The following is a 144,179-nucleotide window of genomic DNA, read 5'->3' as shown; positions in this document are numbered from 1 at the left end:
ATCCTTATTGCATGGCCAAATAGTTGTCTATAGACCAGTTTTGAGTGAACAGTATCCTCTTGTGTACAGACCAGATCAGGAAACTGACTTCACAGGAAAAATAGGACTCTACTGAAAAAAAAATCTTCCAAAACTGATTGTGCTTTATCTTGCCCCCACTACCAATACACACACACACACACACACACACACACACACACACACACACCTATCCCTATGAATCAGGTAGGACTCCTGGCACAGGACCTAGCTACCTGCGGGATCGCATCCTGCCCCATACATCCCTGCGACCAATTCGCTCGCACAGAGAGGGACTTCTCCAGGTGCCGTCGACCAAACAGTGTCGGGGGGCGACGCCTAGGAGCAGAGACTTCTCTGTGACGGGCCCAGCCCTGTGGAATGACCTCCCCCCTGATATCAGGACTACCTCTGACCTCCGCTCCTTCCGTGCAAAGCTCAAGACCCACCTCTTCCAATCAGCTGGCCTGGCTCAACCATAGTTTTACCTTATCGCTCCTGACGGGTTTTTTAAATCTTGTAATTTAATTGAGGGTGTTTTAAATTGTCAATTTTAAATTCTATTTTATATATTTGCTACCTCCTCCATGTATATGTGTACGTACGTGTATGTGTTTATTTTTATCTGTATATGTATTGTTCATTTGTATATTTTATGTGCTTTTATTGTACGCCACCCCGAGTCCTTTAGGAGAGGGTGCGGCTAACGAATAAAATATTATTATTATTATTATTATTATTATTATTATTATTATTATTATTATTATTATTATTATTATTATTATTATTATTATTATTATTATTATTATTATTATTATTATTATTATTATTATTATTATTATCTTGTATATTATACAATGACTTAAGGAATAGTTCAATTCTCTTTGCTTACAGTTCTTGCCTATTTTCTCAATATCATCTTCCTGATTTTTTGTGCCAGGTCTCTTCTCGGGAAGTAGAGATGGGGCAGAGACTCATTTACAAGGTTTCTATGAGGAATTCTAGGCATTTGGATGACAAAATCACCTGGATTCAATTCACCTTGGATTTTAGCTTTCATGGAGGTTCTGTGGAGTTGACCTATCAGATCTGGCTGGAAGCACAAGCTCCAGGTTCCATCTATTAGATAATCCTGTGAGACCCAGGAAGTGTGCATTTTATATGGCACACTGCCTGCCCTCTGGGGCATACCACATAAGATTACAGTAGCCTCAGCCCAATTGGCCTTTTGGAAAACTGTTTAAACTTGACTATTCTATTACATCTCGAGTTCTGAAAAGGACATCATAAAAAGAAAAATAGTATAGTCTATATTTATTTTTGTTTTAGATGCCATAACACTGGTAATTTCCTATCAACGGGCCCTTAGCAGCTTTAGACTCCCTTCAGTTTTTGTCAGCCCTTCTGTTTGTGATGGGTCAAAAAATTGAAGATGGCTGCTATGACTGAGCAATGAATATCTGCCTCTTTTTATGTGCATTGGAAAAGTGGCAAGATTCATCATGGCTGCCATCTCGACTTTTTGATCCCCTCACTTACATTTCTGAACCTCATTGTTTCTGCATCTACCCGTATTTATTCAAGTATAACGCGCACATGTGTATAACGCGCACCCCCTAATTTTTTATTAAAAATCGGTATAAAATTTTGTTTCACACCAAGCATTGTAATAGTAATGACTATTGCCGCTGGCGGGGCGGGAAGGGGGCGGAGGCGTGCCAGCTTTTGCTCTAGTCAAGACAAAATAAGACCAGACTCGCGGAAGGCATTGTAATGAGTAGGCAATTGCTGTATAGAGAAGAGGAAGAGCAGGCTAAAGGTCCAGCATAGAAGCGAAGCCGAAAGAGATCCTTGCGAGGCTCTGCAGGCTTCCTCGGAGTAAGGAAGGCAACATCTCCCCTCACCCCCCAGAAAGCAGCGGGGCTCGTTGCGATGAAAAAGGCAGCCCTGATGCCGAGGAGAGCCTTGCAAGGAGGCAGAAAGGAAAAGCCCGAAAAGGCACCAAAAGAAGCGGGGGGAGCTTCGCCCGCCTGGTGGGCAGCCTGTGCGCGCCTGTTGCCAGCGTTCGGTACGCACACACGCGGGGCCCGGCTGAAAGACGCATCCCGGAGCCACCTCCGCCAGCCGCCAGAGCGCCGCCTCATCTCTCCCAGGCGCCGCCTTTGAAAAAACCTCGATGGCTGCCCACCAGGCGGGCGAAGCTCCCCCCGCTTCTTTTGGTGCCTTTTCGGGCTTTTCCTTTCCGCCTCCTTGCAAGGCTCTCTTCGGCATCAGGGCTGCCTTTTTCATCGCGACGAGCCCCGCTGCTTTCTGGGGGGTGAGGGGAGCTGTTGCCTTCCTTACTCCAAGGAAGCCTGCAGAGCCTCGCAAGGATCTCTTTCGGCTTCGCTTCTATGCTGGACCTTCTGTAGGTAGAACAAGCGATGATTCCTTGGTTTAAACGGCGGCAGCAGCGGCGGCAATAGTCAGTCCTCGTTTATAACGCGCACCCATACTTTGATTTCTTTTTTTGGTACAAAATTTTGCGCGTTATACTCGAATAAATACGGTAGTTGCTGTGAATACCATAGGCTCCCTGTGGCTCTCTGATTTCCAATTTTCTATGTCACTATGATGATATTTCAAGAGGAACAAAGTTGATATTTTTACATTTAAAGGCTTACTACACTTTTTCCAATAAAAATATATATATATTTCTAGGCAGCTTCCGGGTTAGTGAGGTTTATACAGTAATAAAATGCTCAGTAATGTAATAATAATTTTACTTTTATGTGTACCTGAAATAGGATGAAAATAAGGAATGTGTTTGATAAACCTAAGCATGTTCTCATAAAAATTTATTAGTTGTATTCTGTTCTTTATTTGTAAAAATAATAACGTAATCTCTCTCTTTCTCTCTTTTAAATCTGTTTCAATTTTCACTGTCTTTATATTAACATAGCTGGGCCTCCCCGAAGCAAAATTTTATACCTGGTTATAGATAAGCGTCAACTATTGCTTAATTGCTATATTGAAATACACAGCTTCTTTTATTTCAAAAAAGCTTTCTTCTCTTCTTTTTTTATGTTTTTACCAATAATACTTTTCTGTATCCCTTCTGGGTATCTTTTTAATTTTACAATGCAAGCTAACTCTCGTTTGTCAAATGTCTTGAGGCCTATAGCTGTATCAGTTAACTTTATCTGAATGTTCATTTAAGCCAGTTTCAGTCACATTCATTTTATTATCAGATCTTTTTACATCTGTTATTAATTCCCTAAAGGAACTATCTCTTTGATTTTATACAGGCAAGTCTCTCATGCTGGCATCCCATTTGCTATAGTCTGTCCTGCCTTTGCTAAATTACATTTATTTAAGAACTTCACAAACACTCCTGTCATTGGTTAAGTCATATTTCTCTCAGGAACATATTCCTGTTCTGGGTAACTGGCTGTCAAGTCACCACTTTTGTACTACAACAGATTCTTTTTTTAAAAAAAATCCAACTTTATAAATGCATGTATTATTCATAGCCACACATTCACAAGGCAACTCAATATACTTGGTTACTTAATAGAACAATTAGAATTGGTAGAAGTGACTGTATTCAAGGGGATATAACAGCAAACATCCTGTTATTTTTTTAATCAAGGTTTTTCATCCATCATGGCATTACTTGTCATATACTTTTTGTCTTTAATTCCAAAATGGCTTGGGTTATTTAATACCGCTGCAAATGACACATCTTATTTGCTGTCCCATGAGCATGATAATTATGTTAAGACTCAAAAGAACCAGCTAAAGAAGCCGTTCAGTCTTTCTTTCATTCAAGGGCCCAGTCCTTCAGCAAAGTTGCTGCATCATTTTATTCTCAGAAGATGCTGTAGCGTTACATTCCTTGCATAGGTTCCTATTATGACAATGTAAGATTGAATCTAGTCCAGCATACTGTAGATTTGGCTAATTAGATACTTACCAGCATTGACAAGAGACTGATCTCCTCTTCCAGTTGGGTTCCACAACATCAGATCCTTTAGGCATGCCTTCTGAGATTTAAGAATTTAATAGCAACACATTAAGATTAAGATTAGACATTGATGATAAACCATTTACCACACCTAATGGCAGAATATTCCACAGTATACTATGGGTTTCTTTTTGTAATGGGAATAACCAAGATAGAGATGAGGAAGAGGTTGGATAAGAGAAATCTGAGCCCAATGCAGATAATGTAATTTGAGTAAGCAATTCAGAATGGACTCTTCCTGGTTCTTTGAAAGGTAAAGGCATAGAGGGAGAAGCATTTTTAGACTTGCAAGATTGAGATAGTCCACAGACTGGGAAATCAAGACTATGAGTATTGATTGATGGTGTGATATCTTCCCCTTTTTTGTTGTATAAGTTTTATTTGCAGTTTTTCTTTAACAACCAACATTTTTTTTGTTGACAGTGTGACTGGGTTAACACATTTTCTACAATGTTCACAGTAATAATACAATTGCATACACAACATGTTTATCTTTCAACTTCAAGCTCATTATAATTGTACTATAGTCTTTTATATACTTATTAACTCCTAACATTTTGATATTATAGATGTCAAGTGTGTTCCACCCCATTTTCAATATCTCAACTTTCTTTCTTTTTTGGTGTTATTATTATTATTTATTGTACAGTTTTCTTGGTTATGTATAGAATTTCTACATTCACAACAACATAATACTGTCTGGGTACAATCTCTATAATCTCTGTTGAATACAGACAATGAATCATACACACAATAGTTGTGACTATTATTCTCAATACCTGTTCATCTTCACTTATCCTTGTTGAGAGTTTTGCTTTATTTGATTAGAAAACTGCCCTCTGTTCGGTTTTATCTATAATCCATTAATAATAATATCAAATGTTATAAATATCAAGTAAACAGGTGTGATGTCTTCCTTGAATGACTCTCCAGATTCCTCCTCAGAGGTTACTCAGGGGAGGATGAGCCCATTCCTGCCACGTCAGGAACTGAGTTGATTAATGGCTCTGAATAGTTGGCTGGAAGATAATTGGACGAAGCTTCATCTGGGGAAACCTTGCAATGGCAGATGGCCAGCGAAGAGGGAGAAGAACTGCCTTCGGTATCTGATCTAAAAAACCATAGGACAGAGAAAAGGTAGGAACAACAGAGGTCAGCCAAACTACTTGAGAGGAGAAGGCCTTGCTCATATTGATGGCCTGGACTGGAAAGCTGGCAAATGATTACACATAACAGATTAACAGAGTTGGAAGGGATATTGCAGGTCATTTAGTTCAACCTCCTGCAGCAGACAGAGGGAGGCGTTGTTGGGAACAATGTCTGTTTTCTACCTGTGGGTTTTTGGTTGTCATGTTTCCTGCTTCACTCTGGATGGACATGGTGTTTGGAATTAATTTGTGCCTTGCAGACTCTGGAATTTTCTTGTCTCATGAGCTCTCTTGTTTGTGGATTTAAGTTTGTTTGGTGGAGTTATTTGTGTGAACAACTTTCAATTACTTTGTGGGCTACTCTTAGTCTGCTTGTGGCTGGTCTTAATTGGGTTCTGAGTCTTGGTGAAGGGAATTGCTGGGGAACATTAATAAATTCACTAAACCACAGTTACGTGTGTGTGTGTGTGTGTGTGTGTGTGTACAGTTGGAACCCGACAGGATGTCATACCCTGTAGTCACATGTGGTCCTCACTTAATGACCGATGATGGTCATTTAATGATGACAATGAGGATTGGGGGACGATTGCTGTTGCTAAGTATTGTGATGATGTGATTTTTCACTTTTATGACCACATTACTTAGTAATGGGAATTCCTGTTCTGGCTGTGGTTAAGCAAGGACTACCTGTATATCAGGGATGTGCGGTCAGGGGAGGCAGGGGAGGCAGAGCCTCACCACTGTCATCATGAAAATAAAAAAAGGGAAAAGGGAAAAGACGCTGAGGAGCACACATGGTCCGGGAATGGGACCACGTGTGCAGGAGGCTCCTCTAGCCTCAGCCTCCCTCCTGCACACGTGGTCCCATTTCCTGCCTTCCTGAGTCAACATGAAGGGGACCACGGAGCGTGAGCCACAGTCCCACAGAGTGCACTCCGTGGTCCCCTTCATGTTGACTCAGGAGTCAGGAAGGAGGGGAATGGGACCATGTGTGCAGGAGGCTGAGGCAGCTTCAGCCTCCTGCACACGTGGTCCCATTCTCGGCCTTCCTGAGTCAACATGAAGGGGACCACGGCTCACGCTGATGACATCACCAGCCTCACCAGCCATAAACCTCACCGCACGTCACTGCTGTATATACAATTCATTGTCCTTTAAAAACTAGATATAAACGACCATTATTGTGGGGTATTTTTTTAAATAAAAGACATCAACCTACCAGAAATTCAGAAGGGAAGTATGAAGATTGAGGTTACATATATCTGAGCACTGCAAAGGAATTGCATATTTTTAGGAAAATGCTTAACTGGTTCTGTAAGAGAAGAATAAAAGATACATTATATGAAAAAAACAGCTGTGTAATCTTTTTGTTATGCCACAAAATCATGATTCCAGGATGGTGGTCTGATTATTTGACCATAGTGTATAGTCAATATCACTTTAAAAAAAAGACTGATGGTTTCTGTAACAATTTTTATTTCCAGCCTTGCAATTCCATGAATGTAAAATAAAATCAATACCATGCGAGAAACAAAAGATTTCACATAATGCTCTGGTTACAGGAGGAGGAAAAAACTATTTTTCCTTCTGAATAGAGAGGATTGTGAAAAAAGATGCTAAATTGTAGAAGCAAAGTTATGTCAAACTAATTGTGAAAACATTTGTTTTCAGAAACTTGGAATGCTCTGTGACCAAGAACCAGTGGTGGGTTTCACATTTTTTTAGAACTTCTTCTGTAGGTGTGGCCTGCTTTGTGGGAGTGGCTTGCTGGCCATGTGACCAGATGGGAGTGGCTTACCAGCCATGTGACCGAGTGGGAGTGGCTTGGCAGTCATGTGACAGGGTGGGCGTGGTCAACTTATAAAATGTGGTGAAACTCACTTAACAATGCTCTTCCTTATCAACCAAAATGTTCGCTCAGGAACTCTGGCATTGAAGTGTGCAAATCTTAAAGCTGTCAAGTTACAAGACCCTTGAACCCCTAACCCTTTGGAAAAAAACCCAGGGGTGTTCAAACTTGACAGCTTTAAGTCTTCTGGACTTCAACTCCCAGAATTCCTCCTCCAGTCATGTTGGCTCAGGAACTTTGGCACTGAAGTGTGCAAGTCTTAAAGCTGTCAAGTTACAAGACCCTTGCACCCCTAACCCTTTAGAAAAAAAACCCAGGGGTGTTCAAACTTGACAGCTTTAAGTGTTCTGGACTGGAGTTCCAGTTCCGGCGGCGGCAGCGACGGGCAGCTCTTTGCCCGCTCTGGCTCCCCGGTGGGCTTCCCCACTCCTTGGGGGGCACAGGACACCCCGCAGAGGGGTCCTGCCGGAGGGGCGGCATCACGGAGGACTCCTGCAGCGGCGGCGGCCGGCGGGAGGTCTCTCGCACGCCCAAGGCACCGGGGAGCAAGCTCGGAGGGCGCTTCGCGTTCCTGCGCCTTGCGCCTCGCTATAAGCCGACTGGAGAATGCAACAATAGAAGGAAGCAGCTGCAGTGCGGTGAGGTTGCTTCTCTCTTCATTCCCTATTCTGCATGAAGAATTACTCAGCTTTTTAAAACTTTAAAATAACTTTCGGAGCATTTTGGAGGTGCGGCTGGAGGGAGGGGGGGGTTCCCCCCCCCTTGGACAAGCGGCGAGGAACAATTTTGCTCTCAGCCCCCGGGGAAGAAGGAGGGGGGAGAGCCAACGAATGAAGCCTCACCCAGGCTGAGATGATTTTCTTTTCAATTTAATTCTACATATTACTGTGATTTGAGGACTTTTGGAACTTTTTAAAACTTTGTTATGCCTCTGTGCCCAAAACTGGCAGGGCAAGATGGCACACTTCCGTTGTCTTTATGAACTGTGAAACCTGACTCCACCTTTAAAATTCAGGCTTCCGGTCTTTGTCTCCGTGTCTCCCAGAGGAATCTCTTGTGGATTGGTATTTTTTAAACTTTCTAGGGGAAATTTTCTATCTATTGCCAGACTTATTGGAGAGATTCTCTTCTGCCTGGTTCTTCTGCTCCCGGATTCACCTGGCTACCCTTCTTTTCTAACTGTTTATCTTATATTTGGACTGAACTTCTAACGTTATAAAGGATGGCATCCAAAAGACCCCCTCCTGGAAAACCTGGTTTTGCCACTTCTGCTCCAACATCTGCAACATCCAGTCCAGCCACACAGTCAAAGATAACAGAACTGATGCAACCTAAGACTACAGAGATGGACTTTCAACAAATGCTTCAACAAATTTTACAGGGCCAGGAGGAAATCAAGAAACAGCTAAGGGAAATGAAAGATGAAATTAAAGAAAATCAAGCCCAAATATATAAGAACTCACAAAGACTGAATCTTGTGGAAGGGGGGGTGGAGGAGGTGAGGGGGGGGTAGAAGCTGTGCAGAAAGGGAACAAAGATCTTGACATCCAACAGATGAAAATAGAATTTGAGAGAATGTCCTATTACCTTAGATTTCAAAATGTTATAGAAGAAGATGGGGAAAACATAAGGGACATCATGATAAACATCCTGGCTGACTACACACACAAAGAAAAACAACAGATGGGGTGGGATATAGACCTGGTTTATAGAGTGAACTCAGCTTATGCTAGAACACACAATGTACCCAGGGAGGTTCACATTAAATTTCTTAGAAAAAGCACAAGAGATGAAATTCTGGGTGTACAAAGGGGGCAAGCATTGACATACCATGATATGGAGATAACCATTCTGAAGCAGATCCCTAAGAAGATTAGAGAAAAAAGGAAGAATTATTCGCAATTAGCGAATAAATTATACCAGAAAGGGGTGTGGTTTAGATGGTTGATGCCTGAAGGTATGCTGATATTCTGGGAGGAGACAAGAATTAGAATCAATTCACCCATAGAGGCGCAGGCCTTTATGGAAAAAAACAAAACACTCCTAGAAAAAACACGAGACACTACAGCGGACACGCAGGACACGGGAGGGGCCAGAGCTCTGCCAGTGGAGGGAGATGGGGCAATAGCAAGAAGACTCAGATCACAAAAATAAACAAGAAAATCATATTATTATAAACTGACCGAAAGTGATAATGGAATTATATCTGGATTTTATACTGTAATGTCTAATCTGATTGAATTTAGTAATAGAACTAATATGCTGATTGTAATCAATTATATACCAATGCATTATATATAAATGTATACTATGAGTATGGAGAGAGGGGCGCCTGTCACATTTTGCAACTGCCAAAATTTGTATACCTGTCCATTTACCCTTTTCCCTATAAATGTTGAAAAACCAATAAAATTTTTGTTAAAAAAAAAAAGTGTTCTGGACTTCAACTCCCAGAATTCCTCCTCTCGCTCTTCATCTTGATGATGTGCGGACAGGTGAGGGGAGGGAGCTGGAACTGGTTCTAAATGGCACTGTTGATTTGTGGAACCTCTTCTATAGAAGAGGTTAGAACTGGCAGGAACTCACCTCTGTCGAGAACCTTTCCAGCTTAAGAGCATTGCAGCCGAATGTACTTGATTAACTATAAATTTGCATGCCAGTCACATTATAAAACTCTAAACCAGGGGTGTCAAACTCAAGGCCAGATCCAGCTTCTAGGGTGCTTAGATCTGGCCTGGGGGGGGGGTCACCCTGAAAAGAGCGAAGGATTGGCCTATAGTGCCTCTGCCAGTGAAAATGGGTTCCCAAGCTCTGTTTTTTGCTGTGACAGCCTCCTGCAAACCCCTGCCAGCAAAAACAGAGTTCTAAAGTAGGACTAGAACTCAGTCTCCTTGTGATTGGCCCAAAGTCATCCAGCTGGCTTTCATGCCTAAAGTGGGACTAGAATTCTCTCTCTCAGGGTGATTGGCCCAAAATCACCTAACCAGATTTCATGACTAAGATGGAACTATAATTCTCTGTCTTAGGGGTGATTGGCCCAAAGTCATCCAATTGGCTTTCATGTCTATGACAGGATAAGAATTCACAGTCTCGAATCAGGAGCCAATGTCATGACGATACGGACGAATGGTCTCGATGCTCTGAGATGGCAGCAGATACTTTTGCCACTGGGTGGTCCAATCGGACCTAAACCGTCCCGCAGAAATGGTGAACAGGAAGAATACGTCTTGCTGATCTCAGGGACATCGCAAAGTCCTTGATCGATCCAAGAGAAGTTCTTCAAGCCGGCGACAAAAAATCCAACAGCTCCAAAACGGAAGGATACGGAAAGAGAAAGTGTTTCCAGATGGTGAGGAATTTTTTACCGTTTTAAAAGAGACTGCCTATAAAAAAACCTAAAACTAATTTAAATTGGAGAACAGAAGAAATAAGCGGTGGAATTAAATTTGGAATGGTTTTGGACAGTGGGTTATCTTACTTTTTAAATGCTATCTTCATGGATGGAATTTATGCAAGCCTTTTAAAATGAATGGATTAAGTTTTCTTCTTCTATTTTTTTTCTTTTATTATTCTTTGTAACCTATGGACTAAAATTCTCCTCTTTCATTGCTGTGGGTGTTCTTCTTACTCATTCAAGAATTGGAGTTATTTTTAAATTTGAAATACAAAAAAGATACAAAAAGAAACAAAGAAGATTGCAACAATAGCACTGCTACTCGGAGGCAGTGCTATTGTTGCACTCTTACTTTTTTCACTGATTATCCTGGCTTGGCACTCCAAGGTCTCACTGCTTGTTTATAGAGAGTGATAAGAAGAAAAGCATGCAGATGTCCCTTTGAAGTATATCTTTAACCAGAGAAAGGTGAAAATAAAATGTTGCTGTGAATCTATGCTTAATCTTGTTAAAACCTTCCAAGCTAGAGCAGCAGTGTTTGTCAGCTGGAGATAATGGCACAATTTCAACAGCAGAAAGAAATTTTAAGTCTGCAAAAGATATTCTCAGAAATACAGAAATTATCAAACACATATGAGAGGATAGAGAAGAAGTTGGAAGACTTAGAGTATATAACAGTAAAATATGATGAAGAAGTTGGAGATGTTTATCAAATGGAAAAAGTGGTGGTTAAAATCCTAAAAATTGAAGAGGAAAATGAATATAAAGAAATTAAAATTGCTGATATTTATGGTGATTGGTTTGTCTCTGAAAATGGAAAGAGTGGAATACTGAAAGAGGAATTAAATGGATGGGAAATCTACCCCAGATGGCAAGATACAGAAGAAGAAGAAACAAAATAATTTATGGATTTAAAGAGAGAAATTTTATTAGCAATATCATTGATAACACTACCAACAATCAAAGATAAGCTGATTAAGGAAACAGAAGAAGGGCATCGAAATTACATGAGAGATTTTATAAGCAAGGAGTTGCTAAGAGGAGTCCATACAAAGTTGATCAAGGAGATGATTAGAGGACTGACACAACAAATGGCAGAAGATATGAGACTGTTTTGCTACTGGAAAGATACAGGTTGATAGATGGAAGAGTATAATTCAAAACTAGTTAAACTTAGTGAAATTTAGTGACAATAGATACAGTTAAATAAATAATTGATAATGATAATAATGTATACAATGTGTAGTGCTATGGTAAGTAATAATTGGATATAAATATTGAATGGTACCTATGAAAGGAAGATTAGAAATCCTTTTGGATTATATATAAAGGTTAATTAAAAAGATCTAAATTAGATACAGTTAAGTCTTGATTGTTAGGGGGGGAAATGTTATGATGCAGGATATAGTTAAATAAAGGAGGGATAATGATAACAATGTATATACAGGTATGGGTACAACATAAGGAAACTGGATGTAAATTGTAAACAGTGATTTGGAAAGGAGGATTAGAAAACTTTGTTATTAAATATTATGGATGTTTAGCTAGAATAGGACATAAGGATCCAGTGTTATTGGAGGATTTTAGAAATAGTAAATAAAATGCCAGTATGTGGTTATGTATTAAATCTTGGTATATTTTATGATGAAGGACATTTAAACAATTATAGTCAAATGAAAATGGAGGTATGATGATGGTAACATGTATAAATATCTGAGTTAAAATACTTGAGTTAATATGAATTATGTTTGTTGACTGTGGAAGAGATGCATGAAAGCCTTTTTGTAACCAACTGATATACTTTCTACAGTATGTAAAGAAGGATATGTTGTGTTTGTTTTGAAAATTAAAAAAAATATTTTTTAAAAAAGAATTCACAGTCTCCTGGTGATTAGCCCAAAGTCACCCAGCCAGCCTTTATGGCTAAGGCAGGTCTAGAACTCACAGTCTCCTGGTGTTTGTTCCAAAGTCACCCAATCGGCTTCCTGACATACAGCCCTCCCGAGCTCCGTTTTCGCTGGCAGAGGGTTGTAGGAGGCTGTTCCAGCCAAAAACAGAGATTGCGAGCCTGTTTTCATTGGCAGAGCAGTCAGGCCACCGCAGGCACCCCTGACACAAGTGACGTCAAGCTGGCCACACCCACCCTGGCCACACCCACTCTAGCCCCCTGAGGTCAAACACAATCCTGATGTGGCCCTCAATGAAATTGAGTTTGACACCCCTGCTCTAAACCATGCCATAACCTGTAATTAAGGCGTCACTAATTTTTTTTTCGGTACCTGTGTTTTTGCAGGTACAGCAAACAGATCCATCTGTATGCTTCTCTCTTGCACAGTCCAGGTCTAGTAAACTGATACTCTTCCTAAACTACTAGATTTTCTCCACCCCATTGCAAGCTCTCGCTTTCATTTCTATTCTCCAAAGCACTTTTAGCATTCTAGATGGCATAGTGATTTTCTAAAAGAGGATTCTTGCTGCTCTTCCCCATAACTTTGCTCCTTTAAAGGTTAGTTGTAAAACATAAATTCCAAAGTCCATGCACTCTCTCTGTACTCCCAGCAGTCAGATTGCTCTAGGTTTAAGGCCTTCTGTTGAGTTTACAGCAAACAGATTGTGTATGGGAGTGGGAGAAAACCACTAGCTTTTATTTACTTTGAAAAATTTCTTGGCAAAGCACTGGCACTCCTTCTTCTCTACCACCGCCAATACCTTGGAAAATGAGTCAAGTGAGACAGAGCTGGGAGTTTTGTGGGTAGCTTGGAGCTCATCAGATGGTAGCATTTAGGGTGTAGGAAGTTAGCACCCACCCCCCTCCAAAAAAATGAAATATTCTAGGAAATATTAAAAAGACAGAATGTTATATTTCCCTGTATGAGAAATGGAGAAACATGTTTTTTTGCAGAAAGCAGACTTACTCTTAATAGCCCCTATTCTCCTCAATAGCCCACAGAAGATGTCCGCACTTAAGAGATAAAGACATAGGTATTCATAGGCAAATACTCTCACCCAAGATCCAATAAAAGTAGGATTAGCCCTCCATCCATCTAGCAACAGAATTCACCACATGGGGAGATCACTTCTGGTTTCCGAAGGCGACGCACATTGGTCCGCTGTTCGCTTCTCCGGTGGGCTCCTTTCAGGAGCACAGGGGGTCTTGGGGGGACCACCTGCCATAGGGCGGCTTGCTGGAACCCCCCGGATAGGCAGCAGCCATGGGGGGGGGTCCAGTTTTGCCTCAGGAGCTGGGGAGTGTAGGGGTGCATAACAGCACCTTCGCTGAATGGATTCTGGAAGGAAAGAATTAACTACATGCAGCAGTTGAAGTGCTGGAGGTGAGAAATTCGCTTCAATCTCCTTAATTGCTTTTAACTGACAAGTAGCAGCTTTTTTACAAGTTGTGGATTCAATCTGTTTGAAGTAGGAAGATTGGAGGGGGGTTGTTTTTTCTTCTTCTACCCCTCTCAGGCAAAGCGGCATTTGGACTGTCTCTCAATCTCGGAATGGAGATAGAGAGCAAAAAAATTTGAAATAGCCACTTGAACTAACTATGTGAAAAGATTTATATCATAACTGCAAGAGCTGATTGCTGAGTTATTTTGAAATTTTTATGGAAGTTTTTAATGTTCTGCTCCTGATCCCGAGGAGGAGCCAAGATGGCCTTCTTCCTTCTTCTTTGCACTTATAAATGAAGTCTGCCTTTTGAAACTATCTTTGAAGAAAGTCTGGCTTTATATTATCCCCCCTGAAGGACTCTTGGGGCCTCTCCTATTACGTGGCCTTTCTGGATTTGGACTATTTTATTTCCTTTTTTCTCTGAGTGACTTCTTGGCTTGGAACTGTGACAGAGGGTTAATTTTCACTTTTGGATTTGCCTGTCTTCTTGGACTCGCCCGGCTGCGCGCTTCACAGACGCCATTTCTTTTGCAAAAGATCTTTACTCTTTCTGAACTTAGACAATGGGGCCCAGAAAACCACCTACAGGCAAAGCAGCCTCAGCACCAACTTCTACTGTATCCAGTCCAATGATTCAACAGACAAAAATTTCATCATTTTTACAAGAAAAGACTGGAGAAAGTTCAAATGATTTATCTGTTACTCAATTGTTTCAAGCTATTATGCAGGGACAAAATGAGTTGAAAAAGGAGGTAGCAGATTTTAGAGATGAGCTTAAAGTGTGCAGCAACAAATAACAGAAAATAAAAGGAGAATTGGTGTGCTAGAGGAGGTCGTGGCTGGGCTGGGGGAGGTGGTTAAGGCAGTCCAGAAGGGGAATACAGAATTGGAAAATTTTATGGCAAAGATAGAATTTGAAAGAATGTCCTTCTTTCTCAAATTCCAGAACCTACCGGAGACAGAAGATGAAGATCTTAAGGATATTATAAGTACAATTTTAGCAGAATATATTAAAAGAGATAAAGAACAGTTGTGGTGGGATATGTATCTGGTTTATAGGATTAATTCAGTATATGCCAGAACACATAATGTTCCAAGGGAAGTACGTTAAATTTGTTAGGAAGACCACGAAGGATGAGATTCTAGGGGCTCTGGTCACAAAAATAAATATATCTGGAATATCATTTTAATTGTTGATATATTAGAAAGTAGGCAAAAGAGATGATTGAACACATGGTTGATACAATGTATAATAAGATGCTGTTTCTGCTTATCTTTTATCTTTTTTTTCTGTAAAAAGTTGTTAGAATTGGAGAGATTCCTACCTCTAGCACAATGGAGCTGCCCAAAAAAATTTTTTTGTATATCCACCTACCCTTTTCCCCCAAAATTTTTAAAAACCAATAAAATTCTTTCAGAAAAAAAGAATTCCCCGCATGGCACTTGAGAAGATTGCATCCCCCAGCAAAGCTCAACCAAGTTTGGGGCTCAAAACACAGCCTACAAAGTTACCCCTGCATAATCCCATGGGAGTCTGACAACCAATCAGAATACAAGCTCAAATTCAAAAGCCCAGAGAGAGCATCAAACCAGGCACTCTCAGCATATCTTCCCTTTTTCTTCACCCAAGATCTTCAAGGCATGTGATACTGTTCATTAACAAACTTTCTTTCCAAGCAATTTCCATGAATCCAATATCTTTTTCCCTACTTGGAACTGAACTTGGATGGACATTTCTTCCAACAAGGGCAGGGGAGAGAAAAAACAAGGGAGACAGATTACAAGGATTAACATAATCCTTTGCAAGGTTTATTTTAAAGAGCAGGAGGGCAAGAATCTATTTTTGCAAAGTGAAGTTAAAATCAGGTCCTGGATTTAGTGTACCTAAAGTATGTTGATGAAGATTCTCAGTTCATCCAGGTAGAATTATCTCAAAATTGAGTTATTGCAACTGGACTTATTTTCTTGTTAGTTTGAGACATTTCGCTGCTTATCCAAGTAATTTCTTCAGTCTGAGAAAGTTTCATTAGAGGGAATCTGAATAAATTCATTAAGTGAGTAGGCAGAGGATTGTTGGAGTGTACCAACTCTTAAAATTCATAGGGGTCTTGAAGTGAGGCCTCCCTGGTGAACCTGTGAAGTGGTCTTAATCTTCCTGGGGACTGATGAAAGAGCAATATAAAAAGTATACCTAAAATAATTCCCGTGACCAGCCTATTGTGGCTTAGATTCTTGGGGCTCTTTTGCATGACTTTGTTGGGATCTGAAATCATCAGATTAAAACATTGGTATGCACATATTCCAATCTCAGTCACTCCCCAAGTCCAGTTTGTGACAGGCAGTATTGCTGGGAATATAAACAGCATTACCTAAACTGGCCATTTGTCTTTGTGCCCAAGGAAGCGAGCCCAGTTTGGAAGAAATAATCTTACCGTCAAAGATGCTGGGTGTTATTAATGGGGTATGTAAAGTGAAATCAACAGCATTCTCAATTTTTCTTGTCATGTTACCCATTGAGGAATATATGTGTGTTTATAATTCTAATTCTAAAAAGCACCAATAATTTCCACATAACAAATTTAATGGGCCATCTGAAATTGATATATTGTTTAGCAAGGCGTGGAAAGGATTACAAAGGAGGAACTGTAGACACTAAAATGAATATGTTAAAAAAACACAGTTTGTTAATGCAGTATATATAGGCCTTTATAGAAATGTCTGGCTTGATTAGAGCTTGTGTCTTTTCCTACAGGCATTTATGTAAGAGATTTCATGCACAGTGTATTCATTGCTGTATTATAGCACAATATCCTTTGAATCTGGATTTATGGCTATTGGTTGCAGTACTTTCGCAAATTAAGCATACTTAACTCTGGGACTATGCCCGTTTGACAAAGTGTTGCAGACTCAAGTGATACTAACCATGTGTTGTTTAGGTTTTTTTTTTTTCAGCAGGGCTTTGGCTCAAATTAAGTTACCTTATTTAAATTGTGGATTTAATTTAAGTGGTGCTTGTAATAGATACGGTAAAAAGCTATCAGTCTAAATTGGTTTAGTAATGACTAAGGACCAGATGCTTTATAAATATGTAGTAGTTAGCTACATGTGTGATTATATTTTAATTACTTCACAAGTGAAAGGGAGCAGGAATTCTGATCAGAAATGTCATTTTTTTTGTCTGTGTTTTAATCTCAAAGGGGTGACTGTAAAAGGATTTAGTTAATGCAATGGAGATACATATGCTTCTTTTTGCCATGTGACGCATTTCTAAGAAGAGTTAATTTATTATCTCTTCCCTAACATTTTACTACTTTCCCTTTATTAACTGGAGCAAACTATGGATGTAGCTTCTTGATATGTATTTATATTATATCTGCTTTGGTTTTAACAGTTGACATAAGATGTTACAACTGGAATTCATAATGTTCTATTTTACAAAGGCCTTCATACAAAATCTATCAAAAATGCTATATTGTAGTAGATTCTATATGACCATTGGGTTGGGCTAAATATCCTTTAAGCTACTTTCCAATTCTTTGATTCTGGGTTTTTATAGCAAAACAGTGGAGGACATACCCATTATTATTATTATTATTATTATTATTATTATTATTATTATTATTATTATATTTTTGGACACATAAGAGAAACTTTGCTTATAGGGGTGCATACGTTGAACCCATCTAAATGAAATGATTCTATGGTTAATGTCTCCTTTCTTTCATTGTTAGTAAACTATCAGTTGAATGGATAGGTATGTTGCTTTAATGCAGGGGTGTCCAAACTTGGGAACTTTAAGACTTGTGGACTTCAACTCCCAGCTGGCTGGGGAATTCTGGGAGTTGAAGTCCACAAGTCTTAAAGTTCCCAAGTTTGGACACCCCTGATTTAATGAATGAAATAGTAGCAGTGATTTCTGACTGGTTTCACGCTGATGACTTACTTACCTTCTGTAAATTGAAACTTCATATATGCTTCATACATGATATAGCTATTGTAAGTACAGGGATATCCATGGGGGAAAGGTAAAAAAGATCAAGGTAAAGGCCATAACTATGTGATCAGTGTCCTGCCTCTTCTTTAAATGTGCAACAATCTGCCCCATCTTGATTTGTTTTTAACACACTCTCTCCTGTGGATATCTTTGAATAAGTGGATTCAGAAGACATTGGAGAAAAGCCTGGTTACCTAGAAATTTGAGGAATTATAGTCCTGAAACATTTGAGGCACTAGCCTGGAGAACAACTGGTCCTTGACCCAACATGATACTCATATGCACCAGTGAACTCGCTGATACGTCCTTTCCCTCCCTTCTCTGTTTTCTCCCCCTTGAGATTGATTTGTTTAAAGAGAGAAGTTAATATGCCACAAAACAAATTGTCAACTTCAACCATTATTTTATTATATCAGGAGATGAAGCTAGGTCCCAAATGGCTCCAAGATCATGTTTTAAAAATAGAAATAATGCTAAGCTACAGCAGTGTTTTGTTTGACATCAAAAACAAATGTAAACTGATATGATAGGAAGCATCCTGGGGAGACCGGTGAACAATCATACCAATTTGCCTTCTGGGAAATGGATATTTAGGACATTCAAATGGCAGCCATTTTCTGAGCGTCCCTGTATCCATGAGGGCCCTTGCTCAGACCTAGAGAAATCACATTTCATTCTTTCTTTTTTTTAAACATTCGTATTTTTCTCAAGTTATAAATGAACCATTATGTATTCTGCAATTTTACGTAGAATTTCCATAAAAACCTTTAAAAAATGAAACAATAACAAGTCATGTTATTGTTCCTTTGCCTCTCAGAAATTACAAAAAGGAGAGCATATCTGCATCTGATGTGAGTGACAGCTGGCAAATAGGCCCTCAGCAGACAATATGTAATTGTCCCACTTACTCTTTATCCCGGATGATCTTTACACTAGAGCCTCTTCTGTATGAGGCATTGCAGAGATGGCATTTTTCAGCAATGCAGTTCCTGCTGGCTGGGCAAAGGGGTGCAGGAGAAAGACTAAATCTGCTGGGTTTAATATGTGAGGGTGAAACACACATTAAAGTGTCACATTTCTGTGAGAAGTGGAAAGTGATAGAAAGATCATGGGTTGATCCCTGATGTTTACAAACATAGTATTCATCTATGATAGTGCTCATTAATAAGCTTTTAAAAAATGACTTTGCTCTGTTCATCCAATCAATAGAAAGAAAGAAAGAGAGAAAGAGAGAAAGAAAGAAAGAAAGAAAGAAAGAAAGAAAGAAAGAGGGAAGGAGGGAGAGGAAGAAAGGAGAGAAAGAGGAAGGGAGGGAAGGAGAAAGGGAGAAAAGAAGGAAGAATGGAAGGGAGGGAGGGAGGGAAGGAGGAAGGAAGGAAGGAAGGAATCTTACTATTTACAAATTATATTTTGCTAGCAATGATTACCACTCAGGATTTTTGTTTGTTTCATTTTTTATTTCCCCTCAGGCACAATTTCATTCAGAGGGGGGTGCTGCTTTTTCAACCTGTACTCTGTTCTGTCCCTGTTTCTAGCCATGTAATCATAATCATTCAACAATGAAGTTGAAATCCAGCTGACTTGAAAGATGTTTTGCTCAGTAATGGATGAACCCCACAATAACTCAAAGAGCTGAAAAAAATAAAATAAACAGCAGAAATACTGGTATCTTGGGGAAATAGCAATGGAGAGATTGGGGTGTGGCTCAGGTGAATAATGGAAAAGGAGGATATTAGGGATAAAATATTGCTGTTGAGCCATCAGAAAGAACACAATTTCCTCTTGCTTTTTTTTTTTTTTTGGTGTTAACATATTTGCAAAGTTCTGACATGTAGATTAACAAGTGAGATTTTAACCACTTAATACCACTTAACAATATATTTTCTGGTCTCAATTTGGCCATTAGTTGAGGATGACTCTGATGCTATCTTTTTTTTATCTTTTCAAAATTATTATTTTAGATCTTATTTACTTTTCTCTTTATATCTCATCCTCTTTATGTTACATTTGAATAATACAGGTCAATACGTATATATATGTGTGTGTTGTATTTGTACTGATAAATAAATAAAGGGAGTATGGGCATACCAGGGGTTGTAACACAAATACATATACATATACATATAAAACCATATTTTATATACATATAAAACCATATTTTTATTTTTAATGTTGCCTTTTTATTTATATGTTGTATTTGTACTGATAAATAAATAAAGGGAGACTAGTATATATTTATTTCGAGCTAATTAGCTCTCATCAGCTAGCCATAGCTAGCCTATTAGCTCGAAATTGATCTATACTAGTCTCCCTTTATTTATTTATCAGTACAAATACAACACAAATATAAAAAGGCAACATCAAAAATAATTTTTAATAATGTCTGCCTGCATGGTCTTCTGTGACAAATACATACCTATTTCCCTGGCTCAACTGATAAGGAGGCGAGCCTGTGGCTTAGTGGCTAAGACTCCTGCCTAAGATATAATACAGCCCAGGTTCAAATCCCAGTAAGGGTATGGCTAGCTGATGAGAGCTAATTAGCTCGAAATAGATCTATACTAGTCTCCCTTTATTTATTTATCAGTACAAATACAACACAAATATAAAAAGGCAACATTAAAAATAAAAATATGGTTTTCTGCCTGCATGGTCTTCTGTGATGAGCCGAAGGACAGAAAGAGGGAGTAGTGACCTTCCTCCCATATTTAGGCATACCAGGGGTTGTAACACAAATACATACACACACACACACACACACACACACACACACACACACACACACACACACACACACACACACACACACACATATATATATATATATATATATATATATATATATATATATATATATATGTTGTATTTGTACTGATAAATAAATAAAGGGAGACTCCCTAGTCTCTGATAAGCCGAAGGACAGAAAGAGGGAGTAGTGACCTTCCTTCCATATTTAGTCATACCAGGGTAAATATATTATTTATATTTATCAGTAACGGAAGCTCACTCCATTACGTGGTGCTAGGGATTCAAACCACCGAACTGCCGACCTTTCTGAACGACAAGCTCAGCATCTTAGCCACTGAGCCACTGCGTCCCCTCAATAAATAAATACATATACATATACGTAGACATAGACATAGACATAGACATAAAATTACTCAATCAGATTTCGGTGATTTTAGCAGAAGCTGTCTATGAATAATACACACACACACACACACACACACACACACACACACACACACACACAGAGTATTCATAGATAGATTCTGCTAAAATCACCGAAATTTGATTGAGTGAGTAATTTTTTTGTCATTCAAGAAAACTGCATTATGAGCATTTCGTCTATTTAATGGGACACCTCTGTATTGTAATTACATACTCAGTTTAGTTTAATTCTAAGCATATATGATCATAAATGCATCCATTTGAATTCAAATCTTCAGCAGAAGGAAATGAGAGAGGAAGGTCAGCCTATTTTATGTTTAGCCTTGACTAACTGCTGGCTTTGGCCTCCAACCATTTATTTGTATGTTTGTCTATTATGTTTTCTATGCCACTCAATTCCCAAAGGTCTCTAAGTTAATTCTCTTCTGTTGATCTACTTTTCTCATCAAATAGCTCATCTCAGAATTGTCTCAAGGTTTTTCTGATGCATAATAGCAATTTGCATTTCAAATGAGGCTTGGCTGCACTTCAACCCAACTCATCTGACCATAAGTAGTCCTGAATTCTGGCCTGGTCCAATAATGCCTTCAGATGGGGCACCACATTTGCTTTAGTCTTTTTCTAGAACTACAAGGTTTCATTTTGATGCTAACAATTAGGATGCAGTTACAGCTGTGCTTATGAACACAGAACGTGTCTGAGAAAAGCATTCATTTTTAATTTTTTAAACCATATGGTTGGTTTTGTGATGAATTGGGAGTAACAATAAAAACACCACAGTATTGTGAAAGAAGCAAAGTCAGCACATCAGAGCAACAACTATTATCTATAATAGAGTAAAAGAATTGAAATGGAAATGGGCTGGTCAAATAGCAAGAAGAACTGATGGCAGGTGGACTAAATCATTCATAGAATGGATCCCTCTTGATACACAGAGAGAGAGACAGAGGGACACAGAGAGAGAGAGAGGCAGAGAGAAAGACAGAGAGAGAGAGACTATGGCTTCTATGACACTATGACACCTATATACAGGCTAGAATTATATGATATATATAGAATGATTTCTGGGTGTGTATAGATAGATAGATAGATAGATAGATAGATAGATAGATAGATAGATAGATAGATAGATAGATAGATAGATAGATAGATACATGCATACATATCTATCTTCCTGAACCGAGACACAGAACAGGACAATGGCATCACCCTCCTTCCTTACATCAAAGGCACCACAGATGAACTCAGCAAAATTCTCCACAAACACAATATCAAGACAGCCTTCACCACTGACCAAAAAATAGCCAACATTATAAGAAACCCCAAAGACAAAATCCAGCTAGAAAACCAAGGAGTCTATGAAATACCATGCAAAATCTGCCCTGCAACATACATAGGACAAACTAACAGGATAATAAATGCACGCATCACAGAACACAAGAACACAGTAAGAAAAAAAGAAAAAAACTTTCTCCCTTTTCCAGCACCTTATAGCTACAGGACATGGAATTAATTTTGAAGGAACCAAATTAATCTCCAAAACTGAACACTTCAACAAGAGAATAATTATGGAAGCTATCGAAATAGAGAAAGAACCCCACAACATGAATAAATGTGACGATACCTCCCACCTACCAGACATCTGGAAACCAGCCCTAGTCAACAAACAAGCCCCACCCACAAAACAACAACGGACACACAGCCAGCACCAATCAACACCAATCTACCAATCATGATACAACCACACAGTCAATCAATCCACTTATTGAAACAAAGCCAGCGCTCCACACACACCCCACCAAGATTTATAGAAAGACGGCAGCTCCGACCATGATTTATTCACACAAACACGAAGCCGAAAACACCAGCCTGAAGATGGCGAGTGAGACCTCGCTGAAACGATGCCAAGACAATCTCAATCTTACACAGGAAAATACCCGACTACAATAAGACCAGCGTACCTACATGTGTGTGTGTGTGTGTGTGTGTGTGTGTGTGTTGCATTTGTGCTGATAAATAAATAAAGGGAGACTAGTATAGATCTATTTCAAGATTTTAGCTCTAATCAGCTAGCCATACCCTTACTGGGCTTTATTACATATTAGGCAGTTGTATTAGCCACTAAGCCACAGGCTCTCCTCCTTTATCAGCTAAGCCAGGGAAATAGGTATGTATTGTGTCACAACTCCTGGTATGCCCAAATATGGGAGGAAACAGACCGCTTCCTTTTTCTGTCTATCGGCTCACCCTAGGAGCCATCTAGGCAGAAAGCCATTTTTTGTGTTGCCTTGTTACATTTGTGTTGCATTTGTGCTGATAAATAAATAAAGGGAGACTAGTATAGATCTATTTCAAGCTATTTAGCTCTCATCAGCTAGCCATACCCTTACTGGGAATTGAACCTGGGCTGTATTACATATTAGGCAGTTGTATTAGCCACTAAGCCACAGGCTCTCCTCCTTTATCAGCTAAACCAGGGAAATAGGTATATATTGTGTCACAACCCCTGGTATGCCCAAATATGCTCCCTCCCATATTTGGGCATACCAGGGGTTGTGACACAAAACAAACAAACAAACAAACAAACAAACAACATACATACATACATACATACATACATACATACATACATACATACATACATATATACATTCTATATAGACATCATGCTCCCTCAACCTTAGAAAGCAGACAGTGGCAAATCACTCCTGAAATCTTGCCAAGAAAATTGTAGAGCTCTAACCCTACACACATGCACATAGATATCTAAGATATCTTATTCATTGCTATTAAATCTCTACTACTAAAAAAAATAAAATACTTTTCTTCATTGTCCTCCAATAAAACACAATAACATAGAAATTTATATCTTCCCAGAAAATCTGCAATGCATTGTTGAGTTCCTAACTATTTCCAAGTCATTCCAAATCATTTCCAAGTATTGATTGCTCACTAAAGTTATGGTTCAAATAAGAAGCAAGCTGATGCATATATTGGAAAAAAGAAAAGCAGATCAGAAAATATTCTCTGCAGCACAGGTTACAGAAAGTGCACTGATTTAGTGTGCAGAAACTAAACATCCGCTAGGATAAAGCAGGAATGTGTATTTAGTGGAGAGAAATTAATCCATAATGGATAGAAATAGACATTTTCATTAAAGGCAATGAAGCTCTGCTTCCATTAAAATAAAGTGAATCAGACATTTGATTATCTTCACTAGTTAATAAATGCCATTTCTCTTTATAAATAACAATGAAGAACAGTGGTTATGAGAATGCAAAATATGGCAGTTAATTTATCAGCTATCAAAAAAAAACCACCCCACCATTTAATACAATATGTAAAACAAATTCCAGATTATCAGAGAAACATCCCCAAGGAATTAGAGTTATTTGGCAAACTATTTTCTCACCATTTAGGAAAAATTGATGTGCAACTTTCAGAGGAAAAAAAAAGCCTAATGCAAAAACTAAACTATTAACAGAGAAACTATTAAATTTCTCTGTACAAAATGCGTGTGAATGATGAGTACTAATTTTATAGTCAGCCATCAATTCATTGTCATCTATAAGGAAAAAGTAAGAAAGATGGTGCAATCCCTGAAACTGAGGCCAATTAGCTCTTTTCACATTAATAGAAATTAAATAATTTATGAACTTATGAAGTTAAAACCCTAAGGAAGCCATCATAGATATGAATATGCAGCTACGATAATAACATGGAATGCTTCTTCAGTCATAGTCTAACTAATTATTTTGAGAGTGTCTCTTCATTAGCTTGTTTGAAAGTTTGCTCCACCCATATTCTTTTATTTTATTTTTCTTCCTGGCAAGCACGATGCTACTGAGAATGTAGGAGGGAAGATTCTTTTAAAACCCATGTCCAAATATTTGGTAATAGGAATAATGCTGTATTGAAATAATTTTAAACTTGGAATAGGCAATCCCACCTTAATATGAAATAAAATGCTCTCTTTGAGCAGCAAGGTGGAGAACAGGAACCTATTTCTGAATATGATCTTTATATAAGTAAATCACAGCTAGCAGTTTGCTATAGAAAACAGGAAGTTCAGTACCTTGACCCTGAGAGGTGTTGGCATTCAAAGATTTCAGAAAAATCATTTTCACTGCTAACTGGATGTACATCCAAACCATCTAGTTTGCAACATCACTCTTTTTTTTTTTTTTGAAGAAAGAAATGTATTTATTATTAACCGGCATGATACAGAATGAAGAATGAAATAAGAATGAAATCTGATTAGTTCACCTCTTAAATCACATCTATGTCTCCTATGTCTCCTGTCTGTTTTAGATGGAAGCCTACTTCTTGACACAGGGAGAATTATCTGAGTTGCAGTTCACTCACCTGCAAAATGAGATGATGATCATCTGTATCCAGCCTTCCTCTGGAGTTTGAGAAGATTCATTAGTCAATGTCAGTCGTATGAAATTCAGAGGAGATAACATGCTATAAAAATGTAAAGGATTTCAAATGACACAGAATATATTTGGTAGACTGAATGCTTCCAGTTATCATGAAAACAAGGAGACATGTACCTAGGTGCTGAGGTACAGGTAACTGAGCCATATTTCTCCCTAGAAGATTTTAAAATAATTATTGTAATACCCCCATTCCCCCCCCAATATAATGGCTAATGATACATTCACTCACATATGTTAAGCAAAGAGCACAATTTTAAGAAATCTCATCCATGTTAGCATATTGCTATACGAACCAATTTCGTTGTATTTAAGTACAATGACAATAAAGATTATACTTATACATTAGAATGTAATTAAAAAATTGTTCCTTGGTTTTTATGGTGGCTATGAAGTATTAAGTGAAATGTCAGAATTAGTATCTTTGCCTGATGTAAGACTGGATGATCTCAGATTTAGCTTGTGTACACATCTGTAACTCAACTAGGAATTGGCTTGTAAGAAAGAATTGAGTTATGTTGGCCAGTAAACTCATTATCCATCCAAAATGCATTACATAGATCCCATTGTAAACTGAAAAATCTTGGTACCAGCTTTGATATCCTGGATTCAGGTTGCATATTGTTGACTGTTCAATCCATTATCTTATTCTAGAAGAATAATCATATTTTATATTTTACATGAGGTGGCACAGTGGTTAGAGTGCAGTACCACAGGTTACTTCAGCTGACTGCTAGCTGCAGTTTGGCAGTTCAAATCTCACCGGCTCAAGGCTGACTCAGCCTTCCATCCTTTGAGGTGGGTAAAATGAGGACCCAGATTGTTGGGGGCAATATGCTGACTTTGTAAACCGCTTAGAGAGGGCTGTAAAAGCACTATGAAGGGGTATATAAGTCTATTGCTAATATAGATTATTTTATACATTAAATATCCACCAGACTAATGTTTCACCTGTTAGCAGAGTCATCAAAAAGTTTAAGGATGATTGCCTGAACACACTATAAAGGTTATGAATATGATGTCATACACTGCCATTTAGGCGAGATGGGTGGTTACAAATTTAATTAATAAATAAAATGTAAAAATATAGATTAATACATCATTTTCATTCACTTCTGCAATCTTAGTACTAACTATATGGCGTACATGAGAACTATCAACCTGTAGCTGAACTGAACTAAGCGTCTTTAAACTGTTTATGTTGTTTGCAACACTACATGTTCCTGAAATCTGTTGCCCTTAATCCTATCAATTTCCTTCACTGCTTTGTACTTCATAGTTTATTTCTCCACTAGTCATCTTTAGACTGATAGTCACTTAAGGATGATGTAGGATGTATAAATGATCATTGCTCGACATTTCCTCACAACTGAGGATCTGTAGTAAACTGTGCCAGCAGACATCACCAGAAACAGATGTTGAGATGATATGAAAAGATGAAAGTGCTCTCTGTATTCTTTGATATAGAATATTACCTGGCACATGCAGGATCACCAGCTGATGCTGCATTCATAAAATCCGAAGGACAGGTGTGGGGCATGTGATTCAGTCCCTCATGTAATCTGCTGGAAGAATCAGGGTAACGATTCTAGAAAGTTTATGATCGTTAAAGAAAAACATTCCTTCCGTGTTGCAACTTCCCAAGCAGTTTACAAACAATTTGAGCTGAAACAAAATCACACAATAAAGAATAAAACTGTAAAATGTAGAAATGCCAGCTATCTGTAAACATACACACCCTGTTTAATTGGATTTTTTAAAAAATAAAATAAATAATAAATACCGTCCCACCCGGCTGGATTCTCAAAAGATTTGTGATGTGAGTTATGTTGGATTGAATTCCAAAGGCAAAATCTCTAGAACAGGAAAGACTTCTATTTTACCTGCCATACATCTATCCTAGGGAATCTAAAATATTATTCCAAATCACTTTAGACTGTTGATAATGAAGGATAAGACCACACACAGAGATAGAAAATTTCAAGAACAGTAAAATCTCTGGTCACAAACTCTTCTGGCCATGACCAAATCAAGTTCCGACTCCCCCCCCCCCCCCGCAGCTGATTTCCATTTCCATGCCATTTTTTTTTTGTAAGCGGCAAATTTCCAAAATTAGGTTCGGGTCACCACCAAATTGGTTTGCAACCAAAGTTATAGATCAAATTATGGTTGTGACCATAGCCAAACTGATGGCATCTGTCCAATTTGGAAAGAGATGGGTGGTGGGGGAAGGGAGAAAATTGATGTTTCATATTAATAGGAAATAGAAGTGAGTCTCCTTACTGCATCCACCTAGCCATTGTGTGACACAGAATGCTAGACTACATAGCCCTAAGACCTGACCCAGGAGGACCCTTCTTAATCATGACTGACCTTTCATTATACTGCACCTGAGGACAGCCTGCTATCATGGAGACCCGGAATGAATGTTGGCCACTGCCTGTCCTAATGTTTCCCATAGCAATATTGGACCTACCATGAGGTGGAATGAGGAACCTTTCCCAGACCAGGGATGGTAGAGGCTAGAAATGCTGTGGTGCCCAAGAGCAGAACTCCATGTACCACTCAGCCTGCTCTTCTCAAAAGTGGTGTAAAGTACTATCCCATTGCGACTGGTATAATTAAAATTCAACCACCCCACATTTGGAGAAAAGGACTTTATTTGTAAGTCCTTTAAAGAGAAAAAAAATGTGAGAGTGACTTGGATGGAAATTCTGAAAGTGGCACAACAATATGCTTTCTTTCTTGAAGTTGCCTTATAAATGTTTCATTCACTGTTCCCTTTTTGTTATTACATTCTCCATAATATTTATAAGCAATTTAATCCAGCAGCAGCCAGAAACAAACTAGAATCTAGTTAACAATTTAGTACTGCTATTATAAAGACCCAATATTTTTCAAGTGTTCATAGGAGGAGCAAGAGTAAAAGAAAATAAATACCTCTCTTAGATTGGATCTTTTTATGACAAGTCTTTGCCTGCAGTGAATTTTTACCCAGAGTTATGGACCCTTGAAATGAAAAGTTTAAAATGGAATAGCTTAGTTGTGATAATTTTCAAATGCACTGCATAGAGCAGGAAAGGGGGACATCTTGTGGTTCATTTTACACTGACATGAAGATACTGTTCTTGTGGGCACTGAAAGAAAAATGGACTTGCTTTCTTTTTTTCTATTTGTTTATCTGCACATCTGGCACCTACTTGAGTTCATGACAGGCAATTTTGTAAACAATTCCCAAGGGCAAATTTTATCAGGTTGTGCTATTCCCACAATTGGATTGTAGAACAAACAGATTATTATACCCATGTATAATGCATATGAAGATTGGCACAGTGTCCAGGAACAGCTATAAAAGTGTATTTTTGTCCTAATGTATCTCAAAGAAAGTCTGTTTTTCACCTGTGCTGTAATCTGCACAATGATAAGAGCATATGTGGATAAAAATGTTATTGTGGCATGAAAGCATGTATATTAGCATGTATATTAGGAATTTCCTTATCAAAAATATGTGACAGGGATCCAGTTCTTTTACAGATTTTACGTAACATGATGAGTAAGGGATAAATTTGATTGTGTAAGCAGAATATCTAGAATTCTAAACGTATTTGTGCTGTCATACAAAGCAGCCGCGCGGGCTGTCATGGGGAGTACTAGGTACTCCCACGTAACACCTCTCCTGCGCGAGCTGCACTGGCTGCCTGTGGTTTTTCGGGTGCGTTTCAAGGTCTTGACCACCATCTTTAAAGCGCTCCATGGCACAGGACCTAGTTACTTGCGGGATCGCATCCTGCCACACACATCCCTGCGGCCAATTCGCTCTCACAGGGAGGGACTTCTCCTGGTGCCGTCCACTAGGCAATGCCAACGGGTGACACCAAGGAGTAGGGCCTTCTCTGTGATGGGCCCAACCCTCTGGAATGACCTCCCCCCCGACATTAGAACAACCACCGACTTCCGTTCCTTCCGACAAAAATTGAAGACTCACCTGTTCCGATTGGCTGGCCTGGCACAATCATAACTGTTACCTCCTGGCAGACATATTTCTTAACTGGTATTTTAGGGGAATTGTTTTTAAATTTAATTTTATGGGATATTTTTAGGGGTTTTAAAACTATATTTATATACTTTACTCAGCTGTACAGTTCTTTTTAACCTTCTTTTTAACCTCCTCCATATCTATCTTCCTATTTAACAATTTTAACTGTTCAATTATTTAGCTATTTATGTGATGTATTTCTTGTATGGACTGTACACCGCCCCGAGTCCCTTTTGGGAGAGGGGGCGGTCTACAAGCGCTCAGTAAATAAATAAAATAAATAAAATTTGGGGGGAGGAATACAAAAAGTGCCCAGATATAGAACAAATATATTAAATTATACAAATAAGCAATGTACTGATAGAGAGAAATAATTTCATGATCCAATAATTTATTGTAACTTAGAAATAATTTTGGGAATATACACAAAAACACATACCTATACACACAGAGACAAACTCAAATATGAAGGCCTTCTACCTAATTACCACTCCTCTTCACTTCGTGTACTTCATAAACTTCATGAATATAGTTTTCATAGACATGAAGATATTCTTCTTTCAGAAATTTGGTTGCATAGTGGATTCTCTGAATCCTATCTGAAGATATGAATTGAAGCAAGGGATTACATTTTATGCGGAATGTGGCTGTAATAATTTTAAATGGTTACTGCATAATATGACTGCATGTCACGACTCTTCTTCATTCCTAGTCAAGAGGACAAAAAACATACTATACTTAATGTCATATACATTTTTTTAAAAAATAGATCCAATCTGCCTTATTATTATCTGTTCACAACAACATGAAGTCACAGCTGGCAGTTCGGTAGCTGGTGTTGGCAATCATACACATAAAAGTTCTTCCCAAGGAACTAGGATGTCATAATATTTCAGCGTAGTACATGTGTGGATCCAAGCTGTGTGTCCTTTTACAATTGACAGATGGAAATTTTATCTCCTGCCTTTATTATATTTGTAAGTAATTCAAACTGGGGAACATCTTCTAGTTTCTAGTCTGGAGCCTTAACCATTAGAACAAACTGGCTCTTTAATATCTCCTCTATACCAGTGGTGTGCACTGAAGCTTTACCCCCACCCCCCACCCCAATGCACAAATAACCTTTTGTTCTAATATGGCCATGGTGTGATTTGTGATGTTATAGTTGCTTTCAGTGAGATTATCACCATGGATGCTTGCTGAGCTTTTTAGGCATGAGCAATAGATGCTTGACACAAAAAAATATTTATGTATATTTTTATTGTGCCTTCTGGGTTCTTCCAGAAAAAATGCTAATTAACATACTATTATTGTTTATGACTACACATGAAGCTTCTTTCTATTTTCATTGGCCCTTTTGCTGATTTTTAGCTTCTTATCATTCCATTTCCACACTGACCAATAGGCTTGAAAATGAAAGTGCATTCTCTGTGCGGGAATTCGTGTAGCATGGGACGTGAGTTGAAAGCTTCATGTCACAAAAACTACGGAGCCTATTAGTGCTCATGAGGGTAGTTACATAATGCCTCTGCAAAATATGACTCTGGTGTGCAATGTCGCCGGGCTTGTTGACAGCTTAAGCAAGAGGGCTACTGTAACATAAAATGAGTAACAATAAAAAACAAAATTATGTTTGCCAGCATGGAACAAATCAGCCTTGACTTGTAGTCATGAAAGTAATAGTTCCTTCATTACAGAGTGTCACAGCCTCTCATTCTGTTGCATTTTAGAGCAATACCAGCATGATCTTCAAATGCATCTTCAAATGCATTTGAAGATCATGCTGGCATTCAATTCATAATAAAGTGAGGTTAGGAACAAAATCTCCATGGTGAAAGTAGAAATATTTCTAAATAATGTTTATATATATAAACTATATATATATATTTCTTCCTAGCATTTTCCTGCAAGTGCAAGGTTCCCCCCTGCTTTTTTCTTTTTTGATCAAGTATTGATCCATTGGTTGTGACGGGAGTTGGCCAAATGGTTATCGCCCAAACTTGACATCGTGGGTTTATGTCTAAGACAGGATTAGAATTTAGTCTCCCAGTTTCTAAACAGATGCCTTAACCACTAGACCAAAGTTCCCCTCATAATGTTTACATTTATTTTAAGAAAGTTAGTAAATAATAGTGAAAAAGTTCAATGGTTAATTGCCCTCTGGACAGTTGTTGACTTGGTGCATAAACTCTCAAAGGTTCAGATCCAAACTGGGTGAGGGAGAATCAAAGCAAACACAAAGATATGCATTTGAAGATCATGTTGGCATTTAATTCATAATAAAGTGGTGTTAGGATACACATACATACACACACACACATACATAAGGTAAAGGTTCCCCTCGGACGTAATGTATATGCTAGTTGTTTCTGACTCTAGGGTGAGGTGCTCATCTCCATTTCAAAGCCGAAGAGCCAGAGCTGTCTAAAGACTTCTCCGTGGTCATGTAGCCGGCATGACTAAACATCGAAGGCGCATGAAATGCTGCTACCTTCCCACCAAAGGTGGTCCCTATTTTTCTACTTGCATTTTTTACATGCTTTCAAACTACTAGTTGGCAGAAGCTGGGACAAGTAACGGGAGCTCCATTATGTGGTGGTAGGAATTCCAACCACCGAACTGCCAACCTTTCTGATCGACAAGCTTAGCATCTTAGCTACTGAGCCACCACACACACACACACACACACACACAAATGTGGCTTAGAGATTAATGTAACTGCCTAATATGTGAAAACAGCCCAGGTTTGAATCCCAGGAAGGGGATGGCTAGCTGCTGAGAGCTAAATAGCTTGAAATAGATCTGTACTAGTCTCCCTTCATTTATTTATCAGCACAAACACAACACAAAATGGTTTGTCTGCCCAGAAGGCTCCTGGAATGGGGCTGAAAGGCAAAAGGGAACAGTATGTTCCCTCCCATATTTGGGCATACCAGGTGCTTTGACAAAAAAAAAAAAACAATTTATATATCTTATCCCGTAAGTGCAAGGTGTCCCCTGTCCCGTCCCTCCCGATGATCTGCTGACATACAGTAGTAGGACTTCTGCTGGATTTTATAGCTTCCCATTTGGTGACCCATCAGCTAGGATTGCAACCTTGGACCCTTCTCTGGGCCCTATTTACCAGCAGTTTTCTACATGCATATTTAGAACATCCAGTAGAATTGGAAGATGCAATTATTTCTATTTTAAGCATAATCTCTGACCTGTTCTAAAATCCTCTCATCTGTTTTGGGAGATCAACAGTATGTTGCACTAATCACAGTTATGGCTAGAAGAGCAACACTGATATTAAGGCATTTCTATATTTGTAAATTCATATTTTCAACTTAACAAGTTCTCATATACATATATTCAGTGTGTTAAAGACCCCTGGTTTACCCTGAGAAACTAAAACAAAATGAGCTTTCCTGAGTCATCATAATAATCTGATATTATATAAGGCAGCTTCCTTTGCGCCTATCAGTCTTGCTCAACCGGGTATCTGGTAGACATGTTGGAAACCGATTAACTTATGCAGAATAAATTGTTAATTAATGCTACAATTTCTTTAGAACTTATCCAGAATTTCAGAGGGCACTACGGGAGTTCTCTATCTTGTCTTTGAAAGGCAGCAGTTAAAGGTTTATGATCTATATCTTTTGCATGACTAATGACAATGAACATAATCAAACTAGTATTATGTCCAGCACTGATTAGCCCATTACATTGGCCATACTCTTCATTGGAATAGTTTGTAGTCATATAGCAAGAAAACTTTCTGTCTGAAAAAAAATGGTGACTCCATGAAAATGCTTGTTTGTTTCTGTATTTTTATTATATTTATTTTCTTTCCATCTTTATTGAAATGACTTGTACAGCATTAAAACATTAAAACCCTAACAGAGACGTATTTCTAAAACAATAACTCTGAAAATGTTCTCTCTCCCTCCCTCCCCCCCTCACACACACACACTCTTTCTCTCAAACCCACACACACACACACAAAGCCATACTGATATTAAATGTGTTGCCTGCTCTTGATTTCCACTTGATTTAGGGGAGAGGGGAATCCATATTTCCACATCCGAATGCCTAGCATTGCCCCTTAAAAATTAGTGTTACATTTTATGAAGAAAATTAGATTGTATACAACTTTTTTAGCATTGTTAGGCAGTCATTTGTGCATAAAATGAACTGTGATGTCCAGCACCTAAAGGGGTTTTAGTTTTAGTTTAGCAGCAGTGCAAGCAATATTCATACAAAGAGCAATTAATTTACTTCAGCTGAGAAACATTATTTCACCACTGAAATGCTGGCAATAAGAAACATTACTGACAGCTGTGAGGTGGGGTTTTGGGTCACAAGTTGGATGTCATTAGCTGCATTAATTCAATGAGATTAAGCAGCTATAATATTCTCAGATTTTCCTTTTTTTACATTTGGAATATTAATATATTATATTACATATTGCCACACTGATAGATATGCTAGGAGAACATTTGATTTCAGTTCAATTGCACTGAAAATCTATTTTTTTAAAAAAAAAACATGACTTGTTATAAAATATTGAAGCACTTTAGATGTTATTTTATTTGTAGTGTGTCTATGGGAATGTTTTTGTGAACAAAACTACAAAAGAGTGATCTGATTGATTCTGTTAACAACAGCATATGTACACATTTTTCAGAGTTGGGAAATTTCCCAGTTGATACTATTATTAAAATAAAGCTTTATTTGCAAGTTGTTTGAGGACAATTGAAAGTAAGGAAATGTTATTGTAGTGAGGAAAACTGTTTTGCAAAGAAAAAAATCTGGAGTAGATCCTTAATTCTTGCTGCAGGGTTATAGAGCACATAATTCATAAGTGAGAACCAAGAGGTATAACTTATTTGTGAAAACTTTGTGTGTAGACCATAATTTGGCACAGCTCTTGATGTTCCCATGCTTATAGCAATTACCATTGCCTTGCTTAGCAATGGAAATTTTGGGCTCAATTGTGGTGTAAGTCAAGGATTACCTATATTAACTTGGGGCTTCCTTTTGTAGAGCAGAAAAAACTGAATTTGGTAGCTTAGCCAATCGTCCCAAACATTTCTGCTTGCCTTTATACATTACCTTCAACATTAGTCAGCCATGGTCTTTCTTGTCCAAATGTTGTATTTTACAGCTTCCAAGTGATTCCAAGGTTAATCACTTATAACCATATACTCTTAGTGTTCTACATGGTTTCATTTGTTTTCTGCATTTTAGGAAATTGCTTGACTAGAGCAGTGGTGGGATATGACCGGTACACCCTGGTACTGGCATACCGATGCCTGTTGGGAGCACCAGGTACTGTTCCGGTATGGTGCTCCAGAGGGCTCAACCGCCTGCCGTCCTTACCTGTATTGAGCTGATCGGGGCTTATGTGCACACACACGGAGTGTACGGTGCCTGCATGACACTCCGCCAAGCAGCTGGAGTGTCACGGGCAGTAAGTACGCATGCGTGTACTGCACACCTGCATGTGGTGGATGCCCAGCCCCGTTGCACCATACCAGTTGCAACGGGATCCAGAACCCACCACTGGACTGGAGGCAGAAGATATAGTTCAAATATCTGACCAAATTATTGGCCAGAGCATTTACCAAATTGAGCTCACATTTGGCTTGACTAGAGGTGCAGAACTTTCAAAACAACAAATATTCAATCACAGCATCTCTCAAGGAGGCACATTTGCAGTTGCCATTACCTCAAGTCATTGAACCACTGGTGAAAAACATTTGTTGCTATTGTCTGCTTTTTTCCTGCTTAGGCTTATCATTTATAATTTTCAGCTTTATAATTTGTAGATGATAATCTGTGTTAATCTCAAAAATGAGCAGCACCTTGCCCATTTTATGTGGTCTGGGGGCAGAGGTGGTATTCAGCCAGTTCTGAAAGGTTCTGGAGAACCAGTAGCAGAAATTTTGAGACTGGGGAGGAAATGGGGATTTTGCAGTATCCTTCCCCAAACCCACGGCCACAGAACCGGTAGAAAAAAAAATTGAATCCTATCACTGGTCTGGGGAGAGATCGGGCCTTCTTAGCATTAGAATGGAGTGATCATGTTTTCTTGGAAAAAATAGACCTGGAAAAGGAACAAATCTGAAAGAGATTCATAAGACAAGACAGTCAGATAGACAGACATGCATATGCATAAATATGCATACGCATACGCACGCACGCATACGCACGCACACACGCACACACACACACAATTTAAGAGTGAAACCAAATAAATAAATAAATAAATAAATAAATAAATAAATAAATAAATAAATAAATAAATAAATAAATAAATAAATAAATAAATAAATAAATAAATAAATAAATAACTCTAAAGGACAACTTTTGCAAATAAAGCACCGTCTTTTATAATAAGGAATGTGTGGTCACTATAGATATGAGACACTCAAGGAATCCCAGGACTGTAGGCTACATTCTGGAAAAAAGGCGAAGGAAAGCCATTTTTATACTGTACCCCCAAAAACTACATGGACATGTCACCAAGGCTCCAGGAATCAAGCTCAGCTTCGAGGCTTGCCTTTATAGTCAGCTTTTTTGGAAGATGTTGTTCCTATTTTCATTCCTTTAATTAGGTTTTATGAATATTTGTGTTGTGTATTGAACTGCCCTGCCATAGACTTGCCTTGCTGCCTCCTGATTGGCTAAGATGCAGCAGCCTGCCGGCAGGAGAATCCACCTACCTGATTGGTCAATCGCCTGACAGCTCGACTATAAAAGAGCTGTCAGCTGTCTTTTGCTCGCTGTTTGCCGGTCCGAGATTTGCTGTACTTATGAGCTGTTTGTCACTGTTAATAAAGGTTGTGTTAGCTTCAACCTGCCTTGCCTCAGTCCCTGTCTGCCTCATTCTCCCTACAGAACACTGGCGACAAAGGTGGGATCAGGTCTGAGGTAAAGGACAAAGGCAAAGTCACTGTTAGAGCAAGTCACTAAGCGACGAGACGTCGCTCATCGCTGAATTTTTTTTTCTCTGATTCTTCACGCCTGTCCTTCTCAGGATGGCTACCCTACCGGCATTCTCGGCATTCAGCCCGGCCACCGAAACATGGGACGCTTACCTCAAAAGGTTTGAGTGCTTCCTGGAGGCAAACTACTTCACTGGTTTGTCTAGCGGCCGTAAAAGAGGTTATTTCCTCAGCGCCTGTGGCCACGAGATGTTTGGCACAGCCAGGGCTTTAGCAGCCCCTCAGTCAGTGCACTCAATGCCTTGGGAGATGCTATTGGAGAAGCTGAAGAACCATTATTCTCCAACTCCCTCACACATGGCGAGGCGCTATGCATTCTGACAGAGAGTCCAGAGAGAGGGAGAATCCGTGTCGGATTACATGGCATCTCTCAGAACGGCGGCTCTTCGTTGCAATTTCCCTGTGCTGGACGATGCCCTACTAGAACAGCTGGTCTGTGGTATCAGAGACCTCAGACTCCAGCAGCATTTGCTGGCGTGAAAAGAGCTGACACTTCAGGCAGCCGTGAATGAAGCCACAGAATATGAGATGTCTGATAAGTCTACCACAGAAATTCAAAAGTTTCTGCCGCCAGCCACTCATGCCAGCAGGGGCCACGCTGTCCATTACGATGAGGTCGAAGCAGACGATCTCTCAGACGATGAAGAGGACATCAGCTGCCTCAACCTGACAACCCGAAAAAGCTGGTCACAGAGAGACTTTTTGCCTCAATCGGGTTGCCTCAGCTGTGGCGGGAACCATGCAAGGGCGAATTGCAGGTTCAAAGCCGCCATCTGTCAACATTGTGACAGGAAGGGACATTTGGCCAAGGTGTGCAGGGCAGCCATGCTCTTCGGCCTCCTGAACACACCTTGCCAAGGCAGTCCATGATACAAGCACCTACACACCTCCGGGACTATTTTGCCATTGCCGATGACCAGCAGCACTCTGAATGGGCTGTCAGTCACGCATCGCTCTCAAGGCCGGCTCACAAAATATATCTGACTGTACAAATTGAGGGGAAGCCCTGTAAAATGGAGGTGGACACAGGGTCTTCAAAATCCCTTGTATCGTGGGCCACAATTAAGCGGATGCTGCCCAGCCTTACTAAGGCTACCCTGAGGCAATGCCCAATTTGCCTCAGGGACTATCAAGGTCAGCAGATCCCTATTGTAGGCTGTGGCACATTCCAGGTCACCTGCCAAGACTTCAAAGAGCCTCTCCCTCTCATCATTGTCGACGCCCAGCTGCCCAGCCTCCTAGGGCTGGACTGGTTCTCCGCGCTGGGGCTCAACGTTTCCGGCATCCATTCCATGGCTGGCGAAAGGTTCCAGACCCTTTCGCCGCGCCAACCAGCGAGTTCGCGGACATTTTCGACGACCGGCTAAGTAACTATACGGGGACACCTATTTCATTTAATTTGGACCCCCAGGTGGCATCAATCCGCCTTAAGCCTAGGAGGGTGCCATTCGCCCTACGGCCCAAGGTAGATTTAGAATTGGATAAATTAATCGCGAAAGGGGTGCTAGAGGCAGTGGACCACTCCCCTGGGAGACCCCCATTGTCATACCCATCAAACAGGATGGGAGCATTAGGATCTGTGGTGACTTTAAATGCACCATCAATAGGGGGTTGCAAGCCAACCCTTACCTGTATCTGTGGTGCAGCACCTGCTCCACTCCCTGGGTCGGGGTAATGTTTTTGCTAAGTTAGACTTAGCACAAGCCTATCAGCAGCTCCCTGTGGACGAGGCCACCGCCTTAGCCCAGACCATAGTGACCCACCGGGGAGCTTTTAAATGCAAGAGGTTACAGTTTGGGGTCAGCATTGCCCCAGGCATCTTTCAAAGCCTGATGGAGCGATTGCTCCAAGGGCTGCCTGGGGTTTTGCCTTATTTCGATGATGTGCTTGTATCCGCCAAGGATCAAGCCGACCTCATCATCAAATTAAGGGCAGTCTTGCATAGGTTTCGCCAAGCGGGGCTTAAACTTAAGCGTGGCAAATGCAAGTTAGGAGTCCCCAGCGTAGAATTTTTGGGGTATCTTGTGGATGCCAAGGGCATCCACCCTACCCCATCCAAAATTGAGGCAATCAAAAAAGCCCCCACACCTACATCTAAGGCAGAGCTTCAGGCTTTTCTGGGGCTTCTCAATTTTTACACCATATTTTTGCCCCATAAGACTTCGTTGGCAGAGCCTCTTCTCAGGCTCCTAGATTCTAAGACGCCCTGGCATTGGGGTCCTAAGGAAGCCCATGCTTTTAAGGCAGTCAAGGATGTTCTCACGTCCCAGTCACTGCTGGTTCAGTATAGTGACCGCCTTCCCTTGGTACTGGTGTGTGATGCATCGCCTTTTGGCATTGGGGCTGTGCTGAGCCACGTTCTCCCTAATGGCTCAGAAGCCCCAATTGCCTATTATTCCCGCACTCTCTCAGCTGCAGAAAGAAACTACAGCCAGCTAGACAAAGAAGCTCTAGCTGCTGTAGTAGGGGTCAAGCAGTTCCATGACTATGTCTACGGTAGTTTTTTCCAATTAGTCATGGACTACAAGCCCCTCTTGGGTCTCTTGGCAGGGGACTGCCAGACCCCCCCAAATATTGTCACCTAGAATGACCAAGTGGACAGTCTTCCTGGCTGCCTACAATTACCAACTGCTTTACAGGCCATGGAAGAACTTGGGGCATGCTGATACCCTCAGCCGCTGCCCCCTGCCAGCGCCAGTGGTTGACCCTGCTCCCGCTGCCTCTGTCCTACTAGTTGAGGAACTAGCCATGCCAATATCCACCCAGGACATTGCCAGGTTTTCTGCCAAAGACCCTATTCTCTCCCAGGTGCTGGACTGGGTGCGCAGGGGGTGGCCGCAAGGGCCAGTTGGTCAGGAGTTCCAGCCCTTTTCTGTACGCCAGCATGAGCTATCCATTCTCAATGGATGCCTGCTGTGGGGAAGCCGGGTAGTACCTCCCCCCAAGCTTGGGGCGCCAATTTTGAGCTGCTTGCACACTGGTCACCCAGGAATCGTGCCATGAAAGTGCTGGGCAGGAGTTATGTGTGGTGGCCCAAAATTGACCAGCAGATAGAAGACTGGGTGGCTGCCTGCCAACAGTGCCAGCAGTCAAGGCCAGCTCCCCCATCAGTGCCCATCAGAGAGTGGGACATGCCACAGGCTCCATGGGCACAAATCCATTTGGATTTCGCTGGCCCATTCCTGGGACAGAATTTTCTAATCGTAGTGGATGCCTACTCGAAGTGGGTGGAGCTGGCGCTCATGCCATCCACCACTTCAGAGGCTGTCATTAAAGTTCTAGAAAGACTTTTTGCAACCCATGGTTTGCCTGATGTGGTGGTGTCCAACAACGGACCCCAGTTCACGTCTGCACCATTTCAAATGTTTCTAGGCCAGCTAGGCATCCAACATGCGACCACGGCTCCGTTTCACCCGGCGGGCAACGGCCTGGCTCAACGAACCATCCGGTCTACTAAGGAGGCATTGGGCTGCCTGGGGCCAGGCAACTGGCAAAATAAATTGTCCCAATACCTCCTGGCGCAACATATAGCACCGTGCCCGGTCACCAACCAAAGCCCAGAAGAACGGCTAATGGGACGCTGGCTCCGGACAACCCTGGACCGGCTGCTCCCCAGTTATGTTCCAGAGAAAAGGTCCATCACAGACTGCACTGCTCGAGCCTTTAACGTGGAAGACCTGGCCTACACTCAGAACTTTGGAGCTAGACCAGGGTGGCTCCCTGGGCAAATAACACAGCTAACTGGACCCTACTCTTATAGGGTCCAGCTTGACGGTGGGAGGGAGTGGCGCCGACACATTAATCAACTTAGACGAAGATCGCCTGGTGCTCCAGACTTCCAACCAGGGCAGGCCCAATCCTGCCCTGGCGAACTAACGCCGCCCAAAGCCACTTCCGCGCCCGTCTCCAATGACTTCTCATTGCCAGCCCTACCTGGCAGTCCAGTTGGTCCAGCAATTATCACTCGTCCTGCCACCTCGGCAGCTCAGTCTCCAGCAGTTCCACAGGCTCAGCCAGCAGAGACTCTTCCTATGGCCGCCGCCCCTGAACTAAGACGATCAGGGTGGATCCGACGTTGGGCAGCATACTTGGCAGACTACGCATGTGCCAACTAGGAGGAGAAGGGTCTTGTGTATTGAACTGCCCTGCCATAGACTTGCCTTGCTGCCTCCTGATTGGCTAAGATGCAGCAGCCTGCCGGCGGGAGAATCCACCTACCTGATTGGTCAATCGCCTGACAGCTCGACTATAAAAGAGCTGTCAGCTGCCTTTTGCTCGCTGTTTGCCGGTCCGAGATTTGCCATACTTATGAGCTGTTTGTCACTGTTAATAAAGGTTGTGTTAGTTTCAACCTGCCTTGCCTCAGTCCCTGTCTGCCTCGTTCTCCCTACAGAACAATTTGAATTGCATTTTAAATTAATTTAGGATTACCCTTGTTTGCAGCTTTGACTCCCATGGGTTTTTCCTGAAAACTCTTTTTCACCAAAATGCCCTGGTTAAAGATAAATGAATGTGCTTCTGAACTCAGTAGAACACTGCTCCTCAACCCCTGGGCCACAGACCAGTACCGGTCTTTGCCCTGTTAGGAACAGGACTGCACAGCTGTAAGTAAGCAGTGGGTGAAGAAACGAAGCTTCATCTGTATTTGCAGCTGCTCGCCAGTATTAGCATCAGTGCCCCAGCTCCACTTCAGATCATCAGGCATCAGATTCTCATAGGAGTATGAACCCTACTGTAAACTGCACAGGCAAGAGATCTACGCTGTGTACTCCTATCCCTCCCCCTGTCTTAGTCCGTGGAAAAATTATCTTCCACAAAACTGGTCCCTGATGTTTAAAAGGTTGGTGACCTTTGCAGTAGGACATTAGTTTTAATGAAGGTGCCAAAAGGGAAAGTCAAAGAGGCAGAAGTGACATATGAAGATTCAGATACAATATAGCTTTACATGAATGGCTCACAGTTCTGATCTTTGCTTCTTAGCAAGTTCACTTGTGGGCTTTGTGCCATAAGCAATGCAACGGAGCATATGACATCTCTGAAATTAAACAGAGACAAGTTGTACCAATATGAGTTTGCCCCATCCATACAAAGCATGTACTATAAAAGGATGGAATAGGTTAGATGAGGAATATATAAAAGGATGGGATAGATTACATGAGGAAGTCCTGTTTGTCTTGGTATTTGTGTAGGTTAGGGGTCAGCAGCCTTAAAACATTCAAAGAGCCACAAAAGTCTTAAATGAAAGCCCACCATTCAATTCTCGAGCCGACTGGAAGTCCAGTTCCCCCATCATAGAGTCTCCTCTTAGCACAGCATCCTTTTTCCTCTGCTGACCGGAAGCCTGGTTTCCCCACTATAGAGTCTCCTTCTAGTGCGGCGTCCTTTTTCTCTGCTGACCAGAAGTCTTGTTCCCCTACCATAGAGTCTCCTCCTAGTGCAGCGTCCTTTTTCCTCTACCTGTCCTAACCAAAAGCCCTATCAATTGTGGCACAAACTGGCAACAGGGAGCCGCAGCAGAGAGATGAAAGAGCCACATGCAGCTCCAGAGCCGTGGGTTGCTGACCCCTGATGTAGGTCAACTCTTCATTACTATAAAAGATCTTTGCATAGCAGCATAACCCAGAAAGAGCTACATGCAACTGCATGGCCTATATTCTTTGGCCTCTGTTCTTCCCACACCAGCCAGTTCACCTGCCTCTCTTTTCTTTGACCTACGTTTAGCACTTTGAAACTTTTTAAATTACAGTATACATTGATTTGGTCTCTTTGAATGGACTAGTGTTTCATTTGATACACTGGCTGAACTATCTCAGTTCAGTAATGCGGGATTCCAGGTTGAAATGGCCCTATGCACAGCGATGTCTGTGGAGAGGGTAAAAGAAATCAAGATGGCAGCCAATCTTACATCAAATGAGACTCAACATGTAGGAAATCTGAAAATGTTCCATAGAATCCACAATTACTTCCTGGATAAAAGTCCCTTCTTTTTTTATTTAGTATACAGGGAGGTTGAACTGTTGCTAATATAAACCACCTGGCCTTAAGCATGCCTGATACATTTCCATGACTTTTTAGAAAATATTTGCTGAGTTGCTTATTTATATATCAGTAAGCGGTCAAGTTTTATTTCCTTTGTGCAAGGATAAAAATGTGAGGGAGAAGTAATTTATTGTTGAAAGCCTGGATTCAGCTGTGAATTAATGCAACCTATTTCATTCTGGAATGTCTGGTTGCTACTGCAAAGGTATATTGCAAGGGGGGGGGGGATTAAACTTACAGAACTATCAACTGCCCAGTGTGTGTCTTTGTATGGCATTTGTGTCATTTCATTACTGAACTGCCTTTTGATCAAACATTGTCAAATTCATGGGATCAACAGTAGTAGCCACCAATTATTGCTTCATAGGAATAATGCTCTCCAATCTTGAATCACATTTTGTTTCTGAGAGTACCTTTAAGTTCAAAAACTGGCTTTTCAGTAGGGGGAGGAAATCAAACTAAGTTGACATCCTAATGTCTACCTACACCAAGAATCCTGAAATTGACAAGACATGTGATGCTGTGCTTTACAACTACGTTGCAAAGTGATGAAGTTGCCAGTCCAAATTCCTGTTATGCCAGGAATACCCATAAGTAGAATTCAGTGAAAATAATTTTGCCCCATGGACATAAATAAATTTCAGTAATCTGTGGAATTTATCTCACTGATTTTAATGGGATTTCTGCACTCTACCATTCATGTTCCTAGGGTATGTGCTCTCTCTCTCTCTGTGTGTGTGTGTGTGTGTGTGTGTGTGTGTGTGTGTGTGTGTGTGTGTGTGTGTGTGTAGGACAAAATATTCACTTTAGTAGATGCCTTAAAGTCCAAGTGACTTCTAAGGAAGACAGCATTCTTTTTCTAGACAATATCTTCTACTTAAATAAAATGCTATTCCCTTTGAAAATAAAGGATTTGAAGTGAGACTTATCCTTGTTTTTAACACATTTAATAAAATGCTGAATACAGTATTCACTAAAACTATATTACAATAATAGAAAAAAATAAATGGCAAAAAATCAAATCTACATAATGATTTGTAATTAAAAGGATTCTTTAGTCTGGCTTTGAAAATTGATCACACAGTCCAGGAAAAATAGAGACAGGAGAGATTTTTTAAAAAATGTACAGAATTTCAACAAGTGAAATAAAGCATTTTATTTCCTTATTTTTCTTGAAGTGAAGGAGAAATATTGAGTATGGAAGAAAGCTTTATAATGAGAATCACTGAATAAACAGCATGCTAGCTTTGCTTTTTAATAAATAAAACCAGAAAGTTTATTCTCAGTTCTGTTTACTTTCTTGATGGGGGGGGGGAGCCACCTGTGTCCTTCATTGATTTGTTTTGGTATTTTATCTTCATTTAGGTTTTTTTTTTCCATAGAAATTGTGAAATATAATCTAACACACAAAGGGTCAAAAACTTTTTTTCATAACTTTTCTTGAGTACATTGAGTTTAATATTTTAACAGCTGGCAGCTGCAGTAATTACTTGTAGATTATATATGGAAATCTGTTGAAATATAATTACTCTGATCTATGAACCAGGTAATTAAGGTATAAACCCCCACTTTTTCTTAGACCTCATTAACTTATTTCCTTTGAAAATTACTAGATAATGATTGTACATTATAAGCCTATCCATAAAGTGATGCTAAATAATTGGAAGCTTTGTCCTGGGACATTAAAGGACAAAATACTACTTCAGAGTTGAATGTTTTTGATGCACTTTCAAGTTATAATGCATGAGTCATCAAATCAAGTATGTCTTATTGAGGAACTCAAGTCTCTGGAGTGGTCAAATAATTATAGCAAATAAATTTGATTGAGGTTTTGAAAGGTGGTTTGTTTGTATTTTCCTTGTTATATTGGTGGTCCTTTAGGATAATGCAGATCATGCAAATAAATGAGTACATATAGTGTACTCTTTTAAAATAGTTATGGTGTAGTTATCATCTCATGAAATGACAGAATCAGGATGACTTTTTGGGCTTGGAGTAAAAGCACTGCTAGCCTGATCAAGTAATTAGCAGATTATAGGGAGACACTGGTGTCAACTGAGAAGATAGCAGTAGCAAACCATATTATTGTCAAGAAAACTCCATGGGTTTCTCAGTGAACTCATTAAGCAACAAACTCATCCTGAAGGAGTTTATAAGATGATGGAAATAGTCCATTTGTCTTATGCCATTAGTCCATCTTGGTCTGTATTATCTAGTACTTCAGAGTTTCCCAAATGTTTTAGCTATGCCAAATAGGATCCTTTATGGTGTTGTAAAATTCAGGATACTTTTTTGATATGTCCTGATTCCGTCAATTGTATATAGTCAGTGACTCTATATTGAAAACACTCTCTCTCTCTCTCTCTCTCTCTCTCTCTCTCTCTCTCTCTCTCTCTCTCTCTCTCTCTCTCTCTCTCTCTCTCTCTCTCTCTCTCTCTCTCTCTCTCTCTCTCTCTCTCTCTCTCTCACACACACACACACACACACACACACACACACGGATTAGACTCCAAGGTTCCTTCCGACTCTGATTCTATCCTATCCTATCCTATCCTATTATCAGTAGCAAGCACCAGACAAAGTTTTGGCTATCCTGTAATTCAATTGTCCAGAAATGCTTAATAGGTGGACAATTGTTGAATGTGTATCAAACATCCAGTTAGCAAAGAGAGCTTTCTCAGAGGTGGCTACAAGAAATAGCATTGAATTTCCAAGCAGGATCCTAGATGTTAAAATGATTTGATGCAGAAAAGGATTATCAAATGCACAATTTCCAGAATATAACACAAAGCAGACTTTGCCTGTTGTTTTTCTACCAATTGATGAAAGCAAGGAGAGGGGTGTGTTTTTCCGAGGGAGGGGGGAAGCCTTCTCTGGATTTTGCTTAATCTGTTGTGTGCATTTAGCCACTGTAATAGTAACCATGATTTTATAGCTTGGAACAAAACATGATCCCCACCATTTTTTATTTATTCAATAAACAATGCTTAAGTCATGGTTTAGCATGATTTTGCCTTCCTGCACAGTAAGAAGAAACATGAGGTTATGAAAAGGGTGTTCTTCTCATCTACATGTGTTAAAGAAAAGCTTCTGGTCAATAGAGTTGTTTTAAACAGGCATTAAATCACTTAAAATAGTGTTTGAAATCACTAACAAATCAGGCACCACATATATTAGTTTTGGAACCATACTGAGGATAAACCAAGATTCTATGGAAATATAGTAATTTCATCAGGATTAAATTTGTGTGTATGGAAATGGTGTTTCTTCCAGACATACTAGATGCCTGCTAACCCATTCCAGAAGGTGGTGCTCTATCACAGTATTTATAGCTCTTTTTTCTGTTTGTCCAATTAAAACAAAAAGACTGCCAGTTCATTCGATTAATAAAAATATTGTGTGTCCCCGCAAAAAAATACCTGAAGATATCACTTCTGCTATGATCCTTCTCTCCCTGTGTTCCCTCCCTTCCCTAGAGGTCTCACTGCTGTTAATGATATAAAAGAACAAAATTCCACTTTTCCCCGCAATCTATTTATCCATTAAACAAGAAGGAAAAACTTCTGGTTTTAGTTGTACACTCTCCGTTTGAAAATTGTCTCAACTAAATATGGAAGTGCTCCCAATGCTTCTTAGATTTCTTACATATTTACCAATAATAATTGAAATTACCTTCAGACTGATTTCGTTTCCAACATATGCTTCACATACCCTTAGGTATCTTTGACAATTTATCAGGTATTAAGTACAAACAGTACAACATCTTGCAAAACTTCTCTTTCATGTTTTAATTTAATGTGAATTTCTTTTTACTCCACAAATTCTATTGATCAAGCATTATATTGTATCCAAGAGATCCAATGAAAGTTGTTACACATCTTAGCAATAGTGTGCTCATCAACATGCTTCAAGATCAGTTTTCTCATTCATGAAAGCAAAATTATTCTTACCTAAGTTAAATCTGCCAAGAGAACATAAGCAAAGCCATTGACAAATATTGCTATCCCCATCCCAGTTCTTTTCTGGTTTTTAATTTATACGCTCTTTTTTTAAAAAAAAATCAATAAATCAGCATAGGTCAGCCAAGTTGGTGTAGCTATCTTTTTTTTCTTCTAAAATGGCTTCTTCGGGTGATAACTATAAAATAATTTTAGGATTCCATGCCATGAACTGGACCCAGAAGCAAACTGGCAACCAATGTAGCTCATGCAGGCTGGGCATGGATCATTCTTAGAGACCACACATGACCATTGTCTTATACTGGTTAGGTGTACCAGCTCCCTGATCTCAGCCCCTGTACCCAGTCAGCAAACCTTCAGACAACACTTCCTGGCTGATGCTTTTACATGCAAAGTTTGTCTGTAATAAGGCTTCCCTCATCTGCACTCTAACCATCAAGGCCCGTCCTGGCATGTATTAATAAAACCTGGCTGGGTCCAAAAGGAGGAGTAGCTCTTTCAGAGATATGCCCAGCTGGGTTCAACATACAGCCTTAGCTGAGACTCCAGGGCAGGGGTGAAGGTGAGGTGATGGTCAACCAGGAATACCTTATGACTTTCAGTAGGGTCATAAGTAGGGCTGTTCAGTAGGGCTGTTGCAGACATCACCAGATGTGAGTCCTTGCTCATTAAGTTGAGCTCAAAGGGTCACTTGGGATTGTTGCTCTTGTTTTGCTAGTTGGCAACTTCTTTGACTCTTTGACTGAGCTGCTTGACACCATTTCTTGCTCTTGTTCTGCTGCATGGCAACCTCTTCGACTTTTTGACTTGGCTGCTTGACACCATTTCTGGTTTGACAATGGAATTCTCTAGACCTATATTCTTGGGGTACTTCAGTTTGCCTGCTGACTAGGTACAGGGGTTGAAACCAGGGAACTGAAATGCTTGATAATAATATAAGTATAAGATAATAGCCCAGTGGTGGGATTCAGCTGGTTCGCACCAATGTGGGAAAACTGTTTGTTAATTCTTTGTGGAGTTCTGCAAACCAGCTGAATAGTAAGGCTGCCTGCCTGCCGAATGATTCCAGTAACTCATACACACCTTTGACTTTCACTGCCTTCTTTCCGGAGCCGTCTCTGACTTTGTCAGCCTGGGGGCTGTCTGTTTACCGCCGGCTTGGAGAACTTCCGTTGGGTCAATCAGGGACTTTGCGGTGTCCCTGAGACCAGCAAGGATTTGTCTCCCTGTCACCGTCTCTCCAGGACGGTTTAGGTCCATATGGACCGTGCAGCTGGTAAAAGAATCAATGGCGGTCTCGGACTATCGAGACCACGTGTTGCGTCGTAGCGACGTCTGGCTCGTTCTCCCTCACAGAGTAGGAGTTTCTTATGTATTTTTAAATACATGTTCTAATTAGCAGAATTGATTTATTAATTTGGAATAGGGTTGCAATGCTGTTTCTATATTTATGTATTTTGATCCTGCATTTTCAGCATTTAAGAGTTAGCTTACAGTATTAGAATGTAAAATTTTCAAATTATCTAGTAACTGTGTTGCTTGTGTGTGATGGAGCACCCACAACTTCTGAAGGCAAGCTATTCCATTGGTTGATTGGTCTCACCCTTAGGAAATTTCTCCTTAGTCCTGGTTTCCTGCCTAGGCAGGGGGTTGGACTAGAAGACCTCCAAGGTCCCTTCCAACTCTACTATTGTATTATATTGTATTATAGGTTGCTTCTCTCATTGATTAGTTTCCATCCAATGTTTCTTGTCATGCCTTTTGGTGCTTTGGAAAATTAATTAACCCCTCATTCTGTTCTAACTATTGGAACAGTGCTATTTTATTGAGCTATTTAATTGTGACAAAATTAATTAATGACAAAAATCATTCTTAATCGGAGTTCTTGATTTACAGATTATTCTTACAGAGCAAGTGGCAACTGTAGTTAGGAACATCTTCACACATCTTCATTTTGTGCATCATTTATTACCTTTGTTGAAGCAAGAGATCCTACTGACCATCACTCAAACTTACATAGATCTTCTCTCACATACTAGTATAATGTACTATATAAAGCTTTGGATGGTCCATGACTCAGGTAGTAATAGGTGCCATTCAGTTTATGTAATGCTATGGCTTTGACAGATGTACTGCTTACTACTGTGTCTCCTGAAAGAATTCAAGATGCTTATGGGGACAAAGGTAATTTGAGGATCACCTACTCTCAGAAGAATATCATCTACAGGAACAATGGAATATGGTCACTTCCTCATCTGCCCCCCCCTTCTGTGTCAGATACCCTACTGAGTATGATGATGGTAAGATATGGATTTTCAAGCATGCCGATAGGGCCTGGAGAGACTGAAATGTTTTTTGATCCCTTTTACAAGGTAGATCTTGTACAAGATGGATATAGTACATGAACACTGTGTGTGTGTGTGTGTGTGTGTGTGTGTGTGTGTGTGTGTTACAATTCCTGGTATGCCCAAATATGGGAGGGAACTCACTGCTCCCCCTTTCTGGTCTTCGGCTCACTGCAGGAGACCATCCAGGCAGAAAACCATATTTTTAATGTTGCCTTTGCTATGTTTGTGTTGTATTTGTGCTGATAAATAAAGGGAGACTAGTATAGATCAATTTCAAGCTATTTAGCTCTCATCAGCTAGCCATCAGCTAGGTTCGAATCCCAGTAAAGGTATGGCTACACACACACACACACACACACACACACACACACATTTGTTTTTGTAGATTTTCACATGTACAAGTATGCAGGACATGGCGCATTCGAGTCTTTTCCCATGTAAGATTGAGAGTATCTTGGCAACGTTTCGACGAGGTCCCACTGGCCATATTATGTTTTTCAGTATATTAGGCTTGTATGCAAAGTAGTAAATAAATACATAAAATACCATAATGCAGTTAGACTTATTTCTTTGTTTACCTTTCTTGTTTACAGAAAGCAGTAAAGTATAAGAGATATGCATCTTGGCACTTCACTGCAAAGAAAGCCTGCCTTGAGTAAAAACCTGAGTGGAAGCTCTTCTGCTGCATGAAAAGCCAGGGAACCCCACCATCAACCCACAACTGCTAAGAGTAAAACAGTTGCATAGGTGTAGCTTCCTTTGGCCTTTCTTCAAATATGTTGATTGAGAATTCCAGAGTCCGAAGATGCTTTGGGCCAGTCAGGGTTTTAGTGCAAGGAAAACTCAACAGAAAGGATATCCCTTCAACATCACCAAATGCCTCACTATAGTGAAGCCAAGCTACCTAATCCAAATTTACTCAGAGGAATCCACAAACCGATACAGCATTGGGTAGATTGTGAAACTATTTATTTATGTTGCGCAAAGCCGAGCTATTTCACAGAAGGGATAGAAAATACCTTTTCAATAAGACTTCGACCAAAACATCTTCCTTTTTCAGTGGACATGGCTTTTTTCCATAAAAGCAATAGAATATTCCCTGCAGAAACAAACACGCATAAAAATTATGTATTTATTTCCTTTTTATTTCAGCAGAATCCTTAAAGCATCAAACTATTTAAAAATCAAGGGACACTTAATAAAACATTTATGAAAGAGAATGAAGCAACAGTATTAGCTGTTAAAACCAATACTAATTATTCTGTGAGAAATATTTGTGGAAAGCAATGCCAATTTAATTAGAGATATAACATTCAGACCCATATAGATATATGCACACACAAAAACATATGCTTATGGGTTCGATTTGAAGACAATTTTTTAAAAATTTAATTTTACATCACATTCCTATCAAGCCTGCATGATGATGCTTCTTTATGTTTCTAATTGTGAACTTGCACAATGAGGATATAGCACTACCCAATTTATGTTTTCTTCTCAGAACTATCTGATATCAGTAATTAATAGCAACGCTCTTCAGAGTTGATCTTCAAAAGGTGATTTGGAACACAAGGAAGTCTGAAACACCTTAAAACCCACTGAAAAACACAGGTGTAACAACGGGGCGAGGGGAATGGTAATTCTGCTTTCCCAAATGTAATTTTAGTTTTTAAATTTGTACCGTTTCAGCAGGATAACCACAGATTTAAAAAAAAACAAGTTAAATATCCAGGGAGAGGATGGATTCAAGTTCTGTGGAATAGAATAGTTTACCGATCCTTCTGTAAAAGCTTTTGCATCCTAAATTCACCCCAATTAATTGATGTGGATACAAAAAAAAGGTTACACATCCAACTTCATTGAGAGGGAGCTAGCAAAAGTAACAGAAGCGTTCTCTCCACTTCTAATCTATTTTTCCATGTAAATTATTCACCAGGATAAATAAATACTTAAAGCAACAGGCAGTGTGGGAGGTATTTATTCCAGAATTTTCATCTATGTCATATCTTGGTTGGCTGGACGGAGAATTAATTGGTTCATGGTGTTCCCCAACAGCTTTTGGGGTTCCAAGGTTAGCTAGAATAGAGACAATTAGAGAATTGGCTTCAAATGCTTTAGCAGGATTTGGAAGTGGAAGCATTGCCACATGGAAGTGTCTTCTGTATGCCTGTAATTAAAAATGGACCATGCATTGGTCTCAAACGCCTACCTGTATTCTTATTTGTGGTATGAAGACTCTCAAGAAGAAAAATCACTTTATTCTGCAGAAGTGTGAAGTCACCAATGAAGGGTGCTTTGTCTCCTTCCAAAAGCATTCGAGGTGGTAATCCAGTTTGCAAATTATTTGTAACATTAAGGTTTGTAGGAAAATGTGTGGCTGCAAGGAATTGAACTGTGGAAGACCACGCCTCTCCAAATGTGCTTTCAGGTCCACTGAGGTATGAGAGACTAAAATGTAAGTAGGGAAAAGAAAGTCATGAATATTTATAATATTATCAAATCTGAGAGAGGTTGCTGAGATATTTTTAATTGTATTTGACTTGCACCTCCTGAACCAAACTCTATGATTTGAATAACACAATGATGACACTAACCAATCAAAAATAAATTATTCCTACAGTATTGTGAACAACCAGATGATATAATTACTCATAGTTGAGTCTAATTACAAATATGCCCAATTGGCTACCAAGATCATCCCAGGGTTATCAATAATTGTTGATAGTATGTCATCTCCTGTCAATCTCACTAGATAGACAAAGAAATCAATTCCACAGGAAAACTAGCATTTTTATTCAGAATGGCTATAATGACAGACTCTTGCAAATCCTACTCGCTACATCTGACAATAATTTCTACTTGCCACCAACCACAGAAAAAAATTTGGAAAGCTCATGAAGTTGCCTAGGTTTTTTTTTTAAAGGATCATAGAAGAAATTATGGTCAGTTCATAAGATTATCCTACCACAATCCAGAGGCAGTTATGCCTGTTCAGAGTTACTGATGCTATGGTAAAGTAAATACATTTTAGGAAAGTTCTAAACTAAGTTAAGAAGAAATGTTTGTCATGTAAGAGTTTCTCATAATTCTTTTAATAAACATCTAACCTTAAGGGGTCTTCGATTCTCTCTGAGCTGGTTGTTTTCTAGCAAATATTTCATTACTCAAACTAGGTAACATCATCAGTTACAGGTTACTTCATCACTGGCACTGATGATGTTACTGTCAGAGCTCCAAGTAACACCCCCAACCAAAGAAGACTCTGAAGCTTGAGTTTCCTCAAAGTTCCATTTTATTATAGATGTCATATTGACATATCTGGGAAACCCCGAATCTGAAAGTTTTTAAGTTTTCCCCACCCAAATGAAAGTTCAAGATCCTGCCTAGCACCAACATGCCCATCACATGGCCCAATCAGGCACCATCCAAAACTGGAGATGCTTCCCAGTCACACCATCACAGCTACAGGGTAAGGTGTCCTTGACTCTCTGAGAAAAAAAAATGATATTTTTACTATATCTCGTCCATACTCCATATAATCCCCCTCCCATTTTCTCAGAGTAGACATTGTGGCAGGCCATAAGGCCCAAAGTAAAAGATGGCTTTTGGGTCTGCCAATTATCTAGTTTTGGGGTAATGAAATGTCTGCAAGAAAGCAATCAAGGTCAGAGAGCACCAAGCACCCTTCATTTCAACCCTGAGCTACAAATACTATGCTTTACTTGTATTTCTTACCTTTTTTTACACTTCTTCAATGCAGGATTAACAGTGAGAGTATGAGCTCTCCACATATAACCCAAGGCTTCATCCTCTGAGAAAAGAAGACTTGTAGCTGTTTCAGAGTCTGGTGCAGTAGATAGGAGATACTAAAAATAAATATATAGAAAGGTAGGTAGATGTAGATGTAGGTATGGTAGAATAAACAAAACTACTCAGTTATTTATAACAATGATACAACCATTCCCATAAATAGATAGATAATAGATAACCTCCATCTCGCTTACCTCAAACTTTCTTGAAAATGCAGACATAGTGTGGGTAAGTGGGTGGGTGGGTGTAAGTTGTCCTTTCAGTCTAGCCCAGTGGTTCCCAACCTTGTTTTGGCCATGCCCCACCTAAGCATCTCTAAAATCCTGATGTTGCCACCTGTGACATATAATTATTTCTTTACTCAAAAAGTGAACTCTAGTCATGAAGAGGAAGCCTAAAAGGCCATTAACTTGGTTTAAGCAAGGTTCAAATTGCTCCCATTAAAAACCAAATTGCCCCCTTGTGGAGCATGGGCCCCACATTGGGAATCACTAGTGTTATATACCTGCTCCATAGTGCTTTATAGCACTTTCTGAGCAGTTTACAAATGTCAGCATTTTTTTTCCCTCTTCAGGGCCATCTGGAGTTTGAGTTGACTAATCTCTCAACAACCTTCCCTAAAAAAGGAAGGTTTGAAACTAGTCAACAATTGTTCAGTTCCATTGTATGCAGGAATAGCTTCTTAAAAAGAGTACAATGCCTTCAAGGAAGCATTAATCACTTCATTGACTTAACTACACATCATCTTTTGGGAAGTTTCAACCAATCAGGAAAGACACAAATCTAAAATCCAAATGGTTGAACCCAGAGCTCCAAGGACTTGTCCACTTCATTAGGATTAGCAAACTCAAAATGCTCCCAGATAACTATGTAAGATTATGTCTCAAACAATCCAATAGACTTTTTCTTAGGCTAGGCTTTTCCTTAGTCTTGACCTTCTCTATGCTTTCGAGTATAAACCCTGGTACATAACTGTACTCAAAGTTTGATTCATATATAGAAGGGGTGTCAAACTCGTGGTCCACAGGCCAGTGATGAAATCCAATTTTTTTTTACTACCGGTTCTGTGTACTTGGCTTGGTGGTGGGGTCCTGTGATTGAGTGGGCATGGCCATTTTGATGTCACTCATGGCCATGCCCACTCAGTCACGTGCCACCACCACCACCAAATCACGCTCACAGAACCCAGTAAGAAAAAATGTTTGTATGAGTCCATTCACAGGAGAGCTGCTGCTCCCTTTATGGTCCCCCGCAGCCCCCTCCCTCCCGGGGACTAACTTGAAGGGACAGGTTGCAGCAGCTCTGCTCGGAACAGAGGAAGAAACATTTGGATTTGGTGGGCAGGTTGAGCAGCCGGAAGAGGTGAGCAGTGATAGGGCGACCAGCCGGGCGTGGGTGAGCCACCAGGGATTTTAACACCGGTTCGGAGAACTGATGCCAATCATCCCTGCCGGTTCAGCTGAACTGGGATGAACTGGGAGGATTTCACCCCTTCCGCAAGCCGGATATGTCACACACTGACCACCCCCACCCCCGTTTTAGAAAAGGGGTAAAGAGGCACAATACATCATGTGATTGTGATGACAAGGTGATGCTGCAGGTTTGACACCTCTGATATATGGATATCTATCTACAACACCAAATATGAAAAAGTACATTTCCCCCCTAAAATTAGAAGGGTTTCTTTCCCCAATGATGTGTACAGTACTTGAATTGATGGTTTAGGGAAGAAGAAGTGTATACTAGGAAGATATCCCTATAATTCTAAAAACAACCAACAGATATACCTTGAAGAAATCCCTCCAGGCAGACATCACTTCTGGCATCTGGGCATTGCATTCAGCAATGTTGAGGCAGAAATCTGCTCTTTGCTCATCTGGTGGAATTAATTCTACCTCATTTTGTAACTCTTCAAAGAAGTCACTATCCAGTGCCCCAAGGAAGGGAATAGCTGCCAAATAATAATTCATACCTAGGGCAATTTTAAAAAGTGAGCATGGTTTAGCAGGTTAAAAATATTAGTCAAAGCAAAATAAGCTTAATGGAAAAAATGCAAGTAGTTTCATTTAGCTACTGCAATTAGAACCAGCAATTTGGTCATTAAGTGAAACAGTGGCTGTGCTGATGTTCGTATTTCAGCTTTTCTTTACCTTATGGACCTGCAAAGTCCTCATAAATGTGAGGACTAGTAATAAAGTTACATTTTCATTAGAATCATAGCTATGAATGGTCATTAAATGAGTCAGTCTCTAAACAAGGCCCACCTGTACAGGCCTAAACCAAATCCCAATTTGTTCAAATATATAATTAGGGGAACACTTCCCCAGCATTGCGATACGGCCTGATTTACACAGAGAGAATTTTTCTGGGCAACAAAGAAATTATATATATACTAGTCTCCCCTTTATTTTATCAGCACAAATACAACACAAATATAAAAAGGCAACATTAAAAATAAAAATATGGGTTTCTGCCTGGATGGTTTTCTGTGATGAGCCGAAAGGACAGAAAGAGGGAGGAGTGAGCTCCCTCCCATATTAGGTCATACCAGGGGTTGTAACACAAACACATACTTATTTCCCTGGCTCAGCTGATAAAGGAGGAGAAGCCTGTGGCATAGTGGTTAAGACTCTTGCCTAGTGTATAATACAGCCCAGGTTCGAATCCCAGTAAGGGTATGGCTAGCTGATGAGAGCTAAATAGCTCGAAATGGATCTATACTAGTCTCCCCTTTATTTTATCAGCACAAATACAACACAAATATAAAAAGGCAACATTAAAAATAAAAATATGGGTTTCTGCCTGGATGGTTTTCTGTGATGAGCCGAAAGGACAGAAAGAGGGAGGAGTGAGCTCCCTCCCATATTAGGTCATACCAGGGGTTGTAACACAAACACATACTTATTTCCCTGGCTCAGCTGATAAAGGAGGAGAAGCCTGTGGCATAGTGGTTAAGACTCTTGCCTAGTGTATAATACAGCCCAGGTTCGAATCCCAGTAAGGGTATGGCTAGCTGATGAGAGCTAAATAGCTCGAAATGGATCTATACTAGTCTCCCCTTTATTTTATCAGCACAAATACAACACAAATATAAAAAGGCAACATTAAAAATAAAAATATGGGTTTCTGCCTGGATGGTTTTCTGTGATGAGCCGAAAGGACAGAAAGAGGGAGGAGTGAGCTCCCTCCCATATTAGGTCATACCAGGGGTTGTAACACAAACACATACTTATTTCCCTGGCTCAGCTGATAAAGGAGGAGAAGCCTGTGGCATAGTGGTTAAGACTCTTGCCTAGTGTATAATACAGCCCAGGTTCGAATCCCAGTAAGGGTATGGCTAGCTGATGAGAGCTAAATAGCTCGAAATGGATCTATACTAGTCTCCCCTTTATTTTATCAGCACAAATACAACACAAATATAAAAAGGCAACATTAAAAATAAAAATATGGGTTTCTGCCTGGATGGTTTTCTGTGATGAGCCGAAAGGACAGAAAGAGGGAGGAGTGAGCTCCCTCCCATATTAGGTCATACCAGGGGTTGTAACACAAACACATATATATATATATATATATATATATATATATATATATATATATACACATACATACATATATACATACATACATATATATATATATGTAACTGATATAAGAATAATAGGACAAGATAGCATCTGATTAATTTTAATTGGTAGAATATTGAGAGTTTATTAAATTTTAATTGAAATCTCATATTTCAGATTTTCAGAAATCTTTAGTTATAATATGTATTTGTGTACAACTCTAATATCATTGAAGACTAGGCACTAACTGGAATTTATATCACAAGACAGTGTTAATTATTAAACATGCAATTCAGTGGTGGGTTTCGGATGCCCGGCGGCATCCACATGGACGCGCATAGAGCGCGCATGCGTCTTAATGCCTCTGCAAGCCTCATTGACGCTCCAGCTGCTCCACGGAGCATTGTGTAGGAGTTGTACTCGCCAAGTGAGTGCACAGAAGCGCTGAAGCCTTTAAATACAGGTAAGGAGCTCAGGAGGGCAGGTGGGCCCTCCGGAGCACTGTACCAGAACGGTATCTGGTGCTCCCAGTAGGCTCCGGTATGCCCGTACTGGGGTGTACCGCCTGCAACCCACCACTGCTGCAATTCCTTTTTTGTATCAGTCTTGCTTGGAGATAATTAGGAGAAGTACCTTCTGGGCTATTCCCATGGAACTATTAGATAAGACAAATTTTAAAATCAGTCATGTTAGATATTTTTGGCAATACTTTATTTGTTCTGAAATTTGTTTCTTTTTTCCTGACTTTGCCACTTCATTCTATTGCAGGGGTGTCAAACTCATGTCGTTACGGCAGGGTATCGGGACTTCCCCCCCCCTTTGCTAAATCAGGTTTAGGCGTGGCCAGCATGTGACACATCCAGCCCACAGGGCGGGAGTTCGACAGCCCTGTTCTATTGTATATATCATTATTTGTCTATTCTCATTTCCATCATTCTGGTTTTTGAGAAAATGTTCTGTAGAGAAAGTTGAATATATAACAGAGTTATTCGTGAAAGTACTTCTACAATGTTATTCTCTGTGTGACTATTTGGGGTTCAAACAAACCTGCAGAAGAATATGAAAATTAATGCAATAATGGCACAAAAATCAAATACAGAAATGGGAGATTACATTTTGAATAGAATACTTCCATAAAAGCAGTTAGCATATGTGTTGTTGACAATCCATGTGCAATCATTTCAGACTCTGGAAGCTTGTGGTCGAAGATCTAATGGACTTCAATTTCTAGAATTCCTCAGCCAGACATGCTAGCTGGAGAATTTTGGGAGTTGAAGTCCATAAGTCTTAAAGTTGCCAAGTTTGGAGAGCTGTAAGATTTGGTAGTTCTCATGATGGAGATTTTATCATTTGGCAAATCTTACTGCTTTTATAAGACATTGAAACAGTTGAAGAATTCATGTTTTGATGCAATTGAGATTACACGTTAGGAGCTTTCGCCGTTAAGTATAAAAATAAGTACGGTAATTCCCAAACAAGAATATATACTTACAAGCCCACCAGCTGAATTCAGATATGCATAGACTGTCTCCATCCTTATGGCCACACCCTGTAGCATTTAAAGGATCTGCTAATCTGCCTGGAAGAAAATGGAATCAAAGAGTTCAGCTAGTGAGTTGTAATACAACTGAACAAATAGGATCTCACTTCTGTAGATATTTCCAGATGACGATTACAACATTTCCATCCCTACCCTAGTGTTTCATCTAAAACCACACCCAAAACACAGCTGGGTATATATCTGAAAAGGCCACCTCTCCTTTCAGACCCAGCCTGTGCTTAAGAAACAAGGAGGAAAAAACATTAAACTTTGTAACTGTTATTGCCTTATTTATTCATGTTATTGTGTTCCCATTTAAAATGTCTATGAAGTGTCTCTGTTGTTTGATTAAAGTATGAGAAACATACAGTATTTGTTTCAATGTTCATACAACAGATGGCAATTTCTCAGACATTGGTCAATCCAGTTTATCATTTGGCTAATGAATTGTATTACTTCATGGTCTGAAATCATCTGTATTTTTCCTTCCAACTTACAAACAGTTTAAGATGAAAGTTTGTTTGAAACCAAAAACTGTCGTCTTTGTCATAGCCTAGAATCAACCAACTTTGCTCTTAGAAATTCTAATATTAGAGTAAAAGAAATTGTTCCTACCTGAACTATATTGCCAGCCATGCTTTAATGGCAATCCCCATAAGATATTGTTGAGATTGTTAGGTCCAAGTTGACTGAAATATTTAGCTGAAGATTTGAGCAAGATCTTATACATTCCCATTCTCTCTAAGTAGTTCCAGACATTGATGACAATCTTATGATTTTGGATGGGATAATCTTCAATGTTTTCAGGCACTAAATGCCAGAGTGGAGGGAAAATGTCTTCAGAATCTTGGGATTGTGTTTGTAGATGAGCTGGACTGGCGACCTCCAGTCCAGCAAGGAGGAAAAGAGTGAAACAGCAGAAGTGTTTTCTCAGGAAAGTATCTCCCATGCTGGACAGCAGTGTCATCCTTCTAGACATCTCAGCATGTGGAAGCTACTTTTAAAGCTATAGGCCACACCTACTCCCTGGGAAAATCACTATGATTCTCTTTTATTCCACCTTGTGCTACATTCTATTTCTCAAATTTCATTAAAAGTCATCAGCTTCATGAGATGCATAGAATGTCTAGACTAATGGAGGATTTAAATTGGAATGATATGAAATTTTCTGATTCATTTTTATTAATTAAACTAAATTAAATTAAATTAACTACAATTAAACTAAATGTAGCAATTAAACATTTAAGCTATATTTATAATCTATTTGCAAAATGAAAGACAGGAATTGTAAAAACGTGACTAAATTGTTATTGATCAACACCTGAATCCACCCATGTTATGACAAATAATGATACATTCCTTACAGCATGTCAAGTTGCTTTCTGTCTCAGCTAAGACTTGAATGCAGGCTGGCCTAAATATATATCGTTAACAAATTTTCTGCATTTAGAACGTGATCATCATATTTCACATGATGTATGTATGATAGCAAGCAGTCAGGAAAGATGTCCTAAAAATGGGAATTTTCTCATCTTTTCTCCTTTGTAATCCATGTAATCTAAAATGCAGCTCTTGAGTGCTGCAAATTAGAGTAATCTTTGTATAATGGATAAGAGAGTTTTGTTTAATGGGAGTAGGTGCTACACTGGGGAGAAGCAGTAGAAATGGTCCTCAACTTCTAACTGATTGCTTAGTGATCATTTGAAGTTATAACCAACCCTAGAAAGGAGATTTATGACCCAGATGGTCATCTGACTAAACTTTAGTTGCTCAACAACACAAAACCATGTTTTGTGATAATTTTCTTTTAAAAAGTCATCTTCTTCTGTTTTTTGGCAAACTGCTCAGATTGTATGCAGATTCTCTTTCACTCTACCCTGTAGTCCAGTATGTTTCCCAAATTTCATTAAAAGACATCAGTTTTGTGATATACCATAATTTTTGGACACACTTCCCCCCCCCACTCCTAAAAGAGGCTGAAAATTGGTGTGTGTCTTATATTCTGAATGTAGCTTTTTGAAGCTTTTTTTCACCCTCATTAGAACCCACAGTAGTGCCTCATTAGGGCTGAAAAAAAGCTTCTAAAGCATAGCTGATTGTCAGAGGGAGCAGCAATGAGAAAAGCAGGCAAGCATGGAAGATTGGAAGATCGCTTCACTCCTTAGCACCTCATTAGAGCTGAAAAAAGCTTCGAATATTTTTACTGCAGCATACTCACCCCTTTGGATACCAGTATATCTAAGTGAGACTTGGAAGAGAAGAGACAAACAAAATGGAGTCTGTGCTTCAAAAACAATTTCTCAAGGAAACGAAAATCTACTTCTCTCCAATGCAGCACATTCTTTTGCAAATTATGGCTATCTTCTTTGAATTTTCCCATTTAAGCATGCCCTTCAACTTTTCTGTGGAGCAGATAATTTGCTAGTATTATTGCTCCAAGTTTCCAGAATAGAAATAGCATCGATCATGCCGGTTGATGATCTTGGAGTTTAGATCAAAAAGTGGGCTCCTCTTTGATCCAAATAGACTTCTCACTTGCCCTCAATAATGATTGTTTATAATGATTGTAAGTGATTGTTAATCAGTGTGGCCTCGCTTGGAATACATAGACCAGGGGATAAAAAGCGTGCATGCTCAAAACCAGCAAACTTCTGTGCTGAAGCTGACCAGACTTAGGATGCTAGCCAGATGAATACCTGGTAGGCAGAATTTTGTTTTCCTATTTTCCTCCCCAAAAACTAAGATGTGTCTTATACTCCAAAAAATACGGTACATAGAATGACTAGACTAATGGATAATTTAAATTGGGATAATGTAGAATGTATTTGCTGTCAGCTGTTACTATTTTTGCTACAATTCAAAACTGTTATTACTGTGTTTCCCTGAAAATTAGGCAGGGTCTTATTTTATTTTGACTCCCGAAATATGGCCTTCGCCTTACTATCCATGGGGGGGGGGGCCTTATTATTTTCTGGCAGGTGAGGTGGGTGAGAAGCAAGATGCGTGTCTTTCCTTTCCAGCTCCGTCGCATTCCTTGCAAATGTATTCTGCTCTGCTCTGCTTTCCTCTACTCTGCTCTGCTCTAGTCTAGTAAATAAATACATAAAATACCATAATGCAGTTAGATTTATTTCTTTGTTTACTTTTTTAAATGTGTTCATGACACGGTAAAGTTTTCCAAACAATATTGAACCGAACAGATATTTGCCCTTCACTGCAAAGGAAGCCTGCCTTGGCTTAAAACTTGAGTGAAAGCTTTACGGCTGCATCCAAAGCAAGAGAACCCCACCATCACTCCATAACTACTAAGAATAAAACAGTTGCATAGGTGTAGCTTTCTTTGGCCTTTTTTCAAAGATCTTGACTGAGAATATCAGAGTCTGAAGATACTTTAGCCAGTCAGAATTTTAGTGCAAGGAGAACTCAACATGATATCCCTTCAACATCATCAAATGCCTAACTAATGTGAAGCCAAGCTACCTAATCCAAACTTAGTCAGGGGAATCCACAATGTGTTACAGCATTGGGTAAATCATGAAGCCATTTATTTATGTTGGAAGAAATGTCCTTCTGAGTTTAGTTCCAAGTGGGGGAAAAGGCTGCTTGGAAAGATGGTTTAATGGTGGATAAAATCACATGGCTTGAGCTCCTGAACAGAAAAGGGAGATCACATGCTTCCAGATGTTGGGTGAAGAAGCAAAAGAGAAAGAAGGGCTGAAAGTTCCTGGTTGTATGACCTCTCTGGCCTTTGATCTTGACCTTGTATTCTGATTGGTTGTCAGGCTCCAATGGAGCCATGCAGGGGCAACTCTGTTGGCTGTCTTGAGTCCAGGTTTGGTTGAGCATTGCTTCTTCACATGTGCCCTGTGGTGAGATGGGTAAAGGGCTAATACTCTCATGCCTTAATTCCATCAGCCTGGAGCTGAAGGGGGAGATCTTTCTTATGCAGAATAGACTGACCCATTGATTAAGGTGGGGATTATTAAGAGTGAGTCCTCTTCCTGCCTAAAAACATGTTTCTCCATTTCTTATCTAGGGAAATATAATATTCAGCCTTTTCAATATTTTATAGGATATTTCATTCTTCTAGGAGAGAGGTGGGTGCTAACTTACTACAGTTATGTTGGGCAAAGCCGAGCTATTTCACAGAAGGGGTAGAAAAGACCTTTTCAATGAGACTTCGACCAAAACATCTTCCTTTTTCAGTGGACATGGTTTTTTTCCATAAAAGCAATAGAATAGTCCCTGCAAAAAAACACGCATAAAAATTATGTATTTGTTTTCTTTTCATTTCAGCAGAATCCTTAAAGCATCAAACTATTCAAATATCAAGTGATACTTAATAAAACATTTATGAAAGATAATTGAAGCAACAATATTAGCTGTTAAAACCAATACTAATTATTCTGTGAGAACTATTTGTGGAAAGCAATGCCAATTTAATTAGAGATGTAACATTCAGATCTACACAGATATATGCACAAAAAAAGCATGTGCTTATGGCTTCAATTTGAAGACAATTTTTTTTAAATTTTAATTTTACATCACATTCCTATCAAGCCCGCATGATGATGCTTTTTTAATGTTTCTAATTGTGAACTTGCAGAAAGAGGATATAGCACTATCCAATTTATGTTTTCTTCTCAGAACTATCTGATATCAGTAATTAATAGCAACGCTCTTCAGAGTTGATCTTCAAAAGGTGATTTGGAGCACAAGGAAGTCTGAAACACCTTAAAACCGCTGAAAAACACAGGTGTAACAACAGGGGGCGAATGGTAATTCTGCTTTCCCAAATGTAATTTCAATTTTCAAATTTGTACCATTTCAACAGGATAACCTCAGATTTTAAAAATACAACTTAAATATCCAGAGAGAGGATGAATTCAATTTCTGCGGAGTAGAATAGTTTGCCGATCCTTTTGCATCAAAAATTCATCTTAATTAATTGATGTGGGTGCAAAAAAGAGCTAGCAAAAATAACAGAAGTGTTCTCTCCACTCCTAATCTATTTTTCAATGTAAATTATTCACCAGGATAAAATTAATACTTAGAGCAACAGGGAGTGTGGGAGGTATTTATTCCAGAGTTTTCATCTATGTCATGTAGAGAGGGTTGCTATCTTCTGACCGAAACTTTGCAAGGAAGCTGTCTTCACATCCACCAATTTAAAGAAGAAACTCCTGTAACAGGAAACAATTTCAACAATTTAAACTCTTTTAAGATTAACTTCAGCAAGGATATACACTGAAATTCTAAATGAGATTCAGGTGGATTCTATCTTCCTCTATGGAACAATGGAATTATAGCAGGGCAATTAGGATTGCTACTTTTAACTTCAGTTTATCCTAATTATTTCATTTTGTTTTGGGTAAAAATGTGCAAAAATACCAAAGAAACAGGATTTTCTGTAATTAAGTGTTCTAGTTTCTTCTAATCTAACATCTATAATACAGAGCCAGTTTGATGTAGTGTTTATGACATCAGATTAGGAACAGGGAGTCTGTGAGTTCTGCCTTAGGCACAAAGCCAGCTTGAACCAATCTCTGTCCCTCAAGCCCAGGAAGGAGGTAAGATCAAGTCACTTCTGAAAACTTTGCCAAGAAAACTGCACACATAGACCAAAAAAATGTATAAAATAGGATAAAGCTATACCAGATCAGTCTTACTGTTAGTTTGAGCTGGTTTATAAAGCAGCAAAGGTGAAATTTATCTAGTTATAATACAATAATACAATACAATAGTAGAGTTGGAAGGGACCTTGGAGGTCTTCTAGTCCAACCCCCTGCCTAGGCAGGAAACCCTATACCGTTTCAGAGAAATAGCTATCCAACATCTTCTTAAAGACTTCCAGTGTTGGGGCATTCACAACTTCTGGAGGCAAGCTGTTCCAGAAGTTGTGAATGCCCCAACACTGGAAGTCTTTAAGAAGATGTTGGATCAGTGTTGTATCAGTGTTATTAAACTATTAGACCTAATTATCTCTATTCCTCAAGAAATATAGACTAGCACTTGGCAGGGCAACTGTGAAAGCTTATATCTACAGAGATCAGAATTATGCAAGCTATGGCATTCTCTGTGACACTCTATGGAAGTGAAAGTTGGACTTTTTGGAAGCAGAATAGGAAATTATTGACATTTCTGAACTTGGGGGTTGGAGAAGACTCCTGAGAATACTTTGCATAGTGAAAAAAACAATGAAGAATTGTATCAAACATTTGACAACATTGATTATCAAACTAGAGTGTTCTTAACTTAACTTTATTCAATTTCTAGACCGCCCCTCTCTCAGAAGAGACTTGGGGCGGTGTACAGTCATATTAAAACAATAAAACAATAAATATACATAGTATAAATATAGAATAAATATAGGGCTGGAGGAGGTAACAATAGTTCACTGTACAAATTAGTTTAACTTAGATTAAAATTTTAAAAAATTAAAATACATTAACCCTTAAAAACTATCCCAGATAAAATATCCGCCAGGAGGTAAAATGGGACTACAGATGGGCCAGGCCGGCTAATTGGAAAAGGTGAGTCTTAAGTTTTTGTCGGAAGGAGCGGAAGTCAGTAGTAGTTCTAATATCGCGGGGGAGGTCATTCCAGAGGGTTGGGCCCATCACAGAGAAGGCTCTACTCCTAGGCGCCGCCCATTGGCATTGCTTGGTGGACGGCACCCGGAGGAGTCCCTCCCTGTGAGAGCGAATTGGTCACAGGGATGTATGCGGTAGGATGCGATCCCGCAGGTAACTAGGTCCTGTGCCATGGAGTGCTTTAAAGATGGTAATAAGCACCTTGAAACGCACCCGAAAAACCACAGGCAGCCAGTGCAGCTCGCGCAGGAGAGGTGTTATGTGGGAGTACCTAGTACTCCCAATGATAGCCCGCGCGGCCGCATTCTGAACCAGCTGTAGTCTCCGGGTGCATCTCAAGGGGAGCCCCATGTAGAGAGCATTGCAGTAGTCCAGACGAGACATCACCAGCACATGAGTGACTGTGCGTAAGGCTTCCCGGTCCAATAGGGGGCGCAATTGGCGCACCAGGCGAACCTGGTGGAACGCTCCCCTTGCCACGGCTACCACATGGTCATTCATCAACAGCCGGGCATCTAGGAGGACGCCCAAATTGCACGCCCGTTCCACAGGGGGCAGTTGCTCGCCCCCTATGGCCAGTGATGGAATCAACTGGTTGAACCGAGGTGCCGGTAACCACAGCCACTCTGTCTTGGAGGGGTTAAGCTTGAGTCTGTTGTCCCCCATCCACACCCGGACGGCTTCCAAACACCGGGACATCATTTCGACGGCCTTGTTGGGGTGGTTTGGGGTGGAAATGTACATCTGAGTGTCATCAGCGTACAGATGGTACCCAACCCCAAAACCACGGATGATCTCACCCAGTGGCTTCACATATGTGTTGAACAGGAGGGGCGAGAGGACCGATCCCTGCGGCACCCCACAAGTGAGCGACCTCAGGGTCGACCTCTGCTCCCCTGCCAACACACATTGCGTCCGGTCGGAGAGGTAGGAGCCGAACCACCGCAAAACGGTGCCCCTAACTCCCAACCCCTCCAGCCGGCGCAATAGGATAGCATGGTCAATGGTATCAAAAGCCGCTGATAGATCCAATAGGACCAGGATAGAGGAACAACCCCTATCTCTGGCCCTCCAGAGATCATCAACCAACGCAACCAAGGCAGTCTCCGTGCTGTGACCGGGTCGGAAACCGGACTGGCGCGGGTCTAGATAGTCGGTTTCTTCCAGGTGTCGTGGGAACTGCTGAGCCACCACATTCTCTACAACCTTCGCTAGAAAGGGAAGGTTGGAGACAGGACAATAATTAGCTAGTTCCGTCGGGTCCAGGGAAGGCCTCTTGAGTAAGGGCCTCACCACCGCCTCTTTCAAGGGGCCGGTAAGGACCCCTCACCCAATGAAGCGTTCACTAGGCCCAGGAGCCAGCCTCGTGTCACTTCCCAGGATGCCAGTACCAGCCAGGAGGGACATGGGTCCAATAAACATGTAGTGGCTCGCAGCCACCCACGTAACCTGTCCAAATCCTCGGGGGCAACAGAATCAAACTCCTCCCAGAATGGTCTCTCAAGACTCGTTGTTGATGACTCCTCAGTCCACTGAAGGGGGCCCATCCACTCCGGATCTGAGCGATTTTGTCCTGCAGATATTCCCCAAACTCCTCTGCTCTGCCCTGTAAAGGGGCTTCCCGCAGCCTCTGTGATAAGAGGGAGTGGGTCACCCGAAACAGGGCAGCAGGGCGGTTATCGGCGGATGCAATAAGAGCGGCACAATGTCTACATTTGGCCGTTCTTAATGCCACAAGGTAGGTCCGTGAATAGGCTCTTACCTGTGTTCGATCAGATTCGGAGCACGAGGACCTCCACCTGTTCTCTAGGCGTCTCCTATGGCGCTTCATCACCCTTAGGTCCTCGGTAAACCAAGGAGCCAGGGTGGTTCGCTGCCGTAGGAGAGGCCGCAAAGGCGCAACCCGGTCCAAGGCCCCAGCAGCCGCCCTATTCCAGGCGGCCACTAGGTCCCCCGACCGAGAGCGGGTCAGGGCTACAGGAGGTGGCCCAAGCTCCATCTGGAATCTATCCGGTTCCATCAGGCGCCTGGGGCGGTACCAACTTGGACAGTCTGGTTCCGCCTCCCCGCGGTGGGGGGTAGCGCCAGGGAAGTCAAGCCAGAGAGATGAGTGATCTGACCATGACAGGGGGGTAACAACCAAATCCCCTATTCCCAGATCACTCGTCCACTGCCCAGATACAAAAACAAGGTCCAGCATATGACCGCCCTCGTGTGTGGGGCCCTGAATTAATTGGGTCAGGTCCATGGCTGTCATGGAAGCCATGAACTCCCGAGCTACCTCGGACGCTTCCCCCGTCGACGGCAGGTTGAAATCCCCCATAACCATAAGTTTGGGGGTTTCTGAGATCAGCTCGAGGAGCTCGGGCAGGGCTGCTGATGCATAGCGAGGAGCCAAGTATACAATCAGCAAGCACCACTGCCTCCCTGGGCCCCATTTCACACCAAGAGACTCACACCCGGATATCTGAGGCACAGTGAACTCTCTTGGCTCCAGACCCTCCCGTATAACCACCGCCACCCCACCACCCTTACCCAGGGCCCGGGGCTGATGGAATGCACGGAAACCCGGTGGGCACATTTCCACGAGGGGTAAACCGCCCTCGTGGCCCAACCAGGTCTCCATTATCCCTGCAAGGTCCAGCTCCCCCTCTGAGATCAACTCATTAATGAGGGGGGCCTTGTTGATAACGGACCTTGCATTGCAAAGCATCAGCCTCAGGCCCTGGCTCTGTAGTTCCTGGCCACCTAGGCTGCGGGGGTTGGTACAAGCAACCGGGCGTGTCCAACAGCCACGGTCTCCCAACCGACTACGAGATCTTCTTCTCTCCTCGCACCCACCCCTCCCTACGACCGTTGTAATAGGGCAACCCTCTATTGGAGTGTCATTCTCCCTCCCTCCCCCTGCTCCGCTCACTTCCCTTCTGATCTCACCTGTTTGCCTGGCACTGGTCCCCCTCCTGGCCTGATTAACCCACCCACCCACCCTGGAACCCCCTAAAAAGGATAAAAAGCATTTAATTAAAAAACCCCTAAGTTTGCGCTTCCTCTACCTCTCTGGGTTCACAAACCCGTCATCAAGGTGGGCCCCCGAGAGGGCAAAGGGCCATGCCTGCGAGAGGGGGGACTCCCACAGTAGGAGCAAGTCCGACCTTGAGTACATAATGGTAAAAGCTGTGACAAGGTCAGGGTGCTGTTGATGTTAGAGTTAATAAGCCAGGATTCCTGATGGAAGGAAAGCAGTGTCCACGATCACATCTAAGTGGGAAGATGTTATGCTGGTCAGGTGATTGGTTGGCAGATGGATTACAAATGGAGGCCTGGGTGCGGTCCAATTGTGGGCGGAGGAGGGCAGATAGTCTGTAGTGGCTAGTTGGTGCAAAATAGCAGGTGGCGAGGGTGAGAGGGGAGAGATAGTAGGGATAACCCAGCAGGTGCACGCCAAAAGTCATCTGGGAGCAGTTATAAGTAGTAGGAAGTCAGCAGGATGCCAGATATCAAACGGGCAGATTGTAAAAGGTAGTCATCGGGGGGCACCTGGGCACAAGCCATGGCAGGCAGCTGGCAAGAGGCCGATGGAGCCTCTGCCTGCCAGGTGAGGGGTCTCCTATCTGTCTCCAGGGCAAGCCCTGCCCTGCCCCTAGTGCCACAGGTCTTCCCCCTTCTGCCAGGCTTCAGCACAGACCTCCGGTAACTAGTCCCGGCCTCAGCCTGCCTCCCCGTGTTTCAGTGAGCCTCAGCCACTGCTCCTGGCCCGAGCGCCGTTCTGGCCGACTTACGGCCCTCTCAAAGGCCTTCCATCGGCCTCTGGCATCTTGGGCCTCCCTCCGCCCTCACTCTGCCCTCCGACGGCTCTCACCAATCTGTTCGGCGTCCCAAGCCATTTCTGCTGCCGCAGGGGGGTTCCTTGTGACAGTGTCTCTCTTAGTGTCTCGCTCAGCGGCGGCGGCCCGTTCTTCCTCTACCACTACTGCCACCGCCACCACCGTTACCGCCGTTACTGCCACTGCCGCCGCCATTATCGGTCTCCGACTCCATCCGCGATCCCCATACCAGCCTTGCCTTCCTTGTTCTTCCACTGGTTATTCGACCACCCTGACGGACCAATCTAGGTCCCAAAGAAAGCCAGGTGGTCGTTGAGTCTCAGACCCGGCCCATAGGTGGAAAAAGGGCCGGCAGCAACCCCTCCTTTGTCAAAGAGCTCCGTAGCATTTCGGAGCTCAGAAGTCAGCTGCCATCTCCCGGAAGCTCCTCCTCCTCCTCATTTGAGAAACAATAACCAGGCTCAAATTAACCTTCTTTGGATACATTATGTGAATACCTAGCTCTCTAGAGAAGGCTCTAATGCTGGGACTGGTGAAAGAAAAGAGAGAAAAAATCTGCATGGAGGAGGATGGACTCAGTTATAATGATGATGAATACACAGTTGAAAAACCTGAAATTGCAGTTAGATTTTATTCCATGATGATATGTTCTATTTATGTAAGTTCTAAGAGACAACAACAATTTGATGACACATGATTAATCACTATCCCTTTTCCCAGTCTTAAATAATCAACCCCATTAAAAAAAACTTCAGACTTTATGGTCTTACCCAATTGTTTCGGAAGTGGCAGTCCAAACTGGATCCTTGACTCACAAATAAGCAATTACAAATTGTCAGGATGTGCACAGATTACCCATCTGGTGGTCATTAACCCCAGTTTGAAATCATTGGGTTTAATGAATCTTTTCCTCTATATCAGTGGTGTCAAACTCAATTTCCTGAAGGGCTGCATCAGGGTTGTGTTTGACCTCGGGGGGACAGATGGGCATGGCTGGGGGGGGCATGGCCAGCTTGATGTCACTCATGTCAGGGGCACCTGTGGTGACCCAAGTGGGGCTGGGTAAATCTTCCTGTGGCCCTCCTTAGCTTCATTTTCTCTGGGACACCCCCAGCCAGAGACACCATCCTTTGTTATTTCCAGGTGGCCCCTCGGCCCAAATCTAAGCACCCCATGGGCTGGTTCCAGCCTGTGGACCTTGAGTTTGACACCCCTCCTCTATATTTATCTTTTATAGTCCTTGCCGTTTGATCTACTCTGAGATTTTATACTGTTTGTAAAGGAGGCAGCATCATGAATTAAGAGGCAATTCCACCTCCTCCCACCCCATGCATCCTGTTCCTTCCCTCATTCCTTCCCCATCTTTTAACTATTATGTTATTTTGACTGTGATTTCCATTTTTATTGTTTTAGAAATATTTATCTGTTAGGATTAATGCTGTAAGATGTCCAAAGTCATTTTGGGTAGATGTGCAGCAAACAAATTTAATGAATTAATAATAATAATAAATAAATAAATAAATAGAATAACATAGACATTTCATTGTATCTAAGGCATATCCCAGTTCCGTGACGTATTTAGGAGAGAGTGTCCTTTGCACAAATCATAAATTAAAAAGAGGTTTTTGGAAGCAATGGAATCTGGGTTCCAACTACAAGCCATGTAGGCAGGCAGCTCTTTCTTCTGGATAGCTCCATTCCTTTAAAATTGAAGTTCTGGTGGCATCCAACTCTGTCTGGCCCAAGACTTCCACATCTACCTCTCCTGCTGGCTGTTCTTAATATGTTAATGCATATTGTCCTTCATTGTTTTTGTACAAATGCTTGTTAATGTCTGCCTGTTTGCAGTTGCACAGTGTTTTTTGTCAAATTGAGACTGGTCCATGGTGGGAGAAACAGGTAGATCCTCCACCCATGATCACCTCCATACCGGCAATTCAGTTTTTAAAAAATATTTTACAATAGCAGTTGTAAAAGTGGTGTCATATCAGTTTGGCACTCAGTTTTCCTTCTTTAAATAATAGTTATATAATTTAAATGAATATGTACACATAGTTGTTTTAAAGGAGGTGTGAGGTGTTAAAGATGCTGAGCTTGTCTGCTGGAAACCTGACAGCTGGGGGTCAAGATCAGAGTTTGCACAACAGGGTGAGCTCCCATTACTTGCCCCAGTTCCTGCCCACCTAGCAATTTGAAAGCATGCAAACGTGAGTATATAAATAGGTACCTCTCTGACGGGGAATTGTTCTATGTTGCTCGGCATATAGTCAAGTAGGATAGGAAAACCTGACAATTAGACCAATGTTTGATTTTCAACCTCTTTATCTGGTTATAGAAAGATGGAATTGTAGTCCATCATATCTAGAATATGGTAAGCTTCCAAACTGCACAGATAGCAGTGTAAAATAGGAAGATATTAGGTCATCCCACCAATACATGTATAGACATATGCTAACAACTCCAAGCCACTCTATACTCAGAATTATTGATCTGACGTTGACATTCCCTGCTATCTTCCCACAATGTTTGGCGCTGCTACACCAATTTCTTTACGGCATGACTTCAGCCCAACTCAGATTGAAAACTTTGTATTTGGCAATGTATGACTGCAGAGAGTCACAGGACTTGCGGACAGGCTGTTCTCCTGTTTTTGAAGACTTTTCATTTCAGTCTACCCAATCCGGCATGAAGTAAAACTTGCTAGTACATTTCACAAGTAATCTGATAAAGAAATCATAACTCTTCTAGCCAGCTTCATAACTGTTGTAAAAAAATCATACCAGGCTTGAATTTTTCTACACAGCATGCATGCAACATTTTCCTCTCCTTGTCTCCTAGTCACTGGGCTAAAAATGAGGATCAACGCATTTTACACATAAAGAGAGATTACTGTAATCTAAAATCTAAAATAATACTTGCAGTTCTTCGACTAAGTGTCTGGATGCAAAAAAACCTATGATATGAAGCATCCTCACAATTTTCAATAGGAATTTCTGTCCAGAAAGAATGATGCTTCAACAACCAAGCACCTGGGTTTTTTTTTTCAGTCCTAGATACTCCTAGGTCAGTGATGGCGAACCTCGGGTGCCAAAAGCACACACATATTCACTATCATACCCACTCACGTGCCCACCCCCATATTTAATGCCCCCCACTCCATGCCCCCTGCTCATGCACATACAGCTTTCTTGGAGCCTGAGGAGGGCAAAAGCGGCCTCCCCCGCCCCCCTGGAGGCCCTCTACAGGCCGGAAAAGGCACATTTTCCGACTTCTGGTGGACCCGATAGGTCTGTTGTGTGCCCTCCCGAGGTTCCAGAGGCTTTCTAGGAGCCTGGGAAGGGCGAAAAATTAAGGTGACCACATTTTAACATTGGTAAAGTGGGACACCATTGACAGGGGGGATTCTTGATTAAAAATTTGGTCTATATCCTTGCACCCCTAACACTTTAGGGAAAAAAAACCCAGGGGTCTTCAAACCTGACAGCTTTAAGACTTGTGGACTTCAACTCCCAGAATTCCTCCTCCAGTCATGTTGGCTCAGGAACTCTGGCATTGTCTTAAAGCTGTCATGTCTTAAAGCTGTCAAGTTACAAGATCCTTGCACCCCTAACCCTTTAGGGAAAAAAACCCAGGGGTCTTCAAACCTGACAGCTTTAAGACTTGTGGACTTCAACTCCCAGAATTCCTCCTTCAGTCATGATGCAGCGACATCGTCTGCGTGGATCTGCTCCATCTTCGGTTTTTTTCACCGGGGCAGGGCTGCCACTGAAAATGCTGACGAGCCCCCGCCACCACCAGAATAACTGCTGCCACCTCCTCCTCTTCCAACAGCACCACCACCACATTTGCTGCCCAGCGCTGCGGCTGAGGTGAAGCTGCCAAAGTTCCAGCTGGCACTTTCACCTGTGGCAGCGGCGGCAGTACCACCCTCTCCGCTCGGAGCACCTGAGCTGGGCCCCGCGTTACCCCTGCCTCCGCCTCCTCCTCTGCCGTGGTTTTAAGAAGCCATGAGGTGATTTTCCCTGCTCCCACCCCCTCCGCCGCCTTCCTACTGGCTCTTGCGGCCTCATGGCTCCTCAAAAGCACGGAGGAGGGGGAGCAGGGTTAATGCCTGGCCCAGGTCAGGTGCTCCGAGAAGGGGGGAGGCACCGCTGCCACGGGCAGGGGTGCCAGCGGGAGCTTTGGCGGCTTCACCTCAGCTGCAACGTCGGACAGCAAATGTGGTGGTGCTGTTGGAGGAGGAGGAGGAGGAGGCACAGCAGCAGTTATTTTCATGGCGGCGGGAGCTTTGGGGGTTCACTTCAGCCGCAGCGCCAGGCGCAAGCGGCTAGGACTGGCTGCCCACAAAGGACCTCCCCAGGCTTGCTTTACTGAACACGGGGCGACTGACAATAGTTTGAGCGGGCACAGCCGGTGCAAACTACCGTCAGTCGCCTCGCTCTCATCAAAACAAGTCCAGGGAGGTCCTTTGTGGGCGGGCCAGTTCTAGCCGCCTGCAAAGGACCTCCCCAGCTTCCGGAGCCTGTGACAGTAGAAATCACTGCACAGCAGTTGCAAACTGCTGCGCAGTGTTTTCTTGCCACATGCGCAGCCGCGCACCTTACCAAAAATCGGGACTTTTTAAAAATGTCGTGGGACATGGGACAAATTATTAAAAATCAGGACTGTCCAACCCAAAGTAGGACGTTTGGTCACCTTAGAAAAATGGCCCAACATGCAAACCAGAAGTTCAGGAACAGACTTCATGGTTGCCTATTGAGCAATTTTCCTCCCTCCAGAGGCTTCAGGAGGCTCCCTTGAAGCCTCCAGAGGGCGAAAAACAGCCCAACACGCAAATCGGAAATCCATTCCTGAGTGCCCCAGCCTGAATGAGAATTTTACAATATTCCATTGTTTAGCTGGAAGGAGAATTAATTGGTTCATGGTGTTCCCCAATTGCTTTTGGGATTCCAAGGTTAGCCAGAATAGAGACAATGGGAGAATTGGCTTCAAAATGCTTTAGCGGGATTTGAAAGTGGAAACATTGCCACAAGGAAGTATATTCTATATGCCTGTAATTAAATATGGACTTGTTCTCAAACTCCTACCTTTATTCTTATTTGTGGTATAAAGGCTCTCAAGAAGAAACATCACTTTATTCTGCAGAAGTGTGAAGTCACCAATGAGGGGTATTTTGTCTCCTTCCAAAAGTATTTGAGGAGGTAATCCAGTCTGGAAATTATTTGTAACATTAAAGTTTGTAGGAAAATGTGTGGCTGCAAGCAAATGAACTGTGGAAGACCAGGCCTCTCCAAAACTGCTGTCAGATCCGCTGAGGTATGAGAGACTGAAATGTAAGTAGGGAAAAGAAAGTCATGAATATTTATAATGTTACCAAATCTGAGAGAGGTTGCTGAGATATTTTTAATTGTATTTGACTTGCACCTCCTGTTGCTTTGGGATAACACAATGATGATACTAACCAATGAAAAATAAATTCTTCCTGGTCAAGGACACTATATTAAACTGGGAAAAATTTTTGGTTACACCAGGGGTAGTCAACCTTTTTATATCTACTGCCCACTTTTGTATCTCTGTTAGTAGTAAAATTTTCTAACCGCCCACCGGTAATGGTGATTTATAAAGTAGGGAAGTCAGTTAAATTAAAAAAAGGAAAGTGCTTCAGTATTGGACAAAACCCCTACCGCCCACCATGAAAGCTGGAACGCTCACTAGTGGGCGGTAGGGACCAGGTTGACTACCACTGGGTTACACGATTGAGCTAGAAAAATGGCAGCAACTATGGGAAAGAAATTATGAACTAACCTAGTTTGGGTAATGGAATGTCTGCAAGAAAACAATCAAACTGAGACAGCACCAAGCACCCCTCATTTCAATCCAGACCTACAAATATTCTTCTTTATTGCTACTTCTTACCATTTTTTACACTTCTGAAATGCAGAACTAATAAAAAGAATATGACCTCTCCACATATAACCCAGGGCTTCATCTTCTAAGAAAAGAAGCTGTTGTAGCCGTTTCAGAGTCTGGTGCAGTAGTTAGGAGATACTAAAAATAGTGTTAATATAAATAATAAAGGTGACCTTGGACATCCTTGTCTCACTCCTTTCCATATTTTAAATTCTTCTGTAGTTTCACCATTTATTATTACTTTTGATGTCTGGGCCGAATATATTGATTCTGTCATCTTTATAAAGTTTTCTCCAAATCTCATCATTTTTAACTGTTTAATAATGAACTGCCAATTTAAATTGCCAAAGGCCTTTTGGGCGTCTAAAAAGACCAGTGCAACCTGTTTCCCCGGATTCTCATAGTATTCTAGTGTATTCATAATTATCCTCATATTATTTTTTTAACTGGTTTTTTGGTAAGAAGCTGCTTTGATCTTTGTGAATGATTTCATTTAATTTTTTTTATTTGCTCTGTCATTATTGATATAAAGATTTAATCGTGACCCTCCATTATTTTGGTAGCTTCTCTTCTATAAGTGCTTCATTAAACAAATCTAAGATCACTGTTTCTATCTGCTCTTGTGTGGCTTTATAAAATTATCCAGATATACCATCTGGGCATGGTGTTTTATTTATTTTTTGTCTGCTCAGTGCTTCCTTTAATTTCATCATTGTGATTTTTTTGTTTAGCATTTCTCTTCTCTTTTCCTCAATTTTATGTAGCTTCTTTTTATTTAAGTATTGTTCGATGTTATCTTGCAATATGTTTTCTTTGCTGTATAGTTTCTCAAAAAAATTGTGTACTATTTTTTTCCTCTTTCCAGTATTGTATGTTTCCTCTTTCATCTTGTAAGTGGTGTAATTCTTTTTTCTTTTTTCACTTTGTGTGCTAACAATCTTCCTGGTTTATTCGCATTTTCAAAGTAGTTTTGCTTTGCAAATTTGATCTTTTGGGACATCTCTTCTTGTGTCATCAAATTTAATTTGTGTTTTTGTCAAATGCGCTATTGTCAACCCTCTACTAAAAGCTTTTGTAGTGTCTCATAAGTTTTGTAATGATGTTTCTTCTTTCTTATTTACTTTAAGAAAACTTTCAGTTCCCTTTCTACCATTTTTATATATTCTTTACCTTTCAATATTTTTTGATTCATTGTCCATCTCTTTTTATTTTTTGGTCTTTTTTTATTTTTATTTACATGTTATTTTTATTGGGTTGTTATCTGCCTAGGAGTTCGTCATTATTTCAATCTCTTCTGTATCTCTTCTCAATTCCTGGGTTGACCAAATCATATCTATCCTTGACCATGGTTTGTGGGGATTTGAATAATATGTAAATTGTTTGTTTCCTATGTTTCTTTCTTGCCATACATCTTTCAGGCTCAGTCCCTGCACCATTTTAAAAAAAGTAATTGGTAGTGTTCTTAGACATATATTCTCATAGTGTATTTCTGTTATTTTTTGGTGGATCATCTTATAAAATTCTTTTTGGTTTTATTTGGGGCGCATATTGCTGTGAGGGTAACTTTTTTTGTTCTGTTTCTATTTCTATCATTAAAATCCTCCCCTCTTCATCTGCATTTTTTTGTGTTTATCCATTCTTTAATGTATATTACAATTCCTCTTTTTTATTGTGCTAGTATTGTAAATAATTTCCCTAATTTTGGATATTCATCTAGTCTTCTAATCTCACTCTTCATTTCTCCCATTTCTATTTCTTCATGGTTTTTCCTAGTTTCTTCGTGATTTTTTGTAATTGTTTCTTGTGTTTTCAACATTGTTTCTTGTATCATTGTTAATGCATCTTGCATACACTTAAGGTTCATTGTTGAGCTAGCTCTCTCTAGACCCAGTGTGCTCTCAATTGTGTGCTGATTTGAGGGTGAGGGTGTTGCTGATGTCAGGTTGGATGCTGCCTTCCTATTCATTTTACTAATTGTTGTTGTTGTACTTGTCATTTTTTTTTATTTCCTTACAATTTTTCCCCACAATAGCATATACTTCACTCCACCCACTACTTATTTCCACCCTCTTACCAGCCCCTTCAGTCTTTGGACTTTCCCTCTTCCGTGCACACTTCAATTCAATACAATTCAATCCCATGATCTAACAACTTAATTTCTATATATTCGAGTTTGTGTGCAAGACAGTGTTAAATGGAAAAATGTTTCCTCCGCAGGTTCGGATTTCCCGGCTGGGAAAGTGTCACAAGCCCAGTTATGTCACTTCCTTTTTCAGGTATTGTAATTTTGACGGGAGGCTTTATGTCCCCTCTCTGCCAGGGATTTTAGTAAGTATAGTGTATCAGTTTTACATGCTTCCTCACTTGTGGATGCTAGTAAGAGATCATCTACATACTGAATTAATACTGATTTCTCAAGCAGTGAAATAGAGGATAAATCCGCCTTTAGGATCTGTGAAAATAGGGTGGGGGACTCCATATAGCCTTGAGGCAGACGGGTCTATGTGTACTGTTGCTCCTCCCAGATAAAAACAAACAATCAACTGGGATACTGAAAAAAGTGGAGCACAGATCTATAACTGTAAAATGGGTTGCTGCGGCTGGAACTTCCGTGATTATTGTGGCTGGGTTAGGGATTATGGGGGCTTGAGGTATCACATGGTTATTAATGACCCTCAAATCATGTATAAATCTATAAATGGGATTCCCTTCATCTACTTTGGATCTTTTTACTGGAAAGATTGTGGTATTACAAGGGGAAGTGCATTTACGCAAGACCCTTGTTCAAGATACGCTTTAATCAGTTTGCGTATTGGTTCGATGGCTTCCGCTTGGATCTTGTATTGAGGATACAGGGGGGCTTTCCCTTTTTCACTTGGATTGTGACTGGGGATGCCCCCTTTAGGAGTCCTACCTCCATTGCATCCCAGCCCCAAAGCGAGGATGGCAGGGTTTGCAGTTCCACATGAAGCGATGTCTCATTGGTGACTAGCATAAAAGTTCTTTTCCCCGGGATGTCTAGTGTGAGACCTCCTTTTCCACACTTTATGGTGGCTCCAATTTTACATAGGATGTCTCTGCCAAGAAGGGAGACTGGGGATTGGGGGCAGATGGTGAAGGAATGGTTCAAAGAGAAGGGACCTAAGTCAACTTTTATTTCTTTAGTAAATTCTACTGGGATGGTTCCCCCCCCCCCCACTCCCATTATGTTATCTTGAGGTCCTAGCCTCACTGAATCTTTGTGGCGTGGTTTTGTGATTAATGAGGCTGTGGCCCCAGTATCCACTAGGCATTCATATTCTTTCCCACCTATGTAGAGTGAAATCATATGTTCGCCTTCAGGGCCATTCCTTAAGGGAAGTGCAAGCCCTTGAAAGGTGACTATTAACTCGCAGTCTTCCTTTTCTAGTCATTGGGCAGGAGGATTGCTTTCCCTTTCATCCTCCCAATGGGTGCTTTCAGGCTGATTGCATTCGTTGTGGCAGAAAGGGTTGTTCTGCAGCAGGGGGGCTATGGGTGGCTCCCTGCAATAGCTATTCCTCTGTTCATTATGGCGGAATGGGTTGTTTCTTTGCTTAAAATCTCTGGGCGGTCCCATGTACCGGTAATGATTAGAAGACCAATTATATTCTCGGCTCGAGTTCCTGAGTTCCCCACATTTACAGCAATAGTGGCATTTATATGAGGGTTTTCCCACTTTATCACACCACCAGCATCGCTGCCCATTATCAAAAGGTCATGCTGGCTTTGCATTGTTAGACATGACAGCAAATATTTATATTTCTTCTTGCCTTTCTGTCCTCCTTTTCCTATCTCTCTCTTTTTCCCGCTCTATCTCTTTCCTTTCTTCTTCTTCCTCCTTGAGTTTGTCCCTCTGGTCATATACGAAGTTTGCGATTCTATGGAACTCCGATATTTCTAAGGTAGACCAGTTGGACACTATTTTATGGAAGTGTTCCTTAATATCCCAGGAGGATTGGTCAACAAAGGCTGAGGCAAGTATACTCTGGTCCTTCTGGCAGCTCAAGTCTAGGTGATCATATGTTGTAGCTGCCTCAGAAAGCCGGACCCAGAAGGTCTCTTTGTGTTATTCTTTGAAATTCTGACCAATTTAGAGGTTTTTTCCCAATTTCCTCTAGAGCTTCCGTTAGGTTTTCCTTTGCTCTGGTATACGTGATCCAATGATTATTATCATTATAGTCCCAGTCAGAGCGGTGCAGAGGCCAGGTGACCCATGCCAGGGCAACTTGATCTGGGGCAACTATAACCAGTCTTTTGGCAATTTGGTCAGTTTGTTCAAACAATTTTAGCTGTTCATCTTTAGTCAAGAAGACATGCAGTAATTGAGTCATGTCTCCCCATGAAGGGTTATGACTCTCCACTATTGCTTTCAGCATTTGAATCACCATTTGGGGATCTGCCCTGAAGGTTGGTGCATCTCTTTTCCAAATTGCCAGGTCTGAGGCAGAAAAAGGGGTGTGCGTTAACAAGTATTCAAATTGGCCTCTCTGTCTTCCTGGTACAGGTTTGCTTATTAGAGGGGCCATAATCCTAGCCTCATTTTTATCCCCGGTATTGGTAGGTGTTTTCTCAGTTATTGAATCTTTTGTTCTAGCTAATTCAGCCCAGCAGTACCAGTAGGATAAATGGTTGGGTTTTATTTTTGATTTAAGTGCTTTTAGGGTTTGAAAATCAAAAGTACCACTGTCAGGACAAATTTGTCTCCAGGTGTCATCTCTTAGCAAAGCCCATTTGTCACACAATTTCCTTGCTTTCTTTTTGCTCATGCCAGCTAAGAAAGGCATGTCCCAGGCATCTTAGGCTTCTAGGAAATCTCCAAGGACAGTTCCTGTCACCCTTGAGCTAACGCTTCCAATGACCCTTTAAGATGTAAGGCTCACTTTGGCTTAGCCGAGTGACCCGCCGCAAGTTTTCGGGGGGGGGGGAATTCTGGGAAGGGCTTCAATTCCCTCAGTGAAGTATTTGGCCCCTTTCCTTGTAGGGAATTCTGCTAGGGTTTTCTGGTTCCCAAAAGGTGACCCAGGGAGGACCTCTGCCCCTCTGCAGTGAGTATCTGCACCTACTCTCTATTCTGCGCAATGAGCCTTTCCTGATTCTGACACCGGGATTCCCTTATTTCTTTTTATTACCCCCCACTCTTTCACTTGGTTCACTCGGCTTCCATTCCTTTAAACAGAAAGTCTCATGTTCGGTGACTTGCTTTCCCGATCCTGACAGTCACGGCTCATTAGAGCTAGCAACAGGCGGGGGGGGGGGCTAGAGGTCATTCGAAGAGGTGAGATCAGGCTGTATTCAGGTGGAATCCCACACACACACACATGTATACACACACACACACTTCCATTTTCCTTAATTCTAGGGATTTTGATTAAATTTAAAGTGGTACTTACCTGCTTTCAAGCAGCTGTTGAGTTCAAGGCTCAAAAACTCCCTTTACTACCTGATGCCTCCCAGCAGGGTCCATGAATTGTCCCTGGACAAAGATGGTCCGTGCCGGCTGGGTTGAATCTCTGGGCCCCGTCCGGTGGCTGGGTTAGCTGGGAGTCAATTCATGGTCACCAACTGTTAAATGGAAAAAGGTTTCCTCCGCGAGTTCAGATTTCCCAGCTGGGAGAGTGTCACCGGCTGAATGAATGAATTTATGATCAAAGCAAGCTGTGTTTGAAAGCAAGTTGTCTTTATTATTTCAGGAAAGCAAGACCAACAGTGATGTAGATCAGTGTTCCTGGGTGAGCTGACTCTGACATACGGTAAGTGTACATTTTTTATACCATTTTCCTCTTTGAAGTCCTTTTGTTTTCTTTGTACTATTGTTTTATCACTTTTTGTGTGTGCCTTTGCTAATGGTTCTAATCCTGTCTTGCGTTTTGTTATTCCTCTACCCTAAAGTAATTCCCATGGGGCAGGGATGAGCCCTAGTGTCTTCTACTGTATTTCATATTTTTACATCTTTGCCCTGAGATAATCAGTCTTTGTTGTCACTCTGACCTTTTTCTGTCTTAAAGGTAAACTTCTTCCTTCACTTCCTAGGTCTTTTGTATTATTTTGTACTCTGCAGCTATTTCTAATTGTCCCCATGTCCTGGTAATTATTCTCAGGAGGTTTCTTTTAGAATGTATGCTGGCTTTGTTATTCTAGTGACTTCCAATTTGGTTATGGGCTGTACTGGTCTTCCTAATACAACACTGACTTGGTGAAGTTCCCTTCCCACAACAGTCTACACAATGTTCACACAATATTCAATATATTTAACCTAACATGTTCTTTATTTGATTCATATATAATCTTACCTCATCTCTTTAATAGCTACAAATTGTCACCCCCACTTAAACCTTACACCACACACACACACACACACACACACACACACACACACATCCCTTAGTATTCTCAAAATATGCAATATATTTGGAATATTAAATCCTTATTTTTAATTCTTATATAATATTATATCATCTATTAATAATGTTAATAATTCCTAAGTATCACCAATCGTTCATATATCATCTACACTCTCTCTTCCAAATACATTATAGTTCAATACAGTTCATCAATATTTCATTTCACCACAGTTCAGTTTTCATCTATATTTCTTCTTTCAGTGTTCCCCTTCAATCAAAAGTTTCTCTCTTTTTTTAATTCTGATTTCAGACACCACAAACTTGCTCTTGTCAATTTTTCATCAGATTGCATCAGCCAGTTTATCCAGTTTTGTTACTCAGTTCTTATTTTTCTCTTCACTAGATGGCGCTGTTACCCTTCTCTCATATAAGCTCCCCCCCCCCCCCAATCAAAAATCCGATCTTTGCTGTTTCTACACCCAACTTTCTCTCAAATAATCCAAAATACTTCTCTCACCATCTTCTCTATTGTCATTGTCTTGTCTGGCTCCAATTTCTATATATTGTCCAAATAGTTCCAATGGTCTTCTCTTCCACTCTTTATTCTGTTCCATGCTCAATCCACTCCAAGCTGTTCTACTGCTACAGGAAATTGCATGCTTTTTCTCTCTTCTTATCACTGCCAGTCGTGAACTGTTAAATTCTAGCTCAAAGAGTTTTTAATAAAGTTTATACCATTTTAGTTGTTTTTAATGTTGTCACCAATACTGCCGTGCTGCTATCTTCTCTCCCTCATATGCAGCTGTCACAGCTCAGAATCGGCCATGGACGCGGATTTCTTCTCTAATGATTCCAAGGGGTTTCTCTCATTTGGTAGGGAAGTTGCTTGCCTCCTCACCATCACCTGAGCTTTCCTCTCTCTCCTGCTGATCCCTCCAAGTTCAACTTCGTCCTTTTTCAGGATCTTCACCAGAGAAACTCGAGCAAAGCTAGCAGACCCACCATTCCTTCACCTGCTCTGATGTGACATCACCGCAGGAAGTCCATTATCACCTTTATTATTTATATTAACACTGGAAGTTCTATTAATAAAATCAGAAATATTCAAGAAATAAAGGGATTAAAAATCAAAAAAGAGGAATATAAAACACAGGCATTCACGGACAATGTGGTATTTATATTAGAGGAACCATTAAAATGAGGAATTAAATTAATCCAAAAAATAGAGGAATTCAGTAGGGTAGCGGGACTTAAAATTAACAAGAACAAAACAAAGATCATTACGAAGAATTTTACCAAAAAACAAGAGCAAGAATTAGAGGAAAACATGGAAATGCAGATAGTAAAAAAGATAAAATATTTAGGAATTTGGCTGACAGGGAAATGCTCAACAATTAAGGAAGACAATTATGATAAAATGGTTCAGAAAATTAAGAAAGATTTGGAAAATTGGAGGAAACTACAAATATCATTAATGGGAAGAATCACTATTGTAAAAATGAATATCCTACCAAAACTTTTATTTTTATTTCAAGTGGTACCAATTAGCCTAGGGAAAAACTTTTTCATATATTTAAATAAACTAATTGCACAATTTATCTGGTCAGGAAAAAAAATCGCAAATTAAATTAAAATTGTTGCAGGACAGTAGAGAAAAAGAAGGATTTGGACTTCCCGATTGGGAACTTTATTATCAAGCAGCAGCTGTCACCTGGATAAGGGACTGGATCAATCTAAAAAAACAGAAGATTAGTAACAATAGGTGGGTTACAATTTGGAACTAGGTTGGCCTTTATTTGGGATAGGAAAGACAAAACCCATAGCTATTTCCAAAAACATTTAATTAGAAAAGCTCTATTTCAAATATGGTTAAAAATTAAAACAAAACATTACCACAAAATTCCAGTTTGACTATCTACCATGGAAGCTCTGATATACCTGAATGTATTGGACATAAACAAGATAATAAGATATAAAGACATATTAGATAACCAAGAAAGGTTAAAAACGAGGCAAGAATTGAAAGACGAAGGAATAGACATAGGCTGGTGGCCGTATTTACAAATATCGGCAAAGTATAAAAAAGACAGAGAAAGGGATGGATTCTATAAGGAGCCACAAGAACTGGATAAAATTCTACAGGGAACCAAAGAAAAATTGATACAAAAAATATATCATTATATATTTAGATTTAAAATGGAAGAAGAAACATGGGTGACAAAATTTGGGTATACTATGGAATTGGTAGAATGGGGAAAAAAGGGAAATAAATTATAAATTAACAATGGCAATGGCATACAGAGAGAAAATGTACACGATGTCTACAGATGGCATCTTCCACCAGCGAGAAATGTGAAAATGTTCCTGGACTGCTCACCTATCTGTTGGAAATGCAACCAACAACATGGAACATACTACCATATGTGGTGGACGTGCGCATCTGCGAAAAAATATTGGAAAAAAATAAAAGATTGGCTGGAGGAGACCACCACACATCAAATTGAACTAAAACTGGAATTATTTCTGTTAGGAATTATAAAAGGAAATTATGAAAAAAATATTAGATACTTAATTCTATATATAATCACAGCAGCGAGAATTACATTTGCACAAAACTAGAAAAATAATTACACACTAACAGAAGAAAATGTAATAAAAAATATTGGAATGTGCAGAGATGGATAGGCTCAGGAAAGAATTAAAAGAGAAAGAAGAATCTGAATTTTACTCGGTATGGGATTTATGGTATCATTGGCTAGAGGAAAGGGGAAAAAAGTAGGAAAGCAAAAAAGGAAGGAAGGAAGATCAACAAATTAAAAAACAACTACAAAACCGGAAAATGATTAAAAGATAGAAATACCAAATAGACTGTAGCAAATAAATAATAGGAAATGGATACAAAACGAGTCAAATGTAATAAAGGTTGTTATATATAGAATATATAGAATGTTATATATATAATGAAGAAAAAAGATGTGTGAAATAATATAAATGTGTGTGTGTGTGTGTGTGTGTGTGTGTGTGTATGTATGTATGTATGTATGTATATAAAATTATGTAAGATTTATATGTACAGATAAAATAATCACAACAGATATGTAAAAGAAGTGTAATGTGTTGTAAAGATGTGATGTTTGCATGAACAAAATAAAACGTTTAAAAAAAGGAGATACTAAAAATAAAATATAGAAAGATAAGTAGATATAGATCTAGGTACGGTACAATAAACAAAACTACTCATTATTTATAACAATTATACAACGATTCCCATAAATAGATAATAAATAACCTCCGTTTCGCTTCCCTCAAACTTTCTTGAAAATGCAGACATAGTGCGGGTAAGTGGGTGCGTGGGTGTAAGTTGTACTTTCAGTCTGGCCCACTGGTTCCCAACGTTTTTTGGGCCATGCCCCACCTAAGCATCTCTAAAATCCTGATGCCCCCCCACCCCCATGTCATATAATTATTACTTTACTCCAAAAGTGAACTTACTCATGCGGAGGAAGCCTAAAAGGCCATTAACTTGGTTTAAACAAGGTTCAAGTTGCCCCCATTAAAAATTAAAAAAAAACCCAGCCCCGTGGGGCATGGGCCTCATTTTGGGAACCACTGGGCTATCCTATTGCTTAAAATTCCCTGGATGTCTGTATTCCAATTTTTAACTAGGCCTGATCCTATGAAACACCACCACCTCTGTCAAGGAAGTCACTACCAGAGCATGGATCCAATCACAGGCCACTTCACTGTCTGCTTTTGTGACCCAGGAGGGTGGGTGAGCTGACAGTAGAGAGAACCCTGTCCACGTCCTCGGGAATCACCAGCACAAATTCATCCTAGATCACATGACCAGATTCTTCTCCAAGCACCATCCTCCAGCAACAGCTGAAACTCTAGGCATCCCCAAGGATTTATAACAGACTAATTGGTCATCATGGTTCCATTTCAGAGGATACTCAACACAGTTGCCAACTGTTTACTCAACAGAGCTTTTGCCCCTTGGACAAGTTGCCACAGTTATTACAAACAAAAAAACAATATCCACACCATGCCCCTTCAAGAAACTTTCCATCTGCTCCCATATGTTGACTGCAGCAAGAATTTTATATATGGAAAGATAACGCCAATTCCCACAATGAAGAATGGGTGGAAAAAGTGATGGAGCTAGCATAGATTTTGAAATGAACTGTTTTAATTAATGAAAACAATAGCAATGGCAACAGCACCTAGACTTCTATACTGCTCCATAATACTTTACACCACACTCTGAGCAGTTTATAAATGTGAGCATTTTTTTCCCTCTTCAGGACCATTTGGAGTTTGAGTTGACTAATCTCTCAACAACCTTCCCTAAAAAAGGAAGATTTGAAACTAGTCAACAATTGTTCAGTTCTATTGTATGCAGGAACAACATCTTAAAAAGAGTTTAATGCCTTCAAGGAAGCATTAATCACTTCTTGGACTTAACTATACATTATCTTTTGGGAAGTTTTAACCAATCAGGAAAGACACAATTCTCAAACACAGATAGTTGAACCCAGAGCTCCAAGGACTTCTCCACTTCATTAGGATTAGCAGACTCAGATTTCTCCCAGGTAACTACATAAGATTATGTCTCAAACAACTCCAAAAGACTTTGTCTTAGGCTAGGCCTGTGATGGGGAACGTATGGCACGCGTGCCACAGGTGGCACGCAGATCCATTTATCAGGGAACATGTGGCTTTGCCTTGTCAGTTCCAGCGCACATATGTGCGCTGTCCAGCTGACTTCATTTTCGGCCATTTTTTTGCCCTTAACTGCTGCTTCTAGCTTGGGGAGAGCAGATCGGCTGAGCCCGGCTCTCTCTCTCCTTCCTTGGATGGATATGGTGGGATGATCAGGCTTTCCTGCTGGACTTGAGGAGTGGAGAGGCGGAACTGTTGCCCCAGCCACCTCTGGGTGCAGTGTGCTGCTCTCCCGCAATTTGACTCAGCGGGGGGGGGGGGGTGTCATGAGGCTTCAGGCCAGGACCACACGAGCACAGCCGCCCCACCAAGAGTAGCATTTTCCTCTGTTGCCACTGAAGGCGGTGGGGAGCGGCAGGCGCTGCAGGTGCAAGTGGAAGGTGCTGGAAGCCTCTGGAGGGCCTGTGGGGGTTAGGAAGGCTATTTTCACCCTCCCCAAGCTCCTAGAAAGCCTCTGGAGCCTGGAGAGGGCAAAAAATGAGATCATCATGGACTCAAAAGAGGGTGGGGTTTGCGTGAGCATGCGCACAGGGTCACGTGCATTGGATTATAGGTGTGGCATGCCCACCCATGACCCCCCTGCGCTCCCCCCACTTTTGGCACACGATGCCAAAAAGGTTTGACATCACTGGGCTAGGCTATTCCTTTGTCTTGACCTCCCCTGGCCTTTTGAGTGTAAACCCTGGTACATTACTGTACTCAAAGTTTAATTCATATATAGCAGGGGTGTCAAACTTGTGGTCCACAGGCCAGATGTGTCACATGCTGGCCACCCCCACGCCTTTTTAGTGAAGGTGGGGAAAGTCAAATACATTATGTGATGACAAGGTGATGCTGCAAGTTTGACACCCCTGATATAAAGACATCTATCTACAACACCAAATATGAAGAAAAAGTGAACTTTCCCCCTCTAAAATTAGAAGGGTTTCTTTCCCCAATGATGTGTACAGTACTTGAATTGATGGTTTAGGGAAGAAGTAGTGTATACTAGGAAGATATCCCTATAGTTCTAAAAACAACCAACAGATATACCTTGAAGAAATCCCTCCAGGGAGACATCACTTCTGGCATCTGGGCATTGCATTCAGCAATGTTGAGGCAGAAATCTGCTTTTTGCTCATCTGGTGGAATTAATTCTACCTCATTTTTTAGCTCTTCAAAGAAGTCACTATCCAGTGCCCCAAGAAAGGGAATAGCTGCCAAATAATAATTCATACCTAGGGCAATTTTAAAAAGTGAGCATGGTTTAGCAGGTTAAAAATATTAGTCATAGCAAAATAAGCTTAATGGAAAAAATACAAGTAGTCTTCATTTAGCTACTATAACTGGGACCAGCAATTTGGTCATTAAGTGAAGTGGTTGTTAAGTGAAACAGTGGCTGTGTTGATGTTCGTATTTCAGCTTTTCTTTACTTTATAGACCTGCAAAATCCTCATAAATGTGAGGACTGGTAATAAAGTTACATTTTCATTAGAATCATAGCTATGAGTGGTTGTTAAATGAGTCAATCTCTAAACAAATGTAGGTTTTCAGAAATCCGTCAAGCAGTGGTGTCAAAAATGTCTGTCTGCCTTCGCAGAGTTTATTTGGCTTTTATACAGTTTTAACAAGCAAAGCACAGAGCAACAATATATTGTTTTTGGTTTACTCCCCCATTTTTCTGTAGTGAATCCAGAATGCTATCCAGGTCAAGGTTAACTCCTTGATACAGCCTGTCTTTGCTCGGTGAGATAGTGGGCTAAAAGATAATAGGCTACTCGTGACCATTGCTGTAATACGTATGTCTGTACGTAACCTTTCCTATATTCCAACATCTGGTTCTGCTAATTAGGTGAGCTTGTAGGTATCCAAGATAACCAGCTACTGAGATCATGGTAGCTTCCTACGCATGTCTTTACGTAAGGTTACCTCTCATTCCTTCAACAAGCCCCACCTATACAGGTCTAAACCACACTTCTCGCATTGCGATACGGCCTGATTTATATACAGGGATTTTTTCTGGGCAACAAAGAAATCAAATTAAAAATATATGTAACTGATATCAGAATAATAGGACAACATAGCATCTGATTAACTTTAATTGGTAGAATATTGAGAGTTTATTAAATTTTAATTGGAATCTCATATGGCTTTTTCAGAAATCTTTAGTTGTAATATGTATTTGTGTACAACTCTAATATCATTGAAGACTAGCCACTAACTGGAATTCATATCACAAGACACTGTTAATTATTAAACATGACTGCAATTCCTTTTTTGTATCAGTCTTGCTTGGAGATAATTAGGAGAAGTACCTTCTGGGCTATTCCCATGGAACCATTAGATAAGACAAATTTTAAAATCAGTCATGTTAGATATTTTTGGCAATATTTTATTTGTTCTGAAATTTGTTTCTTTTTTCCCGACTTTGCCACTTCATTCTATTGCAGGGGTGTCAAACTCATGTTGTCATGGCAGGGTCATGTGAGGTATCGGGACTTTTTCCCCCCTTTGCTAAACAAGATGTAGGCATGACCAACACTTGGCAAATCTTACTGCTTTTATAAGACATTGATACAATTAAAGAATTCATATTTGATGCAATTGAGTTTACTTGTTAGGAGCTTTCTCCATTAAGTATAAAAATAAGTACGGTAATTCCAAACAAGAATATATACTTACAAGCCCACCAGCAGAATTCAAATATGCATAGACTCTCTCCATCCTTATGGCCACACCCTGTAGCATTTAAAGGATCTGCTAATCATGGTGGAAAAAAATGAAACACCAATATCCTAATCAACACTGGCTACTTGCTATTTGTGCGGGAATCACAAGTCCAGGAGGACTCAAAGTTATGCATTTGTTTGGGTAGTGCAATCTCATCCAGTACCAAAAATGACATAGTCCTAAAAATGGTAGGCTCCAAAACCCAAAGCCACTCAGTCTTGCCAGAGTTCATCTGTAGCCTCTTTTTCCCCATCCACACCCTCACAGCCTCCAGACATTTGGAGGAGACATCTATAGCATTCCTTAATTTGCCAGAGGCAGAGATGTGTTTCATCCCCATGTTGATAATATCTCACTGCATGACACTAGATGACACTAGATAGTCTCACCTAATGGCCTCATGTAAATATTGAATAGGAGTGGAAAAGAGTGAAGAGAGCACCAAACTGTGGCATTCTAGATAGTAGGGGCTAAGGACAGAATCTCTCCTTCTCAATTACCACAAACTGGAAACAATCTTGGAGAAAGGAGATGTACTAGCATGACACAGATAGTATTGAAAACTGTAGAGGACCAGTAGGGCAAGGGTGGATGGACAACCTCCATATCACTCTCATCAGAGATCATCTAAAGGTGTGACAAATTCTGCTTCCATCTCATACCCAGATCTGAATCCTGACTGAAAGGGACAAGAGAAGGACTGAGAACTTCCCTAATTTCAGAGCACATTGCTACTACTTTGACAAAAATAGGGCCCACAATCACTTTTTCCCTCCTAAAAGAGCCTGAAAATTTGGGTGCCTCTTATATTCTGAATGCAGCTTTTTCAAAGCTTTTTTCAGCCCTAATGAGGTGCTAACGAGTGAAGCCATCTTCCTTGCTTTGCCTGCTTTTATCATTGCTGCTCCCTCCAACAGTAGCACCTCATTAGAGCTGAAAAAAGTTTCTAAAGCACAGCTGATTTTCCGAGGGAGCAGCAATGAGAAAAGCAGGGAAAACAAGGAGATCGGAAGATCCCACTACATCTAAATGAGGTTTGGAAGAGTAGAGACAAACAATTTCTCAAGGAACTGAAAATCTTCTTCTCTCCTATGCAATACATTATTTTGCAAATTGTGGCTATCTTCTTTGAATTTTCTCATTTAAATATGCCCTTCAATTTTTTCTGTGAAGCAGATAATTTGCTAGTATTATTTCTCTAAGTTTCCAGAATAAAAATAGCATTGATCATGCTGGTTGATTATCTCAGAGTTTAGATAGGAAAGTGGAATCTTCTTTGGTCCAAATAGACTTCTCACTTGCCTTCAATAATGATTGTTTGTAATGATTGCAAGTGATTGTTAATCAGTGTGGCCTCACTTGGAATACATAGTCCAGGGGATAAAAAGTGTGCACACTCACAACTAGCAAACCTGCTGTATGTGCTGAAGCTTACCAGACTGCTAGCCAGATGAGTACCTGGTAGGCAGAATTTTGTTTTCCTGTTTTCCCCCCAAAAACTAAGACGTGTCTATTACTCCGAAAAATATGGTACATAGACTGGCTAGACTAATGGAGGATTTAAATTGGGATAATGTAGAATTTACCTGCTACTGTTACTGTATTTGCTACAATTCAAAATTGTTATTAGCTATTTGATATAGGTTATTGGCTCAATGTCCAATCAAAGTTCCAGTGGACCTCTCAAAATTACTTATAATCTGATTCTGGTGTTCTAATGGATCAGAGGTGGATTTCAGCTGGTACGGTATGGTATGCCTGTACTGGTTGGAACGGTCCCTCCGCCTGGCCTGCTCCCCGCTTGCTCTCCCCACTCACCCAGTTGCCGCTCACTTGATCTCTCACCCTATCTGCTTGCACCATGCTTGACCCGCCCACCCACTTCCTTTGCCGGAGCGGAGAGCACAGCTGTTGGAAGTGGGTGGGCAGGGCAAGCTACTGCTAGGGACTGCCTTTTCTCCCTTTCTAACACGTGGATTTCTCTGTATCTCATTAGAAATCATACGGCTGTCAAAGAGAATGAAGCGGGAGCGGAGGACTCTCCTTCTGCCCCATGGAAGAAAAGAGCAACTCTACTCTCGCGCTCTTCCTGCTGATGCTGCTCGACCTGAAACATGAGGATCGTGGAAGATAGCGTTTTTAGGCCGAAAAGCAGTAGCGGAGAGAGTGCACGCAGACCTCCTGAGCTGTGGGAAGCAGCTGCCAGCGATGCTCTCAGGGCGAAGACACTGCGAGCGGAGAAGCCTTGGCCCCCTCAGGAGTCGCCAAGTGCTCGCCAGCCCTCTGACATCCGCCGAGCCTCCTCCCACCGCAGATGTGAGGATCAGGGAGGAAAGAGCTTTTACTTGGCAGCTCCTTCCACATGCACGATTTTGGAATCAGGGAGGGGATCCTCCACCTGAAAATGCTTTCCTCCATGATCGTCTGTAATGGGAGGAGGCTCGGTGGGTGTCAGAGGGGCGGCAAGCACTTGGAAGCTCCTGAGGGGGCTAAGGCTTCTCCGCTCGCAATGTCTTCGCTCTGACAGCATCGCTGGTAGCCTCTTCCCGCAGCTCAGGAGGTCTGTGTGCACTCTCTCAGCTGCTGCTTCTCGGCCTGAAAATGCTTTCCTCCATGCAAGTGGACATCTTGGAGTGCTGCACATGCAGCCACCCCGCTTCTGCAAATGCAAAGCCCGTCCCCGCCTACAAATAATGGAGGGGGATGCTGCAGAAAAGGCTGCCTTCCACCCAGGCCAACATCTTTCCCATGCCGGCTCCGCAGGGCTCCGGGGAAGGGAGAGTGGGCCGTGGTGCTGCTTCCCACCTCTGAAGAAGCAGAGTGAGAGGCGTGGAAGCTGCTGACAGGCAGGTGGGCGGCAGACCCTCATGCAGGGAGCAAGCCAGGCGGCACTTTCCCTTTGGCCTGGATCAAGCCTAGCTACATCACCGCAAAGCCTGTGGCATTTTCCGTTCGGCCTGGGTGGTGGCACTTCATCTTTGTGCTGCATTTGTATTCATGCGGCCAGCCGGAGCAGGACATGGCATGGGCAGAGAGGCAACAGACCTGCCGAGGCCGCCTTGCCCACCTTGCCCGTCGCCTCTATGCACTGCCGCCACTGCTGCCACCACTGCCACCGCTGCCGCCACCGCTCTCAACACCCTCCCTCCCTGGCTAGCTGCAGAGATCCGCCTGCCCTCCCAGAGCACCACCGCAGAACCGCCGTTCACTTTCTTTCTTCTCCCACAGAGGAACGAAAGCATCCAGCGATGAACTGGTCTTCCCCAAGATGAAGCAGCAGTGCCCAAGCCATGGGCTCTGCAGTGGTGTAACCGGGCTTGGCCTTGGCCCACTCCCCATGTGAGGGGCTGCCACCCACCCACCCACTGGCAGCTTCCCTGCCTCTCACTCTGTTTCTTTGCCAGCGGGAAGCAGTGCCACAGCCTTTCCTCCTAAAACCCCTCTTAACCTTGCATGGTAAAGATTGCTAATTGCTCGCACTCGTGAAGTTTTTTTTTTTACTGTGCAAAATGTTTCCCTGCATAGAGTGACCGAGAGAGAGAAGCAGTGGAGCTACCAGACTCGAGTAAGATATTTGGGCAAATTTGAAGGTGGTTGGGAGGTAGGTGGGATCCCCTTTTCCTCGCACCCCCTACCTCGATTCCTGAGACCACACATGGCTGGGAGATGCATCCGCCCCTTGGCCACAGCTTGGCTGTGAGCAATTAGAAATATTTACCGTGCAAGGTTTTCCCTGGGTGGAGGAGGTGGGGGGGCAAGACTTCAGGCTGAAGCGGGCAAGAACAGCTGCCACACCAAGAGGAACACTTATCTCCATTGGGTCCATCTTGCACCTGGAGCAGCACCACCTGCTGCTCCCTGCTGCTGTGCACCTGCCCTCCGCCTTTGGAGGCAAAGGAGGCAAGCGCTCCTCTTGCTGTGGTGCGCTTGGCTAGGTAGTGGTGGGGTGGAGAGAGACTTTGAGCACAGCCGCTGCACTAAGAGGAACAGTTGCCTCTGTTACCTCTGAAGGTGGAGGTCAGGTGTTCAGCGGCAGGGAGTAGCGGTTGCTGTCGCTGTGGGTGTGAGTGGAAGGTGTTGGGCATCGGGGTGGAGGTGGGGCACATGTCCGCCTTGTAGGTTGCCTGGCAAGTTGCCTCCAAAGGATGGCAGGCAGTACCACCTGAACGGCCGTTATGTTCCTCCCTGGGCTCTATCTCCCAAACAGAGAGAGCCCATTGGCCACAGCTGCCACTTCAAGAGCCCCTGCACCATCCTGGAGACAGCAAAGACCCCCGGCCTGGCACCCCCCACTTTGTCAAAACATTTTACTACTGTTTCAGTTGGCCAAACTTGGTGGGGAGGGGGGGGTCATGTGACTTAGTGTGCATCAATGATGTCAAGTTGGCCACGCCCACTCAGTCACATGCCCCACCCCCACCTAACCATGCCCACCGTACCAGTTGTAAAAAATTTTGAAACTCACCACTGTAATAGATGCATACCCTCCACCTGGAGTCACATGATCAGACTTTGAACACTGCCAACCAGCTTACCTTTATAAGCAGTTAAGCATTCCACAGTCACGAGACTGTGATGTAAAACATTTTGAACTAAAATATATTAGTGATCCCAATGCTTCTTAGCTTTCTTGCATATTTACCAACGACAGTAAAAATTACGTTCAAGTTCAGACTGGTTTTGTTTCCAACATCTTTCACATATCCTTATGCAGGGCTGAGCATGTGCTTTGACAGTTGTACTATCAAAGAATATCATCTGAAGGGACAATGGAATATGGTCACTTCCCTGCCCCCCCCCCACTGTCAGATATGATCAGGGTAAGATATGGATTTTCCAGCATGCTGATAGGATTTGGAGAGTCTGAAGTATTTTTTTATTCCTTTTGCAAGATAGATCTTGTACAAGATGGATATAGTATGTGAAGTATGTGTGTGTGCGTGTGTGTATATATATACATTGCTTATATATTATGTTTTCCATTATATTAGGCTTGTATGCAAAGAAGTAAATAAATACATAAATACCATAATGCAGTTAGATTTATATCTTTATTTACTTTTTTAAATGTATTCATGACAATGGTAAAGTTCCAAACAGAAGGCAATAAAGTATAAGAGATATGTATCTTGGCCCTTCACTGCAAAGGAAACCTGCCTTAAGTGAAAACTTGAGTGAAAGCTCCAAGGCTGCATCCAACGCAAGGGAATCTCACCATCACCCCATAACTACTAAGCGTAAAACAGTTGTATAGCTGTAGCTTTCTTTGGCCTTTCTTCAAAGATTGTGACTGAGAATTCCAGAGTCTGAAGACACTTTAGGCCAGTCAGGATTTTAGTGCAAGGAGAGGTCAACATGATATCCCTTCAATATCTTCAATGGCTCACGAATGTGAAGCCAAGGTACCTAATCCAAACTTAGTCAGGGGAATCCACAAAGTGGTACAGCATTGGGCAGTTAGCCAAGCTATTTCACAAAGGGGTAGAAAAGACCTTTTCAATAAGACTTCGGCCAAAACGTCTTCCTTTTTCAGTGGACATAGCTTTTTCCCATAAAGACAGGAGAATATTCCCTGCAAAAACAAACACACATAAAAATTATGTATTTATTTCCTTTTCATTTCAGCAGAATCCTTAAAGCATCAAACTATTTAAAAATCAAGGGACACTTAATAAAACATTTATGAAAGATAATTGAAGCAACAGTATTAGCTGTTAAAACCAATACTAATTATTCTGTGAGAAGTATTTGTGGAAAGCAATGCCAATTAAATTAGAGATGTAACATTCAGACCTACACAGATATATGCACAAAAAAGCATGTGCTTATGGCTTCAATTTGAAGACAATTTTTTAAAAATTTAATTTTACATCACATTCCTATCAAGCCCGCATGATGATGCTTTTTTAATGTTTCTAATTGTGAACTTGCAGAAAGAGGATATAGCACTATCCAATTTACGTTTTCTTCTCAGACCTATCTGATATCAGTAATTAATAGCAACGCTCTTCAGAGTTGATCTTCAAAAGGTGCTTTGGAGTACAAGGAAGTCTGTGACACCTTAAAACCGCTGAAAAACACAGGTGTAACAACAGGGGGCGAATGGTAATTCTGCTTTCCCAAATGTAATTTCATTTTTCAAATTTGTACCATTTAAACAGGATAACCTCAGATTTTAAAAATACAACTTAAATATCCAGAGAGAGGATGGATTCAATTTCTGTGGAGTAGAATAGTTTGCCGATCCTTTTGCATCAAAAATTCATCTTAATTAATTGATGTGGGTGCAAAAAAAAAAAAGCTAACATATCCAACTTCATTGAGAGGGAGCTAGCAAAAGTTACAGAAGTGTTCTCTCCACTCCTAATCTATTTTTCAATGTAAATTATTCATCAGGATAAAATTAATACTGATAGCAACAGGGAGTGTGGGAGGTATTTTCATCTATGTCATGTAGACAGGGTTGCTATCTTCTGACGGAAACTTTGCAAGGAAGCTGTCTTTTCTTCACATCCACCAATTTAAACAAGAAACTTCTTTAACAGTGTTGTGACCCAGCAGCGGCCGGCTGAGCTGTTGGTGGACTCTGACAGCTCAGACCATTGTGGGACTGCTCTGGAGGATGAGGAAGACTCTGGTGGGTGTTTGGAGTCAGAGCAGGAACTAGAGAGGACTGTTGGCCACCAGGTGGCATCTGAATCAGGGAGCAGTGAAGAGGAACAGAGGGAGGTTGTCCCTGATGTGCGTGTGCATAGAGCTGAGAGGAGAAAGGAACAGCTGTGGAGAAGACATCATAGAAGGAAGTAGGGACAGCTGGCTAAGGTTGTGCCCCCTCCCAAAGAGTTTATAGGTGGAGTGACGGGAGGGGAATCTTTGCAGGAAACAACAGTCCATTTTACTAGCCGTTGAGAAAGCATTCCCTAAATCTAATCTTGGTTTCTTGAAGATAGTGTTCTAGGCTCCTAGTCAAGGGGTGGTTTTATCTCTGTAATTAGTCATGGCAGCCTGTGTCTGCATATTTATTAGAATCACGGGACAGAACAAACAGGAAACAATTTCAACAGTTTAAACTCTTTTAAGATTAACTTCAGCAAGGATGTAGACTGAAGTTCTAAATGAGATTCAGGTGGATTCTATCTTCTTCTATGGAACAATGGAATTATAGCAGGGCAATTAGGATTGCTACTTTTAACTTCAGTTTATCCTAATTATTTCATTTTGTTTAAGGTAAAAATGTGCAAAAAGGCCAAAGAAACAGGATTTTCTGTAATTAAGTGTTCTAGTTTCTTCTAATCTATCATCTATAATACAGAGCCAGTTTGATGTAATGTTTATGACATCAGATTAGGTACAGGGAATCTGTGAGTTCTAGTTCTGCCTTAGGCACAAAACCAGCTTGAACCAATCACTGTATCTCAGGCCCAGGAAGGAGGTAAGATCAAGTCACTTCTGAAAACTTTGCCAAGAAAACTGCACATATAGATTTAAAAAATGTATAAAATAGGATAAAGCTATACAGATCAGTCTTACTGTTCTTTTGTTAGAGCTGGTTTATAAAGCAGCAAAGGTGAAATTTATCTAGTTGTATCAGTGTCTTTAAACTATACCTAATTATCTCTATTCCTCAAGAAATTTAGACTAGCTCTTGGCAGGGCAACCATGAAAGCTTATATCTACAAAGATCAGAATTATGCAAGCTATGGCATTCTCTGTGACACTCTATGGAAGTGAAAGTTGGACTTTTTGGAAGCAGAATAGGAAAAGTATTGACATTTCTGAACTTGGGGGTTGGAGAAAACTCCTGAGAATACTTTGCATAGTGAAAAAAACAATGAAGAATTGTATCAAACATTTGACAACATTGATTATCAAACTAGAGTGTTCATTTGAGAAACAATAACCAGGCTCAAATTATCCTGCTTTGGATACATTATGTGAATACCTAGCTCTCTAGAGAAGGCTCTAATGCTGAGACAGGTGGAAGAAAAGAGAGAAAAGATCTGCATGGAGGAGAATGGACTCAGTTATAATGATGACGAATACATAGTTGAAAAACCTGAAATTGCAGTTAGATTTTTCTCCATGATAATCTGTTCTATTTATGTAAGTTCTAAGAGACAACAACAATTTGATGGCACATGATTAATCACTATGCCTTTTACCAGTCTTAAATAATCAACCCCATTAAAAAAACTTCAGACTTTATGGTCTTACCTAATTGTTTCGGCAGTGGCCGTCCAAACTGGATCCTTGACTCACAAATAAGCAATTACAAATTGTCAGGATGTGCACAGATTACCCATCTGGTGGTCATTAACCCCAGTTTAAAATCATTAGGTTTAATGAATCATTTCCTCTATATCAGTGGTGTCAAACTCAATTTCATGGAGGGCCACATCAGGGTTGTGTTTGACCTTGGGGGGACAGATGGGCATGGCTGGGGGGGGGGGCATGGCCAGCTTGATGTCACTCATGTCAGGGGCACCTGTGGTGGCCTACGTGGGGCTGGGGGAATCTTCCTCCGGCCCTCCTGACCTTTATTTTCGCTGGCAGAGACATTGCAGGCCAGTCCTTTGTTATTTCCAGGGTGGCTGCTCGGGCCAGATCTAGCCACCTCATGGGCTGGTTCCAGCCCACGGGCCTTGAGTTTGACACCCCTCCTCTATATTAAAAAAAGTTTTTTTTACAAAGTATGTTCTGAAAACTGCAGTAAGGGGACACTAAGAATTTTTTTCCTCTCTGGTTGGGAACATTAGTTATTCCAATGACTTCTTTAGCTCAGGCGGAATGGCAAAGCCTGAATGATAATTTTACAATATTCCATTGATTAGCTGGAGAGAGAATTCATTGGTTCATGGTGTTCCCCAATTGCTTTTGGGATTCCAAGGTTAGCCAGAATAGAGACAATTATAGAATTGGCTTCAAAATGCTTTAGCAGGATTTGGAAGTGAAAACATTGTTGCATGGAACTGTCTTCTGTATGCCTGTAATTAAATATGGACCATGCATTGGTCTCAAACTCCTACCTGTATTCTTATTTGTGGTATGAAGACTCTCAAGAAGAAAAAGCACTTTATTCTGCAGAAGTGTGAAGTCACCAATGAAAGGTACTTTGTCTCCTTCCAAAAGCATTCGAGGTGGTAATCCAGTCTGGAAATTATTTGTAACATTAAAGTTTGTAGGAAAATGTGTGGCTGCAAGGAAATGAACTGTGGAAGACCAGGCCTCTCCAAATGTGCTTTCAGGTCCACTGAGGTATGAGAGACTGAAATGTAAGTAGGGAAAAGAAAGTCATGAATATTTATAATGTTACCAAATCTGAGAGAGGTTGCTGAGATATTTTTAATTGTATTTGACTTGCACCTCCTGAACCAAACTCTATGATTTGGGATAACACAATGATGATACTAACCAATCAAAAATAAATTCTTCCTGGTCAAGGACACTGTTAAACTCTGCAAAGAATTTTGGTTACACAACTGAGTTAGAAAAATGGCAGTAACTATGGGAAAGAAACTATAAACTAACCATGTCAACAGCCTATAAAGAAAACTTGTATAAAATGTTTTATAGATGGCACATGGCACCGGAAAAACTAGCTAAGATGTTTAAAGATAAATCAGCAAAATGCTGGAAGAACATGGTTAGAGGAAATATTACAACAAAAGATCAAGCCCAGACCAGAGACATTTTTATTGGGTATCCTTCCAGAGAAATATAAGAAAGAAGGTACCTATTTGATTATACGTGTAACTACAGCAGCGAGAATTGTATTTGCTCAAAATTGGAAATTAAATAAGGGACCAACAGAAGAGGAGACAATAAAAAAATTCTAGACTGTGCAGAGATGAACAGATTGACTTTGAAAATAAAGGATAAAAAGGAATCGGTGTACTTCAAGACATGGGGAAGATTTTATAAATGGTTAGAGAAAGACATACAGAAAAGAAAGTAAGGGGAAAATATGGAATGGCTATAATAGCAGAATCTTGCAAATCCTACTCGCTACATCTAACAATAATTTCTACTTGCCACCAACCACAGGGAAAAAAAATGAAAACAGCCAAAGATGTTGCCTCGTTTTTTTTTTGTTAAGGATCATAAAAGAAATTATGGTCAGTTCATGAGATTATCCTACCACAATCCAGAGGCAGTTATGCCTGTTCAGAATTACCAATGCTATGGTAAGGTAACTGCCTTTTAGCAAAGTTCTAAACTAGGTTAAGAAGAAATGTTTCTCATATCAGAGCTTCTCATAATTCTTTTGATAAACATTTAATCTTAAGGGGTCCTCAGTGCTTTCTGAGCTGGTTGTTTTCTTGCAAGTGTTTCATTACCCAAACTAGATAACATCAGCAGTGCCAGAAAACATCATCATCATTGGCACTGATGATGTTACTTAGTTTGGGTAATGAAATGTCTGCAAGACAACAATCAAGCTCAGAGAGCACCAAGCACCCCTCATTTCAACCCAGAGCTATAAATATTCCTCTTTATTGGTACTTATTACCTTTTTTTGCACTTCTGAAATGCAGAACTAATAGAGAGAGTATGAGCTCTCCACATATAACCCAAGGCTTCATCTTCTGAGAAAGGAAGACTTGTAGCTGTTTCGGAGTTTGGTGCAGTAGATAGGAGATACTAAAAATAAATATATATATAGAAAGATAAGTAGATGTAGATATATCGTAGGTACCACAGAATAAATAAAACTACTCAGTTATTCATAAAAAGTATACAACCATACCCATAAATAGATAGATAGTATCTCGGCTTACTTCGAACTTTCTTGAAAATGAAGACATAATGATGTAAGTTGTCCTTTCAGTCTAGCCCAGTGGTTCCCACACTTTTTTTGGCCATGCCCCACCTAAGCATCTCTAAAATCTGATGCCCCCCACCCCTCCGTGACATATAATTATTACTTTACTCAAAAAGGGAACTCTACTTATGTGGAGAAAGCCTAAAAGGCCATTAACTTGGGTTAAGTAAGGTTCAAATTGCCCACATTAAAAATCAAATTGCCCAACGTGGGGCCCCACGTTGGGAATCACTAGTGTTATATACCTGCTCCATAGTGCTTTATAGCACACTCTGAGCAGTTTACAAATGTGAGCATTTTTTTTTCCTCTTCAGGACCACTTGGAGTTTGAGTTGACTAATTTCTCAACAACCTTCCCTAAAAAAAGGAAGGTTTGAAACAAGTCAACAATTGTTCAGTTCTATTGTATGCAGGAATAACTTCTTAAAAAGAGGCCAACACCTTCAAGGAAGCATAATTCACTTCATGGACTTAACTACACATTATCTTTTGGGAAGTTTCAACCAATCAGGAAAGACACAAATCTAAAATACAAATGGTTGAACCCAGAGCTCCAAGGACTTGCCCACTTCATTAGGATTAGCAGGCTCAAATTCCTCCCAGATAACTATATAAGATTATGTCTCAAACAACCCAATAGACTTTGTCTTAGGCTAGGCTATTCCTTTGTCTTGATTTTCTCTGGCCTTTTGAGTGTAAACCAGGGGTGAAATACAGCAGGTTCTGACAGGTTCTGCAGAACCGATAGCAGAAATTTTGAGTAGTTCAGAGAACCAGCAAATACCACCGCTGCCTGGCACCAGAGTGGGGTGGGAATGGAGATTTTGCAGTATCCTTCCCCTGCTATGCCCACCAAGCCACACCCACCATGCCACACAAACCCGCGCCAAAAGAACTGGTAGGAAAAATAATTGAATTTCACCATTGATATAAACCCTGGTACATTACTGTACTCAAAGTTTAGTTCATATATAGCAGGGGTGTCAAACTCATGGTCCGCAGATTGGATGTGTCACATGCTGGCCACTCCCACTCCCATTTAAGGAAGTGGGGGAAAGTCACAATACATAATGTGATGACAAGGTGATGCTGCAAGTTTGACACCCTTGATATAAAGACATCTATCTACAACACCAAATATGAAGAAAAAGTACACTTTCCCCTCTAAAATTAGAAGGGTTTCTTTCCCCAATGATGTGTACAGTACTTGAATTGATGGTTTAGGAAGAAGTAGTGTATATTAGGAAGATATCCCTATAGTTCTAAACACAACCAACAGATATACCTTGAAGAAGTCCCTCCAGGCAGACATCACTTCTGGCATCTGGGCATTGCATTCAGCAATGTTGAGGCAGAAATCTGCTCTTTGCTCATCGGGTGGAATTAATTCTACCTCATTTTGTAGCTCTTCAAAGAAGTCACTATCCAGTGCCCCAAGGAAGGGAATAGCTGCCAAATAATAATTCATACCTAGGGCAATTTTAAAAAGTGAGCATGGTTTAGCAGGTTAAAAATATTAGTCAAAGCAAAATAAGCTTAATGGAAAAAATACAAGTAGTCTTCATTTAGCTACTACAACTGGGACCAGCAATTTGGTCATTAAGTGAAGTGGTTGTTAAGTGAAACAGTGGCTGTGCTGATGTTTGTATTTCAGCTTTTCTTTACTTTATAGACTTGCAAAAATCCTCGTAAATGTGAGGACTAGTAATAAAGTTATATTTTCATTAGAATCATAGCTATGAATGGTCATTAAATGAGTCAGTCTCTAAACAAGGCCTACCTGTACAGATCTAAACCAAATCCCAATTTGTTCAAATCTATGGGTAGGGGAACACTTCCCCAGCATTGCGAAACAGCCTGATTTACACAGAGGGAATTTTTCTGGCAACAAAGAAATCAAATAAAAATATATATGTAACTGATATCAGAATAATAGGACAACATAGCATCTGATTAACTTTAATTGGTAGAATATTGAGAGTTTATTCAATTTTAATTGAAATCTTATATGGCTTTTTCAGAAATCTTTAGTTATAATATGTATTTGTGTACAACTTTAATATCATTGAAGACTAGCCACTAACTGGAATTCATATCACAAGACAGTGTTAATTATTAAACATGACTGCAATTACTTTTTTGTATAAGTCTTGCTTGGAGATAATTAGGAGAAGTACCTTCTGGGCTATTCCCATGGAACTATTAGATAAGACAAATTTAAAAATCAGTCATGTTAGATATTTTTGGCAATATTTTATTTGTTCTGAAATTTGTTTCTTTTTTCCTGACTTTGCCTCTTCGTTCTATTGCAGGGGTGTCAAACTCATGTCGTTATGGCAGGGTATCGGGACTTCCCCCCTCTTTGCTAAATCAGGTTTAGGCGTGCCCAGTGTGTGACACATCCAGCCCACAGGCCGGGAGTTCGACAGCCCTGTTCTATTGTATATATCATTATTTGTCTATTCTCATTTCCATCATTCTGGTTTTTGAGAAAATGTTACATAGAGAAAGTCGAATATATAACAGAGTTATTAGTGAAAGTACTTCTACAATGGGCTGGAGGTCAAACAAACCTGCAGAAGAATATGAGAATTGATGCAATGATGGCGCAAAAATGAAGTATGGAAATGGGAGATTACATTTTGAATAGAATACTTCCATAAAAGCAGTTAGCGTATGTGTTGTTGACAATCCATGTGCAATCATTTCAGATTCTGGAAGCTTGTGGTCGAAGATCTAATGGACTTCAATTTCCAGAATTCCTCAGCCAGACATGCTAGCTGGAGAATTTTGGGAGTCGAAGTCCATAAGTCTTAAAGTTGCCAAGTTTGGAGAGGTGTAAGATTTGGTAGTTCTCATGGTGGAAATTTTATCACTTGGCAAATCTTACTGCTTTGATAAGACATTGATACAGTTGAAGAATTCATGTTTTGATGCAATTGAGATTACACGTTAGGAGCTTTCTCTGTTAAGTATAAAAATAAGTACGGTAATTCCCAAACAAGAATATATACTTACAAGCCCACCAGCTGAATTCAGATATGCATAGACTGTCTCCATCCTTATGGCCACACCCTGCAGCATTTAAAGGATCTGCTAATCTGCCTGGAAGAAAATGAAACACCAATATTGCACAGCCTTTTTGAAAGGGAAAAATAAGTATTGTAGTTTTTATTTGTTTGTTCATCAAATTTATACTCTTTTTATTTATTTATGACCATTTTTATTTATTTGGTTGTTCATCCAATTTATATTTCTATCCTTTTCACAAAAAATGTGTGATTTTGGAGTTATATAAGAAACTATATAAAACACAATTATTATTTTTTAATTAAATTGAAATTAAAGACTAAAAGAGGGCGGAAGATAAAACCATCTCAATACCTCACCAGTCCCCTGGGACCCCCAGTTTGATCATGTAACCAGATTCTATGACACTTATGGAATATGAACAAGGATGGATCCAGTCTCTTTGGAAGTGAATTCTCCCCTCCATAAGACAGGTGCCTACCAGGTGTAGCTCCCTAGCAGGTGGTACCTGTAACAAATATCTTTTGCTAGATCTGCTGGGATGGGCAGATCCCACAAGTAATCTGGACCATTCCATAAAGCCCCAAAGGACTTTAAAACACTTTGAATTAGATCTGGAATTTGAAACAGACTGGCAAACAACGTAGCTCATGGAACACATAACATGTGCTGTTCCAGAGACACATATCATTCCCTGAACTGCTGCCATTTGTACCAGTTGAGGTTTCTGGATACTCTTCAAGGGTAGCCCTATGTACAGCAAATTACAGTAATCCAATATGGAGGTGATTAGGACATGAAAGACCATGAACAGAGCCCCCATCCATCCAGCAAAGGGTACAACTGGTACGCAAGATGAAGCTGTGTAAATGTCCTCCTAACCACAACTGGCCACTTGCTATTTGTGCAGGACTCACAAGTCCAGGAGGACTCAAAGTTATGCATCAGTTTGGGCAGTGCAATCTCATCCAGCACCAAAGATGACATAGTCCTAAAAATGGTAGGTTCCAAAACCCAAAGCCATTCAGTCTTGCCAGAGTTCATCTGTAGCCTGTTTTTCCCCATCCACACCCTCACAGCCTCCAGACATTTGGATGAGACATCTATAGCATTCCTTAATTTGCCGGAGGCGGATATGTGTTTCATCCGCATGCTGATGATATCTCACTACATGACACTAGATGACACTAGATAGTCTCACCTAATGGCCTCATGTAAATATTGAATAGGAGTGGAAAAGAGTGAAGAGAGCACCGAACTGTGGCATTCTAGATAGTAGAGGCTAAGGACAGGATCTCTCCTTCTCAATTACCACAAATTGGAAACAATCTTGGAGAAAGGAGGTGTACTAGCATGACACAGATAGTATTGAAAACTGTAGAGAGGACCAGTAGGGCAAGGGTGGATGGATAACCCGCATATCACTCTCATCAGATATAATCTAAAGGTGTGACCAATGCTGCTTCCATCTCATACCCAGATCTGAATCCTGACTGAAAGGGACAAGAGAAAGACTGAGAACTTCCCTAATTTCAGAGCACATTGCTACTGCTCCGCCAAAAATAGGGCCCACGATCATCATCATGGTTGTGAACTCCTGAACCACCTCAGATCCCACTATTTGAGAAGGCAGGCTGAAGTCCCTCAATAGTATAAGTCTAAGGCACTCAACTGCCAACTCAGAAATGGGGTCAAAGAGTTCAGCTAGCAAGATTTAATACCTAGAGTACAATTGAACAAACAGGATCTCACTTCTGCTAATCTGTAGATATTTCCAGATGACGATTACCACATTTCTATTCCTACCTTAGTGTCTCAGCTAATACCGCACCCAAAACACAGCTGAAAGGGCCACCTCTCCCTTCCAGACCCAGCCAGCTTTCTGTAATACATGCAAGGTTGGCCCCTCTGATTGATGATTAAATTGCAAATGAGGGAGGCCTAAGTACAGACTAATTTGGCATTTAGAAACAGCAACTAAAAGTCAGGGCTTCCGAAGCCCCATTAACTAGGTGCAGGAACTAAGACCAAGGAGCTGGAATGTGAAACCAGCATAATTGTTAGTGGAAAAAATAGTTTTGCTAAAACTGAGAACCTGGCTCCCAAATATTCTGGTTATAGTTCCAAATGAAGAGCTCCTTTTACTTTGCTCTTTACAGTCACTTAAAGAAACTGCAATCAACGTTTGAATGACATACATGGAAAAAAAAAACTTTTATTGAAGTAAAATGTGATGTTTATTGTCATAGGAAAATTCCAATAGGGAACAAAGGCAACAACACAAGCAAAAATTCTTACTTTAAGATCAGAGGTTTATTGTTTCTAATAATTTGGAACATTAGAAATGAATAGATATAAAAGATATAATAACAGTAATACACTACATTAACATATTGATGCAGAGGGCCAATGAGAAATAGCAAGTCCTATAAGGACTGCTATAAATCAAAGAGCCCCGAGCTGTTCTTGAACTCTATCCTTTATGCTGTTCTTCTAACCACATACTTGCTTCACAACCTCACTAACTGTCACTATTTGTGAACACCTGTGTACATTACTTTCAATTCCTCTTTTCCAGGGGTGTCCAAACTTGGGAACTTTAAGACTTGTGGACTTCAACTCCCAGAATTCCCCAGCCAGCATGGCTGGCTGGGGAATTCTGGAAGTTGAAGTCCACAAGTCTTAAAGTTCCCAAGTTTGGACACCCCTGCTCTTTTCCAACAGTTTCATTCTTCCTGTTTTAAACAAATCCATATAAGTGCATATTTTGCAAAAAACATATATCATAGTTAGCAACGGTTCAGCAGTATTACAAATATTTCTGGTAAATTTTGAAATCATCCTAGCCGAAAACTTTGGTTCATATCTCTTTCTTTCGGGGCCTTCTATTATCCATAGGACTTATTGAATCTAACAGATCAATAGGCTATATTTCTTGATTCTCACATTATAGTACATTTAACTTTAGCATATCAAAAAAATGCCAATTCCTTTAGCCAACAATGAGACTAAGAAACCTTGATGACTTAAAAATATTCATAAAGAGTGCCCAATAAGATTATTATAATACATATGTAGTATGTATTATCCAAGATTGTTATCATTTTGAAATACTCCAAGATCAAAACAGGACCTCTCATTCCTAACTCACACAAATGGTTCTGAAAGTCAATGGTTAACCATGTCTCTGAATCATTTACTGGGGCCCAAAAGCATTGGAGAAATTAAAGCAAGTGATGGTAGAAGCTACTTTGCTCTTTACAGAATTCCGGTTCTTCTTAAAATTTTAATTAAATATGAAAGAAGGGTAGTAGCTATGACGTATGAGTATTATTGCCCTGTGCAAGGAAGAAAACATTAATCTTTGTAACTGTTACAAAGTTACAAAGTTACAAATGTGGTGTTCCCATTTAAAATGTCTATTAAGTGTCTCTATTGTTTGATTAGACTATCAGAAACAAACAGTGCTTTTTTCAATGTTCATACAACAGATGGCAATTTCTCAGACATTGGTCAATCCAGTTTATCATTTGGCTAATGAACTGTATTACTTCATGGTCTGCAATCATCTGTATTTTTCCTTCCAATTTACAAACAGTTTAAGATGAAAATTTGTTTGAAACCGAAAACTGTCATCTTTGTCATGGCCTACAATCATCATAACTTTCCTCTTAGGAATTCTAATATTAGAGTAAAAGAAATTGTTCCTACCTGAACTGTATTGCCAGCCATGCTGTAATGGCAATCCCCATAAGATATTGTTGAGATTCTTAGGTCCAAGTTGATGGAAATATTTAGCTGAAGATTTGAGCAAGATCTTATACATTCCCATTCTCTCTAAGTAGTTCCAGACATTGATGACAATCTTGTGATTTTGGATGGGATAATCTTCAAAGTTTTCAGGCACTGAATGCCAGAGTGGAGGGAAAATGTCTTCAGAATCTTGGGATTGTGTTTGTAGATGAGCTGGACTGGCGACCTCCATGGCAAGGAGGAAAAGAGTGAGACAGCAGAAGCGTTTTCTCAGGAAAGTATCTCCCATGCTGGACAGCAGTGTCATCCTTCTAGACATCTCAGCATGTGGAAGCTACTTTTAAAGCTATAGGCCACACCTACTCCCTGGGAAAACCACTATGATTCTCTTTTGCTCCACCCTATGGTACATTGCATTTCTCAAATTTCATAAAAAGTCATCAACTTCATGAGATTCATAGAATGGCTAGACTAATGGAGGATTTAGATTGGGATGATATGGAATGTATCTTCTCTGTTACTATATTTATTATAATCTTTTTAAAACACCTGCTATTAGCTATTTGATACAGGTAGTCCTTGCTTAATGACCAGTAACTTAGTGTACAGTTAAAATCCCATGCTCACTAGTGGGCAAAAAACTTTAGATATAATATAGAATTAGAGTAATGGCAAAACCTATGGGAATGATAAATTAACAATGGCAATTTCTTATAAATAAAACATGTATGTATGTATGTATGTATGTATGTATGTATGTATGTATGTATGTTACAACCCCTGGTATGCCCAAATATTGGAGGAAGCTCACTATTGCCTCTTTCTGTCCTTCGGCTCATTACAGAAAACCATGCAGGCAGAAAACCATATTTTTATTTTTAATGTTGCCTTTTTATATTTGTGTTGTATTTGTGCTGATAAATAAATAAAGGGAGACTAGTATAGATCTATTTCAAGCTATTTAGCTCTCATCAGCTAGCCATACCTTTACTGGGATTTGAACCTGGGCTAGATCTATACTAGTCTCCCTTTATTTATTTATCAGCACAAATACAACACACACATATATATAACCATACATACATATACATATACATATACACATACACTATATATATATAAGCCGAAGGACAGAAAGAGGGAGTAGTGACCTTCCTCCCATATTTAGTCATACCAGGGGTTGTAACACAAAATATATATATATACACATACATACATACATACATACATACATACATACATTATATATATATATATATATATATATATATATATATATATATATAGAGAGAGAGAGAGAGAGAGAGAGAGAGAGAGAGAGAGAGAGAGGGAGGGAGGGAGGGAGGGAGGGAGGGAGGGAGGGAGGGAGGGAGGGAGGGAGGGAGGGGGGAGGGAGGGAGGGAGGGAGGGAGGGAGGGAGGGAGAGAGAGAGAGAGAGAGAGAGAGAGAGAGAGAGAGAGAGAGAGAGATTGTATATTGAAAAGGAATTATAAATACCATCAACATAAAATGAAGCTTGCACAGAAGCTGAAATACATCAAGTAAATGAGATAAAGAGTATGAAGTAGAGGAGATAGGTAAGGGAAGAAAATAGGGATAGGAGAGGGGGAAGGGGGGAAGAGGAGGAGAGAAAGGAGGAGTGGAAAGGGTAGAGAGGAGTAGGAGAGAGGAAGGGGAAGTGGAGAAGATAAGGATGACAGAGGGAAGAAAGGAGGCAGGGAGGGGGAGGAGAGAGGGAGAAGAAAGTGATGGATAAGGTACAAATATGGTGTATAGGAGAGCAGAAGAGCCAATAATTGTTTTTGGGAGTCGAAGGTAAGATGAATTGATTTAAACATTTAATAATACAATACAATGTTGGCTATGTAATAGTATTCATGTGTTTACATGTTATGAAAATGAAAAAATAAAAAAAACTTTATATACAGAAAAAAGTAAACTTTTATAAAATGTTTTATAGATGGCACGTACCACCAGCTAGGTTAGCTAAAATGTTTAAAAATATGTCTAGCAAACGTTGGAAATATAGCCAAAAAATGGGCACATATCATATGTGATGGACCTCTGTTAAAGCAAAACATTTTTAGTAAGACAGAAGGTACAAGGAACGCTGCAGTCCTCAAAGATGCATCTCACTGAAATACAAAGAAAAACAAAGGGTCAAGTCCAAATTTTCCTGCAGGAATCAAATCCATTGTCAATGCATCAAGAAGGGATCAGCCCTACGGAAAATTTCACAAGAGGATTTCATAATCCAGGGAAGGATGTAGATTGTTTGTTTTTATTTATTTTGAAGAGGGATGTGTCCTACCATTGGAATGGTGGGATATATCCCTCTTCATTACTTTCTAAGAAGTAGACTTTAATACCATTCTTAGCCTACTGATTGGGTTATATTTTGATTTTTGCTGCAGCTGAATAGTTCATCATTGGTTTACTCAAGGTGATTTAACCAAGGCAGATCCTTCCTATGCAGCATAACAGCAATTCTGCCACTTGATGGTGCCACAGGTCCAATTTTTCCTATCTTTTCAGCAGGAAATGATAAAGCAGCTATAATGCAGTTTAATGTTAAACTAGTTTTCAAATGTTGTTGAGGGTTTTTTACTTAGAAGAAAAAACAACATAGCTGTCTGCTCCAAAGAAGGACGAAGAGCTGCGTTGGGAAGTCCACACTGTTGAGTAACTAAGAACACAAATTTGCTTTGCTGAAATTTTCTTATTAATTTTCTTATCAATTAATCTAAATTAAATTAACTACAGTTAAACTAAATGTAGCAATTAAACATTTAAGCTATTTTTCCCCTTATAATCTATTTGCAAAATGAAAGACAAAGAAATTGAAAAAGAGTGACTAAATTGATCAAAAGTTGAATCCACCCACCTTATGACGAATAATGATACTGTCAGCGTTCCAAATATCATGCAGAATTAAATCAAAGTCCAAGGCAGAGCTATCCTTAAAGTTCCAATTTAATAAGACAGACATGTTGGCACATCTGTGGGATCCCAAATCTAAAAGCTTCCTGGGATTCCATCCAGTTGAAAGTGATGATCTTATCCCCACACCCATAAATCCATCACATGGTCCAATCTTCTTCGCCCACGCTGGCATTTCCACCCATCTAGTTCCGGTCAGATGCAGAGGTGTGGAGACAAAAGATGACCTTGGCTTCTAGAAATGAATGACAACAACACATTCCACAATTCTACTCCTTTCTATTCCCCCTCCCAATTACTACACTAATGAAACAGCATAATGAAATAATAGAGTGTGGCAGGCCAAATATCCTAAAAGGAATATAACTGCAGGCCTGACAGATACATTCCTTACAGTATGCTAAGTTCCTTTCTGTCTCAGGTAAGACGTGAGTGCAGGCTGATCTTAATATATATGGTTAACAAATTTTCTGTATTTAGAACGTGATCACCATATTCCACATGATTATGTAATAATAGCAAGCAGTCAGGAAAGATGTCATAAAGAATGTTTTCTCATCTTTTTCCTTTGTAATCCATTTATTCCATGTTCTAAAATGTAGCCCTTGAATGCTGCAAATTAGAGTAATCTTTGTATAATGGAGAAGACAGTTTTGTTTAATGGGAGTAGGTGCTACACTGGGGAGAAGCAGTAGCAGTGGTGGGTTCTGGATCCTGTTCCAACTGGTACGGTTGGAACAGGCCTGGCGGCGTCCATATGGACGTATGTAGCATATGCACACATGCATCTTAGCAAATCTGCGATGCTCCAGCTGCTCAGAAGAGCATCACACAGGCTCTGTACACGCTGTGTATGTGTGCGGAAGCACCGAAGACTTAAAAGACCGGTAAGGAACTCGGGCGGGTGGGTGGGCCCTTTGGAGCACCATACCAGAACGGTATCCGGTGGTCCGGACAAGTTCCAGTACACTCGTACTGGGGCGTACCACCTGCAACCCACCACTGAGCATTAGAAATGGTTCTCGACTTATAACTGGTTGCTTAGTGATCATTTGAAGTTATAACCAACCCCAGAAAGGAGATTTATGACCCAGATGGTGATCTGACTAAACTTTAGTTGCTCAACAACACAAAACCATGTTTTATGATAATTTTCTTTTTAAAAGTCACCTTCTTCTGTTTTTTGACAAACTGCCCAGATTGTTTGCAGATTCTCTTTCACTCTACTCTATAGTCCAGTACGTTTCCCAAATTTCATTAAAAGCCATGTTTTGTGATAGAGCATATTTTACGGATGCACTTTCCTCCCCCACCCCCCAACGGAGGCTGAAAATTTGGGTACGTCTTACACTCTGAATGTAGCTTTTTCACAACTTTTTTTCAGCCCTAATGAGGTGCTAACGAGTGAAGTGATCTTCCGTGCTTTGCCTGCTTTTCTCATTGCTGCTCCCTCTGACAGTAGCGCCTCATTAGGGCTGGAAAAAAGCTTCTAAAGAACAGCGGATTGTCGGAGGGAGCAGCAATGAGAAAAGCAGGCAAAGCACCGAAGATCGGGAGATCGCTTCACTCGTTTAGCACCTCATTAGGGCTGAAAAAAAAGCTTCAAATATTTGGGGAGGATGTATATTTAGGTCCCCCTCAAAAATCAGGCTTGGGCTTATTTTTGGGATATGTCATATTTTCGGAAAAACACGAATAAGAGTATCATGGACTGCAAGGAGGACCAATCCATTAGTCTTCGACTGCATAATGGATGGCTGCAGTGATTATCAGCGAACGGAAACTTACCTACTTTGGATAGGTAATTAAAGTGAATGGAAGACTAGAAAAAAATATTATGCTCTGAGTGTATCTGTTTCCTTTTAGATTTGCATTTGAAGAAACACATTGCAAAATTGCCTGGATCAATTTGATGTCAGGTGGTGGTGGTAATATTTGTATCTATTTTGATCTGTTTCTAAATTCTGTTACAGACACGTAGATTGATTTTTGTTCTACATGTATATGAATAATTTACTGTATATCTTGCCCAATTGCAAAAATGCAAGATGGCCAGTTAGAATATCATAAATATAAAATATATTAAAAACAATCAATTTAAAATGTCAGACATCATAAAAAGAGTTATAGGTTTCTCAATTCTGCTGCAATAAAGAGAATTGTTTGTTGCATGCTGTATATATCAGTGATGGCTAACCTTTTTAGCGCTGAATGCCAAAAACATGTACGTACGTGCATACACATAATGCAATGTGCCCTGTGCATGCACTCATGGCCCGGCCCACGTGCATCCCCACATGTGCGCATGTGACCCCTGCAAATGCATGTGAACCATGCGTGACCCGCCCCCATGCATGTGCATACATCTCCCACATGCACCTTGCACATGTGTGGCAGAAACCTAAAATCCAGTGGAAGGCATTAGCGCATGCGTGGAGGAACAGAGCTAGGGTGATGGCTCACATGCCCATAGAGAGGGTTCTGCGTGCCACCTGTGGCACACTTGCCATAGGTTCGCCATCACAGGTATATATGATTACCCAACCCAACAAAGTGATTCGGGACAGCATACAAAGATCTAAGCTAAGATTTAATTCCACGTGTTATAGTGCATGGGATCAGGCATGCACACACACCACCATACGCAAATATAAAGATACCTGGGTCTTATTTTTATGGAATCTGATAGCTGTCCTTCACAACTGCCATCAGTCGCAGAAACAGCTCACTGCTTCAAGGAGTTACAGAGTGGTGCATGTTTAGGGAATCAACTCTGGGAAGCACTGAGTGGTTTGTTGTGTAATTTGTCCAATGAATTTTAAAAACGGCATAATACAGCAATGAATCAACTGGTGGGTATCCTAGATTTTAGGACTGAACAAAAATTTTGCATGTATGTAGATGCGAAACAGCTGAACAAGGCTGTGAAAAGTGGGTGAAAATTCCAACCTATGTTAAATGAGAGTTTTCCAAATTTAACAGAATAACAGAGTTGGAAGGGACATTGGAGGTCGTCTAGTCCAACCCCCGGCTCAAGCAAGAGGCCTTATACCCGGGATGGCGAACCTATGGCACACATGCCACAGGTGGCACGCGGAGCCATTTGTCAGGGCACGCAAGGCATTGCCCTGTCAGCTGCCAGCGCGCATGCTCATGCTGGCCAGCTGAGCTCAGCCTTTTTTAAAGCCATTGTTCGCCCTCCCCAGGCTCCAGAGGCTTTATAGGAGCCTGGTGAGGGCAAAAACGGCCTCTCCCACCCCTCCCACCCGGACCCCCTCCGGAGGCTTCAGGAGCTTCCTGAAGCCTCCGGAGCACAAAAAAACCGGCCCTACAGGCAAATGAGAAGTTTGGGAATGGACTTCTGGTTTGCTCCTAGGGCCGGTTTAAGCCCTCCGGAGCCTTCAGGGGCCTTCCGGAGGCTTCCCTGAAGGCTCCGGAACACAAAAAATGACCCCACGAGCAAACCGGAAGTCACTTCTGGTTTGCTCATAGGGTTGTTTTTAGTCCTCTGGAGCCTTCAGGGAAGCCTCCCGAAGGTTCCCAAACTTCTCATTTGCCTGTAGGGCCAGTCACTTGAAGCTCCTGAAGCCTCCGGAGGGCCTCCGGGGGGTGGGGGAGGCTATTTTCGCCTTCCCTAGGCTCCTATAAAGCCACTGGAGCCTGGGGAGAGCGAAACAAGCATGCAAAAAATGGGGGGGAGCACTTGTCATGCGCACATGCGCACTGGGGGGGTCGCGCATTGCATTATGGGTGTGGCATGCCTGCACACAACCCCCCTGCGCTCCTCCCACTTATGGCACATGAGCCAAAAAAGGTTTGCCATCGCTGCCCTGTATCATTCCAGACAAGTGGCTGACCAGTCTCTTCTTAAAAGTCTCAAGTGATGGAGCACCCACAACTTCTGGAAGCAAGTTGTTCCATTGGTTAATTGTTCTCACTGCCAGGACATTTCTCCTTATTTCTAGGTTGCTTCTCTCCTTCATTAGTTTCCATCCATCGTTTCTTGTCCTGCCTTCTGGTGTTTTGCAAAATAGGTTGAGTTTCCTCTTCTTTGTGGCAGCCCCTCAGATACTGAAACACTGCTATCATCATCCCCTCTAGCTCTTCTTTTCACTAGACTAGACATAGCCAATTCCTGCAACCGTTTCTCATATGTTTTTAGCCTCCAGCCCCATAATCATCTTTGTATCAGTTGTTTGAATATTCTCACTGTCCATAGTTTTCAGCAGATCCAGTTAAACTCAGATTGCGGCAAATTAATTTCATTTAAAACTTCATCAAAATGTTGTTCTCGGAGATTCTGGATGGTCTTCAAAATTTCTAATGGGATATGTCTCCACTTCTAGAACAGGTAGGTAGAATTTCAGCGTTTGTGGAAGACATCTTGGTCTACGGCCTTGCTTATGATAAATTCAAATACAACCTATGTCAACCCCCAACAGCCATGAAGACCCAAAGAGGAGAAAATTAAATGCTCCTAAAACTAAAAGAACACACATCTGAGATAACACAGGGGAAAAAGCAATGAATCCAGATCTATTTAAGGAACAAATCCAAACGCAGGGGAAGAAATCAAATCATGTGGGATGACAATATTTATATTACATGATTTGTAAGTGCCCACTTCATCTACTTTATTTCTGTGTCAAAACTACAGGTAAGCAATGTAGTGTACAAGGAATTCCTGAGATCATGTATGGTTATATATAGGTGAGTTACAATGGCACAATGAGATCAGGATTGGCACAGTGAGGCATGGTGGCACAGTGGTTAGAATGCAGTATTGCAGGCTAATTCTGCCAACTGCCAGCAGTTCGATTCTCACTGGCTCAAGGTTGACCAGCTTTCCATCCTTCCAAGGTGGGTAAAATGAGGACCCAGATTGTTGAGGCCAATATGCTGACTCTGTAAGCCACTTAAGACAGGATTGTAAAGCACTGTGAAGTAATATATAAGTCTAAGTGCTATTGCTACTGCTGTAGCTAAATGATGCAAAATTGTAAATGGCTTAGTGGCAGCACTCCCAACAGTCCCAGGATATTCAACACTCATTCAATGAGTTAGGGAAGGCACTGTGGGCAGGGAGGTGCAGGGAAGAAGTGTGTGTATGGGGGTCATGCATCTGAGTGAACACAGTCCCAGGGAAGGAAGGTGCAGGTATGTGCATGTGAGCACAGAAAGGCACAGGAAAGGAGGGCAGTGGGTGCCTGTGAGTGCAGAGTCTCAGGCAAGGAAGGCGCAGATGGTATACAGAAACACAGGCACGGAGGACTCACCAGAGCGACTTGAGATCCCTCCTGGCAGCTTCCCCTTTGCCTTCGTTTGTGTGAAGCTGGCGGGGAATGTCACAATCATGTGAGCGCAAGACACTGCAACTGTCATGAAAGCTGGTTGTCAAGTCCCCGAATTGCAATTTTGTGTCCAGAAGGGCATTGCAATGGCCAGAACTTTGAAGACTGATTGTAAGTACTCTCTGTCCAATACTGTCGTAACTCTGAATGACGTGTCGCTGAATGAGTGGTCACTAAGTGAGGACTACCTATAGTTATAGTAGAGGTGTAACCATTATTTGGCTTACTTGACTGTCATATCACAGTTTCATGAAGAATATACTTCATGCCCCTATATTTCAAGAGAACGAACAGGAAGACCTCATTTATCACGCTCTGATAATCGGCCTGGACATCACTGACCATGTGCCAGCTACAGTCTTTGTTCATTCTTTTAGAATCGCTGTTACAGTTTTGATCATGGCTGCTGGCACACAACTTATTTCATCCCATTCTTTTGTCTTCCTGCAACAGCAATGGCCTGCAGTGCAGCACAATTCCAGGGAGGAAGGAGGGGTAATTCTGAGCTTACAAATCTTGCAATGTTATTACATTGTATATATAATATCTTGCCAACATCTCCTATTTTTAACCCAGCTTCTCTCCCCACCCCCCACTTTGCTACCTCATTCTAACTTTCTCATGTCATTGCAGTCCATAAAACTGCCTAGGAAAAAAAAATCCTCCTTTAGATAGCTCCAGTAAGCAATTGAAGACTTCTAATTCATAGCTTCTTTTCCTGGCATTCTTTCACTACTGTATTGGTCCATTATGAGATCTTAAAAGAAATTAAAAATTTATGGCAACTTTATTGTTTCTCCTTTCACTGCTGTTTGAGGAAGAATACCTGGGAAGACTTCAGTCTTCAGGCTTTTATAACGGCTCAGTAAAAGAGCCCCAAATGGGTTCAATCATCTAGATACCAAAAATGAGAAAAGAAGAAGAAAAGTCAAATAATACAAATGGTCAGAAAGTGGAAAACGATAATAAAGGGGTCACTCTCTTTTTAAATTTCCTGCCCAACCTTTCCTAACTCATATCTCACACCTGATTACTTAAGGAGTTTAATCTTTAATAGATGCCTCCTTACAATTTATCATCATTGTCGACAATGCTATATGGCAGGGGTGTCAAACTCAATTTCATTGAGGGCTGCATCAGGGTTGTGTTTGACCTCAGGGGGATGGGTAGGCGTGGCCAGAATGGGTGTGGCCAGGTCAGCATCAGTCACGTTAGGGGCACCTGAGGTGGCCTGAGTGCTCTGCCAGCGAAAACAGAGCTCGGGAAACTGTTGCAGCCAAAATCGGAGCTCAAGGGGGCTGTGCAGGGGCCCAAGCTCCATTTTCGCTGCAAGAGGCTGGTCCTTTGCTATTTCCAGGGTGACCCCATGGGCTAGATGTAAACACCCTTGAGTTTGATACCCCTGCTTTATGGTTTATTGAATGACCTAAATGGAAATTATAGGGCAAAACATTGGAAGTCCATCAGGTTGTACCAATTCTTTCAGTTTCATGGTGGCAGATGCCCATGGTTGGAATGCAAAGCCTGAAGATATGGAACCTCAACCTTCAAATATGGTAGGAGTACAATTCTCAGAATTCCTCACCGAGCCTGGATAATTCATCTGGAAAGCATAAGGTTGGGAATGGCTGCCTTACAGAATTAAACAAGCAGGTTTTCATCCTTGAAGTGTTTTGATTTACTTGACAGAGATGCTCAACTAACGGAAATAATGCACGCAGGAGTCTAAACTGCCCATCCCATAGACAAATCAACAGACAGAACAAATTGCAGGGAGAAAGACAGACTGAAACAGAACAACAGAACACCACTGGTTATCAAATCACTTAGACGTATTATTAATTAGTTGCAGCTAACACTGGATGATGCTGCGTTTTCTCAGTGGTAGACTTTTCCTTGCATCTAGAAAACAACTCAATCTGAAGTGGACTCTCACAAGCACAACAAAGACAAGGATGCAAACATTGGCAGATTCTTCAATAAACCCAGTTATCTACAGGTAGTCCTCGACTTATGACAATTGGGCCCCAAAATTTATGTAGTTAAGTGGGAAATTTGGTTAAGAACATATTTGTTAAGTGAATATGACTTTACTTATCAGAACGTTGCAAAAGGGAACACTGCAACTGTCATAAATATGAACCAGTTGTCAAGCATCCCAATGTAAATCATGTGACCATGGGGATTCTGCAACAGTCATAAATGTGGGAAGTGGTCACGTGTCACTTTTTTTCAGTGACGTTGTAACTTCAAACAGTCACTAAATGAACTGTTGTAAGTCGAGACCTGCCTGTACTTTGCCCCTTCATCCACATCAATGCATCATCATAAACGTCCCATGTACAAGCTTTAGAGGTATCTGCATATGCTTTTCCCCCAGTGTGACACATACCATCATCTTCCAGCAACCCTCCTCTGGATTCTCCTAAGGCAAATATTATACATAAGAATCAATGAACACAATATTGACATCATTTATTTATTTATTTATTTATTTAATTTGACTTCTTAGTCGCCCCCTCTCCCCCCAGGGACTCGGGGCGACGTACAATAGCAACAATCACAACAATATAATATGGAGGAGGTAGAAAATAAATAAATAAATTACAGTACTTTGAAACAATTAAAACCCCAATGACAGTTAAAATTTAAAAATTAACAATTAACAATTAAAAATGCCCAAGAGGTGGAAAAGCTCTAAATTTAAGCCAGGCCGGCTAGTCGGAACAGGTGGGTCTTCAATTTCATACGGAAGGAGCGGAGGTCAGTTGTTGTCCTAATGTCTGGGGGGAGGTCATTCCAAAGGGTAGGGCCCTTCACAGAGAAGGGTAGGGCCCTTCACAGACACTCTCTGGAGGACGGCACTTGGAGAAGTCCCTCTCTGTGCGAGCGAATAGGTCGCAGGGATGTGTGGGGCAGGACGCGATCCCGCAGGTAACTAGGCCCTGTGCCATGGAGCGCTTTAAAGATGGTGACTAACACCTTGAAGCGCACCTGGTAGGCCACAGGAAGCCAGTGCAGCTCGCGCAGGAGAGGTGTTATATGGGAGAACCTCGTTCTCCCCATAATTACCCGCGCGGCTGCATTCTGGACCAACTGCAGTCTCCGGGCGCACCTCAAGGGGAGCCCCATGTAGAGAGCATTGCTGAAAACAAGGACAATGTAATTTCAGAACAGGTCAACCTTCAAGGACATTTTGTGGCAAAGTTCAAACCAACCATGTTAAAAAAAGACAAACTTAAGTTGTCCCCATTGACTGAGAAATTGTTGAATTTACATACATCACAACATTTCAGGCAATCTCAGAGGGTCACAACACAATGAGTTTTAAACACCTGACAATGATTAATTGGTAAGGTACTTGTAGAGCATGGGTGTCAAACTCACGGCATCACGTTGTCAAATGATGTTTTCTCCTTCCCAGAGCTGGGGTGGGCGTGGCCTGCATGTGACGCATCGGCCTGTGGGCCGCCAGTTTAACACCCCCGTTGTAGGGGGTGGGTGGAGTGTGATAGTTCAGAGGTCAAAGTTGCTGAGCTTGTTAGCTGGAAAGGTGATAGCCCGGGCTTGAGAACCAAGCACTGTACGATGGCGTGAGCTTCCATTACCTGCCCCAGGTACTGCCAACCTAGCAGTTCAAAAGCATGTAAATGCAAGTAGATAAATACATTGCATTCAGAAAGTATTCAGACTCCCCTCACTGCTGTCAATTTTGTTATGCTGCAGCCTGACGCTAGTTATTGAAATTCATTTTTTCCCATTAATCTACACACAGTGCCCCATAATGATAAAGCGAAAACAGAATTTAAGTAATGTCTGTAAATTTATTAAATGCACTGTAGGTACCACTTCAATGGGAAGGTGACAAAATTCCGTGACCCTTGGCATATAGTCATGCTGCTCACATGGCCACAGAAGTATCTTCGGACAACGCTGGCTCCCTTGCCCAAGAAATTAAGATGAGCACTACCCCTTAGAGCTGGGGAATTCTGGGAGTTGAAGTCCACAAGTCTTAAAGTTCCCAAGTTTGGACACCCCTGCCTTAGAGCTGGGCATGACTGGACAGGGGAAACCTTTAGCTTTCTTTACTTTAAGACACTTGTAATCTAAAGAGCCAGTTTGGTGTAGTGGTAAAGGCACCTGGCTAAAAACCAGAAGACTTTCTGCCTGGGGCACAAATCCAGCTGGATGACCTTGAGCCAGTCCCTCTGTCAAATCTAGGAAGATGACATCAACAAATCACCTCTGAAACCTTGCCAAGAGTACTGCAAGGACTTATTCAGGCAGTCACCAGGAGTCAGAAATGGACTTGAAAACACCCCCAAATAAAACTCCCAAACAAAACCCTACCCCGCATACAAACTCTATAGGCAAAACTATTGTCACCTCCTTCCCTCCACCTTACCCCCATTTAAATTCTTCATCAGATTAGCCACTCTATGCATCTGATCAAGCAAGCTGCATGTCATGAAAGCTTAGACAAGGGCTGTCAAACTCCTGGCCCTGATGTGTCATGTGCTGGCCATGCCCATACCCGGTTTAGCAAAGAGGAAAAAAGTCCTGATACATCATTTGACCCCACCGTGACAACTTGAGTTTGACACCCTTGGGTTAGATCTTTTAATCAAATTTGTTAGCTGGAAAAGGTACTACCAGATTTTTTGCTACCGTAGATTCCCATGGCTCTCCTTCTACTTCTGTCCATATCACCTGAAATAAAAGTTCATGCTGTAACAGAGTAATTGTCTCAGCTGTATTAAGAATTTTGTTTGAATAACACAATGAGTTTTTAACCCATTGTTAATTGATAAGCTACTTCTAATCTATCATATAAAAGTAGTAAATGCGGTGAAGGACCAAAATTGGGCAGATCAACATTACAAGATATCTATGGAAGCTTATGACCTGTCACTTACAGTCCAACACCAGAGGGTTGATGTTTTGGGAGGAAATTGGAAAAATGGATGCTATATGTGCTGTTTTGAGTTTCCGGAAGAAAGGTGGGATAGAAATCTAATTAAGCACATTTAACAAAATTCATAGAACTGAATCTTCTATGGGCCCTAAACAACTGTGATTTCATGCAATACGAAGCAGATACTTCTCTTAAGTAACTCTTTAAATTAGATGACAGCAACTTTAAAATTAAATGAGAAATGGGTGCAAGTTTTACATTGAAAAGAACGTTATATGTGGCCGAATATCAGGCCTAAGCCAGAAATGCCTGTTTTAATTCAATCAACCAATAAATCAGAATAGAGCTGGAAGGGACCTTGGAGGTTCTCTAGTCCAGCAGGAAACACAATACAATTTGAGACAAGTGGCTGTCCGGACTCTTCTTAAAAACCTCCAGTAATGAAGCACCAACAAAGCCTGAAGGCAAGCTGTTCCATTCACAAAATAACCTAGGTATAAAAGAATTGGAAACCACTGCCTACAGCACAAGAGGATTAGTCTCTCTACCCGGGGAAATTAGCAGGAGTCGCAGGCGTTGCCTCTGGCACGAATAGCCTTGTGCCCTTGAACAAAATATACGTCTGAAGCACAATTTAACCTAAGCCCCAGAACAAAAGGCAGCCCCAGTGCGATCGCATCAGGAAGCACCTTACACGGTATTGTTGCAGGGTCGACGCTGTTCAAAAAGGAATAAATATTTGATCAGGATCGAGCGTTTCCTGAATTGATTTTCGAAGGCACAAACAGGCCGCACCTCGGTTTCCTTCCTGCCACGGAGGGCCGGAATCTAATTCCGACCAGAGCCCTCAGGCCTGCCTAGGCGTGGCCGAGCATTGCGCTTTTCATCTGGCCTCGCTACTCCCCCCACCCTTCTCTCCCTCCCTCCTTCCTTTCTTCCCACCGCCCCCCCCCCTCCGCTCTTTCCCAGGCCCAATGAGGTCAGCGCCGGAATAAAACCGCTGCAGTTTCCCGAGACGCCCTGACTCGGCTTGGGGCTTCTTCGCGCATCCCCGGGGTGGCTGCCACGAAGTCGGGCAGGGTAAGTCAGCGCTCACCTTGAGGAGGGAGAGGGACGTCGCATCGCTGCTCAGCAAAGCGAAACGCCGAACAAGTTTGAGAGTCTCTTAGAATAGGGGGGGGGGAGTGACCCCCACCAGTGCCCAAGCAAAGGGTGTTGATTGATTCATCGATTGCAACAAAAAGGGGACTTTGCAAAGCGATTACCGATGGGAAGTCAATGCAATGACAAAGAGATTCTGGCGCGTGGGGTGATGGAGGGATGCTTGGCGCTAGCCTGGCGCTTCGTGACCTTCTCTTTTGTTTCTCCTCTTTCTTCCCTCCTCCTCCCCCACTCCTGGCAACTGTTTTCAGTGAGGAAACGGGCAGCGTCGCGACGTTCCTCCGCTCCTTTGATTCCCCACGTGACGAGATCCCGGGAGACCAATGCGGAGCTGCGGGGAGAGGGGAGGTAGCGGGAAGCTTCTTGGTGTTGAGTCCAGGTTGGCTTTAGTAGTGTTTCTAATTACCGGCAGAAGAGAATACGAGTCGCTCGAGGTTGAACTGAGAGCAGCATCGCAGGATTTCTCATTGGTTATGATGCCGTAGGGTGCGAGCCACGTTTGTCCGGATGGATGAGCAGCCTGGGCTTGGGGTTGCCAAGCCGCGAAGGAATCCCTCGGCGGATGCCCTTGAGAGCCGGCGGTTGGCCTAACCTGGCGGTCCGATGTGCCGCCGCGGAAATTCCGGAGGGAAAAGGCTGGTATTGCAGGTAGGTCGATTGTTGTAAGGGTTAATTGCTGTATTAATCAATCAATTGCTGTAAGGAGAGATGGCATTCCGAGAATTCCCAAGCCTTAAATAGAATATTGTTCTCTTTCCTTTGTTTTAAAGAACTGAAAAGACTTTTTGATAAAACTTTGACATCCAGATTCTAAAGTACTTGTAAAAAATGGGGTAAAAACTAATCTACACAGACCTTAGATATGAGTTTTACAGCTTGTTTGCAAATAAAGGCAATTGAGAAGTGCAAAGCTTTTTGTCCCAAACAGACTTACTTACCCATTACTGGACTCAAAAGAAACTTATACACAAAGTAGAATTATTGTTTATCTTGTCTATTTCATGATTTGTGTATGTTTGTTAAAATTGGGATTCTAGAGTATTAAAGATTCTTATTTTTAATCTCTCTCATCCTTTGATAACTAATTGATTGTAGCTACCTGCACAGTAAGATATTTTTGTTAGGGCACTTTTAAAATACTTTGCCATCATTGTTATTATAATTTTGTGAGCCAGCGATTATAATCTTTGCCGCAGTAGTACTCAAATAAACATTGTCTTACTCTGACACATTTTAGTTCATAACCTGTTGTAAAGTGTTAGGATCTGAGGACAACTTACTCATGACAAAATTAAATAGGTATGCACTTATACAATTAATAATAATGCTGAGATTCATATAGTAAATTTAATGCTTCAGTGACATGGTAAAGATTATTATTGTGCCAAACATATTACAGCATCAGGTGGTTTTTTAAAAAATATATGTGATATTGGGGATGTTTTTGTTTTGAGTCTTGCTGTATGCTACAGAGAATTAACATTGAGCAGCCGTATAAATCTATTACATAAATAAATAAAAATGTTGGCTAAGAGAGGTCACCTTGAGAAAGTTTTAAGAATACTAGGCTACTTTTTTATATTTAATTGAACAAATCCACTTTGGGATTCTGCTTCTGCTATGCAAACTATTACATCTATGCAAATACAGCAAGAAAAAAAATCCTACTTAATCAGGACTTAGTAATTAAATCAATCTTCTCTAACTTGATGCCTTTCTTGTACTGAAATATAGTTCCCAGAATCTCGGGCCAGATGTGATCATCTAGCTAGAACAATGAAAACAGGACACTAAAAGTATTTGGAGAATACCCGGCTAGGAAAGGTGTGTTTCATCTGTGTTTAGAATTAAACAAATGGTTGATACTCTTCTGTGAAACTTTTTCATACTTTTCTTTTGCTTTGGTGTTTATATGAGGTGGAGTAAAATAGAAGTTCGGTTTACAAACATGTAAATGCAAATTTAGCTAAGCCTTACAAATTAAACCATCCTTTATTCAAGAATGAAGGTTGTTTCTTTTTTCACACTGTTGTTTCTAGTACTTGGAAAGAAACACTTGGCTGATGTAGTTGTGCTGCAAAACAAACTGACAATTTTAAAAAGCTAACAGCAAAATTTAAATTTGAAGGCTGCAATGCTACATTCACTTTGCTTTGTAACTTGTATTCATTGGGGCTTGCTTAAGATTGAAGTGTCTTAACATTGCTTTTGACTTTACAATTGATAGCTTAAAGATGTACCTACTGAAAGCAATTTATTCAATCTCTTCCTCCCTTCACTAATGTTCTTATTTGAATAAATTTAACTTTATTTTTTCATCATGATTGTTTGAGTTTTCATTGTACCTGAATACCTCTCAACACATTCAGAGTTTGTTAGGAAGCATAGGTAAAATATGGGAAGAAGGTAGGAGGGAACCTGCTACTTGCTCTCATTAAAAGCTAGTATTAAAGATATGGTGCATATGTGGAATTAGAGTTTTCTAACAAATCTCTTATTGATTTGTTTTACAGCATATTAAAAATGGATTATTTTAAGTCTCATCACAGTTTTTTCTTCCCATCTAGAAGGGACTGTTTTTAACTATGCTGGGCCCTGTAGCCATAGACAGATCTGTTTTGAAGTTACTGAATGGATCCATCCTCACTAACCTGTGGAAGTACTTTGGAACATGTGGTTTGTAGAAGTAGCACTTTAAGAAAAGTAGCTTCAGCTAGAGGATCCGGTCGGTTCACATGAGAAATGAGGACTGCTTGTTTTTTCAGGAATTTAAAAGCAAGCTTCCAGTCAGTGGCTGCATCTTTTGCATCTAAGATTGTGAGCTAACCTCTTGGAACAATTTCAAACTCCACCCCTTTTATTATAGGCACATTGTTCTTCATGTGGTGAATAGGCTTGCTTTGTGTTGAGTGGCAGCGCTGTTGACAAGGCTTCTGTGTGCTTCGCTCACCAGCCGAGGGAGGGAGGAAGGGCAGGAAGACAATGAGCCAGAGAGGGCTGAATATTTCAGCAACACCTCGGATTTAGCCATGAGCCAGCCGCCTAGTGGAGGCGGTGCTGCAACCTCCTCTCCTCGTTTGCTTCCTGAGGGCAGCAGCAGCCGAACTAAGCATCAGCGTGCATTCTCTCCGGGCAGACCCAAGGAGTCTCTTGTCCGCCAGCCTTTGCCGGCTGCCAATTCATCCCGCTTCACAACAGCAGCAGCTGCAGTTCCTGCCTCGAAAGCAAGCTCTACCCGCCAGCAGCTACTGCAGCAGTCACCAACAGGACAGAAAACTAACCGGGTCAAGGGTGGAGGAGCTGAAGGAGACAAGCTGCCCCCACAGGTTACGCCAACAAGGAGCTCAGTGCTGTTGGGAGCTGTCCATGCTGGGGATGGTGCTGAAGAGCAGCCTGCCTCATTCCTGGTCTCGGCGGGAGGGTGTCCCAGACCAAATCCAGGGCCTGCAGCCGAAGCACGAGAGGCACCTCCCAAAGCCACCGAGCTTACAGGTCTTAGAGCTGGAGAGCAACAGCTTGTATCTGGAGGGAAGGGGGAAAGGGTGGGCAGTTTTGTGCTTTCCCAGTTGCCATCCAAGAGCTGGAACAAGGGTAAAACAAACAAGCCTTCACAGAAGAGTGCAGGAGAAGCAACTTCAGCTTCTTCAACTCCTTGTGGTTCAGGGAAAGGCCAGGCTCTCTCAGTGAACAATGGCAACTACTGGAAAGAAGGATGCCTGCAAAGTGAGCTCATTCAGTTTCATCTCAGGAAAGGGTTGTCAGCGACGCAGATGCAGCACAGAGGTAACAACAAAGCTAACGGCAATGGTGGCAGTTTGCCCTCCTCAACATCCATAGTGCTGCCTGCAAATGAAAGTAGCAATGGCCTCAGTGGAACTATGGAAGGCAACGTGACCCACGAATCCCAACTTCAGCAGCAGGAGCTGCAGGAAGAGATGGAGAAACTGGAGGAGGAGAATGAAAACCTCAAGGTGAGCAAAAGATACAGAAGGGAAGGAATAATGGGGGGGGGTGCGTTGGTTCTAGTGTGTATGTGCACATGCTGTCTAGTCTGTTCTACAGAAGAAAGGAGAAGGAGTGCTAACGGTAAATTCTGCTCTGCTTTGAAGAGACCAAATTGTTGTTGAGATACTTATTGGTTTGCTTCCTGGTTTAAGAGAAGGGGAGGGGAGGGAGTGCATAAATCCTGGGCTATGAACTTTGATGTGAATATAATACAATATTTACAGGATTTTTCAAATCCTATATTCTAGAGGATACATTTTGATTTGCTTTTCCTGCGTACCAAATTGACTATCGCTATATAAGTTAATATGAGGTTCAATCCAGCAAACTGACAAAGTAACCGAGTTAATAATTTAGTGTTACTTACAACTCCATAAAATAATAATCTGTGACTTCCCATGAATTGAGTTACACAAAATAAAGGCAAGACATAAATCTAATAAATGAATCAAATATATAAAATAAAGATAATGGTTTCATGGTTTAGGATTGGTCAAGAAATGAGTAGAGTATGACATGCATTAATAGTTACATTTTTATGTACGTTCCTCAAAGATTTTCAGACTTTGTGGTATAGTAACTGCCCTCTATGGACTTGCTAAGGCAAGCTGTGGCTCAGAAAACTATACCTTGATTTGACAATAATTCTGCTTTGCTTGCATTTTAGAGAAATTACTATTATCCTCTAAATTACTGTTGATTTTCTAGTGGCCTCAATCCAATTTGCGATTCCCTGAGTTATGGACATTTAGAAATTATTATGTTGTATATAAATGTTCTACGTTTATTGCACCTATGAGATAAAAAATGTACATAGTTGAATATGATTTGTGAGATGTTCTACTCCATTCTTCATACTTCTCATTGCCACATATATGTATTATAGAACATACATGGCTGACATATTTGGGAATTCTCCTGGTTTATGAAGCAGTTTCATTCTGCTACATTTGCACATGCTTCCTTTAGTGTTTTCTTTTGGCCAATTCAAGGAATATTTGAAATATAAATGGATCCATTCTTAATTTGGGATCACCGTTTTTTCTTCTTGCCATTTGTAATACTTGCAAGCATAAGGAAGCTAGATGGGAAACCATATGCTTCTCTTATAACAGTTATTTAAGAACCATGGGTAAATTACCATATCTTGTGTTCTTTATCAATGTGACCTGATGTCATTTTACGTTTTCTATCTGTTCTTTCTGAACATGTGCCAGAATGAAATAGACGAACTTAGAACTGAAATGGATGAGATGAGGGACAGCTTTTTTGAAGAGGATGCTTGCCAGCTTCAGGAAGCGCGCCATGAATTGGAGAGAGCTAACAAAAACTGTAGGATCCTTCAGTATCGTCTTCGAAAAGCAGAGCGGAAGAAGCTCCGCTACGCACAGACTGGAGAAATTGATGGAGAACTTCTCCGTAGTTTGGAACAGGATTTAAAGGTAATTTGGGGCCAGAAGATGAGCAATCAGTGAGAAAAACAATCAGATTATGACACCGTTACTTATCCTAATCTTTTGCGGAAGGCAAATGTAGTATAACTCTGAGTTGTCTTTTTTTTTTTTTTTTTTTTTTCAAGAAGTTTTATTGGTTTTTTTAAAAACATTTATGCGGAAAAGGGTAAGTGGAATAGTTACAAATTTTGGCAGTTGCAAGTATGGCAGACGCCCCCTCCCTCCAGACTCCTAGGTTACATCAAAATATCAAACCTTATTACATAGTCATAAAAAAAATCAGCATATTAATTCTAGAAAAAATACTTTTCAATCAGTTTATATAATTATAATATATAGTCTAGTTGTAAATTCATTAATACTTTCGGTCTGTTTATAACATTGTGGTTTTCTTATTTATTTTTGTGATCTGAGCTTTCTTGGTGTTGCCCCTTCACCCCCCGCTGGCAGAGCTCCGGCCCCTCCCGTGTCCTGTATAACCGTTGTAGTGTCATCTGTTTTTTCTAGGTTCGCTTTGTTTTTTTCCATAAAGGCCTGTGCCTCTATGGGTGTGTTGATTCTGATTCTTGTCTCCTCCCAGAATATCAGCATACCTTCAGGCATCAACCATCTAAACCACACCCCCTTCTGGTATAATTTATTCGCCAATTGCGAATAACTTTTCCTTTTTTCCCTAATTTTTTTGGGAATCTGCTTTAGAATGGTTATCTCCCTATCGTGGTATGTCAGTGTTTGCCCCCTTTGTACACCCAGAATTTCATCTCTTGTGGTTTTCCTAAGAAATTTAATATGAACCTCCCTGGGTACATTATGTGTTCTGGCATATGCTGAATTCACTCTATAAGCTAGATCTATCTCCCATTCCATCTGCTGTTTATCTTTGTGTATGTATTCAGCTAGAATGTTAGTCATAATGTCCCTTATATTTTCCCCATCTGCTTCTATTACATTTTGAAATCTAAGATAAAAGGACATTCTTTCAAACTCTGCTTTCATTTGTTGGATATCAAGTTCTTTGTTCCCCTTCTGTAAGGCCTCTACCCCCCCCCTCGCCTCCGCCACCCCACCCTCCACAAGGTCCAGTCTCTGTGAGTTCTTAAAGATTTGGGCTTGATTCTGTTTAATTTCATCTTTCATTTCCCTTAACTGTTTCTTAATTTCCTCCTGGCCTTGTAAAATTTGTTGAAGCATTTGTTGGAAGTCTATCTCTGTAGTCTTGGGTTGCATCAATTCTGATATCTTTGACTGTGTAGCTGGACTAGACGTTGCAGACGTTGGAGCAGAAGTAGCAAAGCCAGGCTTTCCAGGAGGTGGTCTTTTTGGAGACATGGTTTATGAAGCAAGGAGATCAGTCAAAGTAGAGACTGGGCAGCTGGAGAGGTAGAGCAGGCAGGCGAATTCAGAAGGCAGAGGATCCAAACAGATGGGGATTTCTTTAGTCACTCTAGCAGTAGATGAAAGTTTTTTTTCTCCAAAGAGTTCAGAAAGTAGCAATCCACAAGAAATTCCTCTGGGTGACTCGGAGACAAAGACCGGAAGCCTGAATTTTAAAGGTGGAGTCAGGTTTCACAGTTCATGAAGACAACGGAAGTGTGCCATCTTGCCCTGCCAGCTTTGGGCTCAGAGGCATAGTAAAATTTTTAAAAGTTCAAAAAGTTCTCAGTTCATCCATTAGTTCTGGAGCTAGGTCGAATGAAAATCACTTTTATAGGGGTGAGGCATCATTAGTTGGCTCTCCCCCCTCCTCCTCTCTGGGGATGGAAGGAAAGTCTTTTCAAGCCGCTTGTCCGAGGGAGGGGGGGAAATCCCCCTCCCTCTAGCCGCACCTCCAGCAGGGATCCGAAAGTTTAACTTTTTAAAAGTGCTGAAAAGTTCATCAATTCAAAAGCGAAGGAATGCAGAAAGGAAGCCTCTCACCATACTGCCGCTGCTTCGTTCGGAAGTGTGTTCTCCGATCGGCATGGGGCGAGACGCGTGCGCACGCACGTCCTCCAAAACTGCTCCCCGATGCCTAGAACGAAGCGGAGGAGCCCCCGCCAGCCGCCGCCGACGCCAGGACCCTCCGCGAGCCGTTCCTTCGGCAAGACGCCCCTCCAAGGCGTCTTGTGCCCCCCCAGAAGCGGGGGAAGCCCACCGGGAGAGCTGGAGCAGGCAGCGATCTGCCTGTCGCCGTAGCCGCCGGAACCGGAAGTCAACTCTGAGTTGTCTTGTGGTTTTGACAACTGGAATTTAATTATCTAAGGCAGAGTAAGCAAAGTGGTACTGTCCTGGTTTTTTGGACATTTTTCATCAATCCAAACCAACCTGATTTGTCCATTGTGAGATTCATAGTCCAAAATATCTAGTGGTCATTAGAATGACATGTCTCCTTATGCTCATTTTTTACCCACCCACCCCAGTGGTGGGTTCCAGATCCCGTTGCAACTGGTACGGTGCAACAGGGTCCGGCATCCACCACATGAATGCGCGCAGCATGTGCATGCATACTTACTACCTGCGATGCCTTTGCAATGCTGTGCAATACTCCAGCTGCTCGGTGGAGCATCGCGCAGGCACCATACACTCCGTGCGTGGAAGCGCCAAAGAGCTCAAATACGGGTAAGGAGTGCAGGCTTCCCTCCGGAGCACCATACCGGAACCTACTGGTCGTAACCCACCACTGCCCCCCCTTTACTCAATTATTTAGAAGTATCCAATCACTAGGGAATCACTAGAGATCACATTCCAGGGGTCATCAATTTAAGAACCTTAAGGCTTATAATGTTATTTAATTTAATTTTAGTGAATGCATCTAGAAATCAATGGCACATACCAGTTTTTTTCCTTTCAATTGAAACAAAAAAAAGGATATAACTCCAGTTAATATTATAATCCCAGGATCAATGTAGAGATCCTCAGAAATGGATCTCTGAAACTACAGTATGCAGAAATAGTTGCAAAAACAAAAGCATGGTTTAAGTTTGGGAAATAGAAAGTGTGATAAAGAAACTCAGACTGACTTTGTCCTAATTCAGTAAGATATAACAGAGAGGGATAGGAAAACACAACCCAGCTTTCAAGATTCTGTTATTACTTAAATCAATATAGTTCCAGTTATACCAGTGGAGTCTTATTTTCTAATGTGGCCTAGCTTGAAGGATTGACAGTGAGGGGCAAATGACTTTATTTATATATATATATTTGTTTTCATAGATTTTGAGCCCACGCTTGAAGATGGCAGGTGAGATCCTGCCGAAACGTTCCAAAGACAATCTCAACCTTACACGGGAAAAGACCCGAATACAACAAAACCAGCATATATATATATATATATATATATATATATATATAGATGATGATAGATAGATAGATAGATAGATGATAGATAGATAGATAGATAGATAGATAGATAGATGATAGATAGATAGATGATAGATAGATAGATGATGATAGATGATAGATAGATAGATAGATAGATAGATAGATAGATAGATGATAGGTAGATAGATAGATAGATAGATAGATAGATAGATAGATAGATAGATAGATAGATAGATAGATGATAGATAGATAGATTGATAGATAGATGATAGATAGATAGATAGATAGATAGATAGATAGATATAGCTATATAGATAGATAGATAGATAGATAGATAGATAGATAGATGAGAGAGAGAGAGAGGGAGAGAGAGAGGGAGAGAGAGATGTTCAACCTAGGAAAAAGGATATTAAACCATAGATCGTTGGATACCAACTTGGGAGGAAGAATATTAAAATGAGTTTTATGAGACATTTGCCTGGGCTACAAATCAAACAAATTAATGACCCAATGCTTGAGTTGGAAGCTGAGCTCTAATAAAAGAATTGCCTAGATTAAAGTATGAAATATAATTGCATTGCTTTGTAATAATACAAGAGTTTTTATTTTTAATAACAGCTACAGTAAAACATGTTCAATAGTTAACCAAATATTTTATACCAAGGTGGGTCTTGGCTTTCCTAGATCTACCAATGAACATGTCTCCTTATCATTTACTGTACATGTAGTCTTTGACTTACAACAGTTCATTTAGTGACCGTTCAAAGTTACAATGGCACTGAAAAATGTCACTTATGACCGTTTTTCAAAGTTACGACTTTTGCAGTGTCCTTATGATCAAAATTTGGGTGTTTGGGAACTGGTTCATAATTATGATCATTGCTGTGTCCTGGGATCAGGTGATCACCTTTTGTGACTTTCTAACAAGCAAAGTCAATGGGGGAGCCAGTTTCACTTAACAACCGGGTTACTAACTTATCAATTGTGATGATTCACTTAACAATTGTAGCAAGAAAGATCTTAAAATGGGTCAAAATTCACTGAGCAAATGTCTCACTTAACAGAAATGTTGGGCTCAATTGCAGTCGTATGTTGAGAATACCTGTACTTTGTTAATTCCATTTTTACTCTAGTTTCCCTTCCTAAGGTTGTAATTCTCCTCAGACTAAGACTTCATGCCAGTTGCTGACTGGGTTGGGCCCATGATTCTAATGATCAAAGAATTAATCTTTGGGAATTCTATTCATCCTATTATTGCTGAGTATCAGAATAGATCTCAAAAGAGTAAACTGAAGTGTCTGAGGTAACCCTAATTTCACTCGTGGTTTTTTTTAATTAGGAAGAACATTTTATTCAGTATTTAATAGAACTGATATGAGTTGTCACAATACACCCCTAAACTTCACAAGCATATTAAGCCCTACTATCAAAGTTATTTTCCTTCTTGAAAATGTTAAATGTCCTTCCATGTAGGTTGCAAAAGATGTTTCAGTAAGACTTCACCATGAGTTGGAAAATGTGGAAGAAAAACGCTCCACCACAGAAGATGAAAACGAAAAGTTGAGGCAGCAGCTGATAGAGGCTGAGATTGCAAAGCATGCTTTTCAGAATGAATTTGACAAAATAAAAGAGGTCAGTGATAATCTTCTCATCAGAAGGGGGACAGGCTAAATCGGCTGAGGTGGGATAGGTACATCAAGGCTTGTAATATACTATTTCGCTATGTTTCCTGCCTCTTCTCTGACTGCCCTGGTTACAGCTGATCTTCGGGCGAAAAGCAGTTTTGCTTTTCAGACAGATTTGAAAGTCTATTTATTATTTTATCATGGTAAACAACCTGCAGATCTGAGAAATGATTATTTAAGACTTTTTTTTAAAAAAAATGATCTCTTTAGTGAATACAATTGTGTTGAAGGTAGTATCTGACTCAACACATTTAAAAATGCTATTTAATACTTATGAACTACTTTTAATCTTCGGCATGTTCCTTGCTATTGCATTTAGATCAATAAGAACAAGGACATTTAAAGAAAACTGAATTAATCTTTCCTGGCCATGTTTCAACGTAGCCAACTCTGGATGAGGAAACCAAAAATATTAATTAAAAAAACCTGGGAATTTTCATATTGTTTGACTGGTGGCTTAATAAAGTTGGATAGCATGCATTTATTAAAATATTTGTTACATCTGCTCTTTCTTTTATAACAGTCCATGAAAAGAAGAGGAAGCAAAGATTTGCAAAAATCAGAAAAAAAGTCACAGCCGATGTCCGCTGAGGTGATACAGAATTTTTTTTCTGTCCCATGTACAATACAGAAAACCATATGACCATTTAAGTTCATTTAGTGACCATTCGAAGCTACAATGGCACTGAAAAAAGTGATTTATGACCATTTTTCACACTTATGACCATTGCAGCATCCCCGTGGTCACATGATTCACATTCAGGTGCTTGACAACTGGTTCATATTTATGATGGTTGCAATGTCCCAGAGTCATGTGCTCCCCTTTTGCGACCTTCTGAGAAGCAAAGTCAATGGGGAAGCCAGATCCACTTAACAGCCGTGTTACTAATTTAACAGCTGCAGGGATTCGCTTAACAAAGGTGGCAAGAAAAGTCATAAAATGAGGCAAAACTCACTCAACAAATTTCTCACTAAGCAACATAAATTCTGGGCTCACTTGTGGTCCTAAGTCGAGGACCCCTTGTAGATGATTGCAAACCTTTCCTTAGTCGATTGTGTGAAAACCAGAGCTCTTTTTATGAAACTCATCAGATTAGGATCCAAATGATCATGTTTCTGTAGATGACAAGGATTGCAACGCTTGAGTCACACTTTTTGTTGCAAGTGTGGGACCTTGTCAATTCCCGTGTTATGCTGTCTATCTGTCTACTGCATACGTATATATTTGTACGTATTGAATATATTGGTATTTTGTGCTAAATTGTCATTTGGCTTCCCAGGAGTAAAGCAATATAACTGGGGATTATTCTTTCTTTGCCACAGGAGGACAGTGAAGATCTGAAATGCCAGTTGCAATTTGTCAAAGAAGAGGCTACTCTGATGAGAAAAAAATTAGCCAAAGTTGACAAGGAAAAGGACAGATTTGAGCACGATCTTCAGAAGTATCGGTCATTTTATGGTGATCTAGACAGTCCCTTACCCAAAGGGGAAGCAGGTGGTCCACCTAGCACAAGAGAAGCAGAACTCAAACTCCGTCTGAGGTTAGTAGAGGAAGAAGCCAATATCCTTGGAAGGAAAATCGTGGAACTGGAAGTGGAAAACAGAGGACTGAAAGCAGAGCTTGATGACTTAAGAGGAGATGATTTCTCCGAGGCAGCCAACCCCCTCCTGGGAGAACCGAATGAATCTGTCTCGGAGTTACGGCAGCATCTGCAGTTAGTTGAAGATGAGACTGAACTATTGAGGAGGAACTTATCTGATGCAGAAGAACAAAACAAACGTGTCACTGCAGAGCTGAACAAATACAAATACAAGACTGGAACTCACGATAGTTCACGACACCATGACAGCGCCAAGATGGAAGTGCTTCAGGAAGAATTGAAGGCTGCCCGCATGCAAATTAATGAACTCAGTGGCAAAGTCATGCAGCTCCAATATGAGAATAGGATACTGTTGTCCAACATGCAGCGCTATGATTTAGCCTCTCATTTGGGGATCCGAGGGAGTCCCAGGGATAGCGATGCTGAAAGTGAGGCAGGGAAGAAAGAAAGTGATGAGGATTCCCGTCCCCCTCACCGCAAAAGAGAAGGGCCCATTGGTGGAGAAAGTGACTCAGAGGAGGTCCGCAACATCCGTTGCTTGACCCCTACAAGATCCTTCTATCCAACCCCGGTAGGTTGGCAGAAAAGCTTTAATGATCGGCAGCAAACTAAGGACATCCGCTGTGAAGCCGAACGCCTGGGCAAAACTATTGACCGCTTGATTTCTGACACTAGCACTATCATAACTGAGGCAAGAATTTATGTGGCAAATGGGGACCTTTTTGGACTTCTGGATGACGAGGACGATGGAAGTAGGATACGGGAGCACGAACTTCTTTATCGGATCAATGCCCAGATGAAGACATTTAGGAAAGAGCTCCAAGCCTTCATTGACAGGCTAGAAGTTCCAAAGCCTTCTGATGATCGAAGTACAGATGAACCTTTGTCAGTGAGTCAGGTAGAATTTTATTTGGTCAAGCCATTGAGGAAAAAGATTTTCAGCCCAGGATAAAAGTTAGATACTTAAGCCGAGGTGGCGTAGTGGTTAGAGTGCAGTACTGCAGGCTACTTCAGCTGACTGCTAGCTGCAGTTTGCCAGTTCAAATCTCACCAGCTCAAGGTGGACTCAGCCTTCCATCCTTCTATGGTGGGTAAAATGAAGACCCAGATTGTTGGGGGCAATATGCTGACTCTGTAAATGGCTTAGAGGGGGCTGTAAAAGCACTATGAAGCAGTATAATAAGCAATAAGTGCTTTTGCTATTGCTACTTTCATGTGTAGTTATGTGAGATGAAGAAGACACCCTTTAATTTCCATGACCACAATTTAAATTTCCTAGATTATTGTTCCAATATTGGGTTCTTAGGTTTTGTACAAGTAGAGCATAAGAGGAAGACATTATTGGATGCTTACTATACCTAGTAAGAGCTCTGTAGGTTGGCTAAAAAGTGGAATAGTAAATGGTCATTTGTTAGCTTTTTTTAAAATTCACCCATATTATTAAAGGATTTATAAAACTTATATAGCTAGGAAAAAGACAGTTAAAAATCTTAACTTATAATTGAAATACGCAATAAATAGCACGGAAAAAATAAAGCATGTAAGAGGTATTATCCCAACATAATTTGATACTTTACAGTTTACAACTGAAACTTAACTCTTCAATTCTAAAATGCCAGATGCCTGGGAGAATGTCTTAATTTGGCTCTGAAAAAAAGATAGCCAGGTAGGTGTTGGGTGATTTCCTTACTGGAGGGTTTTCTGCCCATAGACAGCATAACTACAAAAGAATTGATAGCAACCTATCTTTTTCTGGGACTCCAGGGCAAGGCCTGGGAGGATGAGGATAAAGATGAGAGGGATGAGGTTAATGGGAGTGGGACCTCTAACTTGATTTTGGAGCCCCCTTCGGAATGGTTTGCTTGCCTCCTTTTTCTTTGGCTAAAATAGGGAAGAGGATGACTAGCAGAGGGAGTAACTGTAGCCAAGGCCTGCTTGCCAGCTTCCTTGTCAGTCTTCATTTTGACATATAAGCAAAAGTAGGAATGATGGGTAAAAGCGAAACTGTCAGCTTACCAATATTTGAGTCAACCCACTTTTTAATTTGTCAATTCTACCAATAAAGGAGAATATTTGTATCTCAGGGTTGAAATGAGGGGTCCTTGGTTCTCTCTAAGTTTGGTTGTTTTCTTGTAGATATTTCATTACCCAAACTTGGTAACATCATTAGTGTCAGTAAGGAGTGGGGTTTGCTCTCAGTTTATAACTCAGTTTATAAGACCAAAGGAACTCCCCAGCAGCAGGCAGCACCCAGATGGGAAAATTCATAGATATTTCAGGACAATGTTACAATTATTACATTGCCAATATTACTATTACAAGATTCCTTCAGATTCTTTTTGCACAGCATTTGGATCTGAAATACACAATTTTCACAAGACTAGGTTGAAAGGTTTGATGCAGCTTTTTTCCTCTTGAAAAGTCAAGTTTGCTGTTTTATTAATGTATCATTATCTTGTCTTTGTATTTACTTTCCCCAGATGTTCCAGCCTATCATTTTACTTATTCTCATCCTTGTCTTGTTTTCATCCCTTTCTTACACTACAATATTTAAACTTGTCTTTCTTTTCACATTGTTCTTTGTGTTGTAGACATATGTATTTTAATCATTTTACCATTTGTTATAGAGTTATTTTCAGTTTGTTTTATGTTGTCCATCTTCCCAAGCTACAAAGTTCAAGAGCTATAGTTTGTCTAGTAATCACTGCTGTAAAAACACTGAAGACTGTTTGATAGGAAGAAGACAAACCAACCTCCATGCCAAAATGCAGATGATGCAAGCAGCCCAAACCAAAGAGCTCTACAATCAAATCTGAACTAGCGTCATCCAAATAGCCAGGTAAGCAAGTGAAATTTTTCCCTGCAGAATGTGCATTTAGATGTGTGTGCGTGATGCTGTAATACCTGAGATCAGCTATTCTTACCCATATGTGATTGTTAATTTTGGGGAGGAGGATATTCACACAGAAGTAGAATCCAAACATGTTCAGCAGCCAAGAAGGACCCTGTCATTTTGAGCATCAACTCATTCTACTCCAGTGACTCTTTTTATATTCATAAGTAATAAATTGACTTATGTATGGTCACAAAACCAGCGTAGCTTCTTTGCCTTTGTATTAGACTATGTGCTAACAAGGGAGCCCTCAATTTTATTTTAGTTTGACAATATCCCCATGCAGCATGTACTTTTAGTAATTTTAGTGTGCCAGCAACAAACAAAACAAAAGCAGTAAACCAAACTTGTCATATCATTACTTAACCAAAAATCTTTTTGCCCCTTCCCCCTTATTCCTATGATTAGGAGTAATAAATGGGAAGTCTGTTTAAGAATTGTTGATTCTTAATATTGATAAAATTAGATTGACAATAAGACCGGTGGCTTTGCCAACTCATCTACATTTATGTACATTCATCTCAACTTTCTTAAAGGTGGAAGAAAGTTAAGATGAGTGTTGAGACCAAATTATATGTCAGTGTGAGTCAGCTAAGGCAGAATAGGCCCATGACAAATCAATCATGCCATGTCCGTGACAGCAAGGACATATATTGAGTTGAATAATAATGGCATAAATTGTACAGAAATCAATGGACGAGCAGGCCCTTCTTGCATTTTTGAATACAGATTGAAATATGCAAAGTGCTTATAATAAATATGCAAAGTGCAAGCATAATAATGATAATATCAATAATATCTCATTCTGTCAACAAGCCAAACCAAAACCCCAATAATTAAACCACTAGCATTAGCGACTTATTTTCTAGGCAAGCAGCCAGGTACTCTATGAAGTTGGTAAGTATCACTCTTACCTTCTTCTGTTTGTTTATTAGCCTCCCATGTTGCATGTCTGTATTGTGCAGTCACAGTGAATCAATCCTATATAGCTCAGCAGGAACACAACACCCTCCTCCTAGGTTCATGTGCAGGTGTGTTATAAAGGGTTACTCAACAGTCCTTCTGGGTGTTGTCATCTGATAACACCTGACTTGTCTTTTGAATATTGTATGTATTTTTCTGGCAAGCTCATTCTCAGTCAAGAGTAGCAACAACCTTTTGTGAAATGTTGTTGCACAGTTCATTCCTTTGTATGCTTTAGCTTGGAGAATGACCTTTCTGCAGGTACTGCTATTATTAATCTAACAAAAAAAATGTCAAGTATACCTTATAAACATGAGTATAACATGGTTACAGAATGTGATAGATATATCTGTCTGTCTATCTGTCTAACTAGCTAACTAACTAACTAACTAACTAACTGAACAAAGAGAGGGAACATGAAAGGAGAAAATCAATTTCCATTGTCCAAATGTCCATTTTCAGGTAATTGGCATGCAGTTTAAAACAATTTGGGCATCCCAAATATTAAAGTTTATCTCAAAATCAAGTAAATATATCCAATTATGGTACTTCTTCCTAGAAGACAACCACTTAAGAATATTGCAAAATACAGCATCTCCAAAAACATGTGTTCATTACTTTTCTATACAGGTTCAATGGTGTCCAATGAACCTGAAATCTTATTTTTGATTGAACAAGTCATAGTTGAATATCTGTTGGAGACCCAGTTTGATATAGTTTGCTAGAAACAAGGAGACTGTGACTCTTAGGCACAAAGCCAGTTGGGTGACCTTGGGCCACTTACATTCTCTTAGACCTAGAAAGAACCTAAGGGCAAACCATTTTGATAAATGTTGGCAGAAAAAAATACATGGCTCTGAATTCTAAGTGTATTCTATTCTAACTACCTGACTTGAAGACACACACACACACACACACACACACACACACACACACACACACACACACCTACTGAGACGTTTGTTATTGAGATTAAAAACCATAATTTGTATTGTCAAGCAAATTAAATACCCAGACAACATGATATTTATTAAGCACTAAGAAATGTATTTAATAGAAAATCAAGAAAATTAAATTAAAAAAAACCCTATTCCCTAAAATGTGGTTCTCCATTTCCTTGTTCCATTTCAGCTTTTTAAATGATCATATCCATTTAGTCTTTAAAATAGGCATATCAAATTGATTTATTGATAACAATTGTTTACAAAGATTAATTGTGGAGTTTCTTGTCTCTTGGATTTAGTGATCCCTTTTAATAATTCAAGTGTTTCTGAAGCTGAAAATGCTGCTGCAAATTGAGACATCAATAAATGTTGTAATTGTAAAAGCTGCCATTGGGTGGCAACAGAGAAATTGTATTTGTATTTTAACACAGAAAATGATAGCTCATCATTATTATCTACTAGTTGATCTAAAATAAAAATTCCATTATCTAGTCAAATCTCCTATGTAACAAGTTTTTTTAATTATCACCAATTTTAAGAATGAGATTATTTCTTCATATCACTTCTACATTTAAAAAAATGATACTAATACAGTTTTCCAGGAATAATATATCACAATTTTAAAGTAAACATAATAGCAATAGAGATATATCTGACTTACAATAGTTTGAACTCCAAATTATGCTGTATGCATATATTTCAAGTATTCTTAGGAAGGACAATTTTATACTATATGAAAGCTTTTGGAATTTGATACTAGTTGAAAAATATGCATAGTGATGTAAATTAAAATTCAGAAATCTAAATCCCCATATTGTTTTCAATTGTAAGGTGTTCTAAAACTTCCTTTACTGTTATTTTAGCACAGAACTATCAAACTCCTGGCCCACAGTCTGGATGCATCATGCACTGGCCACACCCACACCCGGTTTAACGAAGGGGGAAAAATCCTGATATGTCATGTGATGCCACCGTGATGACATGAGTTTGACATCCCTGTTTTAGCACTATTGGATTTCAGTCATGATCTAATTGAGAGCAATTATCAGAAAGTGTGTCAGAGTCATTTTGTTTCATTGCCAGAAGTTGTTTAGCTGCCTGCAACTCCTTATCAGTTGCTGAATCAGAGTTGAAAGCTGCAGTGCAGAAAATGTAGAAACATTATTTAGGCCCTCAAGTCCATGTTTTACCTGAAGAAAAGTTAAACCCAGTTAAGAAGAATGCATTCATTCTGAATTGATCATCTGGGGATGTTGATGATTTGTTCCCATACAGTGATTGCAAACCTATGGCACGCATGACACAGGTGGCACACAGAGTGCTCTCTGCGGGCATGTGAGCTGTCACCCAGCTGAGTTCCACCATGCATGCGCTTGTGCCTCCCACCAGCCAGCTGGTTTTCAGATCTCTGCTGTGCATGCATGCTGGAGATGCATGGGTAGTGGGAGGGGGGGTTCCCATGTGCAGGGCACAGGATGGTTGCGTGTGCATACAGTAGTGTTGTGGTCCAGCAGGATCCGGTTGAGCTGCTGATGGACTCGGATAGCGAAGAAACATATGAGTCTGCCCTGGACGATGTGGAGGACCCTGTGCAGGGTTCAGACTCAGAGCAGGGACCAGAGAGGCTGGTTGGCCACCAGGAGGCGCCTGAGGCAGGGAGCAGTGGGGAGGATCAAAGGCAGTTTGTCCCTGATGCTAGATTGAGAAGGGCTGAGAAACTGAAGCAGCAACTTCGTAGGCAGACTCACAGAAGATGTTTAAGCACAGGTGGTTGTGGATTGGCCGCTCTCAAGAGAGATTATAGGTGAGGCGTTGGGAGGGGACATTTGCAGGAAACAACCATTCGAATTAGTAGTTAAGAAAATCTATCTGTATTCTAGCCGGGTCTGTTCGTTTGGACTATCTACGTTGCTTCATCTGAATTATCTGGGTTGCTGCAGAGTTACTCTAATGAATGTGAGTTGTCTGGGCCCTCAGCCAAAGGATTCGTTATCTCAGTAATTAAACAGTGGCAAACAGCCAAGGCTGTGTTCTGGTTTATTCACAGGTGTGGGATCAGAACAAGTAGGTAGGTAGGGAAAGAGAGTAGGTAGATAGGTAGGTAGGTATGTAGGTAGGTAGAGGGATAGAAAGAAATACAGTATGAAGGTAGGGAGAGAGAGAGTAGGTAGGTAGAGAGAGGGAGAGAGATAAATACAGTAGGTAGGTAGGGAGAGAGAGAAAGAGAGAGTAGGTAGGTACGTAGTTGTTTCCAGGTGTATTTTTCCATGTGCTGGAGAAGGAAATCACTGACAACCTGCAGCACCTAAGACTTGTTTCTGCTGGCACAGCACTTGATCAATCTAATTCTCATCAATCACTCTAACTAAAGAGCTTTCCGAAAGGGGGGGGGTTGCACTCTGGAAACCTCCCCAAAACAGCCCGTTTTTTGCAAAAACGGTCCCATTTTTTTTCAAATAAAAGGCATGAATACCTTTGGGGGGCTTGCAGAGTGCTCCAGGGGTGGGGGTGGGGGCAAAAAAGAGCAAAAAAACCCGGCCCATTTTTCGCGAAAACGGGCTGTTTTTTTGTCAAAAATGGAGGCTTATAGAGTGCTGCTGGGGGCTGGAGGGCAAAGAACGGTCCATTGTTTGCTTATTTCTGCCCTTCCCAGCACCCTTGGTGAGGGGGCGGGGCTTCGGGAGGCAAAAATATGCTGTATTTGATGTATAAGATGCACCCAGATTTTCTGCCTCTTTTTTGAGGAAAAAAGGTGTGTCTTATACTCCAAAAAATACGGCACATATTGAGAGATGTCTTGACAGATCCTGAAACCTAGTTTAAGTCAGTTTCTGGCAACTGCAGTTTTAAAGAATATTCCAGTCAAAACGCAAAACTGAGTTTTTCCATTTGAAATTTTGAACTGCTAGTTCCTGTTACCTGTTCTGGTAATCTCTTTCCCAGGAAAAGTATGTCAGTTAGTATCTTATATATATCTTTGAAGTAGAAATAAACAAGTGCAAGAACTATCTTATTGCCTTAATGTAATTTTGGAATTAGATGTCAGATACAGGGAAGGTGAATGCCATCATTTGACACTGTATGATAGGGAGCAATGGCTCAGTGACTAAGATGCTGAGCTTGTCAATCAGAAAGGCTGGCAGTTCAGCAGTTTGAATCTGTAGTGCTGTGTAACAGAGTGAGCTTCCGTTACTTGTCCCAGCTTCTGCCAACCTAGCACTTTGAAAGCATGTAAAAATGCAAATAGAAAAATAGGGACCACCTGTGATGGGAAGGTAACAGCATTCCGTGCGCCTTCAGCATTTAGTCATGCTGGCCACACAACCACGGAGACGTCTTCGGACAGTGCTGGCTCTTTGGCTTTGAAATGGAGATGAGCACCACCCCTAGAGTCAGGAATGACTAGCACATATGTGCGAGGGGAACCTTTACCTTTATGGTAGTTGGGTGTTGGATTAATTCAAATGAGCTACAAGCTCTAGTCTTTCTGTAGTCATTATAAGAAATTAAGATCCCTAAAATGCCAAATACACTAGTTTATATAATCAAAGTGAAACAATTTGGTGGACAAAGTTATGGAGGAACTCAGTGGAAATTCTTTTACAAAATCAGCTGATGAGATATGACAAACTGAAGTTGTTGCTTTTTGTTGTGTGAAATGAATAGGCAGATGTGTTGCTGTTGAGATTCATTCACAAACCGTTCAAGTAGAATATCTCTAATGTTAACACTTGTTGACTTACAATAAATGCACATTTTAGCATGCTAATTGATGGAACCTGTTATGAAAGGCATATTCAATAATACTCAAGTGGAACCAGACAAGTATTAATTCCTTCAGTTGAAAGTAGAAAGTAGGACCTCAATCCCCCTATTCTGTTCTCCAAAAAGAACATGCATTAACTCATTGCACTTGCTTTTCTCTTTTCTCTCTTTTTTCCTACTGGATTAAGCATTCTGAAGTTAGTTGGTTTTTTTTTTTAAAAAAACTGTCATTATGGAGGGTCTCATCAGACTCAGAATATTGCTGAAATAAACCTGGAGATCAGCTAGAATGTAGATTCTCCCAGATGATTTCCTTGCTGCCATCCACATGGGAGAAACTATCTCCATGCTACCATATGTTTATTTCATAGGAGGCAGCTCAAGTTTATCTGCAACAATCAGTTTCAATTCAATGCCAGAATTTTCACCAGTTATGACATTCTTAGTGGGACATCATTGTGCACACGATGTATTTGGACTTCTTTAGAGCTCTCTCTGTAGGCAAAACTTCTATTGTACAATCCATCCTATGGTTGATTCTAGGAGCATGGATTTACAGGGAGTGTAACCAAAGGTTGCTTGTTTCCTCCTAATGAGTAGTGAACATGAGAATTCTGATCAAGAATGAGGTGGAAACTATTTTGGTTGCAAGAATGATTGATCAAATTACAGAAATGTGTTAGACACTTCCTCTCACATTAACAGCCAAATCTGACAGGGCCACCTCATCTGCAAGGCATGAGGATCGCCCACGGGTTCAGTTTCACTTCAGTTTGCTGCTGCTTCCTTTCCAATCTTTATAATCACTAGCAGAATCCACCTCCCTACTAAAGTACCATGTTTTCCTGAAAATAAGACAGGGTCTTATTTTCTTTTGACCCCCGAAATAAGCACTTGGCCTTATTTTCGGGAAGCCTTATTATTTTTGAGGTGCAGGAGTTGGCGAGCGTGGTCACCTCATGGCTGCTGCTGTCTTGAAATATTTTCGGGTAGGGTTTATTTTCGGGGGAGGGCTTATTTTAGCGCATGCGCTCAAAAGCCCGATTGGGCTTATTATCCAAAGAGGTCTTATTTTCGGGGAAACAGGGTAGCTAATATCCTCCAATTTGACTTAATCTATACTATCCAGGGAACCCACAGGATTCAGATCAGTATACATGCCAGGCTTTTTTCTTTCCTTTTAAAAGTTTAGTAGTCATACCAGAATATTATTTTCCATAAAAGCACCTGAATTTGAAGGCTAGGCTTCTCATATTCATTGGGTTTTTGCTGCAATTCAAGAAATCCTAGTTCAAGGTGCGATAATGATATGTGGGAGACAGGGTGAAGAGACATAGCCAAGAGAAATGTTAGATTAAAGATGACTTAGCTCACAGCATGAATGTGGATGGGGCAAGCAGCTCAGAAGGGACCCTCCTTAGTTTCTTGGGTTGTAAAGGGATGGGGAGAAAGATACTTTCAGACTTGCAAGATTGTGTTAATGTAACTTTCAATAAAGTAGAATTAGCTTATCTGGCACCTAATAGTCATTGACAAATAGTACAGAAATGCTCTGCTATTCCATTCTTCTAGGATATTTTTATACTTCCCAATTTAGCTCAAATCACTGGGATTTTTTTAATGGTATCCCATAAAATTACAAACTTGTTCAACATTTTGAGGTCAGCCAAAGTCAGTTTAGTGCTGCCAGAGAATATATAAAAGCTTCTTCAAATGTCACAGTGAATTGCTGACTCAGTGTTATGTATCTCACTGCCTTCCTCTGGAGATATTTTTTGAGAGATCATCATGAAATGAGCTTCTCACTGCTTCTAGGACAACACAGTTGACAAACTAAACAACAATGTCACCCTGCCTCCCAAGTTGCAATAAGTGCAGTCTGCATGATAAAACCGAGAGCCTAGATCATTTTGCTAATTCTTGTAGAGCAGGGATATCAAACTCAATTTCATTGAGGGCCACATCAGGATTGGGTTTGACCTTGGAGGGTTGGGTATGGGGTGGGTGTGGCCATGGTGGGCGTGACATGGAACTGCACCTCTGCAGACATGGTTCTATAAACTTATAAAAATAGGGAGGCGTACATTTCTGTGATTTTGTTTTTTTAATACTTACTTGATCTACTTCATCATCTTATGAGAGACCAGATCAAGAAACTGACTCCATAGGAAGACTAGAACTATAAATTATTGGCATAGGCTAGTAGTAGAATCCTGCAAGCCTGAAAGGTAAACTATTTTTCTATTCCTCCCTTTTATAACCTTCTGAGTCAAGGATGGCAAGTACTCCGGAGGCCCCATTTTGGGTCTGGAACGCCTCCTGGACTACAAGGGAGGCCAAAAGCAGTTGCAGCGAGGGGCATGGGCACCCCACCTGCACCCCATTTTTGCTAGACACCGCGAACCAGTCCTTTGCTATTTCCAGAGTGGCCCCGCGGGTCAGATCTAAGCACCCTGCAGGCTGGATCCGGCCTGTAGGCCTTGAGCTTGACACCCCTGTTCTAGAGAAACATAGAGATGATTTTAGAGAAGATACGTTAAACACGATCTCAGTACAGGAGGATAAGGTTGTGTGAGAAAATTTCCTTGCTTTAACTTATTTCTGGAAACTGATTCCATATTAAGACTAGAATCATACTTTTTTGAGATAAGCTTCAGGAACAGAATCTTAATAGCTTCCGGTTGGTTTCTCTTATATCATCTTCATGGCTTTCTCAACTCTCTTTGTTATAAGTGGGACAGAACAGGAAAAACTGTCAGGCTTTCAAGATTCTGTTATTGTAGAGTAATACAATAGGATTCTAGGGTTTCTTGTGGTGTCTGTTTCCTGGCCTGGTTTACCTCAGAAGGATAACAGTTTTTCACCCTCTTCAATAACCATGGACTTCCAAGTTAGCAGAATTGACAGTCTCAATGAAATCTGTTAATACAATCTGATCTTTTATTCCAGGATCTAGAACTTCATTTGGATTTGGAGTGCCCGTCTAGAGATTGAATGGAACAGCTGCTGAGGAACAGTTCATCTCTTTGTGTGGTCAAAGGAATACTTTCTCCACTATGCCTTGCTACAGATTAAAATTACCCAATGATCTGGCTTGTCTTCAAGAGAAAAAAAAAAACACTGGATCATGATGATACTGAATTCCGGAATTTTCTGCAATTAGTTTTAGATAATAATGGATTACCACCATTCTAGGGAGGCGAACAGCTGCACTGGTCCCAATCCTGAGAGATACATTTAAAAGTTCTGACATGAAAGAAAACCTTCCTGGAGGGCATTAACATCAGCCAGAAGAATGGAGGAATTTCATTTCTTTTGGTAAGTTGATTCTGTGGTCAGATCCAGGTTTCTTTTGAAAGATAAGCATGATGCTCCATAGTCGTACATGATTGCTTCTGTTTTGTCCAGCTAAAATTTATATTTGAAAATATACTCAGCATTAGTGGGAAGTGTGCAGACCTTTCAGGATGTCATTGGCATAGGAACAATTAAGGAGAAATGCATTATGGGACTAAATTTCATTTAGTAAAAGCTGTCAAGAAATGAAGTAGCTAACAGACATGTTATTGACCAAATCTCTGCACAAAAACAAAAGTAGCTATTGGTTTGCTATGAAGATACAGCATTGTGATATTTGTCTAGTACAATTATGGCCTAGGGCTCTATCTAACTCTGCTACATTACTCACACATGCTATGTTGCTCTTAAACCTGTCACTACAAATTTGGAGTAGCATCCTCCAAAAACTATCGGTTTTCATGCTTCTTAAGATACCTCT

The 144,179-nt window shown here is 40.8% G+C and overlaps 3 protein-coding genes and 3 long non-coding RNA genes across 7 annotated transcripts; 2 read left to right on the top strand and 4 right to left on the bottom strand.

Moving 5' to 3' along the window:
• Positions 1–49,738: 49,738 nt before the first annotated feature.
• On the bottom strand, positions 49,739–58,673 carry LOC309386308 (protein LEG1 homolog). Its single transcript, XM_081941539.1, has 6 exons — positions 58,315–58,673; positions 57,652–57,738; positions 54,384–54,568; positions 52,522–52,652; positions 50,996–51,234; positions 49,739–49,885 (listed from the first exon to the last, which is right to left on the bottom strand). Exons 1-6 carry the CDS (start codon positions 58,664–58,666, stop codon positions 49,779–49,781), a joined length of 1,101 nt encoding a protein of 366 aa, XP_081797665.1. The 5' UTR covers positions 58,667–58,673; the 3' UTR covers positions 49,739–49,778.
• LOC309386313 lies at positions 57,025–82,560 on the top strand. Its single transcript, XR_014174393.1, has 3 exons — positions 57,025–57,181; positions 79,738–79,797; positions 81,191–82,560. It is a non-coding gene; the product is annotated as an uncharacterized lncRNA (long non-coding RNA).
• On the bottom strand, positions 61,804–105,754 carry LOC309386307 (protein LEG1 homolog). Of its 2 annotated transcripts, none has more exons than XM_081941537.1 (6): positions 105,383–105,754; positions 101,660–101,746; positions 99,927–100,111; positions 98,330–98,460; positions 96,846–97,084; positions 61,804–61,944 (listed from the first exon to the last, which is right to left on the bottom strand). In XM_081941537.1, the coding sequence occupies exons 1-6, from the start codon at positions 105,741–105,743 to the stop codon at positions 61,838–61,840; spliced, it is 1,110 nt and encodes a 369-aa protein (XP_081797663.1). In that variant the 5' UTR covers positions 105,744–105,754; the 3' UTR covers positions 61,804–61,837. The 2 variants fall into 2 exon arrangements, with proteins under 2 accessions (XP_081797663.1, XP_081797664.1); XM_081941538.1 differs by lacking the exon at positions 61,804–61,944 and adding an exon at positions 92,852–93,391.
• Positions 69,656–74,121, bottom strand: LOC309386311. Its single transcript, XR_014174391.1, has 3 exons — positions 74,033–74,121; positions 73,204–73,442; positions 69,656–70,876 (listed from the first exon to the last, which is right to left on the bottom strand). It is a non-coding gene; the product is annotated as an uncharacterized lncRNA (long non-coding RNA).
• Positions 74,125–87,870, bottom strand: LOC309386312. Its single transcript, XR_014174392.1, has 3 exons — positions 87,772–87,870; positions 86,143–86,327; positions 74,125–74,164 (listed from the first exon to the last, which is right to left on the bottom strand). It is a non-coding gene; the product is annotated as an uncharacterized lncRNA (long non-coding RNA).
• A 17,066-nt stretch (positions 105,755–122,820) lies between the features above and the next one.
• On the top strand, positions 122,821–143,371 carry MTCL3 (MTCL family member 3; the record flags this gene model as incomplete). The annotated part of the gene is made up of 7 exons (XM_081941760.1): positions 122,821–123,762; positions 125,014–125,238; positions 130,024–130,182; positions 130,759–130,827; positions 131,559–132,734; positions 134,317–134,675; positions 143,351–143,371. 6 exons carry the CDS (start codon positions 122,821–122,823, stop codon positions 134,425–134,427), a joined length of 2,682 nt encoding a protein of 893 aa, XP_081797886.1. The 3' UTR covers positions 134,428–134,675; positions 143,351–143,371.
• Between the last annotated feature and the right edge of the window lie 808 nt (positions 143,372–144,179).

Source organism: Natrix helvetica, assembly GCF_964273705.1.
Source record: "Natrix helvetica genome assembly, chromosome: 2".
Lineage (NCBI taxonomy): Eukaryota > Metazoa > Chordata > Lepidosauria > Squamata > Natricidae > Natrix > Natrix helvetica.
The sequence above is the reverse complement of the archived record's forward strand: the minus strand, read 5'-3'. Positions and strand labels throughout refer to the sequence as shown.

Coding starts and splice junctions, on each gene's coding strand:
- LOC309386308 (XM_081941539.1), bottom strand. CDS start 58,666: ATGACACTGCTGTCCAGCATGGGAGATACTTTCCTGAGAAAACACTTC. Junction 54,569..57,651: donor TGAATTCAGCTGGTGGGCTT/GTAAGTATATAT, acceptor AAATTGCCCTAG/GTATGAATTATTATTTGGCA. Junction 49,886..50,995: donor TACCACAAATAAGAATACAG/GTAGGCGTTTGA, acceptor TTGTTTCTGCAG/GGAATATTCTATTGCTTTTA.
- LOC309386307 (XM_081941537.1), bottom strand. CDS start 105,743: ATGTCTAGAAGGATGACACTGCTGTCCAGCATGGGAGATACTTTCCTG. Junction 100,112..101,659: donor TGAATTCAGCTGGTGGGCTT/GTAAGTATATAT, acceptor AAATTGCCCTAG/GTATGAATTATTATTTGGCA. Junction 61,945..96,845: donor TACCACAAATAAGAATACAG/GTAGGAGTTTGA, acceptor GTTTTTTTGCAG/GGACTATTCTATTGCTTTTA.